This window comes from Myotis lucifugus, unplaced genomic scaffold (assembly GCF_000147115.1).
Source record: "Myotis lucifugus unplaced genomic scaffold, Myoluc2.0 scaffold_113, whole genome shotgun sequence".
In the NCBI taxonomy this organism is placed as follows: domain Eukaryota; kingdom Metazoa; phylum Chordata; class Mammalia; order Chiroptera; family Vespertilionidae; genus Myotis; species Myotis lucifugus.
Window position 1 is genome coordinate 3,511,596 of NW_005871161.1, and position 144,179 is coordinate 3,655,774.

General features: G+C 39.5%; 3 protein-coding genes across 3 annotated transcripts; all 3 read left to right on the forward strand.

Annotated features, from left to right (window-relative positions):
* The first annotated feature begins 12,889 nt into the window (after window positions 1-12,889).
* OTUD6B (OTU domain containing 6B) lies at window positions 12,890-23,304 on the forward strand. The gene is given in 8 exon segments (XM_006109777.3): window positions 12,890-12,947; window positions 12,950-13,060; window positions 13,646-13,797; window positions 16,241-16,321; window positions 18,001-18,313; window positions 19,093-19,154; window positions 22,006-22,112; window positions 22,889-23,304. Coding segments are annotated over 8 exon segments (969 nt in total). The 3' UTR covers window positions 22,974-23,304.
* A 6,397-nt stretch (window positions 23,305-29,701) lies between these two features.
* Window positions 29,702-54,268, forward strand: LRRC69 (leucine rich repeat containing 69). The gene is made up of 8 exons (XM_006093309.2): window positions 29,702-29,884; window positions 37,149-37,275; window positions 39,954-40,026; window positions 45,393-45,588; window positions 48,796-48,867; window positions 50,059-50,160; window positions 52,731-52,910; window positions 53,914-54,268. The coding sequence occupies exons 1-8, from the start codon at window positions 29,702-29,704 to the stop codon at window positions 54,043-54,045; spliced, it is 1,065 nt and encodes a 354-aa protein (XP_006093371.1). The 3' UTR covers window positions 54,046-54,268.
* A 12,969-nt stretch (window positions 54,269-67,237) lies between these two features.
* Window positions 67,238-110,659, forward strand: SLC26A7 (solute carrier family 26 member 7). Its single transcript, XM_014459696.2, has 20 exons — window positions 67,238-67,262; window positions 68,820-68,999; window positions 69,244-69,545; window positions 77,211-77,321; window positions 78,813-78,985; window positions 80,206-80,370; window positions 82,247-82,399; window positions 85,062-85,144; window positions 87,840-87,987; window positions 90,080-90,193; window positions 95,272-95,349; window positions 96,427-96,522; window positions 97,643-97,749; window positions 98,087-98,153; window positions 100,889-101,026; window positions 103,280-103,328; window positions 106,857-106,960; window positions 108,757-108,811; window positions 108,910-109,022; window positions 110,332-110,659. Exons 3-20 carry the CDS (start codon window positions 69,353-69,355, stop codon window positions 110,365-110,367), a joined length of 1,983 nt encoding a protein of 660 aa, XP_014315182.1. The 5' UTR covers window positions 67,238-67,262; window positions 68,820-68,999; window positions 69,244-69,352; the 3' UTR covers window positions 110,368-110,659.
* The last annotated feature ends 33,520 nt before the right edge of the window (window positions 110,660-144,179 follow it).

Below are 144,179 nucleotides of genomic sequence, written 5' to 3' on the forward strand. Positions count from 1 at the left end.
AGGCATATGCCCTTATGGGAAATCAAATCGTGGCCTCCTGGTTCATAGGTTGACGCTCAACCACTGAGCCACACCGGTGGGCAATAATAAATATTCTTAAACCACCTTGTACCTGCATTAAAATATGTAATCCATGAAGAGACATAAGAAAATTGGTGCCGAATTAGCACAGAAAACATATTATCTACACTGAGAGTTCTTAAATAGAAGAGGCATGCCCACATATTGTAATCAGTAGCGAAGTTTTTGATGAGGGAATAAATGAATGCTACTAAAGATTACTTATAACATAAAGATCTAGCACTTCCATTTCCAAAACACTCTCAAAAGCATTCTATTGGGACTTTCCAATATTTCACACAGTAGGCATTTGCGCATTCATCCCACAAAGATTTAGATGTCACATTAGAATTGTACCTTAATCCGTACGGACAGTATCCCCTTTTACAGAAGAAAAGTTAAGTTTATTGGGTCCAGTGACGTGCCTAAGATCTATGACAAGCATTCAAGAATCCTAATGTTTGGATTGTCAAACAGCACTCGTTCTGCTACATCGTGATAGGTAACATATTTCACACCGCAGCATGTCGTCTCTTTGAGCACACCCCCTGTATAACTCATTCACCTACACTAAACAGGAAGAAAATAGTAAATAAGAATAGCATTTGAGTGCTATTCTATGACTCATTGTACAGGTTTCTGAGAGCTGAGATGACTATAAAAATCATTTCCAGGTTACAACACGCTCTTCTTCACTAGTAGCTTTACCTTGCTTGTTAGAATTGGGTGAATAAGCAAGTTGCTTGCCTGGAATTTACATCTTTAAAATGACACAAAAATAAAAGTCAATTACTGAGGGCCTTCTTCAATTCTAGTAATTATCATCTCATACTTTTATATTTTTTGATATACACATACCTTGATTCAAATCACCCCAAATTTCTAAGGCAAACTCTGGATATTGAAATCCAATATGATCTGTAGGTATCAGTAATGAGATTAGAAATACCCAGTTAATATTCAGATGATCTACACAAAACGTTAAACAAGAGGTTGTTTTTATAATATTTTATAATTTAAAGATTCAGGCCAGAACTCCCTGTCCCACTTGCCACACACCATTTCTTGTCAAAAAAATAAATAAAAGCAATTGGATGGATGCCAGGGCTCATTTCTGATTATCCTCTGGTCCTATATACACTTTACATTTCCTGTTTATGCAATCCTATGTCACTTTTCTCCTTTGTGTCTCAAATGTAATCAAAGGTCAACAACCTTTGACCAACAAAGCAGTGTCAGCACCACCACTGCCCTCAACCGGGGAGGGGATGCTGAATTACTGTGTCTAGTTCTCTGCAGACCTCAATGGTCTGTTTTCCCTAATGGGCCAAAATAACTATCAAGCAGTTTCCTTTACTGGGATCTGAATATCCTGGAATAAAGCATTGATTTAACTTTAAACACAAGTGATTGTGTGCAAAAAAAGGTTTGCTAACATTAACACCCACTCTTCCTGGGGAGGAAGCACTTAGAATTAGCATCTAGGTGGGCATTAAATTGATTTACCAAACTCTATCTCGATGGGAATGACATTTCTGCAAAGATAATGATTGTTATGAGCTTCCGTGCACTTTGCCTGAGCTTGGAAGGGTGAATTCGAGTTATTAATTTCTATGACTAAATCTCCAAAGGATTTAGGCAAAGATAACTTTTACTTTGTGCCGTTTCACGCACACATAGGGGGAGCCTGCCCTCTGTACCACTAGAGTAGTGGTTCTCAACCTTCTGGCCCTTTAAATACAGTTCCTCATGTTGTGACCCAACCATAACATTATTTTCGTTGCTACTTCATAACTGTAATGTTGCTACTGTTATGAATCGTCATGTAAATATCTGATATGCAGGATGGTCTCAGGTGACCCCTGTGAAAGGGTCGTTGGACTGCCAAAGGGGTCGCGACCCACAGGTTGAGAACCGCTGCTGACTAGAGGGTAACCATGGCCACATTCTGCTTCCTAGAATTCATTTTCTGCTTTCATTTTTTGAGGTGCCAGCCACGAGAGTCTACGTTAATTGATGACCAAAATATCAGTCTAACGATATACCATACGTCTCTTAAAGCATCATTAATTATTTCATGAGACAGTTTCACTTTCACATCTCTCAGGTTAGAGAAAAAAAAAATCATGTTGTGTTAGGAGCACATCGTAGGTCTCCTAGGAAGGAATCCAAATCCTCAGATGATGGTCATTTCTCTTTTATTTTTAATTTTTATTTATTTCAGAGAGGAAGAAAGAAGGAGGGAAAGATAGAAACATCAATGATGAGAGAGAATCATTGATCGGTTGCCTTTCTCATGGCCCCTCCCTGGGGATTGAGCCTGCAACCCGGGCATGTGTCCTTGACTGGAATCGAACCTGGGACCCTTCAGTCTGCAGGCCGATGCTGTTTCCACTGAGCCGGACTGGCTAGGGCGATGGTCATTTCTGACCTATAAACAGCAATACAGTCCCCAAGCAGCTCAATGACACAGATGTCCCGGCTCCCTTTCTGCTAAACAAGCAGGCTCGTGGTAAATGGTAAGTGCCAGTGAAGAAGGATTTTCTTCCCTCCGAGTGTAATTGCTACTCTCGGCCAATTCAAAACAAGGGCCCATCAATCTACCAACAAATACCATCTTTCCTGGCTCGGGATTTTTGTGCTGAAACTGAGAAGGAAGGCATGTATGTATGGGTATGTATTAGGAGTACTTCATTATCATTTAGATGTGACCTACAAATTAAAAGAAAAAACTAAGGAACTGTAGTTTTTCAGAGGGGCAAACTCTTTCCACAGTGTTGGTTATGCATATAGCATCATATGTGCTTCCATGATTGTGAAAGTCCAGCCTTGCAAGTCAGCACTCTCCACAGAACTGAACGTGTGCACTGGAATTGATGGAGCCCTTAGTGAAGTGTCAGGCGAACGCTATAAATCTGTGTAACTTCTTTTACCTAAATGAGTCCTTTTCATTAAAGCCGAATGCTTATCAAGGTCACTATGAAAGATGGTAGTTTTAAAGCTCTAGGGGAAGACTCCAGAAATAAGAATCAACAAAAACAGATTTAATGAACACTTTAAAGTTTATGGTCTGTCAAGAACCTATTTTCCTCTATCACGTTTCTGGATTTTAGTGACAGGTTTATTTTATAGAACTAAGTCAGAATGCTATAAAAACCCAGCTCTCCAAAAAGGCACACTAAAGCCCTAGCTGGTTTGGCTCCGTGGATAAAGTGTCAGCCTGCAGACTGAAGGGTCCTGGGTTTGATTCTGGAAAAGGGCACATGCCCGATTTGCTGGCTTGATCCCCAGTAGGGGGCGTGCTGGAGGCAGCCAATCAATGATTCTCTCTCATCATTGATTTTTCTATCTCTCACTCCCTTTCCCTTTCTCTCTGAAATCAATATATATATACACACACACATATATATATATATCCTATATAATAAAAGGATAATATGCAAATTGACCCTAATGGCAGAGCCACCAGGAACGACCGATCGCTATGACACGCACTGACCACCAAAGGGCAGATGCTCAATGCAGGATCTGCCCCCTGGTGGTCAGTGCACTCCCACAGGGGGAGATCTGCTCAGCCACAAGCCGGGCTGATGGTTGCGAGTGCAGCAGTGGTGGCGGGAGCCTCTCCTGCCTCCACAGCAGGCAGAGCTAAGGATGTCCAACTGCGGCTTAAGCTGTCAGTCAGACATCCCCAGAGGGGTTCTGGACTTCGAGAGGGCGCAGGCGGGCTGAGGGACACCCCCCCCCCCCGCATCTCGAGTGCACAAAGTGCACGAATTTTCATGCACCGGGCCTCTCTCTCTCTCTCTCTCTCTCTCTCTCTCTATATATATATATATATATATATATATATATATATATATATATATATTTAAAAGGCACACTAAAGCTTCTCATTTTCTGCTTTCTGGCAAATGCATTTTGAGCAAGCAGTCTTAAGCTTTAAAAGGCAGGAAAGACCACACTAAGTAAAAATGTGTGTATTTTTTAGTTAAGATTCTACAGGTGTAGGTATACTAGTACTTAGGTGTTCAGGTGGAAAGAGGAATCAGGTGTGTATGCATACATGTGTTTGTTCCTGTGCATTGTTTGGCAAATTATAATCATCTAAAATATAATAGATGGAGTGGTTAAACAATCTCTACTTGATACTTTTTGAATTTTTCATACTATGTAACACAGACAAGATCACTTTAAACTGCAAGTATAAGATTAAAAAAAACAACCCTCTTAACGGAAGTCCAGATTTTGGAAAACCAATCCATACATAAATTTAAAAGTATGTTAGGCCAGCAATATAAAAAATACCCAAGAAAGACTTTACTGTAATTATATAACCCAATATAAATTCTTTAATATTCTTGTCATATAAGGGACTTCAGAGAAATAAAATATTCAACAATAAAAATATTCAACTAGGTTATTAGGCAAGAGATTTCCAAAGATCATGATGCAGGAACAATTATTTAAAAATCAAATTGTTTATCTACTTCATCCACAAGGAAAAATAATACTGTATATATCTTTCTGCGAAATTCTTGAAAAAGTAGGGTTGTAAATAAACAGAAAAAGAAGTCTTATCACTTACCTGCCCACTGAAAGAATTAGATGCCTGTTCGTTTCTCTAACGTAGGATTCTGAATAGTTCTGGAACCTCCTCTCACAAAGCTACCAGTATATCCAAAAACAGGGGCCTCCTCTCGTGAGCATTGTTTATTCCAAAAAGTGGGGGCCTTTGAGCACCTCGATCCTCACTGCAGAGCCCATGACTTCCCAGAGCCTCAAAGAACTTGGACTTCACTCCTCTGTTTGCATGTCTCCCAGGCCCCCACGGAAAATTATTTTTGAAGTTGCTGCCGAGAGTTGAACCTGTGCAACAAGAGCACTCCTCCGAGCCCCAAATGGTCGCTGTAGCAGGTGGGTGAGAAGCGTTGTTGTTTTTCCTCTACTTAGAAGGAGAGGGGGGACGAGGGGTTACCGGGAGGCGCCGCCTTTCAGATGCGAGGAGCAGGCAGCCCCGCTGCCGGCGGAGGCAAGGACAGCAGCAGGGGCCGCGGCGGCGCAGTTCGGTCCCGGTGGCTGCAGCCCAGGCTGGAGACGCTGTCCATCCCCTCCGGTACTGAAGCTCGGGGGCTGGGACCCCACTTGCAGCCGCTCCCCAGATCGCTCTCCTCCAAAGGGCTTCCTTGCCTTCCGGCCTCACCTTTCCCCGGGCGCCTTGTATTTGGGGAGGGGTTAATTGCTTCTCCACAATAATATCCTCATACTTGTTTGGTGGCGATGTTTCCCGATATTATTTGACGTTGCAAGTAGGAATCCGTGGAAAATCCGATTTCAACCTTTCCTGACTTTTCAGTGGCCCTGGACGAGTTTCCCAATGATACAAATGAAGGAGAGAGGGAGAGGAGGAGCGGGGGGAGGGGGAGAGAAGGAGAGAGGGGGAGAGCGAGAGAGAGAAAGAGAGAGAGAGAGGAGAGAGGGAATGAATACAGATTATGCATCACAGAAAAGCCCGAGCTTCTTTGGGTCTCTCATTACATAAAACGGAAAGGGTCTATGTTGGAAGACTCTGCCACCTTGATTACCAACTCGGTGAACCACATTTAAATTCTGAGAAACCCCACTTGAAATTCCTAGATTAAACACAGTAATGAGGTCGTGGATTCTTCTCTGACCCTCCAAGCCAAAACGACAGCTTATTGCACAATAATAATAATAGTAATACGAACGAAAGAAAAGGCATCTCGGCGCTGCTACCTTTTCAAACGCGGCTGAATTGGCTCCGAATCCTTGCAGAGCAGCTAAGCGAATCCAGCTGTGTCAGGGCTCCGGCGCCGGGAGGACACAGCTGGGCGAGCTGGAGCCTCCGAGGCTGCATCCCAGGGAGCGCTCCCCAGCCGCCCACAGTCCTGGATCCTGTAAGGAGCGGGGAGTGGAGGGTGGGGGGTGGGGGTTGATGGGGGAGGGCGAGAGGAGGGAGTTTGCGTTCACAAAGGATCAAATAAGGAATACATAGAGTCATCCCCGCCCTTTTAAAGCCAGAGCTACCCCCATCGCCGCCGGCTCTCCGCCTGGGGTTCAGCCCTTTTCCGCGGACTCTGCTCCCACACCGCCCCCCAGGCTCCCAGGTCCCGAGTCTGCGCTCTCCCCTGCTCTTGCCGGCTCCTGGCTCCAGCTCTGCGCAGACCCTCACTCCCGCCCGCTGCACCTGCTGCGAACAGCCGCGCAGAAGGAAGTGCGTGGGTGGTCCCGAGGGCAGTCACCCGGGGCCCCGCCACCCACACTTGGCAAAGGGTGCAGGCGCCGGTGGGGTGGGATTGTGGAATAGAGATACACATCGCTGAAACTGTGGGGAAACTGATCAAAACCATGGCTACGACCACTAAGGTAGACTGGTGAGGAAATTCGGGAAGGAATGACTAGGGGTGCCGGGGGAAGAGGGTAGAGAGAAACACGGATTTGTCCAGGGCGGTAGGATAGCGGCTGTCGGCTGTCTCTGGCCGCCCTTCCCTGCGAATTGCACCGATTCCTCTTCCTCCGATTCCGACCTCAGAGAGGAGGAGGTAGAGGCAGCGCGATCCCCACAAGCTGGCGCCCGCCGATCGCGGGAGGGGGACCCGGCCTTAGCGGGGAGCTTTCCCCGCCCCCGGGGGGTCGCTGTTCTCCCGGGTCCCCGCTGAGCTGAGCCGAGGCGCAGCGAGCTAGGCCCGCGGGGGCGGCGGCAGCCACGGCGCTGCCAGGCGAAACGTCACCAAACAGGGATCCTTTGGGAATGAAAATCAAGCAGGCAGGTTATTTACTCACAGGAAAAGTCCATGTGTTCATTGGACCGGGCCGGGTCGCTGCCGCACGGATGCCCTCGCATCCCCAGTTGGCCAGCAGCCCGCACCGCCCGCCTCCCGGCTCGGGCTGGAAGCGGCCCTCGCAGAGCGCTGGACCCGCTGGAGCCGCGAACGCCGCGTGGGGCTGCCACGCAGCCGTGCCCGCCGTGGGAAGCAGCCCTGTCAACGTCCTCTCGCAGGCCTTTGGAGCAGCAGCACCGTGGGAAGGTGTGAGGGAGTCTCCCCAACCGTGTCTGTTAAAGCCATCCGACCTCGGCGGGATGCACAAACCTAGAATCTGTGACTTGAGGCTCAGTTGGAAGGCTTGTGTTGCTCTGCGAAAATAGACGGATGGCTCTGGATTGTGGCAAAGGAAGTTTCCCTTTTCCCTTGGAGAAATGTAGACACACGCATGCTTCTTGTAGCTGCATAGACAAGGGCTTGTCATCTGTACAGATAAGTTTCTGAGAGTGCAGGGTTTCTGTTGGAGGACTGAAACCACCCCTTGGTGTGGGGGCTACTCTCTGGTGCCACCCTCACTGGACTGGAGTATAGAGGCTTTCTCCCCCAGGATGTCATGCTATGCTTACTCCAGTTGATTGGATTGATTGTTTAAATTATTTTCTCCCGCAATGTAGAAGCAAGTGAAACGTGGGGCTCGGGGTGCAGACTTTTCTTCTTGCGGGTTCTTGTCCAACAAAGATGAAGCATAAATTCGTGGAGTACTGGTAAAGGCTTCTTTAATAAAACATGTAGAAGTTTATTGGAAGCATATACAAACTCCATCTGGGCAGGGGAAAAGCCTGCTCTCTCTCTCTCTCTCTCTCTCTCTCTCTCTAATGGGAAAAATCTAAAATCTAAAAATCAGTCTCATGCCCCTTTGTCTCCAGTTTCTATATACTCTTTGTCTGACCCTGACGCTTTCTAATTGGACCCTTCCTCAATTTAGGACCCCCATGCTTTCCTCACTGGTCATTCTGCTTCAAAGCTCAAAGCCCACTTGGTGCCTCCCCCCTTTCCCTCTCCCCCTTATCTTGCAACATTCCTCTATCCAAAATGCTTCCTTCTTCCCCATATCCTGTGACTTTTTTTTTTTTTTATCCTCCATGAATGTATGTCTTCCCCCTTATCCTGTGGCATTTCTCTAGCCTTCACATATCCATCTTCTCTGTTCAGGTTGGAGTTGCTTTTGATCTCCTCCCTTATGGCTCTCTCTCAGTTGTCCTGGCTGGAGATGTTTTATTTCCCCTATGGCTCTCCAAGCTGCTCAGGTCAGGACTGCTTTTGATCTACCTTATAGTTGCTTTAATTGCTCAGGCCAGAGATACCTCTGTCCTTCACATATGCATTCCTCTCCCATGGACCCTCTTTATTCCCTAAGCCTGCCTGTTTTGTCTCTAAAATTCCTTTCACAAGGATAATGGCAGAAATGTAACACACCAAATAAGAGCATATAAATGAGGCACAGAGTACCAAGATGTTGCTAATTAAACGCATAGGCACTTGATTCTTCAGAGCTTGAGGAACATACCCTCTCTTCCTGAGCACTGGCTGACTTCACCTGTGTCTCTCTCAATCTTTCCCCTTATTCATATTCATTCATTGACTTCAGCTGTCTCTCTCTCAATCTTTCCCTCATTCATTCATATCCTCTCTCTCTCTCTCTCTAAGGAAAAAAAAAAGAGTTGATTAATTTGAACTGTCATTCCCAGGAAGATAATCTAGTTTGATGCCTTTTTTTTTTTTGAAAAAGCAAAGTCCACTCCTTATTTTCCTCATCTTAGTTATGAGAACTAAGATGATGAAAATTAAAGGCAACTTAACAACTGATACTACAAAAGAATATAAACAAAGTACCTCAAAATTAGGGAGCAGATAAACTGAGATGAATTAAAGAAATATCTGAAGAAATATCACTCTTGGAGCAGAGTTTTTGAAGTTCATTAATGAGAATAAAAATTTAAATGTACATTTTTATTTTCATGTTAAATTACTATTGTTTTAAAAATGTAAACATAGTAAAATGTGAATGTAAAACATCAACACAATTATAGTCACAAGAAAATTTAGTACCGTTGGGTGGCTACTGGGAATCCTAAAGCAGGTCATTCAATCTCTTGTGAAACATTTTGAGCACAAATTTAAGTCCTTAGAAGGAGAGAATTTGAAATGCAAAGAAAAAGCTCCATACAATATGATCTAGAGTCATGATATTGCATATGAAACTGACACTGGCTATCTAACTTACACAGGACTCAACTATTTTGAGCCATTTTGACACCATATATAAAATGGTAATATAATTTCTGCTAACCTCATTGAATCCTCATACACACACACACACACACACACACACACCAATGTGCATAAAAACTTGTATAATTCTATAAAAATATGTAACATAGCCTGGCTGATGTGGCTCAGTGGTTGAGCGTTGATCCATGAACCAGGTCAGGACACATGCCCAGGTTGCAGGCTCAATCCCCCGTAGGGGGCATGCAGGAGGCAGCCGATCAATGATTCTCTCTTGTCACTGATGTTTCTATTTCCCTCTCCCTTCCTCTCTAAAACCCCACTATATATATATATCCATCCATCCTATGGATTATTCCTTGGTATAACATAAGAGCTCCATTCCTGGGAGCACCACGCTGTTCTTTGATAGTCCTAAAAAAATCAGGGACAAGGACCAGAGGTGAAGGACATAGCCTTTATTACTTACACATGGGAAGACCCCATGGAAGCCAGGTGGGTAAGTTTCCGCCACACATGCTGTCACTAGTGAAGTTGAACTGCTAAGTCCCATCGGCCTGCTGACTGGCCACACGGAGGGTGCTGGCCAGTGCCATTGTTTTGCCACCACCCATACTTTCCCAACACAAGATTTTATAGAGTACAGAAAACAGAGAAAAACAGGTCGTACAAGGGAAGGGGGATGTGCTTTCAAGCAAGCTATGTAAGGTCAAAACTGCTGGCTGTTTTCTTGACTTGGGAGCTGACTAGACTCCCAAGGTCGCACAGTCTGTAACTGATGGCCTTCATTATATTTCCCACGGGGTGGGAGGGAGAGTTGGAGCATGGGAATGGGCCCGTGTTCCCATTTACTAAACACTTGGTCACTACTTCTACACCTCAATTTCAAGACTGGATAGGTATATTGGTGTTCTTTAAAATATATTTTTATTGATTTCAGAGAGGAAGGGAGAGGGAGAGAGAAATAGAAACATCAATGATGAGAGAGAATCATTGACTGGCTGCCTCCTGCTTGCCCCCTACTGGGAATTGAGCCTGAAACTTGGGCTTATGCCCTGACAGGGAATAGAACCATGACTTCCTGGTGCATAGGCTGACACTCAACTACTGAACGACACCAGCTAGGTGGGGTTTTCATTTTTTATTAACATATTTTTCTAATTGTTTCTGGGCACTTCACATTTCCTGTTAGAGATAAGGCTAGATGAATCCAATACCCACATCTGAACCATTTCAATATAATCTCTTAGCATTATTTTGAGCTAATTGTTTTATTGCATTTAAGTACAACTAGGTATTATGTATTAACCATTATTTCTTAATTGAAACAAAGACCCTATTTTAAAATCTCCTTTTCTGGGTTTTCTAATAAACTGTTTTTGTGTTGTACACTGTTTTGTTCCTTTTATGTTTATACCCTTCATAGCAAATTTTTTTTTATAATCTACTCACCTCTGACCTTGTCTTTCATTTACTTAAATAATTTTATGAATTTATTTTTATAAGCAGGAATAACTTTATTTCTAGCCAATTAAAAAGTATGAATAACCTTCAAGCAAAATAAACAAAAAAAAAATCCATCATACAATTAACAGTTAGAAGAGCATTTACAGATTAGGATTAGATGCTTTGAATTAAGCCCACAGACCCAAATCAGGAAGGCCAATGACAGTCACACTGAGGGAAAGCACTGAATCATCTTAAAAAGAATATATAAAAATCAGTAGTATAAATTATCATAAAACTAGAAAAGCCCTCTAAACCTTGAAACTTTTAAATTTAAAATAATTTCAATTAAAAAACAACTTTCTCTCTCAGGTGTGAAATCATGTATACCAGAGTACATATTTTACCTTGGAAAATGATGTTTAATACATTTATTATTTAATATGGATAAGCCCCAAAGATGGTAAGTTAAGCCTCCCTGTAACAAAGGCAACAATGTGACTTAACTAATTCTAAATGTATGCTTAGGAAAACATCGCATCCTCTTAAATATAAGTAACCAGTCATTTGTGATGATGCCTTAAAATGGCATTTTGCCCTATTACTCAGCTAAGGAAACCAAAGAGAAAGGTATTATCATCATAATCTGTTGATTGCATTTTCAGTTTATAGCTAGTCTGGATTCATGTGTTTCCATTCCTCTGCAGAGCAGTAGGCTCATAAAATTCTGGTAAATTTGCAACTTGTTTACTGTTTCTTCCAAATAGATGACTCTCATTTCTCTCAGATATTACCCTGAAAAGGCTCTGGGCCGGCTGCCTGCTTGACTACTGAGAAGCACCCTCCGGGGAGGCTGTTTCTGTCTTTGTACTTCTCCACAATTTCCATTTAATCTCTTCTGTGAGAGACGGTTAAAAGTACAAAAAGCGGATAAAAAAAAATTCTATTAAAGCATCCTAGAAATGGCTTCATTGAGAAGCTATGAGACTTAAATGAGGAATTCTGAGCCGAATGGAGAATCCGCCCTTCTCTACAAGGAACCGGGGAATCCTACTTTCGCCACAACACTAAAACCAATTTTGGTGTAATTATTTTCACTTCCCTTTTAACATAAAACTCCCATCTCTGTACTGCTCAATATGGCCCCCAGGCAATGAAGGATGTTGGTTTGTGGGGGCAAAAACAACACAGGAGCCCCGGGTACCACTGACAGCAGGGAACTAACGAATCAACTTCTTCTTAGATACAGAAGCTATATATCCAGTGCTAAATACAAAACTAACCAAGGAAAGTTCAGCTAACGTATGGGTTATTGGAGAGATCGATCGGCTGCCTCATGCCCACCCCTCAACAAGGGACCCTGCCACCTGATCAGAAATTGAACCCATGACCCCTTGGTGCACAAGACGAGGCTCCAACCACTGAGCCACAGGGGCCAGGGCAAAGCTCTATTTTTAAAAATTTGAGCCCATTTGGCCGCCAGGATCCCTTCTAGTAGGTATCTTTATTGTCAGGGCCCACAGGCAACAAAGGCAGGGGTATTTATGAGGAAAGGAAGGGAAGCAATTACATGAACAGGAGTTTCTGTAGGTGCAGATTAGCTAACACAGTGATGCTAATTCACGTGTTTAATTTTTAGCCTGGTTTTATTGTCATCTTTGCAAACTATTGTTTGGATGCAATGCTGTTTTAGGCCGAGTCCAAAGGCCATTTTAACAAATTCCAAAGGTTTGAGGAGTAAGATCTGCGAGTCCCGTTGCCCTGGGGATGGCAGCTCAAACTCCATTTTAAAGTGCCTCTGTTGCTATTATTTTAAACACTTTTAAAACAATAAACAACTTACTACCTACTGTTTGACTGATTCAACGGAGGGATTCCTATTGATAGTTCTCAACGGTTTTACTGACGTTTGATTTTTCTTTCTTACCTTTTCTTTTTTTCTTACCTTTTCAATAGGCCTTCTTAGCCATGGAACCAAAAGTGAGATTTAAAAAAGCAATGGAACAAAAAAACCCAAATTTCCAAAATGGTCCTCACTATGTCATCTCTGCGCGCCTCACATCAGGACCTAGAGCCCTGAGCGCAGCTTTCTGGCCCAAAAGGCTCCAGGCAGCGACCTCATCCCTGCTCACACCGCGCCCTCCATCCGCAAAGCCCGCCCCGCGCCTCCCGGCTCCCGCTCCCCTCCAGGGTGGGCGTGTCCCACTACAGTGCGCATGTGCGAGCGTTCCGTTTTCCCCGCCTCCTCCTGCCAGAGATCTGGCCTATCCGGTTCCGCCTTGAAGGCGGGGCTAGCGCCAGCCTAGCCAATGGCGCGCGGGGTGAGGGGTGAAGGGTGGGAGGTGCCCGCCAGCCGGCGGCGCCGGCTTGTTCCTCCGAGTGCGGGCACCGGGTGGACATGGAGGAAGGCTTGGCAGACGAGTTGGACGAAGAGGAGCAGCTGGTGAGAAAGCAACGCAAAGAGAAGAAGGAGTTGCAAGGTGAGGGGGGTCGTGGCTTCGAATCCGCCTCGTCCCAGACTTCTCCAGAGTGGCCGGTGGGCGACTCCCTTTCGCCTCGCCTGCCCCGGAGTCTTTGAATCCTCTCATCCCCAGGGGCGCCCCCTTCTCGGCCCCGCGGTCCCCTGCCCCGCGCCCCTCGAGTGCCGGGGTCTGAGACCCTCCGCGCCGCCCGGGAGAACGAGCCCCGCCTCCCTCCCGTCACCTGCCCTGTCACCTGCCCTTGGCCCTCGTGGGTGCGTTTGGAAATATCTCACCTCAATTTGGGGGGTCCGAAGCGGTGCTGGAAAAGATGGAGACACTTCCGTCATTTTTATTTTTCTTTTGTCGCCCGCCACGGCCAACTCACAGGGTCGTCAATGAGACTGTCTGGAGGGCGGGGGCCACTCAGCTTCTTCCTCTGGCTCCTCTCGGTCCTGGTCGGGTTGCTCTGCACTCACTCTTGTTTCCATAGTTACTTTTTCTCTACCCTCTCCCTTCACCATCCCCTTATTTCTCATTAACTCTAACCCCTCGATTTGGACTTAAAAGTGTGTGTTTGTGTTTTGTTTTTTGGTGGATTTCCAGCCAAAATTCAAGGTATGAAGAATGCCGTTCCCAAGAATGACAAGAAGAGGAGGAAGCAGCTCACGGAAGAGGTTGCTAAGCTGGAGGCAGACATGGAGCAGCGGCACAGAGAGGAGCTGGAGCAGCTGAAGCGGGCTTCCCAGGAGGCTCAGGTGGGTCTCTCCCCGCCCCCGGTGCTGGACAGCAGGTGTCCACATCAGCCGCATAAAATCGTACGTGTGGAGGGAGATGGAATCGCCCAGTCATGCGCAGGCGTTGCCTTCATTCTTTCTGTGGTCGAGTGTGTGTTTTTGTAAAGGGAGGTCAGCAAAAGAAGGGACACTTTTAACTCGTCCTTGCCCAGAAGACGGGCAGATGGGTAATGTGGACTAGAGGAGGCTTTCACCCAATGAAAGTTGGAAGGACAGATGTGTGGTCCCCAAACTGCCATTAAGTATGGTTGTAACGTGGGTACAGTTACTTAAACTTTTCCTGGGCACACCCTGGCTGATGTAGCTCAGTGGATAGAGTGTCGGCTGCGGACTGAAAGGTCCCAGGTTCGATTCCAGCCAAGGGCATGTACCTTGGTGGCAGTCACATCCCCAGTGTGGGGTGTGCAGGAGGCAGCTGATGGATGTTTCTCTCTCATCGATGTTTCTAGCTCTCTATCCCTCTCCCTTCCTCTCTGTAAAAAATCAATAAAATATATATTTTTAAAAAAACAAAAACAAAAAACCTTTTCCTGGGCATAAATTTCTCCAGATATCCTCAGACTCTGCTGTTTGAGTAAAGGTACTGTCTGCATCAAGAGGGACAGTGAGTGTGAAATCACTTTTAAGGCGTAAAAGTGCTTTCGGGACAGGTAATGAAGGAAAATGTACTGGCTTCTTGGGTAAATTGGGGCATGTTGTCATCATTTTATTATTATAGCTGATAGGTGCTGTGTGCCACGCACTGTGTTGGCCGTATTGCATGCAACATCTCGTGATGGTTCTCAGAGTAACACACGGAGGTATTACTTATGACGTAAGCGCAGGTAACCCCATTTTCAAGTGGGAAACAGACTCCCTGAGATTAAGAACATTGTCCTGAATTCATAGCATCTGCTAAGTGCCAAAGCCAGATGTGAACGTGGAGTTCTGTTATAATTTTGTATCATGGGGTAGTTTATTGCTTGGGTTTTGGATATCAAAGGTCAGACCCCATAACCTCACTCCATTTCGGTAGTCAGGAAGTTCTTTATGTCTATGCAGAATTCTCCTGCCATAATTACATTTTATTCTGTTTGGTTCATTTTTGGTCTGCTGTTGCCAGGGAAAACAGCTTGTATGTACTGACCTACAGCGGTTGTTGTGTAAAACAGTCTCATTTTCCTTAACTTTATTAGCCAGTCATCAAGATCCGGGCCTTCTGTGCCCTTAGATATGTTATTGGCAGGTCACAAGTTTGGTGCTCCGGGTTTTTAATTGTGTTGTCATAATCATGGTGTTCCTATTTGTCTCCCCATCTTTTTAGTGAGATAGTTTTGTTTGTTCTCTCAGGTCTTTCTGTTTTGAAATTTCTTTCCTGGGTTTCTAGGGACAAAAATCTTTGATTCTTAAGCTACATATTACCCAACTGTTCAAATACAAACTGCCATTTTATTTTGGACTACTAACTTTTTCATTAAGTTAAGCTTGTTTCCTTTCTGCAAGCTGCCTGAATTATGTCATTACTTTCTCTTTTTTTTCTTTTTGCTTCTCTGTATCTTGCCTATTGTCAGTATGGCAATTTATACATTTTAACAGATTCCTCTGAAAAATACAAGAATACTAATTTCGCTAAAGGTGATAACCACTCTTTGAAATCTTAATCTGATTTTGATTTGATATTTTGGTCATTTGGACTGTAGCCTTGGCGAGTTATTAGAGGCACTGAATGTTGTGTGTGTATGTGTCATACTAAAAACTAGCTTCACTTATTTTCAGTAATAAAATACGAGCTACTAATCCTGATAGTTAAAAGGCTAACATCTTTTTTCTCCAGCAAGTACATGATCCCCATTTAATGTTTAAAATTCATTGTAATGTCTTGATGATATTTATAACTTAAATTCTACCTATAGTAGATGGGAAAAGATAGTAAAAACTCAACTTGTTCCCAGGGTCAAGAAGCAATGCTCATTAGGTTCTGGTTAATTATGTTAATGCCACATTTGCGGTTAAGAAGATAGTAATGCACTGAGCCAGCACGAGACCTTGTCTATCCTGTGAGTACTAACATTTAGAGAAGGAAAGGGTAGAGTGCTGAATGTGTTGGCCTTAGAAACATTATTTAGATTAATGGGTGGGCATGCTAAGAAGGAAGAAAAGCATGCAGGGAGGAACATTGTCTTGGAAGGCTCTAAGGAAACTTCTTGTGGATCTTGCAAATGTTCTCTTATAAAGAGAGAAAGGAGACAGAACTATGCTATCTAATACTGACCTACTGCTGTTCCTCAAATTTGAATTACGGGATTACACATATTTGTGATTTTCAATAATTGCTCTGATACTTTGAATACTAATTTAAAAGTATTTTTTATTAACTAGTTAATGCTTTCTCTGTTTCTTTTCTTTCTTTTTTTTTTTTTTTTAGAGCGATTTTGATGCTGTTAACATTTCAAACTTGGTTCTTGAGAATCAGCCGCCTCGGATATCAAGAGCACAAAAGAGACGGGTATGGAAGTCTTTTCACCAAGTATTTAAGTCAGTGCTGTGTGCTCAGTACATCTTACGTGTTATATAAGAAGAGAGTAGGAAAAAAATGATGGAGTTCTTTGTCAAAGGACCTGAACTAACACTCATGAAATTTAACACACTTAACCTACTGAGTTTCAACTTAGCCTAACCTACCGTAGATGTTCTCAGAACACTTACATTCATCTACAGTTGGACAAAATCATCTAACACAATGACCGCACTGTAGCATATGGTTGTTTACCCTCATGGTCACTTGCCGCTGTCATGAAAAAGTATCCTACCACGTATTGCTAGCCTGAGAAAAGATCAAATTCAAAATTTGAAGTAAGGTTTCCACTGAATGTGCATGCTTTCATACTATCGTACAGTCAAACAAATTTAAGTCAAAGCTTCGTTAAGTCAGGACTGTTTGTAACTATCTTTTTTTCTCCAACCTCAGCTCTTGACATTTTTCTCTGGTATTCTAGTTATATGCGCTCTGTTCATCTGTGTGACATATTGCTTCTGGTTTTTCACCCTTCCTAGTCCAACTGTCAAGAATGTTTTCTCTTTTTCTCCAACCTTCTCATTCTACCTCCTATCCATCCTTCATATCACAAATCTCTCATTGCCCCCCCCCCCTTCTTTGCATACACTTTATGGGAAGATTTCTTAGGACATTTGAATAAGGAAAGCAAGTTACAGGATGTAATGTATACCATTTTTACTAAAAGAAAATTTTGTTTTTTTACACATTTTCTATGAGTACATCTATATTTATTAAAATGCAAAGGAGGCCCTGGCTGGGTAGCTCAATTGGTTGGAGCATTCTCCCGATACGCCAAGGCTTAAGGTTCGATCCGCAGTTAGGACACTACAGGAAACAACCAAGAATGTATAAGTAAGCAGAACAGCAAGTCGATGTTTCTCTCTCTGTCTCTCTCCCTCTCCCCCTTTCCTCTCTCTCTAAAATCAACCAATAATTAATAAATAGATAAAATGTATAGGAAAAAATCTAGAAGGATATACAACAGACCGCTAGAGAAGGCACTGGGATTGGCAGTGGTCCTTAAGGGGAACTTTAGTCTTATCTATAATATTTCAATTTTTTATCTAGAAGAATATTTTTATCTGTTATGTGAATAAAATATTTGTGTCTGTGTTCACACACACATTTTCTTCAAAGCTAGATACATATAAGTAGAATTTCTGTTCCCTTCTAAAGGCTTTATCATGTTAATGTACCACTGGTGTAGTGGTAAGTTACAAAGCTTGGTATGAGCCTGGACTTAAATTTGATAAGGTGTGCGTTAGAACTAGGATAAGCCAGTTTTAAGACAGGACATTGAAATCAGTAAGTAAAGTTTTTAGAAACTTGGCATGTAGGCATATAGTTTTTAAAAGTTTTACATTTTTCAAGGAAAAACTTGAGGGCTTTTGTCGCAGTACAGAACTAGGTGTTGGGTATACACAGGTGAGAAAGGTAGTTTGTCCTAAAAAAGGAGTTTTCAGTATAGAAGATTCTACAAGTGATGATATCAGCAATAGGATAGTGCTTGTGGGAGAAGGAAGAAAGATGGAAAAGTGTTTTAAGAGTCTTATCTTTCTATCTCCTTAATAAATGTAAATTAGTCCTCATTTGTATGAGTTAACTTTCCTATGTTGTCCTCTTCTTAGGATAAAAAAGCTGCATTGGAAAAGGAGCAGAAAGAAAGGATAGCTGAAGCTGAAATTGAGAACTTATATGGAGCTAGACATATAGAAAGTGAAAAACTTGCTCAAATATTGGCAGCTAGACAGTTGGAAATTAAACAGATTCCCTCGGATGGCCACTGTATGTATAGAGCCATTGAAGATCAGCTGAAAGAGCGGGAATGCCCTCTGACTGTAGCTGCCTTAAGAAGCCAAACTGCTAACTATATGCAAAGCCACATGGAAGACTTTCTGCCATTTTTAACAAACCCCAATACAGGAGATATGTATACTCCAGGTAATTTATTTCTCTTTACTATGTCTTGGTGTTGCAGTTGTGGTGGTTATTGTTAAATCAAATGCCTCCTGAGACAGAATAAGAAAAACTGGTATAATCCTTATGGGGGAAAAGATCTCAAAATTTAGATAGAATTATTTTCTATAATTTTAATAGATATTAGTACAAGTTGCTGTACTGGAAGTTAATTTTTTAAGTATTTAATTCTGCAGTTAAAATATATTATTTTATATACGATGCTGATGCAAATAAGGTAAGTGTTTCCAAAATAATAAGTGAAGGCCCTATTGGATGCTACCTCTGAGAAAGGAGTTTCAACACATGTGCTTTTACTCTGATTCTCTTCGCACATTTCTTAAGATCTTATGGTGCAGCAGGTTTTATAGAGGCTACATTTTTATTCTTTTGGCGTATTCTTTCAGGTGCAGCTTTAGGCTTTAACGTACATGTCAAGGTAGTGAATAAGTTGACGATTTGGGGGAGTCATTGCTTGGGATAAGGAGAGGGAAGTAGGCTTGTTATGTAGTTAAGGCCCTTCCTTGGGTCTCAGACTGAGGGAAGGAAGCAGAAATGCTTGGCTCTTGGATGAAAGGTGGTGGAAAATTGTAGTGAATTAAGTTTGGATCTGTAAGTGGACTAAATTCTGGAGAGTACAGGTAGAGAAGGAGGAAGTTCAAATCTTGAGTAGTTTTATTAGGAATTGTAGAAACTATAAAGAGGGATTTTATAACAAGAGTTATGACAATTATTAAGTGCTATATTCTGTTTATTCTCTACAGAAGAGTTTGGAAAGTACTGTGATGATGTTATAAACACAGCTGCATGGGGAGGCCAGCTGGAGGTAAGTTTAAATTGTTCATAGTGGTTGTGGATTGGTAAATTATTTCTAAATCCCAGACATTTTTCAGATGATCTTAGTTTTTCTTTGAAGATTCCTTTTCTTTACTTACTTGCTGTCTCTCTACTGACAAAGCATTGACTTGTAGGAAGGTAACATTTCTAGGCTTGTAAGTATGTACCTTCAGGAAGGGAATTACAGTTTCATTTTAAATAGCCCAGCGTTTGAGCTGTGGTTGGTGAGGCTAGTGTGTCTGCCTTAGTGATTCCATTTGTGATGCTGCTACTGACAAAGTATTTGATTTTTTTTTTTTTTTTTGACTTAGGAAAGTTAAGAGTTTACTCAGGTACAGTGATATTTACCCTAGTGGCTCAACTGATGAAAGTCAGTATTGGAAAAGTAACATCAATTACATCAAAAATAGAAAACAGTATTTTTATTGAAATTACAGGTCAAGCCCTACCACACAAATCTATTACAAATGTGTCCTGAATTCCTAATTGATAATAACCGACTGGCTTGTAAGTGTGAGAAAATATACCTTTAGACACTTGTAGGGATTTAAACGATCATTTGTTTTAGTTCCAATTATTTATCTTATTTTGTTAGCTTTGTTTTATTAAAATAAAACACCTAAGTGGTCTAAGATGATGAGACAGCCTGCGTTATTAGAAAGTCAGGAGATGAGAGGGAAAGCTTTGGGTCCTGGCTTCTCCCTCTTCTCAGTTTTGTGACTTTGCAGGAGTTAGTCAACCTGCTATGCTCGAGTTTCCTAATTATTGCATGGGGATAATAAAAACCCTGTGCATACTGGGTAGATCATTTGTGGACACTAAATAAGGCAGGGAGTATATGCATAGGAGTTTGTAAGCTAAAATGCCAGATGAATGAGTCTAGCAGTCTAATTAATATTGTGTAGTGACTAGGCATCTTGAATAGTTTGTGGTGGCTCTGAGTGTTTCATTTTAAGAGCTATGTTGTCTAGCCCTAGCTGGTTTTGCTCAGTGGATAGAGCGTCAGCCTGTGGACTGAAGGGTCCCAGGTTCAATTCTGGTCAAGGGCACATGCCCAGGTTGCAGGCTCGATCCCCAGTGTGGGGCGTGCAGGAGGCAGCCGATCAATGATTCTCTCTCATCATTGATGTTTCTGTCTCTCCCTCTCCCTTCGTCTCTGAAATCAATAAAATATATATATATATATTATTTTTTTTTTAAAGAGCTTTGTTGTCTCAAGGTATTCCTTGAATGCTTCTGCAAAATCTTATTCTGAGTAGTGCTATATTTGTACCTCTTCTAGTCACCAGGGGGAACTGCCCATTAATTTGTGTGGCTTTCCTGGGTCTCTAAAACTCAGGAAGTTTCCATAGTAGCTTTGTCACTATGTAAGAAGTATTAAAGATGCTTGAACTTTCTTATAAAAGTCCCAAGTTAATATGAGAATTAAAGACCTAAGTGACTCTTTATAAATTCAGAAAAACCTTTTAAAAATCTTTTGAAGGACATTTCTCATAAATTGTTCATTTCTGAATCCATTTGAAATAAGATTTGCTGGTGTGTTTTTTTCTTTTTTAAAAAAATATGTTTTTTATTGATTTCAGAGAGGAAGGGAGAGGGAAAGATAGAAACATCAATGATGAGAGAGAATCATTGATCAACTGCCTCCTGCTAGGCCTCTACTGGGGATGGAGCTCGTAACCGACCAGGAATCAAACTATGACCTCCTGGTTCATAGGTTTATGCTTAACTGCTGAGCAACACTGACTGGGCAAGATTTGCTATTTTTTTCAATGGGGTAAATTTAAATTATGGTTGAAAAAATTTCTGAAGACTGGGAAGAGATGTTAAGGTTTTTTAAAATGTTATTTTAGGTGTGAGAAAAAAGTGCCTTGGAGGAACATTTTATGATAGAGTATGAAAACATAGAACCTTTTTCAGATTCCTGAAGTAATTTCTTACTTTTGTTTAAAACTTTCTAAAAGGACCACATTTTAGACAGATTAATGGGGCCAATACATAGATCAAGGCCCTACTTAAAGATTTTCAAATTTGTTTATGAACTTCCTCAGTTTGCAAGTCATTTTATTTCCTTGTTCATGACTTTAGGCAGGCCTCTTAACCGTTCTCTGCATCGAATTCTAGGTCTTTAAAATAAGTACAATAAAAAAATAAATACAACAGTATTGTTCCATAAGGTTATGTGAAGATTGATTGTATTACTAACTCTTATTCATCCACTTTAAGTTCTAATTTTATGTCCTGTGGTATAAAATTACTTAAACTTGTGTATTAAATGGATGGAAATTCCATGAAACAGTAGTGCAGTTCAGATACATATCTCATTCTATTTGCACCTTGAAAATTATAGAGCAGAGGCTGTAACCCTAGTTGTACATTACAATCATCTGAAAAGCTTTAAGAAAAATAAACCTCCTATTCTGTGCTGTTCCCTCTTTTTCCCCCTTTCCCTCCAAAATTGTAATTGATTTGGCCTGGTGCTCTAACAATGATTTTTTTAAAAACTTTTTATTATGGACATTTTCAAAAGTAGAGAGTCTATATAATGAGCCCAATCTACCCATTCCTTCACTTTATTTACTATGACATTGATCTTTCTAAGAAACTATCATGTAGCCAGGGCTTGAAGCTTTCGCATTCGATTTAATAAATATTATATTTGTTAATTTAACAAATATGTATATAAGTGCCTACTGTGTGACAGGTTCTTAGTGTATAGTGATAAACAGAGAGAATCCCTGCTCTGAATGATTGCCCTGTGCATGAATACCTCAGTAGTTTATGATTTCAATATTTATACTTTTATTTATTTTTATACTAATACATTTTCTTTCCTATAGCTAAGAGCCCTGTCTCATATTTTACAAACACCAATAGAGATAATACAGGCAGATTCTCCTCCTATTGTAGTTGGCGAAGAATATCCAAACAAACCACTAATACTTGTGTAAGTATCTAGAAATGTCTACTGTTTTATTTTTCATAATTAAGACAAAAAGGATTATTGAAATATTTTAGGTTGTTGTTGATTAATTAAAAAAACACCTCTGCTCAGCAGAATTTAATAAGCTTATTTATGTTAAAGGCAATTGTAGAATTAAAAGGCATTGCCAAAATGTGAGATTTAGATAATTATTTAAATCTATAGTGATTTATTTTTGCATATGAGTTAATAAAATCATTTCTAAAGGTTAGAAAGTTTTAGGATTAGTTTGAATATTGTTCTGAGTTGACATTAATAATGCTAAAAGTTTTAACAAGTGAAAAAACAAATATATTCACGTTGCCTGATTGTTTATTCTTTAGATATCTTTTTCTTCATATTGTAAAAGTATTTTTACATGACTGAGAAGTCTCCTGAAACACAGCATGGAGAGTTTGCTATCAGCTTTAGTGTTTATTAGATAAACCTACTAAGGTGGTCATTAATGGTTTGGATTTAGGTAAAAATTTTAAGCTTATTGAGTACTCAGAATTTCAATCTTTCCCCCCCCCCCCCTAATGATTGTGTTTTATTGGACTTAAACTCAGCAGACGTGGTTAAAGATCTTATGCTTTTCACATGCTGTTGAACTTTTTAAGTAATATGCTTATGCAGTTTATTGAATGATACATCTGTGGAGTGATTCATTCAGAGGGCTTGGTGTTATATGCATAATAAACATTTATATACAAAGAATTACCTTCATCAAAACCAGTCATTTCTTTTTCTTTTTCTTTCAGATATATGAGACACGCATATGGCTTAGGAGAACATTACAATTCTGTCACGTGGTTGGTGAACAGAGTTACTGAAAACTGCAGCTAGTTTACAGAGTGTTGCACAATTATGTTTTTGTACAGTGTGCGGATTTGAGTATTTATACCAAGTGCTGGATTGTTTTAAATGTTACTGAAAAAACAACTACTTTAAATCAGTTTTATGGCATAGCTGCTAATAGGTTTTTAAAAAAAATGTCAGAGATAAACTTTAACCAGTATCCCCTTACTGGTATTTTAAACACTTGTACGTCCATTGTGGAGAGCATCATTCATAGGCCGAGATGCAACCCTATTTGCTTATATTTTTTATTAATATGGGATCCTGAACATTCTGTTGAAATAAATCTTAATGTTTTATTAAAAGCTTTCAGTAACCATTTCAGTGTAATTTTTCTTGAAGATTGCAATACTGTGGGGATGGTGACAGCAAATTTAATTTATCCTTATAAAGAAACTTGATTGCAGTAACCTTGGTATTAGTGAAATTAATGCTGTGAAGCTTTTTTATTACCCCATCAAAGTGCAGCCAAGAAGCTTGTTTTAATGATTAAGAATTTTAAAATGTTTTTTCTCAGATGGGAATCAGTTGTTAAAACTTTAAGAAATGAGACAGATTCAAAATATATAGGTGTTCCCTATCAGATGTAAACCTGTAAAGAATTATAGATTAGCCTTTTATTTTTGTGTCATTTTAAAGGTCCCAACATACTAATGTCTGATTAATTTGTTACTACTTGCTGTTTCTTAAACTTCTTATTTTCATAACTACAAATGTTTGTACTCTTTGTGGTGTTTTCTCCTTCACTGCTCAGCTGCTTTGCTTTCCTTGCACTTTTTTCCTGAGAAACGATTTGTGACCTCTCTTACCCATGAACTTCTACAAGTTGAAGCAGCACTGTCAAAAGTGTCCAAGGCCAAATATACTTCAAATCCTTCCTCTTTCCCAATTTCTCTTACAAAACCTTTCTCTTTTTGCTTCATTCTCTAGGATTAAAAGAAAGCCCTTTTTACTGTTATTTTCTTAGCCTTTTAATGTCCCCTTTCCATACCCTGAAGTATTTGAGAATGTTTGTATCACATGTATGGATCAAGCTGAAAGCCACTCTTTAGGAGCCAGACTGTGTAGTAAAAATCAGTATATAATACCTTTTGGTGTGAATGATTTATCTAGCTCAGATTTCAAGTTACACATAACAGTATTCCTTCTAAGAAGATAGTACTCATATATACAAATGTGTCTGGTAATTTGATAAGAAAGTATTATGAAAATTACACTTTTTTATTAGATCCATCTTTCCCCAATTAGAAAAAGCTAGTACCATTTAGCATGAAGTTTATAATATTTGAATTTTTGCTTTATGAATGCAACTAATTTTTGCAGTTAAATATCAGGTTTATATATTAAAAATGGGTGTCAGTCTCATTGATGATGTGGGAAGCTGGTCAACTAGAGCAAGTAAGTACTACGTGAAGGTATTCCATTTCAAGAGATTAAAAGCCATTCTGCTGCCAAGCAAAATACATTCTGAAGGCTGCCTGTTTTGAGATCTGAGTTTTCTTGGGGCTCTGAAATTGATAAAATAATGAAATTATAAAATACTAATCATATTGCCTTTATTTTGAAGTAACTTGTTGCTTTAAAATTAAAAGATAAGCATTAAGTAATAAAATAAGGTATCATGAAACCTAGTTATTATGAATTTCATCTACATTTAAAGCATTGGAAAATACCTTATTGGTAACTTTTTTTTCCTAACAAGATGAGTGGCATTTTCTTGATTATAGGTTTATTTTTAATTTGTATAATTTTTTAAAATTTATCTTCATTATTGAATGTATTACAGATGTCCTCCCTTCCCCCCATTGTCTCCCTCCAACCTGTTCATGCCCCCTCCCCAGGCCTTCCCCACACTGTTGTCTGTGTCCATGGGCTATGCATATGTGCATATAACTTCATTGGTTAATCTCTTACCCACCACTGCCCCTCTGAAATATGTCATCTTTAAATGGTTGCTATGGTTATGAACAGCATTTGTATGGTTAGCTCTGTTTATTTTTTTTCCATAAAACTTTTCAGCGGTTCTCAACCTGTGGGTCGAGACCCCTTTGGCGGTCAAACGACCCTTTCACAGGGGTCGCCTAAGACCATCCTGCACATCAGATATTTACATTACGATTCATAACAGTAGCAACATTGCAGTTATGAAGTAGCAACGAAAATAATTTTATGGTTGGGTCACAACATGAAGAACTGTATTTAAAGGGCCAGAAGGTTGAGAACCACTGCTTTAGATAAAAATCATTTTAGCTCTAACCTAAAATTGAAGTATTTAAAAAATGGTAGATGTTAGTTTAAAAGCAGATATACTAATTTCGTTTGCTGTGTAATGATAATACAGTGGAAGTTTCATAAGCTTTCTTTTGCTTTAACTCAAAAAGTATGTCAGAATTCTGGAATGTGCTAAGTCAAGAATTTTATCCACTTAAATATGTTTACAACTTGTATAAAGCAAGAAAGAGTGTGTATAACTATAGCGAGCAGTATAGTTTTGTTCATATTATCTGTTTGCCAAAAGAAGAATAAAATATGAATTCAATAAACATTTGTTTAAATTGTTATTTGTTAACACCTTTATATTATAGAAATAGAGAAAACTCAGTTTGTTTTAGAATTATATCCAGCCTATACTAGTATATTGTCCTCACATATAATTGAAAGTAATACAATAACATATTCTTGCATTTAAAAGATTTGGAATAAATATATTATGCCCCAAACAGAATGAGGGAAGTAGTGAAATAATAGCCATTTAAGGCATGGCTCTTGGAAATCGGGTTGGAATTTTGGATATTTTAAAATAATGAAGGTTTATTTAGGCCTTCCGGCAAGTGACTTAGAATATTCTCAGACTGGTGGGTGTTGAAAAGACAAACGAATAATTAGTGTGCAAGAATGTGAAGCAGTAAGAAGGAAGTTTGTGCAAATTAATGCTGGCACAGATTTGTTAATATACTGTCTTGGTATAAGTTGTCATGAACTAGGTAAAGGAGCCGATCAGTTGTTTTTTCTGAGAATTTAATTAGCAATTTTATACTGTTTTTGCTTATTGAACAAATGAGAGTGTTTTTTCTTCCTGTCAAGTATGTTTTAACAGTTGATTCTTCTACTTTGTCTTGTTTAAAATAGTCTCTTTGCATCTTGTAGAAATAATAGAACTCGTGGGGTTTCTAATACTTTTTTTCAAGGTAAGATTTAGGAAGCAAAGTTCTTGTCCTTTACCCCATTGTTTTTCCCTCCTACTTGAAGGCCTTTGAGCTGCCATTCAAAGTTGAATATTTCACCCAGCCTGCTTCATCTAGCTTACTGTCCTCCTGTCTTCAGCTTAAATAGCACCTACCTTGGCAAGCTACCCAGAATCCTGCCACCCAGGTGGGTAGGTACCCCACTTAATGCATATTTCTAATGACTACTCACTTGAAATTAGCTATTGTATTTAGTTTGTTATTGTTGCTTATTATTGCTGTTATCTTCTACTCTTTAAATGCTTAGAAATAACTTGCTCACTATTATAATATTCAGCACATTGCCTGGCCTACATATTAAGTGCTTAATAAGTGTTTGTTGACAGTCTTAAGATCAGTTGAAAGAATAGTCTATGACTAAGGAATTGTCATTGGGTTAATGGACTATTAGGAGAAGTGAGAGATACTGACTTATAATAGTGCTTCTTCATAAAAGGGCTGCTTTCTAATTTACCTTGCCTTTGGGTGAATTCTTAAAACTTCTGGTCTCTTGTGGAATGGAAGTCAAGAGAGCTTTCTTTTTTCTTAACTTCTGATAGTGTGTGACGGTTAATTTATACCTCATGTGTCAGGACAATTTGATTTTAATGAATCTGTTAAATATAAAGGTCCTTTAAGATAAGTGTACATACTAAAAATATATTAAAAAGGTTGTTAATATACTTACCATGAAGTTTATAGTTGTCTTATTTCATTATAATTGGTATGACTGTATGTCTTATTGAAACTCACTGCCTTTCTACAAGATTGCTGAATATATCAATTCTTTAAACAGGGATGACTTATAATCCTCCTGATTTTTCTTCTATCACTCTTGTCTTGACAAAAGGAAACACCTATTAATGTTTGTAATCTCAACAAATACAGTATCAACATGGGGATTAATGAGAGCCTGAATGCATGAGTTTGATGAGCAAAAATAACGACCTTGTCTTAACTTACTGTTTTTAAAACAGGCATTTCTCCCCCCATCAAATCAGAAAGGCTTTACACACCTACCTCAGAGTGTTTCTCCACAGTGACACTATTGGCTTTGTGAGCTGGGTAATTCCTTGTTGTGGAGGCTGTCTGCATATTATAAGATGGCCAACAGCATTTCTGGTCTGTACCAACTCAGTGCCAGCAGCAGATGTGAGGGGCGGATAGCTCCACACATTGCTATTCATTTAACCCTGAGGTTTTGAACTATTTATCTTCTTCAACCAGTACCTGTGTTTTAGCCTCCACTACTCCAATGAATCTGCTTCTAAAACTAGTACCAGTGACCACTTACCTGTCCTTATCTTATTCTGCTGCATTTCACAGTAGACTGCTCCTTGGAATTCTCTGACTTTTCATAACACACCTTACTGGTTCCTCCTTCTTAGTCTTAGTCTTTGTTCTGGGCTGTGCCTCTTCCTCTGACTTTCTCAAGTTGTTACCCTTGATCATCTTTTCCTCACTCTACACCAGAGCTTCCCAATGAGAGGACTGAGTGTGTCCCAGAGGTGTATTTTACTTGGACCATTAAGTGATTTAAAGAAAAAAAGGTCAGTCAGTTGGTAGTGTTTAAGAACTGGAAGATTTCACTTAAAAGCCATATTTCTGGTTTTTCAAAAAAAAATTAGAACGGTCAGCACCACAGGGCCAGGACTTGGTCTTGTCAGCATTCACCACTGCAGGCTTTAGACAGGGCATGCGCATTTTCTGTTCATTCCCCACCATTTCTACCTGGCCTGCTAACTTCCATTCCATGCCTCGGGCAAGAATGCCCATTTCCCAAGCCAAAGTATTGCTTGGCATCTTCTTCTACCACTCCCCTTTCTGTTTCTCTTTTGCTTTCATTCTATCCTTCATTAGACTTTGTAGATGATTAGTTATCTTATTGGACCTGGCTTTACCTCACTGTTCTATTTTTCACTGTTTATTTCTATTTTTAATTTAATTATTCTGTTTTCTTGTTTACTTTTTGCAGAAGCTTCAAAAAACTACGTGTGATGTATATGCATCTGTGCATGTGTAAGTAGAATCTCAGAGGTTCATCCAACCTAGTCGTAATCAAATATTGGTCTGTAAGTTGAAACCATTGGCAAAATAAGAAAATTTAAGTGCTTTTACTTGCCAAAAGTAAGAGTTGGTAGCTGTATTTTTCATAGATTGCTTCCTGTTTTAAAGTCTGTGAACCCCTAACGTATTTCTAATCTCACGACCAACTGAGAATTCTTTGTAGAACGTCTCTGACAGATCTCACCTAGCCCCTCATACTGAGAGTGCACTCAGGTATCTAAGCAGATGAAGTAGTGATTGATAACAAGATAGAGAATGCAGGTGGCTGTAGGGAGACAAGGCTTTGGCACAGAAGGCATATGTTAGCACCTTGTATTAGTCCCGAGAATAGAGTTATGCTTTCATGCTTGAGATTTGTTAACAAAACAGCAATCTGAATTTAAATGTCTATGTGAGGTTGTACAAAAGAAAACATAATTACTCTTATGTAATGAGCATTTACTGTGCTAAGCAGTGTGCTAAATGCTTTACATAAGCAAGCTTATTCATTCCTCACAGAAGGCAGAGGTTGGTATAGTCATTCCTGTTTTATAGCTAATGGGAATGAGACTCAAAGAGGTTGAGAATGAATAACTTACTAAGCCATAGTGTTATTAAGTGGTGAAGCTGCCCCTAGAAGGTGGGTATTTGAGGATCCAAAGCACTTTAAATCAAAACTTCCATTTCCAAATATAAAAAGAAAACCAAGAAAAACACAATATTCTTCTTTATTACAGGAGAGAATTTCTACAGATTTCTAATACATGAAGTATCTGCTCATGTTTGAAAATGTTTACCGCAAGTCAGAGCAAATTTAATCACAAAATAAGCTTGCCAAATAAAAGTCTAAAGGTGAAGCCAAGGGCTTGACTAGAAAACCCTTTGTTAAATTCTGGATATATGGGAACAGATAACTTGTCTTTTTAGTTCATAGGCCTTCAGATCAAGATACCTGGTAAATGCTGCATTTTTTCCTTGATCAATTTTCAGACTTAGGAATTGGTTCCCTAGCGAGCCCCACTGTAATCAGTGAGTTTCTTTTCTTTTAAAACTACCATGATGAATCCTTACATGTTCATGGACCAGGCCACTGTCGATTATTTTTTCTGATCCTCAAATTTTCTGATTTTAGACCGGTGATGTTCCTTATAAGTTGGCACTAATGTTCTTGGATCTGCTTAGTCTTCAATTACTTCCATGTCTCTGGCATAAGATATCCTCGGCTCATCTTGTACATTTTCTACCCCAAGCCTGGAATCAGCTATTTCCCCTCCCTACCTCTTACTCAGGAAACTGCCTGATGCCTCCCACCTTCTGCATGGTAGATCTCAGAATGTTTTTTGTTTCCATGACACAACCATTCTGCAATTAGAGATTGTAAAGGTACCAAATAAGGAACTTGACCCCTAATGTGTACCTTATCCCTTTTCTATCTCCTCCAACTTCATGGAAGAAAGGTTGTTCCTCAGAGCAGTAAAGGGTGGTAAAAACACTAAGATCATTACCTTGAATGGGAAGAAGATGACAAAGATACCCTCTACAATAGGAAACCTGCCTGGCCTGAAGGTTCTAAACCTTCAGAAAAACCTAGTCTCCAAGGTGTGCTCAGAGTTAAGCACCTTGACCCAGGTGAGGAAGAGTCCATCTTTTTGGATTAGGGATCAAAGAGGTGAGAGAACAATAGGCTTTGATATGTAGAGATCTGGTTTCTTGAACACTTCCTGTGGATCCTTGTTAGAGAGGTGCCTGGAGGTGTTCTCCCTTAGGAATTCTATGTGGTAGGGGAAGAAGTAGTTTCATTTTGTTCATGTTCTCTTTGGAGCACATCTGGACTCAGGATTAGGTCTCTGCCATACTCATCTTTCTGGAGGCTGTCTTTTGGAAAGGCTTGGGAGTCTAGATCTTATTGTCTACCTTGGGGGCTCCATCTGGAAGTGCACTTGAGGATCCCTGAAATGCTGTGCATCCTGGGGACTCTCGAGGCTTTTGCCTACAGAATGAAGAGACATTTGGGGTATAGGAAGGAGGTTCCTTTTTAGTTTCCTACAGCAAGCTGAAATTTTTTATAAAGTATTTGTATTGATTTTAGAGAGGAAGAGAGGAGAGATAGAAATATCAGTGATGAGAGAATCATTCATTGGCTACCTCCTGCACACTCCCCACTGGGAATCAAGCCTGAAACCTAGGCATATGCCCTAACCAGGAATTGAACCGGGGACCTCTGGGTTCATGGTTTGATGTTCAACCATTGAACCACACCGACTGACTACAGCAGGCTGAACTTTGAAATGGAGTGTTGTCAGGGAATGGGAAGGAGGGACATTCATTTCTTTTGAAGTAGTTTCAAATCAGTTATATTCATTTTTAAAAGTAAAATATGATTTCTTATTTAAGGGCTGAGCTGAGCCAGCTCTCTACTTAAGGCTATGACATTGTTCAGCTGTTCATGAACTCATAATTTTTCTTATATGTAGTCTCTAAGGTTGTGGAATTTTTAAAAAATTTCCTGTATAATGGGAGTTTTAGAACCATCCTATATAATAAAGAGCTAGTATGCTAATTAGACTGGATGGCAGAATGACCTTCCAGAATGACCTTCCAGAAGACCAGGAGGTGGGGGACAGGGTAGCAAGGCAGCTGGGGCCACGAGGGCCTACTCTTGCACAGGTTTCGTGCATCGGGCATCTAGTCTTGAATAAAAACTGCTGGAAACACTCAAAAGATGAATATAGATTACTAGTATTTACACAGTTGAGAAATACTGTTCAGTCATTTTCACATTTGCTAATAAAAGAGCAGACGAGGGGTTAAGAAGATAGAAAGTTATACCCTAGCTGGTTTGGCTCAGTGAATAGAGTGTCGGACCGTGAACAGAAGGATCCCAGGTTCGATTCTGGTTGAGGGCACATACTTCAGTTGCAGGCTCAATCCTCCTATGTTAGGCAACTAATCAATGTGTCTCTCACGTTGCTGTTTCTCTCTCTGTGTGTGTTTCTCCCCTTCCCTTCCACTCTCTCTAAAAATCAGTGGACAAAATATTCTCGGATGAGGATTAACCAAAAAATAAAAAATAAAATAAAGTAGTACATTGTGTTTTAAAAGAAAGAAAGTTTAGAAAGCTGCAAAGAGCCCTGAATGTGAATTTGGAGTCTTGGGCACCTTAACTGGGTTAGCCACTTACAGGTAAATATAAGACACTTAATCTCTTTGGGCCTCAATTCTGCCTTCATTTAATGAATCCAAACATAAGATTGAGCACCATTTGTGTCTCAGGCACTAGGAACTAGTAACTCATCAGCAAACAGAACATGAAAATCCCTGCCTTCATGGAGCTTAAGTCCTTAAGTTCTAATCAGATGAGATATAAGAAACAAACAAAACAAATAGGATATGAGAAAGTGATTAGTGCTAAAGAGAAAAATAAAGCAGAGAAAGTGGGCAGGGCATGTTGTGACATTTGGCCGAAATACTGATGAATGACCTCTGTTGCACAGTGTCCTTGTGGTCTTTGTAACTTGGTGATTTGTATGTCATAGTTCAAAGATATAAGAATTTTTATTCTAACAGTCCTATATAATAAAAGGTTCATATGCAAATCGACTGAATAGCAGAACGACCGGTTGGTATGACGTGCACTAACCAACAGGGGGCAGACGCTCAACGCAGGAGCTGTCCCCTGGTGGTCAGTGCGCTCCCACAAGGGGAGCACCGCTCAGCCAGAAGCCTTGAGCCTCTCCTGCCTCTGCAACAATGCTAAGGATGTCTGATCGGGGGGGTGGGGATCTGGCCTAAGCTGTCAGTCGGACATCCCCTGAGGGCTCCCGGACTGCAAGAGGGTGCAGGCCAGGCTGAGGGCCCCCCCTCCCCCCGAGAGCACGAATTTCGTGCATCGGGCCTCTAGTTTCCTATAAAATCCCTAAATGGATTCTTGAAATGTTAGTTTGAACTCTTGCCTGTGTTGCTACAGGCCATACTCTTTGTTAATAATGATATTTTGCTACCACTTTTTATATATATTCTATGCTTGCCTTTTGGACTAATATTTCTTTTGTCATTGGAGGAAGTCCAGTTGGCCCCAATATACTGATCTTGGCCATATTTTGCATAGAATGCACCATTCATATTGTCTTGATATTTTTAAGTTCCTAAAACAAAAATGATACTTTTATATTTCTGCACTCACAAAGTGGTATCCAATAGAATAACAACATCAACCATTTAGTGAGAGCTGGCACAATGCTAAGAACTCTGTTCATTTTTAAGAAAGTTATTACCCTCGTATTGTTAATAAAACTTATGGTTCAGGAATAGAGTAAGCCACTTGTCAAGGTCACTCAATCAGGGCCTACATCTATAACATGAGGTTACGTTCAGCTCTATAATTTTATTCTATACACTTAGTGTGCGATTTACAAGGGTGTGATGTTCAATTTATAGTACCTAAAAACAAAACTGTGTTGCCTAAAGATGGCAGGTTTGAACACTACATGAATTATCCCCACCTTTTATTTGTTTACATAGCCATTATTTTAACAAATTAATCTTTTTGTGTCTATGCTGATTCTGAGGATACGGGTGTGAAAAAAAACAACTGTCTTCATATTTGGGGATTTAATTAAATGTTAATATATATAAAGCTCAATGCCTGGCACATAGAAACTTTTCAGTAAATTATTATTGCTATTATGATTAGTGTATGAATGTATTATGTGTATGTATGTGTTTATTTATGATCATTCTTTTTTTATTGATTAAAGAGAGAGAGAAACATTAATGTGAGAGAGAAATTTCAATTGGTTGCCTCTCGCATGTGCCCTAACCAGGGATTGAATCCTCAACTGGGCATATGCCCTGATGGGGAATCAAACCTGCCATTTTTTAGTGTACAGGTTGATGCTCTGGCCAAGTGAGCCAGAGTTGGGATAGACACTACTTAGGACATGTATACAAAGATGTCAAAAAGGCTACAGAGAGGTTGAAAATATTTAAGGAAATATTGGGTAAAGAAAATCCTCATCAGGTGATTATTTGGGCAGCTGTTTATATGTAATCCAACAGGATTGAACAAAGGGAATTTAAATGATAGCACATCCCATTTTATTGCATTCTTCAGCTATGTAATACTATAATTAGGCAGTGATTGCAATGAGATATAGCTGAAAAGTTGCATCTATAAAAGAAATTTTGAGAATAGAATTTGTTGACTGATTGAATGTAGGTGGAGAAAAAGAAGTCTTAGGTGATTTCAAAGTGGGGCTACCATAGGATTACAAGAATGATGGGTGCGTTAACCAAAGTGCAGATGGGAAAAACAGAGCTGGGGTGTCCAGTTTTAGACTTTGAATTTAAAGTGACATCATCACATTCACTTGAGATGTCTTTTGAGCCCAAACCATCACGATGCAGTTTTTGCAGGGATAACTGCATTTAAGTTAAGAAAATAACTGTGTAAGTCTTGGATGTGAGTGATCTTGACTGTTAACTTAGCAGTTTTTGTTGTCACAGACAAAATTAATTATGTACCAGCAATGTGCTCTGCTGATCAAAGAGTGGATGCCAGGTTAGGCGGCATTAATATAAGTATAATCATCTGCCTGAGGGAGATTCTGTGGTCTCACCAGCATCTATACTGAGACCACATTCCCTTGTCTCAGCCAAGGCACCATGTTTTCTTACAAAAATTAGAGAGTGACCAGGATGGTGAGGGGTATGCAAATTATGTCCTGAGGAAATTGGTTAAGGAAGAATGGAACACATTTAGGGGAAATATAATAGCAATCTTTAACATTTTGAAAGACTGCTATATTTTTATTATTGCTGTGGGGAAAATTGGGTAGAAGTTTCAGAGAGCCTAAATATAGAAAAATAAATAAAAATTTCTAGCAAAATAAAAAAGCTACCCATTATTTTGTCATGAGGAAGATATATAATTGCCCATTTGCATTTTATATGATACACTAGATGACTGTTAAAAGTTCATTGTTCTCTGCATTACGGGTCCATGAGAAACTATTTAGTAGCAATGGTGTATTTCAATCTATAGCAATATGCCACATTCAAGGGATAGAAGAGTTACATTCTGAAAACACCGGCAGAACTTCGTTCTATATACAATTATTGAAGTAATGTAAGTTTTAAATTTACCCCAGTAGTTGTCTCTTATATGACTAAAATCTTCCCTTGGGGACTGCCCATAACCATAGAGAGTGTTACTAATGCAATACTGTCGTGCTCGTTCTGGATGCTTGCTATTTCTGAAAGCCTTGTGAGTAAAACATCATTTAGAGTAGCCTTGCCAAGGCATCCCACTGCCTTCCTGCAAACATCACCTCCTCAGAGAGGTCTTCCCTAATGACAGCCTGAGTTACTTTCCATGCCATTATCCTATTTTCTTTCCCTTTTACGTAGCACTTAGCAGTAACAGAAATTATTTGTCTACTTACTTGTTGTCTGTCTTATTTCCCAATGTATAAGCACTATGAGAGAGGGAATCATACGTGTCTTTTTTACTGTAGTATAGAGAATAGTACAAGGTACATAGTACACATATAACAAATACGATTAAAGTAATGGAACATTTAGATTGGGTCTTGAGGTATTTCTCAAAGGCAACTCATTTTTTTGCTAAGGTGTCTCTGGACCTTTCTGTATAGTTTATGTAATCTATGCTGGAGCTCTGACTTATTTGCCACGGTGACAGAGGATAACCACCTGATCTTTCAGATACTTTTAGGACTTTGAAGGTCATCAATAAATCTTTTTTTTTAGTGATCTTATTCCATCAAGAATCATCCCAGTTCCATGGACTTCATCTTAGTTTTAACTTTGAAATCTTTTAAATGTTGAGGTTATCAGTTGAACCCTGTTCATCATCTAATATCATATTCTTGGTGGTGGTGCTCAGAATTTCACATGGTAGCCTTTTCTAGCCAAAGCCATATAGTTAACTCGTGTAAATTCGTGCACTCGGGGCAGGAAGGGGGAGGGGTCCCTCAGTCCGGCCTGCACCCTCTCGCAGTCTGGGAGCCCTCGGGGGATGTCCGACTGTCAGCTTAGGCCCGCTTCCTGTGGGGAGCAGGCCTAAGCCAGCAGTCGGACATCCTTAGCGCTACTGAGAAGGCTGGAGAGGCTCCCACCATCGCCACTGCACTCGCCAGCCGTGAGCCCAGCTTCTGGCTGAGCAGTGCTCCCTTTATGGGAGCGCACTGACCACCAGGGGCAGATGCTGCATTGAGTGTCTTCCCCCTAGTGGTCAGTGTGCATCATAGCAACTGGTTGTTTCATCATTCAGTTGATTTGCATATTAGCCTTTTCTTATATAGGATGTGTCACCCAGATAAGTGCCTTTTCTTGGGTTATCTATCTACTTTATATCATCTTTTTTTTTTTTCCGCTAAAAGTATTACAAAGGGTATTACATAAGTGTCCTTTTTTCCCCCCCACCCTTGACAAGCCCCTGCCCTCCCTTACCCCCCAGTGTCTTATGTCCATTAGTTATGGTTATATGGATGCATACAAGTCCTTCGGTTGATCTCTTACTCCCCTCCCTCCTGTCCCCCAAACTTTATATCATCTTGAGAGCTAACTGTTGACTGTCAGCTATCCTAGTATATTTCCCAAGATTGATCTTCAAAATTACATTTCATCAAACTTCTTACATCTCCTCCTCTCAGCAGACTTTGGTTCACATTTCATTGAAAAACGGACACTATCAGGAGCTCCCTCATCTTTCCATCACCAAATCGGTCCAGTGTTCTGATCTGCACACACTTTCCTCTACCTTCCTTCTTACTCCCTGGATGAAAAGGTCCTACTTGCAACTTGGATCCTATCCTCTTAAAATCTAAAGGATTTTGATTTCTGCAATTATCCCTCTCCTTGTATTAGTAGTTACTCATTCTCTACAGGTTTATGTCCATCAGCATATCATAAAGTGAAATGTATGTTATTTTAGGGAAAAAACAAACCCTCCAGCTGCCTCCTAATTTTCCAGTGCCCTTTTATAGCAAAAGTTCTTCAAATAATTGTCTTTGCTTTCTCACATTTTTTTGACAGCACACCTCAAACAGAGTTTCCTTTCCAACACTTCACTCCTGTTGTCAAGGTCACTATTGCTGTTCACATTGCTAATTCCAGTGGTTATTTCTTTGTTTTTATTTTACTTAACTTTTCTCTAGGATTTGATCCACAGTTACCTTCTTAAAATAGCTGCCTTTTCTTTTCTCTTGGCTTCTGTGACACTATATATCTCTGAGAGCCTGAGTCATAGATTTTTGTAATTAATTGAGGCTGCACTCTCAGGAGAAACCCATAAGGGGGTGAAGGAAGCAGAGTAGAGCAGAGCAGGAAAAGGATCTAGGCAAAGATGTCGCCCACGCCATCCTCATCGCCCGCCTGGCCCACTGCAGTCATGCCTGTTATCCTTGTGCTCACCTCTTGCTCCACCTGAATTTAATGCTTCATTTGGGAGTCGTATGACAGGAGAACCTCAGATCTTTGGCAATATTTCTGACTTCAGGAAATTAGCTCCTTTGTTGGTTTCTTTTAATGGTTTTGAGTCTAGAGGTCACAATGCTAGGGTATTCTCGAGCTGTTCAAGTGAGTTATAAATGAACCATTAATTGCATTTTTAAATACCCTTGGAATGGTTTGCGATACAATTTTATTAAAGTGCTTTAATTGAAAATTAAAGTGTGCTTTAATTAGTATAAAGTGAACACGAACTAAAATGAACTTTATAAAAATTATTTTAGATATGTGTAAAAGGATTGTTTGTGATCATGCTGAAGTTTTCATAGGTTATGTCCATCTCAGCAAAGGGACTTAATTATTTCTTTTTTCTCATTTGAAGGTAGATAATGTCTGAGTCCATTAAATCTCTATATGTTTGCAGTTGACAGTACTAAATCTGGGAAACAACCTTTTAGAAGAAGTTCCAGAAGAGGTGAAATACCTCACATCCCTGAAGAATCTCCATTTATTTGGAAATAGAATTAATAGATTTGCTTCTGGAGCATGTGGTAAGTTAGTCAAAGAAAAGCAGTATTATAGTCTCAAAATTAATCCCCTTATATTTAACAATTTAGAACTGACTCCCCTTATACTTAACAATTTAGATGAAAAAGGAACTTTACATGTTTTGCTTTTGGGGGAAGATATTTACATGCTACTCTTGAAATTATGAAATTCTGGGGACTTTTTTTCCAGCTATTGTAGTATATTTCTTTAGATGTAGACCTAAGAAAATAAGCAAGCATTAGTGTAGTGAATTTTCATGTCTGTTTATACTCTTGAATCTATGGGCCCTTTCTTTGTGCCAGAGTGAAAACTAGTGGAAAATCAAAACAAGGAAAGCTTTCCACAGCTATCCTTTTCCTTTATACTTTTTATTTTGTCTCAGATACTAAGTCACAGTCTTTGATCAAGATAATAGGTTTAGCCCTGGCAGGTGTGGCTCAGGGGTTAGAGTGTTGGCCTGTGCACCTGCCAGAAACCAATTCCAGCATGTTCAGCAGGGCTGAATCTGGGAATGGCTGGTGTCATTCCCCAAACCTGAATAGGATACATTAAGTTGATTGCTTGCTGCCAGACAGCAAAGGGCATCTTAATCTACATGTTATTGCCTCCTACTGGTCAAACACCTGAACAGCCGTAGGCTAATTCTTCCAATCTGACAACGTCTCTGTATATGAAACCCTGACCCTTTGAAGTGTATATCTCTGCCTTGCCTCAGGACAAATTGTGTTAATAAAAAGCATGGGGTCCTGAGACGAGGAGATCTGAGATCTTAGTTTCCTTTAAACTAGGCTCCTCTGACCCCCAAATGCCTTTCAAAATTATTTTTCGTCTCTGGACTACTATTTTATCTATGCACAGCCTTCTCCAGATTGCTGAACCCTTCTAGATGCTGGAACAAGACCCCCGGCATGCATCAATGGGTGTCAGGTTCAATTCCCAGTCAAAGGCATGTACCTGGGTTGCAGGTTAAATCCCCAGCCTCTGTTATGGCACGTAAGGGAGGCAACTGATCTAATCTATGTCTCTCTCTCACATCGATGTTTCTCTTTCTCTCTCTCCATCTCTCTCTCTCTCTCTCTCTCTCTCTCTTTCTCAAATCAATAAAAACATATCCTCAGGTGAAGGTTAAAAAAAACTGTGACAAATACTTATCAATGTTTATGCACTTTATATATACAAAACCACATATTCAGCATTCTATTAACAGTTTACTTAGGAAGAAAACAGTTTACATAAGAAAAAATTCAGGGAATGGAAACAAGTAGACAATATTTTATTAGCTATACTGAGGAAATAAATTTAAGTAAAATCTGATATATATAATATTAAACAATTTAATGCTAATTTAGATTTCTGTAAGGAAATTTTTCTTCTCATGTTGCCTTTAAATGAGGTTTGCAAAATATATGTAATCTGTGTACACTGCCCTAAATGTCTTTAGTTCCTGTATGTCTTAATTTTGGGGCTGTTGAACTTTGAAAATCCTATGTGATTAACAAAATTATGGTCTGTATCAGATCATGATTATCCAACTACATTGTTCAGCATGTATTACATGACCCTGTCCCCTGACCAGAGCAGACTGGACCAGGGTTACATGTGTGTCCTAAGCTGGGTCAGTCATACACTCTTTGCTGGGGATTGTGATAAAATCTAAAACAATTTAATTGGCTTAAGTAATCATAAGATACTGGTTGTAAATGGGTGGCTCATGAGCTGAATCTGGGTCACAAATAGGTTGGTTCTGTTTTGTCTGTGTTTTTCTTCTCTCTCTCTCTCTCTCTCTCTCTCTCTCTACTCCAATGCATTTATTTGTTTAAATTTAGCTGTATTATTGAAAGTATTACATATAAGTTTGAATTTAGTGCCAAGATTTGCAGATCAAGAGAATTCACATAAAGGCTGGATTTCTGGACCTTTCTGTCTGTTTTGAAAAAGAAAGATTAGGCAAGACTGGAATCACATTGCCACATGACAGCAATTGCTAGGAGCTGGCTGAATGGGAGTCCAACCTGCTCAGCTCTGAAGAAACTCATCATGGACAATCTCACAGAGGCACTGTGTAAATCTGAGTATGTGAATTCCAAAATCTTCGCAGCTGTAACATGTTATGATTTCACAATTTTGTAAGTGGGGCACAGGGCACAGAACCATGGGCAGGAGAGGTGAGCCCCCCAAAGGAACAGGTGTGCACAGTGCCGAGAGATGGTGTTATGTGTGCCTGTGTTGATTTGCTTGGGTGGGCACACTTGCTGGGCCTGTCAGAGCTGAGTGTGGGATTCACAGATGCAGGGGGCATGGAGTGTTTGACTTATTTCCCACGGGGTGTTTTGTTGGGTAGATGAATGTCATCCGTAAAGAAGAATCCTTGGACTTCATTCATTCCCTCCACAAATATTTATGTGTTCCAGTGCCTTTTGTAGTGCCTTTCTGGTTTGAGTTCGGTTAACTAGGCTATAACTTCTGTCCTCGGGCACCATGATTTAGCATAGTGAAACTTTGTGATAAATTCACCTTTTTTGTTTTTGAAGCGAGTTTAAGAAGTTATCTGTTATTAGCAACCCAAGAGCCATGGGCAAGACAAGAAATCAGAAGGAAAATCAAGTTGTACAGAAAAATGGCTAAGAATTATAGCTAACATATATATATAACTAAAGTGTCTAAAATTATTTTCTAACAGATGGCTTGAAAAATTTGATCCTACTTAATCTGAACAACAATCAGCTCACATATATTCCTGAAGAAGTCAGCAGGTAATTTTGTTGATAGCAACATTTAGTTAACTCCCTACCCCATTACCCCCCCCTCCCCCCGCAACCCACCAGGGCCCTCTGAAAACCTTATGCTGAGCTTCAAGCCCATGTGGGATTTGTACATAGCAAAGGGGGCATCTGAAGAACGAGACAAGCCACCATTTTTAAGCAGATGATTCCTTAAACACTGCAGAAAAATGGGAAACAGCATGGCTTAGTAGTCTAAGTGTAAGAGTGGGGGTTTGAAACATACATTTCTAAAGTGTTATTAACCTCCCAACTCTAGTTCTTAGAGGTTGCTCCACTACAGAACTGGTGATGGTAAATTTTATTTCATGTGAGTATTGTAAATCATTTTCAGATTGATAGAAAAGGTATCATAAAAGTCTATTCTAATTCACTTGCCAATACTTCTAGCAAATGTATTATTTCCCAGGTAAATTTTTTTTGCAGAGAAAGTAATGTTTTGAGTCAGAGCAACTAGAAAAAATTTTTGAAGCAATTTAATTTTTTAAGAAGAGGAATATCTATAGCAATGAAAATGCCAGTATTTGTCTGCTTGCTTCTTCACTTATTCAATTGATTGATGTATTGATTGAATGAAAAAAGGACACTTGGAAGATCTGGAGAACTAGTTTCAGGTTCATATATTTGTGCAACCAGCTTGATGACTTGAGGCATGTACTTTAGCTGTCTTACATCTTAGCTTTCTCATCTCTAAAGTAAAAAATCTGAGTATGTGAATTCCAAAATCTTTGCAGCTGTAACATGTTATGATTTCACAATTTTGTAAGCTCTGTTTAAAGTACAAAAAAAATATTAAAATGAACCGTATAAACCTATGGTGATATGTCAGAAAAGTGAAAGCAAGTAGAATTGGAAAATGGATAGGTCTACACAGTTTTACAGATGACTGTGGATTATCAGTATTCTAGTTGTGCCTTAGTATAAGCTGAAGAGTTACCTCCCCAGGCATGGTTCCAGGCAAAGTGAAAGTTCTTCACCTTCCTATACTTTTGTGTCTTCATTTGCAAAAGGAGGACAATAATAGTGCCTATTTCACATGGTTGGGGTTTTTAAATATATTTCTTATTGTTGATAATATTACAGATGTCTCCCATTTCCGCTCCTTTCCCCACTTCCTCCCTGGCCTGACTCACCGCCCCAGGTCTTCACTACCCTATTGCCTGTGTCCATGGGTTATGCATATAAGTATATTAGAGGCCCAGTGCACGAATTCATGCATCTGTGGAGTCCAGCCGGCCTGCCCTGATTGGGGCCAATAGGGCCGGCCCTGCCTCGGATCGGGGTGGGGAGCCAATCAGGGGCAGGGCTGGCTGGAGGGAGGGTCCATAGGTGGTTGGCTGGTTGGCCCCATCCCCTGGTCGAACTCCTGGTCGATGGGATAATTTGCATATTAGCCTTTTACTATATAGGATAAGTTCCTTGATTTATCTCTTCTTGTCCCCCCAAGTCCACATAAAGGTATGTCAATTTGTTCCATGCTCACAGGACAGGATTGTTTTGATGGTTAAATAAGCTAATCCATCAAAGACATTTAGGGTTGAACCTGTGATATAATAAGTACTTAATAGATATTAGCTTTTACTTTAATTGGTTATTATTTTTGTTCTTTCTGTTTCTCTCATTCATTTCTTTTTCGACACAAAAGATTGACTTAGTAGTGAATTTGGGAAAAGCTCTTTCATTTGGGGCCTGTTTCTTTGTTTCCCCGTTTGGGCTGTCTCTTTGTGTTTATTTCTATATATGACATAGAACACCATTGCTCCTAGTCTTTGTGTGGTGGCCTTCCACATAGTAGGTGTCTGAATGTTGCAATCTCCTTGATCTCCTGTGCAGGGTGCTCTAGGAATGTTTCTTGTTTGGGTTGTTTAGGCTCTCCTGTTGTAATTGGGTCTTGATTACTATGGCCCTTTTGTGGGTGGTATTGACTTCAGGCCAGCTGACTATGAGTCTGGCATGCAAACTGCTGTCTCGAGGTGGTTTGATGGGCTCAGTGGCACAATCATAGCCCTTCAGGCTAGGTGTCTATAAAGGTAAACCACTATCCCTGTGTAGGAAATGCTGTGCAGAGGCTGCCCCCTGAGGTGGGGTTGTTCCCAGTAGGGACTGGAACCTGCCCTGATCTACCTTTGAGTGTGGTGTTTGTGTGTCTATTTGGGTTGAGTTCTTGTGTGTTCTGAAACCCACTAGTGGTTGTGTTGGTTCTGGGTCCCTTTAGGTAGGTTTCAGATGTGGTTGCTGTCAAAAATTGTACGTAACTGGCCTTGATCCACCCAGGTGTAGTTACCACTCTTTTCTCTCTTTATGTCAGTGTCTACTAGACCTGTATGTGCGTGGGAGGGGCCAATCTGTGTAAATGGGTCTGCTTTGTTTAGCTTAGAAATGGGGGCAGATCTGTGGTTGGACCAAGGCTCCCTGAGGTCTGCTTCTACCTGTCAGCTACACTGCCTCCCACCTGAGGTTTCCTGGACTTCCTCCAGGTGGGAGGGAGCTGCGCTGCTTCCGTTGGAGGTGTGCCCGCCATCTCGTCTCAAGGCCTGTGCTCAGCCACGGAGGCTGTGGGCCAGCCCCCCTGGCCCTGTCCATGTCCACTCGGGCCTCACCTGCACGCGCAACCTCCCCCTGTGATCATGACCCGTTACGGTGTCCTGGCCTAATTTGCATATTTTGTGTGTGTGTGTATATATATATATATATATATACTCTTTCTGATGGAATCTGATGGAATCTGATAGTTCTTATAGAGTTCTTTCACTTTTTTTTACTCTCAAATTTCTCTTCCATCTGACTCATTTCTAGATGTCTATCTTTGATATTACAAATTCTTCCCTCCACTTAGTCTGCTTTATGTTCTAAGCTCGCTAGTTCATTCTCCGTCTCTTTTGTTGAGTTCTTCAGCTACAGTATATGTTTGGCTCTTTCTCTATAGTTGTTACCTCTTCAGTAAAATAGTCTTTTTTGTTCACTGATTTTATTTCTGAGTTTGTGAATTGCCTGAGTTCTCTTGTATCTTGTTGAGCTTTTCAGAACTGCAGTCTTGAATATTCTGACATTTAAATCACATATTTCCATGACTTTAAGTTCTTTTCTAGAGGTTTTAAGATTTTCTTTTGGATTTCCTTTGTTATTTTGGTTATTCATTGTGTTTAATTGGTTAATTCTCTGCTCTTGCATTTGCATAATTGTAAACTGCTTTTAAAAAGAATTAAATGTAGAGGTATTTGTTTTCCAGTAGGTGGCGCTGAAGCAGTAGTTCTTATTTCTCTTACCTCTATTGCAGGGGTTGCCTAGATCTCTTGGGGCAGTACCCCTAAACTGTGCAGACCTCTCCTCGTTCCCCAGTAGCTGGCCATCCCCTCCACTACCCTGTCATCTCAGACTCAGGGAACCCCTCCCATGGATCCGCAGGGGAGGCTATGGATATTCTGTGTGCTCAGTATGACACTCCCTGTAGTCAGAGTGACTCCAGGTTGACTTAGCTGCTTCCACTAGGATGTACCACAGGGGACTGGGATGGTTGGGTGGGGGCAGCTAGTACCTGAATTCCAGTTCTGCTCCACCTTATGGGCTTAGCAGCAACAATTACAAACTACTTAGACTGGATCTCCGCGCCCCCCCCCCCCCCCCCCCCCCAGTTTCAGTGCTTTTACCTTCAGCTTGCTGCCCTGTGAGCCGCAGGGGAGATGGAGTGGGCCAATTTCCCATCTGTGGAATCTCGTTCAATTCTAGCAGGCTTTAGAGGATTGATATTTTTTTGCACCATTTCTCTGCCCCTGCCCCTGGGCCCAGTTCTCAGTGTTGCCAGCCACCCAGGACAGATTGCTGTTTCTTCCTCTCCCGTCTAGTCTGTTCCGTGGAGCTGCAGCCCAGCTCTTTACTGCTGAGGTGTCCTCTGGGCCTGCAGGGAAGGCTGGGCTGCAGGAGGTTCCTATCTCTGTCCTCCCTCCCAGCCCTGCCTCTGCTGTTCACCCAGATGTACCCCTTCTGATGTCTGTCCACCTTGGGCCTTCCATGGGAGAGACTCGGAGGTCCTATGATGCCACCAGGCTGCGAGGTCCTTGACCACCTCTTTAATTTTGAAATATTCTTTTACCTATAGAGATGGAATGAAACTCACATGCTAATCTTCTCTATAGAGTTCAGTTTTACCATATGTACTGTCAAAGCAAGCACTATATATTTTATTATTAGCTTTGCTAGTAAATGCATCTGCATTTGAATCTTGAAACTGTTATCTACTGGATGGGAAATTTGGGCAAGGTATTTACTACCTCTGATCCTTTATTTTTCTTACTTCTGATTTTAAGTGAATAATTCCAGCCTTAAGAGTTGTACTGATGATTAGATTACGTGCACATGCAGGTAATTGGTGCTAAGGTAGTGCTAATTTTTTTTGTTGTTGTTTCTTTATTCAAAATGATATTTTCTTAGCTTACAATGTCCTCTTGTTGCCCTAATTTTACAAGTTTTATTATTCAATGCCAAGTTCAAATGTCAGTTTTTCAAAAATGCTTATGATATACCTCAGGTATCATATCTGTAGTCATAGACTCAAATGTTCTTAATATTTTTCTCCCAGTCCAATGGCATTTTCTATCCTCATTTTATGGCTCTAGGTAATATTTCCTTCTAGGCCATGATATATAAATAAGGAGTCTGTGTTTGACCCATCTTTGCATCTTCCACAGGAACTAAGTGGTTCTCACAAATTTTTGGCACAAGATCTATAATCTGTAACTATACCTCTACCAATACCTATATCCATGTAGGTGTTTATATGTATATGTATATTTCTGCATGTATATGTCCTCCTTTGTTTTTGGCTTTCTCTTTAATATAGTGAATGTGTATGTACACAGAATGAAAATAGAATTTTCTTTCTTTAAAATCTAGGTTTTGCCCTGATTGGTTTGGCTTAGTGGATAGTGCATCAGCCCACAGACTGAAGGGTCCCAGGTTCGATTCCAGTTGCAGGGTTGTTCCCCAATAGGGGGCGTTCAGGGGGCAGTTGATCAGTGTTTCTCTCTGATCAATGTTCCTAACTCTCTATCACTCTCCCTTCCTCTCTGTAAAAATCAATAAAAATACATTTTTAAAAAATTTAGGATTTGATTACATAAACTACTTTTAATGTAAGCTATCTGAATATAAATTATTTTCAAAAGTTTGATTACAACCAAGATTTTTTATGCTCCAATTATTCACAGTAGTTGTGAACATTTGACTGAAATAAAGCTCAGATGAGCTACAAGATTAATTGACACATGGCTTTTGACAAGCAGTGTCTGTGCAATAGACTTTCCTTTTCTGTGTTTCATTCATATACTTTGTTTAATTTTCAGATTAGAAAGCCTTATATATTTGAGTATAAATCATAACCAGCTAACCAGTATTCCTAGAGAACTTTGTTTTCTTAAGAATCTTTCTGAACTTCAACTTAACTACAATCAGATCATTTGCATACCTGAAGAGATTAAGTTCTTGAAGAGGCTCCAGAAACTTCTTCTGGCCAGAAACAACATTGAAGTTTTGCCAGGGGTAAGCAAAGCATGGGACAAAATTTTCTTTGGTTGGGGAAGAAGTCTCCTTACAACACGATTCAGGGGGATTGTAGAATGGACATGGGTAGCTGAGTGCACACCATCATTTGCTTTCCTTGTGATTAGATGGAGTCAGCTCCCAAATTCCTGTGACAAAGGATGGTTGTAACTTGTTTTATTTCACATAGTTAAGGATGCCAGGTTAGTAAATACAAATATACGATACTAACTTAAATTTGAATTTCAGGTAAGCAATGAATAATTTTTAGTGTATGTTCCAAATCCTGCATGGGACATAACTATATGAAAAAAATTCATTGTTTGTTTCAAATTTAAGTGAAGCTTCTATGTTTTATCTGGCAACCCTATATGCTGCACAAAATATAAGTACATGTGGTTTTTGAATATGTGCTAGACAACTTTCATTTTTTTCTTCATATCCACACTTTGTCCTTTTTCAACCTACTCTGCATCTGGGAGAATCACCAGTATCAGCTCCTACATCCTCTGGCTTCCTCTTGGACATGGCCAATTAGAGGCACTAGCAGGAGGTGAAAGGATAGGAGAATGAATATCAGATGGTGTTCCCCTGGTACCCTGTCTGATGGGGTGCTATGAGTTTCCTGCACACCTTTTTGGAAAGCTATAGCTAATGTCATGTGATTCTCATATGGGCCATTACTATCTCCCCTTGGCTCCTTAGGCCTATGTTGGTAAAATAAATTCCTGCTGTTTTCCAGCTTTGGGGAACTTTGAGGTTTTAGGGAACTACATTTTGTAGTTTAGGTTTTTCTAAATCCTGTCAAACTTTTATAAATAGTGACTTTACTCAACTCACCTCAGATTTCTCACTTTGAGAGTACTGTTTCCTGCTAGGAACCTGTCCATGGGTTTACCTTTCCTTCTTATGCAAATTAAAATTAACTTGGTAGGAGGGAATGCATGTCATGCAGTAAATTGAGAGATAACAAAAGCAGGTCAAATCCTGCCTTCATTTTTCTTTCAAGGGAATATTCTCTTTAAAAATTCTGTGCACAGTATAATGTAATATGTGAAAACATACCAAGTTATAGGCTACAAATAAGAATATTTTTTAAAAATTCTATTCTTAAATTCTTTAAAAATCCTAATTTCTATGAACAAGTAAAAATATCTTTAAATTACAAAATAAATCTATTAAAAGTATAACTCATTTTTTTTGAGGGAAAAGCTTTAACAGCAGCAATATAATCATCATGCTGAAGCATTATATTATTTAGTGTTTATAACACTTTATGGTGTAGCTCTTTTTATTATATCCAATTTAGAATAAGGAAAAGAGATTATGTGACTTGAACACAACTTGCAAAGATCAGAGAAGAAACTCAAATCCATGTCTCTCTAACTTAAAAGTCCTCTTTCTATCCTATATAATAAAAAGGGTAATACGAAAATTGACCCTAACAGCAGAACCTCTGGGAATGACTGGTCACTATGACACACACTGACCACCAGGGGGCAGATGCTCAATGCAGGAGCTTCCCCCTGGTGGTCAGTGCGCTCCCACGGGGGAGCTCTGCTCAGCCACAAGCCAGGCTGATGGCTGCCAGCACAGCTGTGGTGGCGGGAGCCTCTCCCGCCTCCTCAGCAGTGCTAAGGATGTCCGACTGCAGCTTAGGCCTGCTCCCCGCTAGCAAGTGGACATCCCCCAAGGGCTGCCGGGCTGCCAGAGGGATGTCTTACTGCCAGCTTAGGCCCGATCCCCCGGGTAGCGGGCCTAAGCCAGCAGGTGGACATCCCCTGAGGAGTCCCAGACTGTGAGAGGGCACAGGCTGGGCGGAGGGACCTCCCCGAGTGCACAAATTTTTGTGCACCCGGCCTTTAGTAATTTTATAAATCCCAAGGAGTTTAGATTTTAAAGAATTGAAATGCTAGGAAGTCCTATCCTGAATTATTATATAAAAAATGTCTATGATCATTTATGTCCTTGTACATTTACTATGATTCAGTCTATCATTATTTTGTAAATATAATTGTTCGGTCACCGAAGGAGGAACGCACGAGGCCAGAGTGGTGAGGGATTACGAATGATCATCCGCACACCAGGTGGCTGAGCCTGGATGGCTCCAGCACCCAGTGAGGCTTTTGGAGGACTTTCTTCTGGGTGGAGACTTCTTTATGCAAACCCGGAGGGGGAGGTAGTGGAATGTGGTCACCACAAATGAAATGTGGTCTCAGCAAAGGGACTGTCCATAGTGAAATGACCTGAAAAACCAGTTAGCTTGATCAAACCTAACAATAAATATTTACAAAAAATACTTGTTTTGTTTATGAAAAAATTAGGAATCATTTTCTGGTACATTATAAATTGTGTGTATATCTTCACATGTGTATGAATGTATATGTCCATCCAGTCACATTAGGCATGTAGATAGAGACTCTAACAGATTTTTCTTTACAGTATAAGGAAAGTGTTCATTTAGCACAGTGCTAAGCAAAAGGGAGATAAGAAATATATGCCAGTGGTAGAATTGTCAATTAGAGACAACTTTCTAAGATTACATCTGTTTTCCGTTTCTCAAAGATCCTTTCCATTGTAATGATAGTAATGTCTACCTACTGCTCACTATGTACTAGGCCCTTTTAAAAACATATTTTTATTTATTTCAGAGAGGAAGTGGGAGAGAGAGAGAAATGATGAGAGATAATCATCAATTGGCCCCTCCCACACACCCAAAACTGGGGATTTAGCCTGCAACCGGGCATGTGCCCCGACATGGTTCATAGGTTGATGCTTAGCCACTGAGCCACACGACTGTGTTGTATTGGGTCCTTTAGTAAGCACTTAGTAATTTATTTAATCCATGCAATAATCACTGAAGTAGGGCCTGCCATTAGCAATTCCATTTTACAAATGGAGAAATTCAAGTACAAAGAGATTAAGAAATTTACCCATAGTAAGTGTCAGAAGTGAGATTTGAACCTACAAATAGCCTCTCTCTTGGCCACCATGTTATATTGCCCTGAGTGGTCAGAGGAAATGAAAAATTCAGAGAATCTGACAATCCAGGATACAGTGATTTTCTTTGGGGAGGATGTAAAAAAGAATTGATCAGGTAATTAGGAAAGATGATCAATACCATCAAGTTCGAACTTAGAAGAAATATTTATGATTCTATGTATCGTACAGATTCTTAAAAAATCTCTCTGTTGTTTTTTTAAACAGGTATTGTGTCGTCTTACAAACCTAAGAATCCTAGACATAGCTGGAAATGTCATTCAGATATTTCCAACAGGAGTAAGTAGAGTCGAGTTCTATTATAATGGAAAGACATTTTTGTTTATGCTGCTGGGATTAGAACAAAATGAACAACCAGTAGAACCTGTAGTTATTGGAACCTTGAGTTATACAAATGACTCAAATACCTTTTTTTGTTCTAGAATTTCAAAACCTATTTTGGTCCTATTGTCCTTTTGTCCTTCCTTTGTGTTCTGTGCCAGCTGAAGTTGTTGGAACTAAGTGAACTATGATTGCTATCATAAATATTTTAATATATTTGTATGGTTAGTGTTTTTTGTTAGTATATACTATCTAAGGCCACTTCATACTTTTTGAAAATATTATTTTCAAGAGCATACATTTTTTTAAAATATATTTTTATTGATTTTTAGAGGAGGGGAGAGGGATATAGAGATAGAGACATTGATTGGCTCAATTGAGGCTTTCTCCCATGCACCAAAAGGCTGCCAGTTCGATTCCTGGTCAGGGCACATGCCCGGGCTTGTGGGTGGGATTCCTGTGTAGGAGGAAGCTGATGGATGTTTTGCTATCACATCCATGTTTCTCTCTCTCCCTCTCACTTTCTCTCTCTCTAAAAGTCAATAAAAATCTTTTAAAAAAAAGCAAAAAAAGCACTGTCATAACTACAGTTAGTTGTGTTAGAAATCTATTAGTTCTTTTATTACCATACTAGAGGCCTGGTGCATGAAATTTGTGCATGGGTACGGTCCCTAGGCCTGGCCGGCCATCAGGGCCATCTTCCCGAGTTGCCAGCAGCCGGCCCCACCTCCCACCGCCACCCACCCCTGGTTCCCCATTCGCCATCGGGCGATCAGAGCCTGCTGGCCAGGGGGAGGGACCGAGAGGTCGGCCGTTCCCACCCGCTCGTCGAACCCGCCCCTGCCACGTGTTGCCCTCTATGTGTGGGGCGACTGGTGGGGCGGGGGCCTTGGCCTGGTGCCGCCCTCATCCCCTGCCACCCACCCCCAGTTCCCTGTTCACCATCGGACGATGGGAGCCTGCCAGCCAGGGGAAGGGACCCAGAGGTGGTCAGTGCACCTCATAGTGACTGGATTATGTCCTGCTGTTAAAATACTTATGTGGACTATAAGTCCTAAATCACTTTTATCTAATTTTCTTGAAGATGTAGCCTCAGGAGTAAAATTTGTTACTTTGTTGTGAAATGAAGTTTTTATTTTGTTTTGAAAGTTTCAGCATCTGAAGCTGAAGGAATTCTACTGTGAGGGAAACCCGCTGTTCCTGAAGCAGCCTGTTGGTGCTGTCAAGCAGCTGGACGTCCTGAGCCTACAGGTGAAGCCTGAGTCATTCACACAGGCCTCCAAATGAAGCCCTGATTTAAGTTGTAAAGAGCTTTCTTTTAAAGCATTCTAGCCAAATCAGCAAGATTAATGTCACCTAGTCTATTGGCAGTGTGAATCCTAGACATAATCTCTTTGTCTTGCTTATAGAATCTAATGTCATCCTATCTGATTTCCAGAGTGACTAAATTCAGAAAAATGGAAACCTTTCCCGCTCCCTTTCTGCATTCTCTCATTAGGGAGGTTTTTAAACCATTTTCGCTGTGTCCTTGGCTGGGGAAGATAATGGTTTGTTAGTTACAAGCTGGCTGCAAACTGCCCACACTCTTTGGCCTTGTTTTAACTTCCCTGTCTCAGTTTCCCTATTCCTCCTGCCCTGGAATCCTGTAACACATGTACCTGTAAGAGATGTCCCAAAAGGTACTATTGTCATAGCCAGTATATATACTTTACATATACTCACATTTCCAAGTAATAACTTTATATTTTGATTCTATATCTTCCAAAGTAATACATTAGCAGCAAGTAGGAGAAGAATATAAGTAATGGGTAATGTTAAGAGTTGTCAAGAGACACACCGGATGCAACACACATGTTTAGTTCCAGAAATCTTAAATGGAAAAAGTGTACTATGTGAACTGTGACCTATTTATAGGTCCCATGTATTTCAGCAAGTTCTTCTACCATCTGATATTTTGGGGAGTGAATCTTGTATTAGTTTTCTGAAGCTTCATAGTGAGACTTAGACTTTAATTATTGTAGCTAAAACTTACCTCTAAAATCAACATTTTATTCAGAATCACAAGTTATGCTCTGTGTAAAGAGGTAAAGAAAGGGTGGTAATAGACATGTAACTTATCAGTCCTGGTAATAATAGTATGAAAGGGTACTTTTTTTTTTTTTCAGGAAGGACGACCTCAGTTATGTAACCACCCAGGAGAATGAGCTTAAGTGGGTAGGAGGTTATGCTGCTGAAGGATCAGGCATTTAAGGAACCCAAGCTGTGTAAAGGCAGCTTTCCCAGATGCCTGTGAAGTGGAAGGGACAGCGTCATAAGGAACAGGGAGACAGCAATCTATAACATTTTGTTGTTATTTTAGAAATACTTTAATTTGGGTGAATGAGTGACAGATTATATCTATATCTATATACCTACATCTGCATCTATGTAGGTATTCGCAAAGATTCATTTCAGAGCCTAATATGGACTACTTTAATACTACTGAAAAATCTTTCACTTTGACCAGAAAAAAAAAGTTTCACAAACTAATTCAAATTCATGCAATGTTTGTGTAACATTTATATAGGACTTCCGGGCTACCGGCACAGACACTGGGGAGGTGGGGACACTTGGTGGAGTAAATCAAATATATTTTTTTGTTGTTGCTTGGCCAGTAAAGATTTAATTTTAAGTCTTATATATATATATATATTTTTTTTAATTTTTTACTTTAAGATGATGTTGATTGTCATGATGAAAGTCAGCTTCTACATATTTCCACCCCACCCCTTTTATTATTTAACTAGAAGCCCAGTGCATGGATTCGTGGACATTGAAAGGAAATTAATTAGAAGGTGGCTGGCGGGGCAGGACTGGGTGAGATGCCCCGGACATGCCTCCTGCTGTCCCTCCCTGGCTGGCCACACCTGGGGTGGTGCCGGGGCTCGAAGGTTGTCTGCGAAGTGAGCGGGGTCCTTCTGGCAGGTGGGGTCCCTCAGCCTAGCCTGTGGAGATCGGGCCGAAACTGGCAGTCTGACATCCCCCGAGGGGTCCTGGAGTGCGAGAGGGCATTCTTCAAAGTTGCTGTCACTCAGCAGCTCCTGCCCCCTGGTAGTCAGTGCATGTCATAGCGACTGGTTGACTGATCATTCAGTCATTGGATCGCTTAGGCTTTTATATATAGATAGATGTCCTAATAATATTATTACCATAAATGAAGTTTCTGAACATACCTGTGTGGATAGGTTTAATACAGAGTAAATTCAGAGGTTTGGTTAATAGAAATAAGTATTCTTTACCAATATGGCTCTACCTAGGTACTCAATGCAGTAGGTAACTTAAACTAATGCTTCTCAAACTCTAACATGCAAAGAGATTATCTCAGGAAACTTGTTAATTGCAGATTCTGATTCAGTAAGTCTGGAGTGCACCTGAGAGTGAATTTTCAATATGCTTCCAGATGATGCAAATTCTATTGGTTCATGATCTACAATTTTAGTGGTAAGAATTTAGACACTAGTAAATAGGATAGACTCAGTCAGTCTGAATATTTGTACAGTCCTGTTTACTGTAATAAGAGGTACAAAATTTAAACTAAACTTTATCTAATAATGTAAGTTTATTATAACTTGGATTCCTGTATATGAAAATATGGAAATATTAAAATAGGAGTAAGTTGCTTTTCTTATATTGTTGAAAACTAAACTTATTTATAATGCCAATTGTTGACAATATACTTTTTATATACACTTTGAAAAATTAATTTAACGGACACTGTGAGGAATAATAAAGAATGGTTATTTTGAAAATTATCTTGAGGAATAATATTTTTTTAAATCTAGGAAATAACATCAAGATTTATAATGAATGAGCTGACAGAAAGGAATCCTTTCCTAATGGAAGCCATAGAATGGTACCCAGAGATTTGGGACATAATCTCTAAGGGAAGAAAATGTGCAATATGTGGAAAATCGTTTTTTGGCATGTGGATAGAATGTGTTGAATTTGTTTCTCCGTCAAAGGTAAATGGTGTTTTTTTGTGTGAATATGAGCATGAGACCTCCTCTTATTCTTTGTTCATATCTAAATCATCCAATACTAACTAGATTTGTATATAAGAATTTATTTCTATGATAGTATAATGTTTTTTCCTGTCTTTATTGAGATGTAATTGATATATAACATTATGTTCAAGTGTACAAGATGTGATTAAATACATTGCAAAAAATTGCAATATCATTGCCACCAATAGTATTTGCTACCACCTCCATTCCATCACATAGTTACATTATTTCATTTTTTGTGGTAAGAGCACTTAAGATCTACTATCTTAAGAACATTAAAATATATGGTGTTAATCAGAGGGCAAGGGGACTGGGGGGAGGTAGGAGAGGGTAGAGGGAGGTAAATGATGATGGAAGGAGATTTGACTTGGGGTGGTGAAGACACAATGCAATATACAGATGATGTATTATAGAAGTGTACACCTGAAACCTATATAATTCTAACCTATGTCACCCCAATAGATTCCTTATAAATCCTTCATTTCTTACTGTGTTATTTTTTATGCTGTTGAGGTCCTCGCTAAGTTTCTTGATATCCTTATAACCGGTGATTTGAACTCTGCATCTAGTAGATTGCTTGTCTCCACCTTGTTTAGTTATTTTTCTGGAGTATTATTCTTTTCTTTCATTTGGACCATGTTGCTTTGTCTCCCCGTTTTGGCCACCTCCCTGTGTTTTTTTCAATGTATTTCATCCCAAACACATTATAGCTGGACAATATAATATGTTTGATAAAAGCATAGATAGTTTTTTATCATTTGAATTTTGTTTAATATTGAGTTTGCCTTTATTAGCTAGTAAAGTTTATTTGTGTGGGAGAAATAGCAGATGAAGCATAAATAGAAGAGTGTGTCCTTTAGAAATCAATGTTATGAAATCTCTGAAAAAAGCTAATATTTATTTTATTCAAAACTATTTGTTGAGCAATGCCTTAATTTTATTTCTAATCTTTACTTTTTAGAACTGGAAGATAAGCAAAAATCTAAAGCTGGTACCTCTTCGAACATTAATTTGTTCTTACCAATGTTTTAATCTACGTGGCCCTAACCAGTTTGGAGTTGCTCAAGTGCAGAGCAGTGAGAAGCTCATTTAGAGCCTCCGGGGAGTTGCCCTGTCAGCTCTGCACACAGAGTCAGATTGTACCTAATTATGATATCATGCTGTGTCTCTTTGTCAATACATTAAGCCAGAGGAAGAAAAACAATTCCTTTTAAACATCTCAAGATAAGCATTACAGCCTGCCTACATTATTTAGATTCTAGATGTGCTGTTTCTTCTTTGACTTAAAAACAAAATAATAAATGGAATAACTACGATCTGTGTGGGAAATGAGTCTTATTTTTTCCCCTGTCATCTTATGACCACCATTTTCCTTTTCTAGTATTAAGAGACTTCACTGGAGACAAATTTTGTAATTGAAAGAGAATCACTTTTTAGTGTTAGATAGTTGTATCACCTTTGTATAATTCAGGTAAGCTCTTATTTGTTAAGAGGCACTAAGATCTTATTGACTAAGATAAAACCTTCATTCCACTAAAAATGAGTAAAAGGCTAGAAATCCAGGGTTGGTTATTCCTAGCATCACTTTGTTCATTTTTTGTTTTGTTTTGTTTTCCTCACAAATGGAACTGACAGAAGCCAGAGCAAAAGAACTGACATGTGAATTTGGCTCTTTTTCTGTGAAGGACAACAGAAAACTATGGGGACAAGTTATTAAAAATATATGGCATGGATTGCATAGACCAGTGGGCTTTGTAAGTGTATCCAGCAGCATCCAGATCACTTGAGAAATTGTTAGAAATGCAAAAAAAATCTGGCCCCACCCCAGACTACTGGGTCAGAAATGAGGCAGTGTGTGGCCCAGAAATCTGTTTTAAGAAACCCTCTAGGCCAGTGGTTCTCAACCTTGGCTGCACAATAGAATCACCTGGGAATCTTTTTTAAAATCCTGATTTCTGGGCCTCATTCCGGAGAACCACTGCTCTAGGCAATGCTGATACCCTCTGCTGTGTGTTCAGAAAAGCAAGAAATTTAATCATAACTTTACATTTAAAACCCCACTAGAAATATACTTATTCATACACTATTGGGTGGCTCTTCTGGTGGAAAGCTGAGTGGATTCTCATAGCCCATAGATTATCATGTTACCTCCCTAACTAGGCCTTTCATTAGTTTATTTTAGAACCTACTCCTTTATGCATCAGCGATCCCTCTGGCATACCTTGGGAAGCTAAGTCACTGGAGCACAGCAGAGAGGCCCTCAATCCCAAAGAACACAAGAGTCAGTTCCTACTGACGCAGAGATGAGGGCCTCAAGGCAGCTCTCTAAAAGCTCCCTTAACTAAGAATGCATTTTAAACTAAAACACAAAGCAAAAGTAAAAATGAAAGTCATAGGAGCTCATTAAAAAGGAGTTACAAAAATAAACTGCTGAGGCAAAGACTGCTCAGTAAGTTGATTTTGATTAGGGAACTATTTTTACATTACCTGTGCAATGGAAAAGAGTGTGTTGTTCACCATCTGAACCCCAGGACCTCAGCCAAAATGTATGTGCCATCTTAACTGTGGAGAGAAAATTGTATCCATTTATTCATCTATGGCGTATTTACTTAACCAATATTTCAGGTATTCTTGGAGCTCAGGTGACACAGAAAGAGAATCTTGACTCTACACCTTTTCATCCTGCTCTCTTTTTCATATGTCAAGGTATTGAGACTTGGTTTCTGCTCTACTACTCCACAACTGGTTTCTCAGAGGGGACCTATGAGTGCCTACCAACCCACCTGCTCCTCATCTGGCTGGTTTTCCTTGGAATTTTGGGCTCAATTGAGCATCTTTTGCTTTGGATTCATTTCTTAGTCTTTGACAGCCTATTCCCCATAACTTGAATTCTCTTTTATACTCCGCCCCCCGCCGCCCCAAAATCAAGGGTCCTAGGAGAGTTTCTATGCCAGCGGTTCTCAACCTGTGGGTCGCGACCCCTTTGGCTGTCGAACCATCCTGCATATCAGATATTTACATTATGATTCATAACAGTAGCAACATTACAGTTATGAAGTAGCAACGAAAATAATTTTATGGTTGAGGGTCACCACAACATGAGGAAGTATTTAAAGGGCCAGAAGATTGAGAACCACTGCTCTATGCAGTCCCATTTTCTTCTTTCTTAGCACTTTCTCTTTACCTGAAGGAACTCATCTACTCCCACAGTTTCGTTTAGCTTCACTTTTCACACCTGAGTGGGTAAATCCTAAGTCTCCATTTTTAACCCATGTTTCCAAGCTTCTCAACTTTAGCATGTCTGAAATAACACGGTGTCACATCTTCACAAAATGTTGTTTTCCCACTTATTCATGTATTAAATATTTATTGAGGGACTACTATGTATTGGCCACTGTTTTCTGTTCTTGGGATATATAGCACTGAACAAAACTGAGAGGGCCCTTGCTCTTCAAAAATGTACAGTCTAATGGTGGGAGGCAACCAATCAAAAGTAGACAAATTATATGGTGATATGTACTTTGAAGAGAAGGAAAATAGAATTGAAGAGAGAGAGGGAATGATTGGAATACTTTTGTATAAGGCAATCTGGGTCTGAGAAGGTAATACTTGATCAGAAATCCAAAGCATGTGAGGAGGGAATGAGTTCTCTGGACATAATGAGTAGAAACCACTTCCGTGTTTGAAAGGCTGAACACCCAGAATGAACGGAATGTGTACTAAAAAAACATCATGACTCTGACACCAAGAAATTTAGTGTTGCTAAAAAAAAGAATCTCTTACCCTCTGAGGCAGCATGGAGGGACTGGAGAGTGTCATGCTAAGTGAAATAAGTCAGTCAGAGAAAGATAAGTATCACATAATCTCATATGTGGAATCCAAGTAACAAAGTAAACAGATGAACAGAGTAGATCCAGAGACATAGAAGCATGGAACAGAGTGCAGAAACCCAGAGGGAAGTGGAGGGGAGGGGATGCGGGTAGATGGTGGGGAGTAATCAACCAAGGACCTTGTATGCATATGTGTATAACCCATGGACACAGACAATGGGGTGGTGAAGACCTGGGGCAGGCTGGAGGGGGTCAATGGGGAAAAAGGGAGACATATGTAATACTTTGAACAATAAAGAATTTTATATATATAATTTAGTGTTGCTAGATGCATGGCTATGCAAGAAGTGACACCATGGGAGCTAGACTGGGGAAGGATGGATCTGCTTGTGCCCTGTGGGGCCATTCCATGTTCTGAAGCCTTGGTTAATTAAATAAAAACTTTCATCTTATTCTGACAGGGGAAGGATAGCAATAAGAATAGACTAATAGACTAATAGACTCACAGTTGACTAATAGCTATTCACTGCACTAACTGTAGAGAAGAGATTTTTTTTTACAGACTCTGGGAAAACTGTGGAGGACATGTTGTAAGAAAAATAAAGATAAGTAGCCTTGAAGATGGGCCAATCACTCTGAGAGAAATGCATTTTGAAAGAAAATCAAGGACAGGACCTGCCTGAAGGGAGAGAGACGTCTGGGGTGAATCTTTACAAGGACCAGGACAGAAAACAGATCCAAGTAAGTTTTAGATTCTTTGCCACCCTCTAACCCTGTATAATGGCTGGCTTGAAATGAGATGGGAGGGTGGCTTTTGGGGGTTGGTGTTATACCTGCTGCCTTACATGGCCAGCATCTGAATAGAAGCACCTCAGAGATTCAACTTTGTTTCTACTTATAACTCTGGTAGCCACCGACAGCTGAACTTCAGTTCCCGTTTCAAATTACTGGGACAGCAGTGGGACTCTCAGGTACAGGGCTGGTAAGGGCGGGAGTCCCACTGGTTCCCTGGACTGGGGGTCCCAGGGCATGATTGGAGTTCTTTCCTGCAGCGCTGCCAGGACTTTTTCCTGTAGGAGTCCGCTCCTGGTCATGGGTCTCCCCATCGCCTTCTTAGGCATTGAGTCGGTTCATTAAGGGTTGTGTGTGTTTGTTTTTTCTCTGAATCTGAAAGTCCGGGCTGAGCCTAATCATTTCCAGATCAAAAACACTTCTCTGGTTGCGGAGTTGTGAGGCGCCTCTGCCTCTGTGATTTAGACAAGAGGCAGCCAAGCCAGGGACTCGGTCTCTGCAAGAGCCAGATCTTTCTGGAAGCGACACTGTACCATTGCCTATAGACATACGCCATAGCGCTATGTTCTTGCTGTCTGTTTTGTTGGTTACTAAGGGAAATGAATAAGAGGGGGGCATGCCCCACTTAGCTAGGATCCCTCTCTCCCTCTCTAGGTGTTAGCTGCCTGAGATGCTTAGCTGGTGAAGGAAACGGGTCTCTGAGGAGTGGGGGGACTGACTCCTAAGTCTGACCAGGCAAGTCAAACCGGTGTGCACACCAGGAGTCCTCTATCACTGGCCTCTGGGCTTTTCAGCCCTCTGGGGCTTGGCCTGGAGACAGCCCAGTACCCGCTTGGCAAGGGGGTAAGACTATGACTAATCCCAGAGTCCCCGTGGGAGGGAGTGCGTTTCTGCCTGAGAGCTCTCCTCTGTGTGGAAGAACACTTTGGTTACAATTGTTCTTTGCTTGTTTTCTTCTCTTTTGGGGACATCCTTTGACCGTTGCTGTTTTGTAACTAATTTGTTTTAACCTTACATTTTTGTTCCTGTTTCTGTTGTGACACAAGCGGCTGGTCTCCGGTTCCATCAGGGCCCACGAGGTTGTATTTTAGCTAACTGGCACATTTAAGTCAATGACTAATTAGAATTGTTTTGCCACAGGTGACTTATGTGCAACCTTTCATGTTGTTACATCGTAAGGATTCTACTTAGATAGGACCTAAAGGAATAATTCAGAGGAAAAGCACTCGGAAACCTCCCCATACAGTCAGTAAATCTCAGGAAGAAAAATATGGGTAAATAAATCTTATATTTTTAGTAAAAATTTTTAATGTTGACATAATTTTGGGTTTCCCCCTTTTCCCTGCCCTTTGCCCACCTCCACTCACTCCACCCTCCCTTGCCCTTCACTAAACTATTGTCCGTGTCCTATATAATAAAGAGCTAATATACTAATTAGACCAACACCAGAATGACCTTCCAGACAACCATCCTGACGACCGTCCGGACAACCTTCTGGATGAAGCCAGGGCTGCCAGGGCTGAGCCCTTTGCACGAATTTAGTATATATATATTTAAATTGATTGGGGGTGACATTGACTAATAGGACCATGTAGGTTTCAGGTGTGGATTTTCATGTTACAGGATCTGTATATGGCACTGTGTGCCCACTACCCAAAGTCAAATCATCTTCTGTCACCTTATATTAGATCTCCTTCATCCCCCACCTCCCTACCCCCTTCCCTCTGGCAGCCCCCACACTGCTGTGTATGTCTTCTAGTTTCAGTTTTATATCCCACCGATGCGTGAAATCACGTGGTTCTTAGCTTTTTCTGCCTTACTTATTTCACTTAGCATGATATTCTCAAGGTCCATCCACATTGTCACAGAACTAACCACAGGTAAGAGATTTATCTTATGGGCCCTGGGAAACTAGGGAGGATGTGTTGTAAGAAGAAAACCAAAGTTGGAAGGATAATGTATCTTCAGAAAGAACATACTAGTACATTTTGAAAGCAAATCAAGGACAAGACCTTCCTAAAGGAAGACAAATGCCTGGGGTCTAATCTTTACACGGACTCTAGATACCAGCTGGCTTGAGACAAGATGGGAGAGCTTTTTTGGGGGGCGCGGGGGGCAGGTATTACACCTGCCACTCTTTCTTGGATCACTGGCCTCTGAATAAAAGCACCTCAAAGATTCAACCTTGTCTCTAGTTTTTGACTCTGGTAGCAACAGGCAGTTCAACTCTTGATTCTGGTTTCCATTCCATGTGTATGTGGGTGTGTATGGTCCTGTAAGTGAATGGTCTCCTCTTGTCAATCTGAAATTCATCTGATATACTACTTTTGGACTCTAAAACACTAAAATATTTTTTTTTATTTCCTAACAATTAGAGCTGACTTTTATTTTTTCAGAGGAAGTGGAAGCAACTGGAGTATTAACTTTTTTTGAATTATTTAGATTCAATTTTTCTTCATTATTGTCTCTTCTGTGAGTGATCTCTGGAATTTATTTGTTCACTCACATTTGCTTCAGGACATAGAATGAAAAAGAGAAACTCAAGTCTTTTTTACTGTTTGTTATAAGCTATTATCTGTTTTGGGGAAGTAGTTTCAAACAGAATAAAATGTACTATTTTAGAATTATTTAATGAATTCATTTTTCCTTGTTACTAATTTGTTCCCAGTCATCTATAATAATAAAAGCGTAATATGCAAATCAACTGAACGGCCGAACAGCAGAACAATTGTCCGGACGACCACGCTATGACACCCACTGGTGACAGGACAGCCAAGGCAGGTGTAATGGGATTGGTCGGGGGGCCCTGCCATTGCCCCACGATCACCCCACAAAGGGAGGCCCAGGCCACCGGCTGGGAGTGGGGGTGATCGATGAGGGAAAGGAGCTCTGCAATCACCCCAAAGAGGGAGGCCCAGGCCACCCTCTGCAGGGTGATTGATCGGGGATTCCGGGGAACCAGGGGGTGTGGTGGTGGTCGTAGGCATCACCAGGCCAAGGCCGGTGCAGGCAGGGGTGGGGCCATGAGGCAGCTGGGGCTGCGAAGACCTACCCTTGCATGAATTTCATGCATCGGGCCTCTAGTTTATTATATTAATGAATTTCTATATGTCCCTAGTTACTATGAATAATTCAAGCATAATCTCTGGTTACTTATACTTGTGTATTTCTTTTACACAATTCAAGATGGATTTTCGCTATTTACTCAATATTTCTAATACTCTTTAGAATGGTGTTAGTTGATCCAGTGGGTGAAGAATCAATAAAGCTGGCTTAAAGTACTGCTATTATTTTCTACAATTAAAGCAATACTAGTAAGTCATTAAGGATATTTTCTTTCTTTTGACCTTTATTTATTTTTACTTAATGTTTGGTTTTAGAGAAAGCACAAGAGAGAAACATTGATTTGTTGTTCTACTATGTGCCCTGACTGGGGAATCGAACCCATAACCTTGGCCTACTGGAACCATGCCCTAGTTCACTGAACTACCCCATCAGGGCAAAACTTGTTTTCTTTATACTAACATTTATTAATGGAGATTACTGAGAATGTTTTAAATGAAGGTAGATGTATTTTTTTCCCCACCTCATAAAGCTTTTAAAAACTCCAAAATAACACCTGGGGCTCTCATTGCCATTTCTTCATAAAACATCTCATTGCCATTTCTTCATAAAACATCTCTTTTGTCTAGGTTATTTTCCCACTGTCCCTGTGAGAAATTAATGGCTGGAAGTCACTTGCTAAATTTGTTTTGCTTCTTGGTGCAGAGAAAATCCCTAGGTAGCTTCACATGCTAACCTGCTGCTTCTTTGGGAGTCTCCTACAGGTCTCAGGACTCCAAATGGCACGGAAGCTTCTGACCTGAAGTTCAGAAGAGACACTGAGATGCATAGACAAGCCACAGCACACCAGGATTAGGGCAATACTCTACGTAAATGGCGTGGGAGGTCAATGGTAGGTGAGTGAGCTGCAAAAGTTAAAAAAGCAAGACTGCTTTAGATGGTGGGATGGGGAAGACAAAGGATCTATAATCACCTCGAGTCAAACTGTCCAAGGGCAGCTGAGAGATCCGGCACATTTTAGGGCAAATGCCTGGATCTTAAGAGAAAGACAGGGCTAGTCATCATCGCTGCAGACTGTAGGTGAGGGAGCTGGTCATAATTAATCTTAGATCATGGTTAGCAGACCAATAGCATGGCACAAGGACTGCGTGGGGCAGGGTCTTCCCAAGAGCCGTCTTATGGGAAATCTTTACCTTTTATTCTATTAAGTAAGTTGATAAAAATTTGGAGAGAGAAAAAAAGGCAGGTGTATTGAAGGATGGGGCAGCTGGATGCAAGGAGGAAGAGGATAATAAATAACCATCACTGTCCTAGTAAAATTGGAAAAAAAAATAGTCAATTGAATTATAACCAAGGCCTTTGATTTCTTTCTGGTATAATTCTGTGGTTACATGCGATTTATTATTTTATCTTTTCAAAGAGAAAGGGCATTTAAAATGTTTAAGACCATTTAAAATGTCTCAGTCAAGTAATATTGGCTTGAAATAAAAAAGTACTTAAAATAATAAAATATACATTTTCCACTGAAAGAGTTATTTCATGTTTATAATTGCTTATCCAACAAATATTTTTTGATATCTGCAATATGGAAGACATTTTCTAAATTTAAGAATGGACAAGACCTCAGAGAGCTTCTATCTGTTCCTATCACAATAAGCAGAGAGAAATTCCTTTAAAACAAATCATATCAAGCCCTCCTCTCACCAATTTCACTCTCACTGCCCAACCCCAATTTGCACCCCCCATCCCCCACTTCCCAGGTATGATTGCTCTTCTCACAGATCTGCCTGTCGTTGATTGCCCCACAGCCTGAAGGAAGTTCCTCCCTGGCCAGGATATTTAACATTGTGAGTTCCACCCCCAGCACACTAAACTCTTTCCCTTTGGTTTCTCCCATCCCTTCTTACTTTCTATTTCATTTTATAATTTACCTACTAATGTTATTTATTGTCTGTCTCCCTCCACTCTAATGTAAATTCCATGAAGCAGGGCAGGGAATTTTCCCCCTAAGATTTTATTATGACAATTCTCAAGCATACAGAAATGTTGGAAGAATTTTACAATGAATTTAGATTTTACAGTTAATATTGTACTGTATTTGCTTTATTACATACTATTCATCCCTCTATTCAGCCATTAACCCATCTTATTTTTTATACTAGAGGCCTGGTGCACGAAATTTGTGCATGGATAGGGTTCCTAGGCCTAGCCAGCAATCAGGGCCAATCGGTGCCTTCCGGCTGCCAGTGGGGGCCTCCCTTCCCCGGCTGCCAGCTGGGGCCTTCCTTCATTCCATGCTGCCCACTGGTGGTCAACGCACATCATAGTGAGCGATCCGTCTCCTGGTAGAACTCCTGTGGGGAAAATTTGCATATTAGGCTTTTATATAGAGAAATATTTTAAAGTTGCAGGCATCAATGTATTTCCCTTTAGTATTTCAGCATGTATGTCACTAACCAGAGTTAAATACTTGTTTCTCTTTTTTTCTCTGAGGTAAAATTTACATGGTTTTGACTAATGTATTCACAAATCTTTATGAAGATAAAGGTTTACCACGACCAAGAAAGTTCTCTTAATGTTTCTTTCTCACACGGTTGCCAAATACAGAATGCTCAGTTAAATTTGAATTTTAGTAAAACAATTAATATATTTTTAGCATAATGTCTCATATATTACATAGGACAGTGATGGCGAACCTTTTGAGCTCGGCGTGTCAGCATTTTGAAAAACCCTAACTTAACTCTGGTGCCGTGTCACATATAGAAATTTTTTGATATTTGCAACCATAGTAAAACAAAGACTTATATTTTTGATATTAATTTTATCTATTTAAATGCCATTTAACAAAGAAAAATCAACCAAAAAAATGAGTTCGCGTGTCACCTCTGACATGCGTGTCATAGGTTCGCCATCACTGACATAGGATATACTTATACTAAAAAAACTCTGTTCATCTGAAATTCAAACTCAACTGGAAATCCTGTATTTGATCTGGCAACCCTACTTTCCAGGAATTTCTTTCCCCAACTCCACAGAGGCAACCATTGTTCAATTTTTTTTCCCATCAGAAATTTTACGTGTTTTAGGACTTCATAATGTATATTTTCTTCTGTGTAGCTTTTTTCCCCACTCAGCATAATATAAATATGATAAATTCATATGATAAATTTCCTGATATATAAAATTCACATATCATTGCATATATCATGAGTTTGTGTCTTTTTACTGTGGAATAGCATTCCATAATATAGGTGTAATACTGTTTGTTCATTTATTCTCCACCTTGGGCTTTTTCCAGTTTCTGTCTATTATGAATGAGCTGTTACACACCAAAGCATTCTTAGAAACATGCAGTGGCTGCCATTGACACTAGTTCTAAGTAGAAGCTCCTTAAAATACCTCACAGGCACTATATAACTTAGCTTTTCTTACCTCTTCCTTGGTCTCACCTCTTGCCACTCTAATTTTCTTGCCCTTTCTATTCTCCAGCCTTATTCCTTCCAATACCCTGAAACTTCCATGCCACGCCCCTGTTAGCCTTTTGCATGCAATCCCTGCAGTTGGAACACTGTTTCTTTCTACTGGTTGCCTGGCACGTTTTGCTCATGTTCCTCTATTTATTACAGTGTTTCTCTAGCCATGGTTCTTAATATCTCTGGGCCTGTACTTATAACCCCTCTATGGCAACAGTGAACAATAGTTCCTTTTTTTCACGGGGTTATTATGACAAATAAATAAATGAACATTTTAAAAGCACTTACCATGGCACCACCATAAGTGCTCAGTCAATGTTTGAATTGGAAGCTTATGCTGTATGTATATTGCATGCTAAAGAACAGGGAATGATTGAAGGTAACAGCAGCAGAGGCGGGGATGAATTAAGGGGGCCAAGCAAGCCAGAGGGGAAAGACCAGATCAGAGTTTATAGGAATAGTCCACGAACTACACTCAGTGGGAGCTGAGTTAATGGCAGTAGGGATTGAAGACGGGAGACGGATTCAGAAGATCTAGAGACAGAACTGACAGAGTGAATGTCAATGAAAAGGAAAAGGTGGTGACGTAGATGTCCCTGAGATTTCTGTCTCAGGTGTCTCTAAGAATGTTGGTGCCAAGTAATGAGGTTAAGGAATTCAGGAGGAGGTGATGGATTTGTTGAAAAATAAGTTTGATTTAAGACATGGTAAATTAAGGATGCTAACTGAACATTGCTAGAAATGTCCAGCAGACCATCGAAAAGGAAAATATAATCAAAGGTATGGGTATTTTGGGTGATATTTGTACTTATTTTTTTTATTGTTGACAATTTTACAGATGCCCCCACCCCTTTTGCACTCCTCCCAGCCCCTGCCCCACACCAGGAAGGCATGGATTTTGATTGATCAGGAATGAATTATTATATCTTTCTTCCTTTTCCACTTCCTCCTCCTCCTCCTCCTCCTCCTCCTCCTCCTCCTCCTCCTCCTCCTCCTCCTCCTCCTCCTCCTCCTCTTCTTCTTCTTCTTCTTCTTCTTCTTCTTCTTCTTCTCTCTTTCTCTCTCTCTCTCTCTCTCTCTCTCTCTCTCTCTCTCTCTCTCTCTCTCTCTCCTTAACCATGTCCTTTAAAATGCCTTCAATCATTGTAAGAGAAGCATTTGAATGTACAAGTAATTCTTTTCCCTACGCTTTTTTATTTTTTTGCTTCACTACAGCCATCTCTGTTATGAGTCAAAATAAGTCACAGAATATAGAATAACATTGGAAAGAAAAAAAATGGTAAAGAAGCAGACTGGAAGGGCTCTGTAATCTAAAGAAAGCAAAGCATGTCAAAGCACTGGGAGCACAGGACATGGCTCCCTCTGCTCGACTGGCTGGCCTGTCAGGAGTAAACCATGAGCTGCACTGTTCAGGACCGTAACTGACCTGCCTAGGCGCATTCCCATGGAGAGGTCGTGGTATTTCTGAACAGTATCGAGCAGATTTTGGCTCAATAATTGGGAAACATGTTCTAATAATTAGAATGTCTGGATATTAGAATGGGCTCTTTTGCTAAGCCTGTTAATTTCAGTCGATGGAAGAAATAAAACAGAGGTTCCATTCAGGACAGTGCCAACCTATGTAAAATTGGAAAAGGTACCGATTAAGAAAAGGTACTCTATCTAGTGGACGACTTGCTAAAATGTTTCCTCCCTGTGGGTGTATCCCCATGCCAGTTCCGTGGCTTCTGAGCAGAACGTGGCCCTTGTGGCCTCGGCTCTCCTCCTCAGATGGGAACCTTGTGCAGTGTCCTTTTGCTAGAAATGCTGTCCATCAGCTTCCTGAAGTAAGCATGGACTTGGAGTTGATGCCCTCCAAGGTTTCTGAGTCTGTATTTCCAAATGCAACTTGTAGATGAATCAGCATTTTAGGTGTCCCAGTCTTGACACAGATCATGTTCAAAGAAGCATAAGGTTACATTCAAAAGTAATGTGAGAAGGTAGAAAAGGGTAAAGGGGTCAACTGTTTGGCGACAGAAGATGATTTGACTTTGAGTGTTGGCCACACAATGCGCTATCCAGATCATGTCTCATGGAAATGTACACTTGAAGCCTATATAGTCTTATTAACCACTCTCGCCTCAATAAATTTAATAAAAAAGTAATGTGATAAGAATATCAATCTTTACTGGTGTCTCTCAAAAACCATTAAATGTGATCCAATTTATAAACGGAATAATATTTCTTTTTTTAAAGATTTTTAAAAATGGATTTTAGAGAAAGAGGAAGGGGGAGAGAGAGAGAGGAAAATGTAATACCCATGTGAGAGTGAAACATCCATTAGCTGCCTCCTACATGCCACCCCACCCCCCAACCAGGAGTTGGTCCCGCAACCCGGGCATGTTCCCTGTCCAGGAATCAAACCAGCAACATTTTGGTGCATGGGATGACACCCAACCAACAGAGCCCCATTGGCCAGGGCTGAACAATATTTCTTTAAAGACTCTTTCCTCATTTGAGCCTGGCTCAGTTATCTCATACTTCATAATTGCTCCAGAGGCTCTTACATGCCAACCTCTAAAACTCTCTAAAACCCCAGCCCAGGAGGTTTCTCTCTCAGTTTTGTCTCCTCCCTTTCTCTTGCATTCACTATCTAGTTTCTCCTCTTTCCGTTATCCATATTCTCTAATAGTAGCAAAAGGAATTGTGTTGAAAAGCGATAGACCTTTCCCTACATGGTGATTGAATGGGGAGGAGTCCTTATTTTCCCCATTACTATCTCTAACTGTTTTTCTCTCTCCACCTAGTCTCCTGTTCCTCTAACAGCATAGCCTGGAGCCAGGCTGAAATAGACTAAATAATTCTTGGGTACTTTCAGGAGTAGGGACATTCATGTGTTAATTCTTATTGAGTGAATCCTACGTCTGCAGAACCTTCTATTAGGTCCTAGGAAAGTGGCAAAGCGAGTTATGTGAATAATCTCTCCTCACAAGGAATTTACAATCTCACCAGCGTGACTGGCTAAAATCACATGAAGTAGATTCCAAGGAAGAAAACCAACAGACAGTGAGAAGGAGCGCAGCTGTACACCCAGGAATAGCTTAAGGGCTACCTGGATGTTGGGTTTGCAGCAAGAAGAGAACTGTGGGGAAATCAGAAGTTTCATGGAAGAGGTAAGGATTGGATAAATGTTTAGCACAAGGAGAAATACCAGGGAGCTAGGGAAATTGCTGTAGTGTTATGCTGGAGGGCCAGTATGCAGCAGAGGGTGAGTCTAATTATCTGCTGGAACAGAGGGTCTATGCGGTGTGCGAAGGCTTTTTCTCAGTGGGACCGTAATTGTCCCTCCTCTGAGCTTCCATAGCTTTACTGTGTGACTTGATTATTTATTTATCCCATTCTGCCTTGAGTGAGTTATACATTTTCCTATTTCCTTAATTAAATAACTCCTAGACAATAAAGACAATATATATCCCCTCTTTCAGATAACTTCACACAGAGTCTAACAGTATGTGGTTTTCAATCAATAATTACTGGGTTAAATAGAGTTGATGGGAAGCTAATCAGAGGGGTATAAGGGAGGGGAGAGAGGTCTCATGCTTGAGTTTAAGTTTGATATTGAACACTGAATGATCAAACATGTTAGAGTTGTAATCAAAATAATATTTGAGAAAGAGGAATTTTTCTGTACTTTCACATGGTAGGTCAAAGATAAGTTTGTGCTTTTTTATTATTTATATAGGTGTTGCCTAGACATTTGGGAACAGATTTCTCATATAGATGATACATAGTATTGAACTTTAATCTAAATTTAGCCATTGAAACTTTTGCATACATATTCTTTAGTCTTTTTGAATTTTATGGGCTGGGTCAAAGATTCTCTGATCATCTTATGGGTGTGAATAAATTTCTTCACAAAGGTTTTTTAGTATTGCTGATTATAAGTAGGAGTGATACCATGCTTTGGAGTAGGATTTTGGCATGCTTTAAATAATGTGTGAAGTACATGAAATTGCAAAAAAAACCACAACAAAACAAAACCAAAAAAAAACCCCAAAAAACAAAAAAACCCTGGAAATGGAATTCCAGATTTACACTTAAAAGATTTTAAGGAAAGATTTATTCAAAATTTTTAGGAGTCTTTTGATTGAGAAACTACAAAAGTATTTTATCAAGTTAATTTCTGCTCCCTCCTGGTCTTAGTACGTTTTAGCACAATTGCTGGCACTGTTTAGGTACTTCAGTACAGACTCCTTTTGAATTCTAATAATCCTGATTACATGAATTCTTTGTTACTAACATGGAACACAGAGTTTAAAAAATGAATTTAAATTATTACATTTAAACAAATCATTGCTGTTGATCAGTGACTTCAGTCAAGCTTTCAAATCTTCTTATTTTGTCAGCATAGATTTGAATTTATGACCTAGATATGTTTTGAAAAAATCTTTATTGTGAATTTGGATTATAAAAATAATATATACTCAATATACTCAATAATATATACTTAATATAGCTTCTGAAATTATTTGCTTATATATTGAATGAAGTATACTAGTATAATACAAATGTAAGTATTGCTGTTAGTGAATGAATGAATATTTTCAGTCTCCCAGGAACTAAAAATGATAAGGACATTACCTCTTATGTTTCTGAATTTTGTAGAGCTGAAAACATATACTAGTACTTCCCAAAGAGGTAAGTCAGAATTCTCTGATTTTATTTTGCAGGACTGAGCCCTCTGGAAATTTTATCTTTTTGCATAGCTTATAGGGAGGGAGCAGCTAGCTGAATGCTTCCTGTTTTCATTAACGTGACCCAGCCTACTTACAACACATGCCCAGAACTGCATTAGTCATGGGATTGGAGCCAAACATTTAAGACTGCAGAGCATATACGAGAATTTACTGGTGAGAGAGCTCTAGACCAACTTTACACTAAACTCATTTCTTTTCCAAGATTGGAAAAATATTATCCTAACATGAACCATTACCCCATCTCATTCAGATAAGGTTTCAAGGTTTTAATCTATATTTTTTATCTAGAATGATTAGCTGCACCATAATAATACATACAGCCCAGCCGCATATATTTAAGTGCACCTGCTAATCTCTCTACCTGCCTCTCTCTTTTATTGGTTTATATTTTGGATAGCTTTGACATTGAAAACCACGGAAGAATTGGAGCCTTGCATTGAAAGGAGTTGTTCTGCAGCACTTTTTTTCTTGTCTAAAGTTTACTTCTGCAAGAGAACATCTGAAAAATGACAGGGGCAAAGAGGAAAAAGAAAAGTGTGCTCTGGAGCAAGGTGAAGGCTCCCCATTGTGAGGGCTTTAAACAGTGGTGTAGAAGACGGCTACCGATTTTGGAATGGGCATTACATTACAATCTGAAAGAAAACTTACTTCCAGATACTGTGTCTGGGATCATGTTGGCAGTTCAACAGGTGACACAAGGTAATGTGTTGCATTTGATTTTCCTGTTTTACGCAGAATAGTGGTCACTTTGTTTTAGTGGAAGAGTATTATGACCTCAGATTTACAATTTAGCTAATGCAATGAATTTTTAATTAATTTGAGGAAAATAAACACATTGAATACTTATATACTGAATATCTGAATAAATATATAGAGAATCCTGTATGCCCTTAGAGCTTATTTTGTGCTGGGGCTGACAAGCAGACTCTGAGCAATGGATGAATGATTACTCTGACACATGATTGCTGTGAAAGAGAGGGCTAAGGGACTGCCTGGCTATAGGAACCAGACAGCCTCGTTTGCCTGCCTCTTCAGGCTTTTATGGTAACAGCACTTTGAGCTAAAGTTTAACTTTTAGATAAAATCAGGATAAGCATTCTTGGGAGGACATATGCGTCTGCAGTGGCCTTTAAGCAAGGATGTCTAAAGATTAAGCATAAAGATTCCGGTAAACACCCGAGGGTCCGCACACACACAGACTTGTTTGGAAAGGTTAAGGAAAATTACACCTAGGTTGTAATTTTCTCCTTACAAACTTTCCAACTAAGTCTCCTGTGCTCCCCCACAATATTGATTGTACATGCCAATTTAATTCTGTATCACACCAGAACACCAGAAAGATGTTATCAGACAGCCCCTGGGTCAGATGGGACTCTTGTCAATCTTGCAGGAAAGATTTCAAATGAGTGACACTGGACAGCAGTGTTGTAGCAAGCAAATTTATTAAGGAAGCAAAGCAAGCAAATTTGTTAAAATTATACTTGGCATGAAACATAAGTGGGCACCCAGCTAATCTGAGTGCATGCCTGGTGGGGGTTCAAGGGATTTTATAACCTTCAGTCTACAGATACAGATTTCAGGGTTCCTCTGCTGGATATCTTGGGCACAGACTAGATTTCAAGGTCCCCCTTTTGCTTTGTGGTAGCTTTCCCAGGATTTATGAGATCACCTGGCAAGTCCCAAGACTGCTTACCTTTGTTCAGTGAGTGAGATAAAATGCCCCTTTTTTTCCTTCTCCCTCCCCCCGCCCCTGCCTTAGCAGTTCCGGGGTGATTTAAGCTATGTATTGTCTGGTTAGGGAGGAGAGGTGTCCTTAGTTGGGGAAGATAAGGTCTTGTGATTCACAAGCTGGCTGCAAGCTGCCCAAACTGGCTGCAAGCTGCCCAAACTGGCCTTGTTTAATTTTCTCATCTCAGTTTCCCTATTCCACTTGCCTAAGAATTTTCCTCGCTTCTTACTATCCTGTCACAACGTTATGCATTGTATTTATTTCTCAATAAGAAATTTAAACTGGTGGGAAGTCTTATTTTAATTTTCCCAAGGAAGATTCTAAATGACCTTCTGGATTTAGATAGGTGTTTCTCTTGGTGAAAGTTTTTAGTTGCGTGTGTGTGTGTGTGTGTGTGTGTGTGTGTGTGTGTGTTCCTTAAAGGTATGCTCATTGTATTTCTTTAACTAATTAAGGTAATAATTTACTAACTGTAGCAAGAAAGGAACTAAATTTTCAGCCTTGAGAATTTGGAACACTCCTCAGAACAGACTTTGTAGATTTATATTTCCTTGCATTTTCACTACCTCCCTGCCTTGAACTATTATCCCTACCATTACATTATATGCACTCGTTTAATTGAATTATTTAGTAGTTGAAACAAACTTGTTTGTGTATTTGTGTTTTTAATGTGATTAGAAACTGATGCTTTAAGATCCATAATACCACATTTTATGGGATTACATTTTTCTGAATAGTCTTATATTACATTTTTAATGACAATTTTGTCAACAGCAAAACATAGTAATATTTCATAAAAGTTCAAAATAGAGTTATTTCCAGTCTTGATTTTAGTCAGTTTTATTCAAAGGAGACACTATCACGTACTTTGAAACTTAGGTGATTAATTTACAAGGGCTTTTTCATAGTTCCAGTATACATTATAAATTTATTTTGCTTTAACTTAATGTGAAATGAAAGACATATTTAAAACCAATTTGTTTTTTCACTTTTGTAAAATATCAGGTTAATAAAGAAATTTGGGGATATAATAAAATACCTGTGGTATGTCATTAGTGAGAGCATTTATGTGTAAGTTAATTGTATGGCTTCTATAGATTTTGAGAAATTTTGTTTATGATTTATGTATTTAATTAGTTATGAGGAAAAACTGGCCAGCTCCCAATTGATGAAAAGCACAAAGTTTATTCAGTCTTTGTGTCTCCTAAAGTTATGGATCTGGTACTGTTTCTCTTGGAAGTCTACCAGTGATTGGATAAGTCTACACCACTAGAGAGAACTTAAATGTTTTTGTTGGTGCAATGAAAGACACATTCTTCTAAAATTACCTCTTCTTTTAAAAACAATCCTTTCAAAGTTGCTCATGCTTACCCACTATGGAGATAAGAAAAGTGAAATATCATGACATTGCTGTAAGGAGTATTGTACTAAGCTCTGTATATACATTATCTTCTCCTATCCTAACAAAATCCCAAGAGACAGCTGTCTCTTCTCCATTTTCCACATACAAAAATGGAGGCTTAGAAAATTAAATAATTTTTCCTGGTCCTCATGCCTAATAACTGTTAGAGTTAGGACTAAATTACAAAGTCAACACTTTATAGTTTATATTTTATACTCTATACTTCCAAAATAACTAGACATTTACAATACCAATCTATAATAATAGAAGCATAATATGCTAATTAGACCAGACATCCTTCTGGACGAAGCCAGGGCTATGAGGGAAGTTCGGGTCCTGGGTGCCTGCCGGTGGCCCGAGGGAAGCCCAGGTCCCAGGTACCAGAGGGAAGCTGGTGCCGGCAGCCAGGGGAAGGAAGGCCTATTCTTGCACGAATTTCATGCATCGGGCCTCTAGTGTTATTAATAATAGAAGACATTTCTTTAGGAAGGTTCAAATATTCTCCTCTTCAAATTACTTTTCCATTTAGCTATCATCCCTGCACCTTTTAGACTCAAAAGGTGAAGATACAAGGAAAATACTGCAACAAAATATAAAGTAAAGAAGGCATTTATATATTATTACCTCTCGTTTGTGTGAATACAATATTGGCAATCATAGGCTCCTTTTCTTCAAGGACTTAGAAGAAAGAAGGGGTAATTTTTTGTTCTTGCCTCACAACAAACAATAGAAATGAATACCTATTTTCACTCTACTGAATGTATTTTGAAGATGAGCAAACATTCTAGAGAAGGTCATTGACTTAAAACATGCCACCAACATGGATGGCAAGCTAAGCAGTATAAGACTCTGGTCTAGAGAGTATTTAGTTCACATTCTAGCCAGGGTGACCACTTGGGGGGAAATAGTTTCTGTGTTTCTAACCTGAAAACTCAAGCATTGAGACAGAGTGGAGGCCTACAATGCATGACTTGCCATATAAGAACCTAATCCACTGAGGAGCAATATGAGGATGTTTAAGCTTGTAATTCTAAGGGATCACCTAGAATTCTGTTCCTACACCATGAAAATTTTATGCTGCCTTAGAAGGGAAAAGATGGATGTTCTTATAATTCTGCCGAATGTGTGGCATTACTGGCACAGAAACATATGTGTGGAAGCGGAGCTTCATTGCACTCCTGAGGGCAGCTTAATGACATGGTGAACAATAAGTGGGAACTCCTGAAGCATATTAGATTGTAAAAGTTAAAGGGTTTTCTTTATACATTTTGGATATTAACCCTTTCTCAGATATGTCATTGGCAAATATCTTCTCCCATTTGGTAGGATGTGTTTTTGTTTTGTTGATGGTTTCCTTCACTGTGCAAACTTTAGATTGATGTGGTCCCATGGATTTATTTTTTTTCTTCTGTTTTCCTTGCCTAGGGAGACACATAAAAAAAATATCAGTAAAAGCAATGTCAAAAAATTTATTGCCTATTTTTTTTCTAGGAGTTTTATGGTTTCAAGTCTTACATTTACATTTTTAATTTATTTTGAATGTATTTTTGTATATGATTTAAGACAGTGGTCTAGTTTCATTTTTGTATGTAACTGTATAGTTTTCACAGCACCATTTATTGAAGAGACTATCTTTACCACATTGTATATACTTACCTCCTCTGTTATAGATTGGTTGATCATTTAGGCATGGGGTTTTTCTGGACTTTCTACTCTATTTCATTGATGTATGTGTCTGTTTTTATGCCAGCACCATGCTGTTTTTAATACTACTGCCTTGTAGTATAGTTTGATATCAAGTAGCATAATACCTCCAACTTTGTTCTTCTTTCTCATGATTGCTTTGGCGATTGGGGGTCTTTTGTGATTCTATATACATTTTAGGACTATTTATTCTAGTTCTGTGAAAAATGCATTGGTACTTTAATAGCAATTGCACTGAATCTAGATTGCTTTGAGTAATATAAACATTTTAACAATGTTTATTCTTCGTATCCACGAGCATGGTATATGCTTCCTTTTATTTGTATCTTCTTTAATTTCTTTCTTCAATGTTGTATAGTTTTCCAAGTGCAGGTCTTTCACCACCTTGGAATAAATAATAAAATACATAATAAATACCTATGAACACACACCCATTTATTCATAATGCCTGTGATTTAATTGTAAATGGGATTATTTACTTAATTTCTCTTTCTTATACTTTCCTCAAAGAAACTACAGTGCCTTCCAGCACCCTCAATAGAGTTTTCCCAACCCATGACTCTCTAGCTCTTGCCCTGAGGTTAGTCATTTTAGTTTCTTTCTGTCTGTTCCTGGAGCCATTTGCACTGCTACCCCTATGCTAAAGTTTAGAGCAGTGGTTCTCAACCTTCTGGCCCTTTAAATAAAGTTCCTCATGTTGTGACTCAACCCTAAAATTATTTTCGTTGCTACTTCATAACTGTAATGTTGCTACTGTTATGAATCGTCATGTAAATATCTGATATGCTGGATGGTCTTAGGCGACCCCTGTGAAAGGGTCGTTCGACTGCCAAGGGGGTCGCGACCCACAGGGTGAGAACCGCTGGTTTAGAGTGATTGAGTTTTTGAGCAAGTCAGTATGTGCATGGTCCCTTTAAGACCTGCAGTGCCTTCATCTATAGGAGCCCTTTGTATTTGACTGACGTCCACTGGTTTTTACAGCCAGGTGTTATGGGGACTCCTCTTCCTGGCATTGATGCCCCGAATTGGGGAGCCTGATGTGGGATGGGGACCCCACGTTTCTCAGGGAGGACCTCTGCATCTGTGATATACTCTCAGTCCTTATTTTCCACACGAGGGATGTGGGACCTGCCTGTTCTGCCTCTCCCCCCATCTTGAGGTCCTGATGTTGCTTTTTTTATATCCTTTATTATAGGAATTCCCCTCTGCTAGTCTTCAGCTAGTTCTCAACGAGAATTGTTCTATAATTTAGTTGTAATTTTGATATGGTCGTTGGAGGAGGTGAGCATAGAGTTTACCTATTTCATCATCTTGACCAAAAGCTATTCCTCAAGGCTGTTTCACAAACAGGATTGACAAGTGAGGGCAGTGAATTCTACGGGAATAGATTTTCCATTGAGTTGTGTGAGCTGTCATTTTCTGGGTAGTAACTGAAGCTCCATAACCATAGACTACAGTCTATAAAGTAATATTGTTCTTGTATTTATGCCTGAGGGGAGTGAAACCACTGCCTGCCTCTAAGTCTGCCTCCCCTCTCTATAGTGAGGTCACTAAGACAAGAAAGTGTAAAGTCTTCAGCACAGTGGCCCTCTCTCTATAATTCTGCACGATTCTCAAGTTCTAGAAACAATCTTGCAGCTCCAATGTCCTTTGGTTTTCAGAATAAATTGCTATTGTGTAAATCCAGACAAAACTGTCCTGAAAGTAAAATATTTGTATCTTAAATATGAAACATCATCTTCTCTGTGATAAACAATTCTCTTTCTCATCAGTAGCGACAGTGTCACTCTAGCTACCTCAGCCAAGAGATTGTAGCAGCGGCAGAGGCAGAGTCTGAGCTACCTACCTGCTTTCACGCTCCTTCTTGGTCAGGGGTCAGATCCTATGTGGACGGAAGCCATTCTCACTGCCGCCTGGGTCTGAGGAGTAGGGGGTGTTTGCGGTGAATGTCCAGCTTCACACTCAGAGCCCCTTGGGAATTTGGCAGTGTTCACAGGCCCTGAAACTACTGATGAGATTTATGTGGGAATATAGAGTCTCTTCTATTCCTCTACTATATTAGCCATTATTGCACCTACAAAACCTTTTTTCCCAAATATTGCATCTTTTAAAGTCTTCCAGTAGTCATAACAAACTTGCATTACCAATACATGATTTTTTATCTTTAAAAATAATGAGCCATTAAAGATCTTAAGTTTTTTTATTTCTCCCTCCAATCTCTCTCTCTCCTTTTTGGATATCATTTAACCTAATACTCATTTTTTATTTCATTCCTTTATACTTTTGTTTATTGTGTTGCTTTTGCTCTTATCTAAGTTAGATGAGGTAATACAAATATCCATCAGCACTTGCAGGAATTTTACCCCAAATTAAGAAAGGTAGAGTTGTAATTCGGCTCTTATTGAATTGAACACCCTACTTATTAAACATGGAGAAGAGTGTATATAGACTTGAATGGATTTATCAGGACCTTAACTAGCTGTTTAATGCCAAGGACCAGCCACAAACAAGATCACGTTTATGTTGGTCACCTTTAAATACTAGTAGTCATTTTGACACACTAGGACATTTTTTGATGTGCATGCGACATACAAAGTATGTAGACAGTAGAATCTATTAGGAATAAAAATGAGTAGTTATGAATTACTTCTTACTTTTTGAATAATCAAAGTTGATTCTTTTTTCACTCTAAGAAATTGTACCTAAATGACTATATTCATGTGGTCTAGGTATGGGAACTGCATGCCCAGCCTCTGAGATACACAATCTTAGGCCAGCCAGTCACCAGCCAACGAGGCCACTTTGAATGTGTGCTCTTTGTGCCCCAGCCTTAGTCACCTTTCATGTCAGGCTTCTCATCTGTCAGTGGTAGAGCTATAAATACTGCCTCTCTCGCAGATGTTATTAGGCAAATAAAATTGTACATGTGAGCCCTAGCCAATTTTGCTCAGTGGATAGAGCATTGGCCTGCGGACCAAAGGGCCCAAGGTTCAATTCTGGTCAAGGGCACGTACCTTGGTTGTAGGTTCTGTCCGGGCCCAGGCCCTGGTGGGGGCTCGTGCAGGAGGCAACCAATCGATGTGTTTCTCTTCCATCCATTTCTCCCTGTCTTTCCCTCTCTCTTCTGTTCTCCCTAAAAAAATCAATGGAAAAATATCCTCAGGTGAGGATTAACGAAACAAAAACTTAAAAAAAAATACATGTGAAAATGCTTTGCTAAGTGTGCGAAGATATTTTGCTGTGATGTTAACACTTCTACAGGAAGACACTCTGCACAAATATTTTCATGTAGTTATCTTTGTAGCCAAGGACAAAGAGCAGTACTCCAAACATTTGAAATGAAATGAAATATAAACTAATGAGTGAATTCTCTGTTGTTTAGAACCATGATGCTAGTCTCTCATTGAGCAAACAGAATAATAAAATTATGGCTTATCTTGTTACTAAGTAAGCCAATATTCATTCTGCTTTGTAATGGGCTACATTCTGAGTTATAAAATGGTCTTCATTATGCTGGTCTTCTTCGCAGGGTTGGCCTTTGCCATTCTCTCATCTGTGCACCCAGTGTTCGGTTTATATGGGTCTTTTTTTCCTGCCATCATTTATGCCATCTTTGGAATGGGAAGTCACGTTGCCACAGGTAATACTTTCTGTTTCTGATGATGCCTCTCATGTTTGTGAAGAAAAGGACCTCAAAAGTGATAATTAGTTGTTGATTACATTTCTACCTTTACTATGGAAAATCTCAGCAAATATTAGAGCTAAGACATTTCACTTTCTGTGCCTAACCACTCGATACATGTTGTGAACTATTGCTAAATTACTATGTAACCAGTTTATTGTTAAAGATTCTTTGCAGTGTTAGCTGTAAAAAGCCCATAAAAGGGAGACAAATGTTCTGATTTCACAATGAAATGTAGGAAATAAGCACTTTGAGGGATAAAGGTAAGAATTTCTAAAATTTAGTGACTTAAATATTGAAAAGTGTTTTCCACATAATTGATCTTTTAGGTTTCTTCTAAGCTATAATCTCTGATGCTCTTTAATTAATATATCTTTTAGCTTACTTAGCTCTGCATTACCAAGTATAATGTGAACTGTCACAAGTATAGAGGTCTGGTAAGAGAACGAGATGCTTAAAAACATGGGCTTTAGAGTTAGTCCTGGGTGTGTGTCTTATATTTTGTTTGTTATCTGCATGAGCTTAGGCAAAATTTTAAAGGTTTATTTGCTGCTTTCTTAATATTGAAATGCAAAAAAATTCACATGATTATAGTAAGAATTAGATGAGATGATTAATGTACAGTGTCTGGCTTAGTACTTGCTACACAATAAGACATTGAAAACGGTCCCACATTTGTGTGAGACCAGGACAATTTTGGGGAAATACCATTGAACTTTAATTACATTACACAGAAATGGCATACTTAATCATTTTATGGGCCGCAGCATGTTGTTATACTGTAATAAAGGTCTACTCTCCTAGGAAAGCACAGAGAGAATGATTAAACCTGGCTTGCAGGTTCTGAAATGGATCCTTATGGATATGGGATTGGAGCCAGACTTTGAAAGCCTACAGGGTTTGCACAAGTAGATAGAAGAGCAAGCATAGTAGGTAAAGAGCTTCAGGTTCATGCAAAGAATTCATATTTAGCCAGTGAGTGTACTGGGGTCTTTATACTTATCATCTTATTTATATTGCCCCAAACTCTGAAGTGTAGATATATGACTCCCATTTTACAGATGAGGCAATTTAGACTCACAGTAATATGCTTTGTCGCATTAGAGAAAAAATGGAAGAGCTAGATTTATGTCTAGTCCATGATCTTAATCCCTACACTGAGGATATTCTCTGTGCAGGTCTACCGAGAGATGGGGATGTGTATGGTCTGGAAGGGAATAGCAAGTAGATGGGTGTGGTTGTATGTTGAAGGAATATGTGTATAAGTAGGTGATTTTCTATTTATTCCATGGAGTGGAACAAAGGTTGGAGTAATGGGGGTGCAGAGGAGAGTGTTTCTAATAGATTGACTTGGTTTTACAGCATGGATTCAACTTCAGTGGTGGACTTCAACAATATTTATTGAGTCTGTTACTAATAGGAGATTCCCCTCCCCATCCCCCTTTTTAGGCACTTGTGCCTTGACATCCTTAATATCAGCCAATGCAGTGGAACGGCTTGTCCCTTCGAGTAGCCAGAACCTCACCAAACAAAGTAACACAAGCATCCTGGGCTTATCTGACTTTGAGATGGAAAGGATTGGTATCGCTGCATCCGTTTCCTTCTTGGGAGGTGTGATTCAGGTAAGTGGTACTGAGATGTGGGGATGAAGAAACTGAGACAGTGGCAAAGGAAAGGCAATTGGAGCTTTATTTTTATTCATGTTCATGGGTGTGTCTATTTAGATGGATAAGGGACAGATGTGCTCTGTCTTTATGAAAATACGGTCTGGTACAGAGAATAGTTCCTCTATAAGTACTGGTTGAGTAAATGAGTTAGAATGAATATAGTGAAGCTACAGAGAAGTAGTTTTTGACTTTTTAAGAACAAACTTTCTAAAAAGTATTTTTCATTTCTGGCTGGGGACCCTGGCTCACCAACTGAGTTGTTTTCACTTCGGTTGTTCTTAGGATTCAAATATTTGAGCAATAGTTGGTTTCCTACACAGATAAGAGGGGAAAGCTTAATTCCTCTCTAGAAAAAAAAATTATTGGTAAGAGTGTTTTCCCCAAAAAGACAAAATAAAATTTACAAAAATTCCGAGTTCATCTTAGCAAATGGATTTATTTGAAATGGCAACAGTGTCTCAGCCGATGATAAATTTGACAAAGCTAGTTGCACTGGCATGGTGTCACATGAGTGCTATTCTAAACAATTATGTACAGTTCTGTACATTAAAACCAACTCAGTTTTCCTGACTGGGATTCCTACCTTATGCCTAAGTCCCTGCCCTTGCTTCCAGTCCTACTCTAAGAATTAAAGTAGTTAATCCTTTGTATTCCTAGCATCCACCACCTATGGTTACTCAAAACACATGCTCCCCAGGAGCTTCCTGCTATTTCATTGAAGAAAAAAAGTTCTTTTTGTTTTTTGTTTTTGTTTGTTTTTTTGTCTTGTCAGTCTAGATTCAACCATATTAAGGCACCAGGCATGGTGCCATTTTAGATTTTTAAAATAATTACAAATATGATCACAAATTTGAATATCCCCCATAGAGCCCCATAGATCAACCGATTTTCTAGAATTTCTTGGTAACATGTATGATTAAGAAAAGAGAAACACAGTGAAGTAAATATTCAGGAAAAAATAACATGTTCATTTTAATCGAAACACTTCAATTGTTCCCAATAACATTGAGAGTCCTGGGACCTGGTTACGCTGTCAAGAACACTCAAGGGACTGAGCACCTAAAATTGTAGAACCTCATTTTCCATTAGTTCTCTCTGTCTGTGTGAAGTGAACATGTGTTGGATATTAAACTGTCTCGCAACCTTGGGACATTTGCTGTGCTCTGTCCTCTTAGGTGGCCATGTTTGCCCTACAACTGGGCGGTGCTACGTTCCTGCTCACGGAGCCTGTGATCAGCGCAATGACAACTGGGGCTGCCACAAATGTTTTGACTTCACAAGTCAAGCATCTCTTGGGAATGAAAATACCTTACATATCCAGGCCACTTGGATTATTTTATGTGAGTTTTCCACATGTCTTTGTTCATATATATTTTGGTGTGTATTTCACAAAGTAGGATTTGGTTCATTACAATACTGATGTATTTCCATCTTAAAGAAACTTGGGTTATCTATAATAATAAAAGCGTAATAGGCTAATTAGACCGAACCACCAAGAGCACAAGGCAAGCTTGGCAATCTATTTGACTGCCCCTGTTGGAAGTTTTATCTCCTTCCTTAAAAACAAGGAGTTTCAGAACTGGAAAACAGTTTCATTCTCAATCCCATCTCTGCAGTACAAGCAAAGCACTTTTCTCGTTTAAATGCTCCTGCAGGCTGCAAAGCAGGAACCAAGAATGTTAATAAAAGGGGATTAAAAAGTCAGAAGGAAAGCAGAGCCCATGAAACTTTTTCTTTTCTAGAGGATGAGGTCACAATTAAATATGTACAAATGAGGTTTAGATGTGGAGAACGAATCTGGGATTTCTGAGTCAAGAACACATAGTGGTTTGTTGAAAGCCCACATCTCCTCCCCAGTTATTTTGATATTTCTATTGTGAATTTTAGGAATGTTTAATATACCCTGAAAAATGGACAGTGTAAATTGAATGGGAGAGAAACAGAAAGCTCATCTGTAGTTTGGTTCAATCGTGGCTTGGGATAGAAACTGTAGCAGGTTATAGGACCTTGCTTTTCATCCCTTTGCATATTTCATGCCAATCCTGTATTCCTCTTGCTGCTTTTAAGATTCTTTCTTTGACTTTAACCTGTACACTGAGACAATACAAAATAAAATTGAAAGTAAACTATAAGAAAAAAATAAATAAAAATGAAAAGTACACTCAAATAAAAATAAAGAATACACACACACACACACACACACACATATATAATATATGGAAGGCATACAGTCTTCTCACATTCTATGTATTTTAGGCAAAACAGACTCCCCCACTACTTCTCTGATCCACCATCTGGCTGATTCCTGTTTATCTTCTTTAGGGACAGCTCTGCTGACCACTAACCCCTCAAAGACACATATGCTTCGGGTGCACCTTATATGTTTATAGCACCATAATGAACTAATTTGTTGTTTTAATTGGTAATGTACTCGCCATATTGTTAGCTCTATAAATGTTGAGGCTCATCGAAATTGTTCACCTTTGTAGACCTAGAATTGAGCATGGTAGTTGGCATAAAGCATGTGGCAATAAAAAGGTAAATAAAATATTGAATGACTGAGAACATGGTAATATTTCACACTAAACCCATGGTTGGCAAACTGCAGCTCTCAAGCCACATGCGGCTCTTTGGCCCCTTGAGTGTGGCTCTTCCTAAGCCTTAGGAGTACCCTAATTAAGTTAATAACAATGTACCTACCTATATAGTTTAAGTTTAAAAAATTTGGCTCTCAAAAGGAATTTCAATCGTTGTACTGTTGATATTTGGCTCTATTGACTAATGAGTTTGCCGACCACTACACTAAACCAAATATCTGATATCATTTAAATACCAGCGCTTAATTTCTTTGTATTTGATTCTCGGGTTTAAGGAAGAGTGGGGGTTCCCAGAGAGCCTATGAAATCCCCTCACTGCACTTAACAGTAAGTCTCCATGTAATTGATGAATTTGAGCTTATCTCTTCATTGAAGTGGCTGGGAAGGAGAAGTCATACATAGTGTACTTATGTAGAAAGAAGCAACCCATGAATTCGCTACAAGCATCAAGGGCAAAGCAGCGAATTAGAGCTTTGTACTGACACCCATCTATACCTCACCTTCCCATCCTACAGCCATTAAGATTTCTTGGTAAACATCACTGAGTTCATTTGGAGTCAGAGGTGGTTATAATGTGGGCGACCCTATATTTTCTTTCTATTTCTTCTCCTCATTGTAGCTCTACACATATGTCTTTGAGAACATCAAGTCTGTTCGCCTGGAGGCCCTGCTCTTATCCTTGCTGAGCATTGTGGTGCTTGTGATAGTGAAAGAGTTAAATGAGCAGTTTAAAAAGAAAATTAAAGCCGTCCTTCCTGTCGATTTGGTTTTGGTAAGTGTGAAATCTGCAGTTAGCATTCTGCCCTACAATGTTTGCCAGCTGTTGGGGTGACCTGCTGAGGTTCACCATGTTGCCTACAGTAACTCACAGCTGCTCCTACCTCTCATGAAGATGTCTCATTTGTGTGGCTATCCATTCGTGTAAGACCAGGAAACATTTGAAGTCACTGATTTTAAAAAGGACACACACACATGTTTTCACTTATTACAGCATTTCTCATATTCTTGTTGTTTTTACCGAAGTACAACAACATGTATCCTAAGACTTTGAATATGGAGACATTTCTAGAGGGGGGCAGAGGCTGTGGCATAACAGGAGGCTGCGTGCCCTTGCTCCTAGCCAGGGACAGGATTTATAGCTAAGATACTGTGCAATCAGCCTGAAGAAAAAAAACAAGAGAAGCGTAGCTGATTGGACATGTTTTATCTAAGGAGCACTGAAGAGAAACCTAGAGACTGGAGAGGAGGGAGTTTGGAAAGGGGGAGCTTCCTGGGAGTTGGTGCTCAGCTGAGAGGCCCGAGTGACACTGGCTGCAAAGTTTTGCACCTCGCTTTTTACATTACAACCAAAAGAGGAGATGTCAGTGGGTCACATGGAATCCACTGGTGATCGAGTAGGGAGGTGGGAGAAGGCAAAGTGGGGAAACCTCTGGGATTGGATAAAAAGTAAAAGGATAGACATACTTACTTTTTTTACATAGGTGGGTATAGGATAGTTCACAATCAACAATGAACTCAGTGACAATGAGGGGATCTGTGGTCTCCGCAGAGCAATGCCTGTGCTTTGAGGGGTCCAGAAAAAAGGAAAATTACTTTGACATTCCAACGATATGTTATCATAGATGCAAAAAGGCAGTATTGAGAGATACAGTTAAGGTAAAGATTGACCTTTGTTGAGGAAGATACCAGCCTAGGACCTGACTACCTACCATAAACTGCTTTTAGTTAAAAAAAAAAAAAGTTTGAATTTCAGACCATCCTTTGTGGTTACCTCAGCTCTCTGAGTTTGCAAGGCCACCTCACAGGCTTTCTCTGAGCTAGTCAGGTTAGCATGTGGCCCCTTTTTGTCCACATTATTGATTACTAATCTCTATTAGGAATATCAATGCAATTTCTCAAAACATGCTACAGTGGGGCCTTGACTTATGAGTTTAATTCGTTCCGAGACCGAGCTCGTTAAGGAGCTCATTAAGGAGCTTGTTAACTCAAATTACTCTGTCAACTCAATGCAAAAAATCGGCCGAGAGACAGCTGGTATCTCAAACAACTCGTTAGTCGGGACACTTGTAAGTCAAGGCCCCACTGTATTTTCTAAAGCAGTGATTCCCAAAGTGGGCGCTACCGCCTCCTGGTGGGCACTGCAGCGATCCAGGGGGGCGGTGATGGCCGCAGGTGCATTTGTTTTAACTTTTTTTGTCTTACCTTTCTATTCTGAGTTCAATAAATAGTTTCATAATTTCAAACTTCAATGTTTCTAATTTACACCTTTCTTTACTATATTTTACGAAGAAGGTAGAAACATTAATACATATATCTTTCTGTTTAATTGCTATTAAAATTTAAAAAAAAGTAATTTCCAGGGGGCGCTGAGTAATATTTTTTCTGGAAAGGGGGCGGTAAGCCAAATAAGTTTGGAAACCACTGTTCTAAAGCATCCCTTCATGTCACAAGAGACAAGTGTTAAGGTTGGATTATGGTAACTTCACACACACACACACACACACACTCCTATAGTCTGTTTTTCTCCTGTTCAAGATTAGACATAATTGGGTTTAAGTAGAGTAAAACATTTTAAAAAATCCTACATAATAAAAAGCTAATATGCAAATAGACCAAATGGTGGAACAACCGAACAACTGGTCGCTATGACATGTGTTGACCACCAGGGGGCGTCAGCGTGTGGGAGTGGCAGCGGCGGGAGCGGGGCTGCTGGCAAACAGGGGACTGGGGGCTGTGGCGGGAGGGGCCAGGCAGGGGTGCAGAAGATAGGCCAAGACCCACCCCTGTGCCTACTGCAGCCTCGAGGCCCACCGTTCCTTTCAAGGTGCACGAATTTGTGCACTGGGCCCCTAGTCTATATAATAAAAGCCTAAGCGACCGTTATGGCAGAACCACCAAAACGACTGGTCACTATGATGCGCACTGACCACCAGGGGGCAGATGCTCAATGCAGATGTTCAGTGTGCTCCCACAGGGGGAGTGTCACTCAGCCAGAAGCTGGGCTCACAGCTGGCTAGTGCAGTGGTGGTGGCGGGAGCCTCTCCTCCCTCCACAGCAGCACTAAGGAGCAGTGAGCCAGCTGAGCATTAAGGAGCAGCAAGCAGTGGGGGCGGTAAGGAGTGAGGGATCCCAGACTGCGAGTGGGCTCAGGCCGGGCTGAGGGACCACCCCCCCCCCCGAGTGCACAAATTTCATGCACCAGGCCTCTAGTATTATTATAATGCCATTTAATTTTTGAGACTGCAAATTAAGTGCTCTCGAATATCAGAAGTATTCTTTGAACTTTAAAATTTCCTAATTTTTAAAAATCTGTATAACTGCTACATCATTCATGACAATCCTGGGACACATGAACAATGTCTACTTTCAACGTTAATTTTTAAAAAGGTATTTGAAAGGCTACTAGTAATTTTTTTTCAAATGTAACCACACAGGTTATTGCTGCATCATTTGCTTGTTATTATACCGATATGGAAAATACATATGGATTAGACGTACTTGGTCATATTCCAAAAGGGTAATGTTTTTTTTCTTACTTTTTTGTTTGTATGTTTCTTTGTTTTTGATGGAAGAAGAGACTAGACTAGAGGTAGGTGGTATGGATTTTATTTCTTTCAAAAATCAATATTCTAATTATTTACTATTTTTAAGTGTTAAAAACAAATAATACACATGTAGAGAAAGACTAACATCTTAGACTGTTCGCATATAACCAGGAAAGTTAATAACTGTTTTTTTTTTCAAATTTATTGTTGACAGTATTACAGTTGTCCCCAGTTTCCTATCCCCGTCTGTCCATCTCTACCTAGCTCGACCCCAGGCCTTCCCCACACTATTTTCTGTGTCCATGAGTTATGCATATATGCATATTAGTTCTTTGGTTAATCTCTTCCTGCCTCCCAACTCCTTCCCTCTGAGATCTATTAGTTGATTATTTTATACACATTGCTTCAGATAAAAGATTTGGAAATTATTTACAAAAATATTGTTTTGTTCTTTTATTAAATATATATTTTTATTGATTTCAGAGAGGAAGGGAGAGGGAGAGAGAGAGAGAAACATCAACGATAAGAGAGAGCCCCACACTGGGGATCAAGCCCACAACCCAGGCATGTGCCCTGACCGGGAATCGAACCAGGATCTTCTGGTTCATAGGTTGGCGCTCAACTACTGAGCCACGCCAGTTGGGCAGTTGCTATTTTTTAAATGAGGGCATTGCATTTCTAAATTAGAGTCATGTTCTGGGATTTAGTCTTCCCCATTTCACTTACATATTCTTATGACTACTTTTATTTCACTTAAAACATAGTAAAAGTACACAAGCATTACCTGAAATGGCAAACCCATAGGCCAGGTATTTTATAATGGTGAGGGAGAGCGTGGAGTGGAGAAGAGGGCGTGGCTTCCTTTCTGTCTGAAAGCTTTTCTCTGAACACTAAGAGGAAGGTTAACAAGAAGAGCTGTTCACCCTGAAAGGGCAAAAGGGTGTTCCAAGTATAGCATGAAAGAAACAAAGGCATCTTCAGGAAGAGAATGTGTCTTAGGGCTCATTTCCTTTTAAGGAGCTGTATACATACCAATATTTATAAATTTGGGGCAAAGTTAGTTATTGAGTCCTCTCTAATTTTACCTTTCACTCCCAAATTTTGGTTTCTAACTACATTAAAATGGAGGGAGAATAGAAAACATTTAGAGATTAAAAAGATAATTTTTAAAAATTCTGTGTTTAGCCTTTATGCAGTTAAAGGTTAATGGTGATTATCTGGGTCAATTTGGTTTTTATAAAAAGTTATCCACTTTTCCACCTTCAAAAGTCAGTTTAGCCCTAGCTGGTTGGTCTCAGTGGATAGAGCATCAACCTGCAGACCGAAAGGTCCTGGGTTCGATTTCAGTCAAGGGCACATGCTTGGGTTGCAGGCTCAATCCCCAGTAGGGAGTGTGCAGGAGGCAGGTGATCAGTGATTCTCTTTCATCATTGATGTTTCTATCTCTCTCCCTCTTCCTTCCTCTCTGAAATCAATACAAATGTATATATTTTTTAAAAGTCAGTTTATTGTTTCTTTCTAGGTCCGTTTATTGGTATTAATAATTAGGCAAGCTCAATTTCCATGAAACAAAAGTTCTAATACTTTCAAATAGTAGTACTTTTGTATAGCATATATTTTAGAGCCTATAGTGATACAAGTACATTTGTTTTGGGGGTAAACTTTAGCAAGTAGGTAAAAAAATGTATGCCTCTCCTCCATCCACACTAATTCTCCCTTATTTTGGATGAACTTTCCAGACCCAGCCTCTTAAGGAATCAACAAGAGTGTGGCATTGAAATTAGACAGAGCTGAGATCAGCTCTACCGTTCACTCTGTGATTTAGATACATTCCCTAGCCGCCTTCTCCATGCAGTTAATATGAAAGGGCTGAGCAATCTACTTACTTACTAGATATTAAATGAACATGTATTGCCTTCCCTGTTTCTTCTTTTTCCCCAGAGGGATGTATATATATAGTCTCCCAAAGCATCATTAGGCATAAATAAATGATGAGACTTTATTTGGAGCAAGTAGTTTTCAAAGAACAGTAAGACAATGGTCAGGTATTCATTGAAATAAATATTTTAAATAATTCTTTAAACCTGAGATACAGTTAACTGTGGTCCCATATTTTGCAACAGAGGGTAGATGTAGCCTTTATGCATATTTTCCCTGACACATGTGATGCATAGTTAAGTGTGCTGTGAAAGGATCGAGTTAGAAACATAATTAAGCTGTTGAATTCAATAGCAAATTTAAGGATTAGTTCAGGAAATTATAGCTCGCAGTAAACCAGTGTCCTCATACAGGTCTATAGTGTTCAAGGCAGACAATGCAGTCTCTAATGCCAGCCAAATAAATATTTGAGAAGGTTCAAATGAAAGAATGCTCCAAATATGCTTTTGTTCTGATATAGAACATTTTCATCAAGTCAGTTCCCGAGGTGAACTTGGGTGCAGATGGCAGTGGTGTGGTGTTGACCCTGTGGTGTTCCTTGCGATTTTGCTTTTCTGTTAAATAATGTTGAAAACAAAGGGCTTCTAAGGGCAAGGCTGCCTGGCTTTCTCCTGGGCATCTTACTTATTCTATGTAAACTTCAGAGTCACCACCGTAGTGGAATTCATTGCAAGTTGTTGTAGAAATTACATGAAAGTTGATGACTTCATTATGTATTTCTTTCCACAGAATTCCTTTGCCTAGACCTCCCTCCATGCATGTCCTCTCTGCAGTAATCACAGAAGCTTTTGGAGTAGCACTTGTGGGCTATGCGGCCTCCCTGGCTCTTGCTCAAGAATGTGCCAAAAAATTCAAATATTCAGTGGATGACAACCAGGTGGAGTATGCCCCAGTCCCTCTCCATAGCTATCGTATCATCATGCTGTGAACTCCCAGGTCCTGAAAATGTTGACCCTATGAAAAATATAACTTTCCTACCTGTACAGAAAGAATAGATTGACCAAACACAAAAGAAAATCTCTAAATCATTTATAGCTGAATATCTTTCCTTTATGGGTTGGTTTATAATTTTATCTTATTTTGAGAAAGAGGGGCATCTTGATTTTCTTTTTAATTTGCTTTTAGGCAAGAATCTAAATATATTACCATTGAGTACTTTTTTTTCTTTATTGATTAAGGTATTACATAGTGTCCTTATCCTTCCATTCCCCCCCCCCACTCATGCCCTCACCCCCTTGGTATCTGTGACCATTGGTAATTCTTATGTATATGCATGCATATAAGTCCTTTGGTTGATCTCTCCCCCTTACTCCCGCCCTCCCTTACCTTCCCTCTGAGGTTTGACGGTCTGCTCGATGCTTCTTTGTCTCGGGATCTGTTTTTGTTCATCAGTTTACGTTGTTCATTATATTCCACAAATGAGTGAGATCATGTGATATTTATCTTTCAAAAATGATGGTTTTTAAAGTACAGAAAACACTAGTATTACTCGTCTTAGTAGAAAACTAAAGGATGTGAGCATCTACTTTTGGAAGGCCAAACAATGAAGATCATGTTGATCACATTTTAGAATTAATTTCTCCCAGTGTCTTGGCCCCCCATTCCTACAGGTCAGCAGAGATAGCTGTGGAAAACTGGTTACAAATGTCAAATCACCTATGTCTAATCTCACTCTGACACCAGGTGCCCTTCATTATTTTTGTGCCCCAGTTTTGTCATCTGTATAAAAGAAGATTTATTCATTCAACTGATGTGTATCAAGTCCTACTAACGTACCAGGCACTAAGAACAAGGGATACAGGAGTGTACAACACAGACCCTATCTTTTCTCAACTCAGAGCCTACCAGAGGTTTACCCTTGTACTCAGATTAAAAATCTCTTTACCAAGGTTTACAAAGCTCTACATCCCTTTTTTCTCTATATATCCCTTTTTTCTTTTTTCTTCTTTTACTCTGTTTGCTGCCTGCTTTTCATTGAACCCACCGCTGATGATTCTGACTCAAGACATTTGCACTTGCTCTTCCCTTTCCCACAAGCTGTTCCCCTACATATTTGCATGCCTCCCTTATTTAAATGCTCCCTTCTCAGAGAAGCCTTCCCGGGTAAGATAAAATCCTAAACTCCAGACTTTCCACTCCCTCCTGTGCTATACTTGACATATTCATCTTGTTTGTTGTCCGCATTCCCTCACCAGGATGTCAGTTCTGTAAGGGCAGGGATACTGGTCTCTGTAGGTTACTGGTAACAGGAAAGGCAGAAAGAAAACATCAGGAGGTTTTTACAAGAATCCAGGTAAAATTAGACAGTGTGTTCCAGGATGTAGCAATGGAGGAGATAAGTAGACCGATTCTAGATTGTAGATACCAGCTGGGAAAAAGGGAAGGAGTCAAGAATATTGTCATGTGATGCTGATTGATGGGGATACATATTGAAAAATGTGTCATTAGGCTATTTTGTCATTTTTTAAACATCAGAGTTCTCTTATGCAAACCTAGATGGTATCACGTACTACACACCTACATATATGGTATAGCCTATTGCTCCTAGACTACAAACCTGTGCAACATGTTACTGTACAAAACAATATGAGATTTAATCAAGCCCAATAAAAATAATATAATCAAGAAACACAGTAAACATGAGAGATATGAGGCTGCTGTCAGTGTTACAGCCTTGATTAAAGCGATTTAAAAGATGGGGAGAAACTGGCAACAGAGACAATAAATATCTTGTATTTTCCCATAAGGTTGTTATGACGATTAAATTATTAAAGTACTTACAATGGTTTATTGCTCATTTAATCTCTCAGTAAATGTCCACTTTTTTTTTCCAATGGTTAATTCACAACCATTGGAGAGAACAGAAATGGGATATAAACAAGACTCATTGTTTGATAGGTTGTACCTGTGGTCTCTAAAAGTTGATTGTTATTAAGAAGTGATGTATTCCCATATTATCAATCTTCTAGGAATTTTTGGCTCATGGCCTCAGCAATGTGATTTCTTCATTTTTCTTCTGCATACCAAGTGCTGCTGCCAAGGGAAGGACCACTAGCCTATACAGCACAGGAGCAAAGACACAGGTAACTTCATTGTCTGGCAGGGAACTCCCTGGCCTTTACTCTCCCTCTGGGGAAGAGTGCTTAAGAGCGGGCATCTATCTAAAGCACAGAAGATAGCCTGGCTGGCGTGGCTCAGTGGTTAAGCTTCAACCTATGAATCAGAAGATCATGGTTAGATTCTTGGTTGTTGTGGGCTCACCAGAGCATGCAGGAGGCAGCCGATTAATGGTTCTCATCATTGATGTTTCTATCTCTCTCTCCCTGTCCCTTCCCCTCTGAAATCAACAAAAATAAAAATATATTTCTTAAAAAGTACAGGAAATAGTTTTACTTCATTTTTTTCTAACTACTTTCAAGGAAGTCTATTTCTCCTCTCTTTCTTGTGAATCTTCCTTCCAAAAGCCAGTGATTCAGTGAGCTGACTAAAAAAATACTGTACCAATAGCAGCTTTACTGTTGGCAGCCTTTAAGCCAGAGCTCTCACTACTGGAGCCTCTGTTTTTGCTAAGCTAATCAATTTGAAAATTTTCCATTTTTGTTCACTTTCTTTAAATGAGATGAATTATAATTTATTTAAATCAATTATATAAAAAATTAGAGGCCCCGTGCATGAAATTTCCCTCAGTCCAGCCTGCGCCTTCTCGCAGTCCAGGATCCCTCTCGCAGTCTGGGACCCATCACTCCTGCCTGCAGCAGAGGCAGAAGAGGCTCCCACCACCATGGCTGAGCCCGGCTCCTGCGTTGAGCGTCTGCCCCCTGATGGTCAGTGTGCATCATAGCAACTGGTCGTTCCTCTGTTCAGTCAATTTGCATATTAGGGTTTTATTATATAGGATTAGCCAGTAACATTGAGATTCCTGTATGAATAGATGTGCAAGTATTTAAATAAGTGATAAGATGTTTGTGCACATTTGAGATTACAGAAATAATTATTATATATTTTTAGGAATTCAAGTCAACTCAACACTTGAGTGCCTCTTCTATACCAAGTATTATGCTAGATACTGGTAAGATGACAGTGATGACAATGAAGATAATCTGTGATGCTTATTCAGAGTAGCAGTGTTGGTGGAAACATATATTGATTTATGTGCCAGGCATTGCATATCATACTTTCTATGTAAATGAATGCATTTAGCCCTTTATAGGCAACTTTGAAGGAAGTATAATTATTATTCTCAGTTTCCACATGCTAAAATTGAAGAAAAGAAGGTTAAAGTAAATTACCCAGGTCACAGAGCTAATGAGTTGGCAGAGTTGGGGTTTTAACCCAGATAGATTTACTCCAGATCTTGCACTGTTGACCGTAGTTCTATACAAGAAAATGCATGTATGTGTTAATATAGAAACTCATATTACCTGCTCACCATTATTAAAACAATTCACATTGGAATTGAATAAGGATTTATAAAATATTTTATGTGACAGGTTGAACATTTTTAGGAGCCTGCCCTTATAGTAAGTCTTTTCTGGGAGGTGATCAGAAGAATACATTTGAAAGGGTGTGGTTTTTTTACCTTGGGGAGCAAGTGGCAGGAGAAAGATGGGTGAAGACCAGCAGGAGTTTTAAGTATGCTATTAAAAATCGGTAATGGACAGTTAAGGGCTTTACCAGACAGTAAAAGAAACAGGTGAGCTTGCCAAACAAGGATTTCAGTGTAGATTTTGTCTTTAGTCAGTGACCTTAAAGAAACAAGTTACTGTTAAAGATTGAATGGAAGAACCCGTCGTTGTCCCACATCTGGATGTTGCTGTTTACATTCCTTTGTTGAACCTGTATCTTCATAAGCTTTTTAGCAGGTTTATGGCGGACACTCTGTTTCACAGTCAAGACAGGATCCGAGGCCGTGGATACTGACAACGGATTTCCCTGTTTCATTCTGTCTTTTTCCATGACTGTACCTACTGCCTCATCTTGATTTGTGATCAAAACCTGGAAGACCTACAAAAATGTGTTTTGTAGTCATCTAGGAATAACACAGAAAATATTGCTGCTACTTTTGGTGCAGAAAGTCAATTTTGTATAGTTTATTTCAACGTAAATAAAATGTGAATTTAGTAATAGAATCATTTTCTCATCCCTCAACCTGCTTGATTTTAGTAATTTAGCAGCTTGAATATCATGATTTCATTTACATTTCTTCACTCTATTCCTAAGTATAAAATGGTAAAGAGTTGAAGAAAAGTAAAATACCTAAAAGATGTTTGTCTTATGGGTAATTAAGGGTGTGAACATTTTACTAGTTAAAACATATAAGTAAGGGGGTACTTAGGTTGTTTTTTTTCCTGAGCTTAAAAAAAATACAAGTTTATCTTTCTTGCTTTGGCTGCAACTTGCTTTAAAATTTTTTTTTAGTTGATCAGAAATGTATAAGAAAGCAGCACTTTATGTGCAAATTAAAGGGTACTCAAAAAGGTGGTGAAACTTGAAAATATAACTCAATGGGATTATTACAGAATCTTGAAGTTAGAGAAGTCTATTATAGTACTGAAAATATCTTAATCTAACTTTTTTTTTTTTGCATTTACTGAGTTGTCCATTTCTGAAGTGATGGCTTGGACTGCATGATCTCACAAATTTTTTTTAAAAAATCTAAAGTTTAGCATCTGGATCTCTTACTTATGGAGACAACGAATGCAGTGTTTTGAGAACATTGAGGGCAGAAACTATTATATTATTGATTTTCATGCCTGAGGAGGAAATACATGAGGCAGAACTGATAAAAATTTCTTGTCCAATTAGATGCACTTGTCTTTTGTCCTCGGGCATCAACAATGATGAGGCAAGTGCAGCAGAGAAGCTGACATTTGCCATTTGTTTATCTGACCTATTTTATTTTATGACTTCTCATGTAAGGGAAACAAATCCTGTGTTTCACCCATCATGTGTCACTTTTGTAAGTAAGACCCTTTTAACTCTTGAGTTATTTTAACGATAGGACCGGAATTGTAGTTTATTGTTGATGAACATACAAGGCATCATGTCAATAAAAGATAAGTTAAATATTATTTAGAGAAAAGCCCAAAGGTAGTTATAGTTCACTGTTTTGAAATAGGATTATTGAGTTAAGTTGTATTTTCTATATCATCTTTACTATACTATAAGATATTTTTGGAACCTTAAGATATATTTAGCTTGATGGATCCCAATTTAGTTCATGGTCCATGTACCTTCTAACTCCTTAGTTTTATGATCTTAGTCAAATCTGCTTGTTTCCCTGGGCCTCAGAACCTTTTACAGAGTGTAGACTACCTTCCCCAAGTTGATATCTGCAATTAAGAATAAGGGTTTTATTTTCAGATACATTATAAGTATATGAGTGAAGATCCCATCAAAGGGGTGCATGCCATTGTCTTTTATTGTGAAATAAACCTTGGCAGTTGTCCTTTTTTCCCCCCATATAAGCAGTGATATAATGAGTCACTTATTAAGGTATCTGAATAATTTCTGTGATTTGCTCTTGACACCTAGCTCTCTCTGATTTAGTGGAATGGCAACATCGATTTGTGTTTAACATTTTTATCAAAGCCCAGCCTGTGTAGCTCAGTGGTTGAGCATTGACCTATGAAGCAGGAGGTCACGGTTTGATTCCGGTCAGGGCACATGCCTGAGTTTTGGGCTCAATCCCTAGGAGGGAGGAGGTGTGCAGGAAGAAGCAGATTGATGATTCCCTTTCATCATTGATGTTTCCATCTCTCTCTCCCTCTCTGAAATCAATAAAAATAGGTTTAAATATTCATATATTTAAAAAATTTTTGTAATGTAAAATTAGCGATTACTCCTAAATGATTAGTTTAGTGACAATGTGTTATAACTTTTTTATGGGCAATTTTTTATTACCTAATGACTTATTTCCCACAGAAAGATTTCTTTCCTCTTTCTATGCTGGGGAGTACTGGAGATAAGTTCTGCTAAATAAGGAAGGAACCTGTGACTAGCTTCTTTTCATTAGTTTAATTATTTTGAGTTTCATCTAGGATGTTGCATATATCAATAGTCTGTTCTTTTCTATTGCTGAGTAGTATTTTATTATACGGATATACCACAACTTGTTTATCTAGTCACCAGTTGTTGGACATTTCAGTTATTTGCAGTTGTTGGTGTTTGTTAATAAAGATTTTGTAAGTATTTACATATAGGTATTTGCATGAGTGTGCATTTTTACCTCTGTTAAACAGTTCTGGGATATACGGTAAGTGTATGTGTAACTTCATAAGCAACTGCCAAGCTGTTTTCTCAGCAATGTCTGAGAACACCAGTTGTTCTGAATCCTCACCAGCCCTTAATATTGATTGACTATTTGATTATATATTTATTTTTAATGTTAGCCATTCTAATAGAACCTGATTCCCTGTGATTTTTCCATAATGGTATTCTGGGCATCTCTGTGGTCCTGTGAGAGCCCTCTTTTTTCTGTTAGGCTGCCAGTTTGTCCAAAAGTTTCTATTAAGTCATGGACATTTGCTTATGTGAAATCAGGTTCTCCATTAGGTGGAGCATAGCTAAGAGTCAAGTTATTTGAACTTCCTTTTGTCAGCAGGTTGAATTGATTGGAAGGTGAAACTGGTAGCTTTTCAGGATTAATAAAATGCATCTGTTTCATTGCAGAAACTTCTACCGTAATCCTATATAACTGCTTCATACTGGAGCCCTTTCTAACAAAGAACTCCAAAGAAGAGAGTAAATGCTTCAGTGAAAATTTATCAGCAGCACAGAAAAGCCTTCAGCTGCATGTTCAAATATTACCCAGATAACTCCCTGGGAAGTGAGGAGGGGAGTTAAACCAAACAGGCTAAAGGACCTTTAATTGAAATGTTTTCACTATTAAACCAAAAGCCATTGTTGTAATGTGTACTAAAAGTCTTTTTTTCCCCATAGAATTGCTTTTCTGTCATCACTGACTTAATTAGATTGCACCAGTTTGTCAGGTGTCACATTCGGGTTCCTTCAGCTGCAGAATAGAGATAATAGTCCACGTAATTGAATAATCATGTGCCAGCATATTGTTCTTTCTAATCAAGATGAACTAAGGATTTTATTACTTTGGAATTATTAGAAAGTTCAAGGTTTTCTCTTTTACCTGTCTTGTATTTTACAGGTGGCTTGTCTCATATCTTGCGTTTTCGTCCTGACAGTCATTTATACAATAGGACCTTTGCTTTACTGGCTGCCAATGGTACGGTAGTGCTCTCCCGTAATCTGCTTTTTAAATTTACTTTTAATGAGAAGCATTGCATATTAAAATTTCTTAAATGACTGCCCCAGCTGGTTTGGCTCAGTGGATAGAGCGTCAGCCTGCTGACTGAAGGGTCCCAGGTTCAATTCCAGTCAAGGGCACATGCCCAGGTTACAGGCTCGATCCCCAGTGTGGGGCGTGCAGGAGGTAGCCGATCAATGATTCTCTCTCATCAATGATGTCTCTATCTCTCTCTCCCTCTCTGAAATCAATAAAAATATATCTAGAAACAAAACAAACAGAAAAAAACAAAGTCACTCAGAATCCTAATCCCAGTGGTTCATCTTGCCTTTCATAAGCCTGAGGTACCAAAGTTATGCAAATAAGATTCTGGTCTTCAGAGAACCAGAGGCAGTGTCAGACCTCCCTTGTTCTCATTGGGATAGTGAGATTATGATCTTTCAATAATAAAGTTCACACTTCAACAGAGTTATGTCTTTCAGTGAAACCAGATAAACCGAGACCCAAGGCAATTATAAAGAAATACATAGCTACCTGGGGAACTCAGTTGGTTCGAGCATCATCCCAATATGCCAAGGTTTGCGGGTTTAATCCCCAGTCAGGTCCCATACCAGAATCAATCAATCAATGCATAAGTAGATGAAAAAATAAATCCATGTTTCTCCTCTAAAATCAATAAATAAAAAGTTTAAGAAATACATGATATAATATTTAATTTTGCAACAAAAATTGGTGGTGGATAATTATTATAAAGTTGAGGACAACCAGCATGATAACATTTACCCTTATCATTCATTACTTTTCTTTTTCCTTCTTTCTAATTTTTTAGAATGGCATGTTTTACCCTGTTATTTTCTAGAATTGATATTATATTCCTGAGGTGCAATAATTGGTTAGTTCTAAACAAAATGAATGCTACATTAGTCTTCTAAATGATGATTGCTTTTTTTTCTAGTAAGTACTCTAACAAAGAAAGAAATTAAAATACTTTGGTTCTTTTAAATTTTGATTAAAATATTTATCTTGCCTTTTCATTAACCTATTTCTTATTTGTAGTGTGTTCTTGCAAGTATTATTGTCGTGGGACTGAAAGGAATGCTCATACAGTTTCGGGATTTAAAAAAATATTGGAATGTGGATAAAATCGATTGGGTTAGTAGAAATTTAACCTACATTTTCATCTTTGACTTAAACACATGTAAAAAATAAATTTTAATAGTTTCATTTGCAGAAAGTAGTTTTAGTCATTTGAGACTTGTACACTTTACAAACTACCAGTAATTTCTTTTAAAATCCCAATAAATGCATTTAAATGTGAAATGTCTTTATAAGAAATAGGCCTGGGATTTTGTCAAATTTTGATTGATGTGTTCTTTGAGAACTTTTAAAGAAATGCTAACTAACTTGAGTGGATTGAGGATTCTTAATTTCTGTTATGGATTAATTTTGCCAATGAAGTTCATGAAGTACACAATAATAAAAATATGACAAGTTGAACATGTATGAGAAATCATTAATTGCTAAGTTATGTACACCACATTAATATAAGGTGAAAATCTTAGTAGTGACCATATTCATTCTAAATACAAAAAGTCACATGAATTGGGTTTTAAATGGGTTACGTTGAGAGGATCATTATTTTAATAGGATATTGCCAGGAAGAGATTAAATTATACTAAACAGTGGAAAAGTGTGGCTTTTACTAACATAAATGTTTAACATGCTTATTCAAGAGTCAAATTGGCCCTGATGCTTTAGCTTTCACAATTTCACAAAGAGTGGCCCCTTGCAAATAAAATAATAACGCTCATTGGAGTAGTTGATCTGAAAGTGGCTTTGATCATGATGTTAGATTCAGTCATTTTAACATTAGGGTTTGAGTCATGTGGAAAAATAAATTAGTTCTTTTTATAGCAATCCTAGAAAGCAGAATAGTGTTGGGAATGACCAAACAATATGGCATGCTTTTAAACCGCACACATCAACCAATAATTTACAGATCTTAAATAAAGCGTTTTTTTGGGGATTGAATTAAGTATTGGTGGTGGGTAGAAATACAAGCATGTGCCTTTTACCCACCACTGCTCCTGAGAGTGTGAGGGGGCAGGATTTGTTTCTGTATTCCTGGGCTTCTGTTTATGACATCTTACTAAATAATATATTCTGCCTGAGAGATGTGGTTACTGGAATATTGTAGAATAAAATTGTGAGGAATTTATCAATTATGAGAATATCAAAGGACCCACATCTTTTCTCTTTGCTTCTCTTTCAGGGAATATGGGTCAGTACATATATATTTACAATATGTTTTGCTGCCAATGTGGGGCTACTGTTTGGTGTTGTTTGTACCATAGCTATGGTGATTGGTCGCTTCCCAAGGTAAGATCTTATTTAAATGTTCTGTTTATTATGACACAGCAGCAAAGTATATGGTGTTACCAGTTACTTTTATTTCTGTGGGCTATATAGTGCTACAATTCATGTTTTATTTTCTATTGGAGACAAAACGAAAAAGGTTTTATCTACATATGAATAATGTTGTTATTCCTGAGGACTTTAGAAAAATACAGATTTACCAGTGTCTTATTAACAAATGAGTTAGAGGATCTAAACCATTTTAGGTATATTCCTATTGTTCAAACATCATTTTTACTTCTTCATGGTTAATGCAGTAATTAGGAAATGACATTTTGTTTTCCATCTGCCTTAATTCTAGAGCAAAGACACTGAATATAAAAAACATGAATGAAATGGAATTTAAAATGAAAACAGAAATGGATGGTGTAAGTTTAGTTTTTTTTTCTACTTTGTGCAATTATTAACAATTTTTTGTGATTAAGATAGCTTTAAAATATCATTAAAACAGATAAATTATGTCATTGAAAACATTATAACTGTATTTTAATTAGTTTAAACTTTAAAATTGTATATATGTGATTACTCTATATACGGCATATGACAAGCAACAAATTAATAGAACAACTGCAACAAAAAATTTATATTAGCATTCATATAAGACAATAGAACTACAGCCCACAGCAGAATCATAGTTCAGATTAATTCAGGCATTTTGGAAACCTCTTTTCCATTGCTCAGTTCCATAAAACAGTCCAACTAAACCAATAGGCCATTCCAAATTAAATGATGAGGGAAGGTAGGGAATAGGAAAGGAAATAAGGCGAAGTCAGATCTTGTTATTGTTTTTTTAACACACACACAATGAGATTGTATTATTAGCAGATAGTAATTTATTCTAATGATTACAGAATGCCAATAGAATTAGTTTCTTGCACAGTGCACACTTAAAAAACAACAACTTTTTTGTTTTACCCTATCAGGTCAATTGTGTTTTTGTTCTAGTTTTTTTATTCTGAGGGATGGCCAAAACAAGTTGTAACGTGAGGAAAAAAAAATGTTGCCTTGAACTTTTTGCAAATTGGCCTCCCTTTGAACCTGCTTTGTAAATGTTTGGTTAACTTTTTCTTCTTTATTTTTTACATTTTCTTGTTCCAGTACCTCATGGTTACCCTCAGAACAGAGAGAACTGGCCTTCCCCCAGCAGGGCCACTGTCAGGGTATTTCTGAATAGACTGGGAGTGAGAAGTAGCACCAGGAGTCCTTCTGGGACACCTGGGGGAATGGCCTGCTTCTCAGAGAACTACTGGAGTTCAGAGCCTTCGAGACTGTCCCAGTATCAACTTTCCCACCAATGCTGCCTTTCTCTTCCTTCCTATCTCTTTATTATTTTTTCCTTTTACATTTTACATAGGAATTTGTACAGATGGACTCTTGGGCCCCTAAGATCCTCTATGTATCTACCCCACACATACAGTTATATATATTAGCTTTGGCATTCTTAACTTTGAAACAGAATTGAAGTTTGAAACTTAAAATTCTTGAATAGAAATTTTTAACAAATATACATATTTTTTATTGATTGATTTTGGCGCGAGAGGGGAAGTGAAGAAGGGGAGAGAGAAGGAGGAAAAGGGAGAGGGAGGGGAGGGGAAAAGGGAGAGGGAGAGGAACAGATTTGTTGTTCCACTTAATTGTAGATTCATTGGTTGATTCAACCTGCAGCCTTGATATATCAGGATGTTGCTCTAACTAACTGAGCTACCAGGCCAGGATTAAGCTAACGAAGTTAGCTTGGAGGCGGTTAGTCATTCCTTTCTTCCATTCATGTGTTCTTCCATACTTTTTTATATGAAACACTCATTCTCAATTTGGGACATCTCTTCCACTCAATAAATTCAACCACATTGAGAATCTATTTTCTGGTACAACTTGAATCTTTATTCTTTAACAAATACCTGTCTTTTAAAAATGTTAACTTAAAACAACACATTAGTATAATCATGTGGTGTGATTAGTGGGTAGATCTAATCACACCATGTGGAGGTTTGTGATAACCAAATATGACAGACTCAAGAATTGTTTTATTTTTGGTTTGTAAGAAATTTACCCTTGATTAGAAGTTGGTTTGGTAACTTACGGCTTTTTTTTAATTGAGTTATTTGTAGCAAATCTCTTCACTTTCTAGAGTATAGTTAATTGTACAGTTAAAGGAACTTTCTGAGGTACTCTAGTTTAAATATTTACCCAATTATTAATATGAGGAAACTGAGAAAGGTTACGTGAATTAGCCAACTTCACATACATAATATTTTCTCTTATTTGTCTTTCTCGCGGATTCTTCACTATTTTCTGTGTCTCTTCTATGTAAACACTAAAGCAGGGAGGAGTAATGCTTTAATTGGTAAGATTGGTAAGGAGTTACCATTTCATAGAAAATACCATCCTCTCAATTTCTAGGTCTGACCCCCATCCCAAAGGTCATGGAGAAGACAGTTAGCTGCATACCCATCACTTGCTGCCAGGGAGACCCGGGCAAATGGCCACAGCAGATACTTTTCATATTGAACCTTGTCCTTCTCTTTTTCTGTGTGCCTTGCCTACATCCTGGCAATCCAGGGCCTAGATTCCTGATGTCGCCTCTAGGTTTCCTTCTCTCAACTAGGACTACCAGGCACTTGCAGGGTAATATGCCAGCCAAAGGAAAGCTATGTCATGATGAGGTAAATGACTGCCAGTTTGAGCCTTTAGGACCCATTTTTGTTTTCAAAATACTCATGGTTAAGTAAATGAAGTTTTGATTTTGAGACTGAGTAGAGAAGACCCTTTTGGAAGGATAACTCTTCCTGGCCCTCTTTGGATATTCTAGGCTGTTGCGTCCCCCAAACCCAGTAGGTAAGGATAAGAGTCATTTTCTAAAACGCTTCAGACTCATCTCATGGTTCTTCATGTTTCTTGGTGAAGAGAATGCACATATTCTCCCTAAGAAACATGATAGTCTATTAAGTTCTCCAAATACATTTTAATAATGAAAATGTTAGCTAAGGGATTGCTTCCAAGGTTGAGTGACATTTGGCCTTGTAAGAATGAGATTCATTGGCTAGAGTTATCCTTTTTTATAGTATTCAGGACTCTGAATCTCATCCATTTCTTCTCCAAAAAGGAAACCCAGCAGCAGGTGAAAATTATCTCAATAAATAACCCACTGGTTTTTCTGAATGCAAAGAAGTTTCATGCTGATCTAATGAATATAATCCAAAAAGAACGTGCCAGCAACCAGCCATTTGATGATACCAACAAGGTAGGATCAACTGTTTCATTATGATAATGTCATGATAACCTTATATGACCATACTAAAAAATGTATCACATCAATATAATACATTATAAAAGTGTACAGAGACCTCTACCTCAGCAAAACATTATATTGTATTATGATTTTTATTTGGTTTTTACAGTTAGCTCTAGGGTAATCTCTCACTTGTTATTTGTTTATTCATTCATTTATTAACTTATATATACTTTCATTCAGAATATATCTAATGGACATGCGTACTAGGTACTATAATCTTGAGAAGAATCATTAAAAAATCACTTAAATTAGTATAGTTTCTATGTACCCTACACCACAGTTTCCTCTACCTTTCATTAGTGTGGCATATTTGTTGCAACCAAGGAGCCAATATGGATACATTATTATTATTAAAGTCCATGCTTTATTCAGGTTTTATTAGTTTTACCTAATGTACTTTTTTTCTGTTTCAAGATTCCATCCAGAATATCACATTACATTTAGTTGTCATGTCTTCTTTGGTTCCTCTTGAATGTGACAGTTTCATAGACTCTTTTTTGGATGACTTTGATGGTTTTGAGTAGTACTGGTCAGGTGTTTTGTAGAATTTCCCTCTATTGGATTTATGTGGTATTCTTCTGACTGTAGGCCTGGGAATATAAGTTTGGGAAGGAAAACTGTGGAGATGAAGTGCCATTTTTATCACATTATATCAAGGGTCAATTTTTATCACATTATATCAAGGGTTCATACTACCAACATGAGTTATAATATTGATGTTGACTGACCTTGACACCTGGGTGAGGTAGTATTTGTCAGGCTTCTCCACTCTAAAGCTATACTCTATTTCCGCCGTTGCCATACTGTCCCCTTTGGAACCAAGTCTAAGTGCAGTCTATCCTTTTTTTTCTTTAAATATATTTTATTGATTTTTTACAGAGAGGAAGGGAGAGAGATAGAGAGTTAGAAACATCGATGAGAGAGAAACATCGATCAGCTGCCTCCTGCACATCTCCTACTGGGGATGTGCCCGCAACCCAGGTACATGCCCTTGACCGGAATCGAACCTGGGACCTTTCAGTCCGCAGGCCGACGCTCTATCCACTGAGCCAAACCGGTTTCGGCGTGCAGTCTATCCTTTAGGAGTGTGGAATCACTATTTGCCTCTTGGTGGTTGGAGTATTTACATAAATTATTCAGAATATTTTGACATGGAAGATTTCAGACAGGGTACTGTTAAGACCTATAAAAGGAAACATACATCCATGAATGCCTTTCATTAGCTGGTCCCTTTTATTGGGCTAACTTAATCATCACCAGCCCCACAATGTAAAATAACCTGGTGGAAATTATTTCATACCTGTCCGAACCAGACTTAAAATATATAAGCTGCACCACTGAGTATCTAGAAGGGAAAATCATGAGATCTTCTGTAGTCAGCCTGTAAGATGGAAACTGATTTCATGGGAGAGAGAGCATAATTTAGCAGTTTGTAGCATGGGGTTCAGGATGTCAAGGCATGAGCTCAGGTTTAGCTTTGTGACTTTGGTCAAGTTATTTTTAAACTTTCCAAAATTTAGAAAATTTTCAATTTTTTATAAAAATGAGATTAGTAACTTCAAATGATTAATGTAAAGTCCTTGGAATATAGTAAGTACTCAAGAAATATCCATTGTCACCATTAACGGTAATAATAATTAGTAATACATTTTTTTCAGAAGTGGCTAGCATGCTATCCCTTTAGGGCATCATTTATAATCAATGTTAAGTTTAATTATAAAATAGAGTCATTTTCTTTCTTTAGAATTTCCATAAATCAGGAATGTTTCTCAGCCATTTCCATGGATCTTCTGATGAACAGTTAACTTTTGTATAATATGAAATATATGGTTAGTGACTCTCTCTCAAAGAATGCTGTGTTAATGAGGTTACTTCTGATTGGATATGCTATATGAAAGCATACGAAAATATTTAATTCCTGGTCAAAATCAAAACAAACTTAGTCTTGCATAAAATATTGTAAACAAGATAGTCTGAGTTGATAACATAAAGTATCTACTGGACAAACTTATACTTAGAGCTAATTATCATTTTATTATTTCAGTTTGTTGTATTTATCATTCTGAAATAAACAGACTATGGAAAATACATATTGAAGACTAGTGTTTTGTTACTTATAGAGAAAAGAATGATGTACTTTTTTTCAGGGAAAGAAGTAAATTTTTGAAATGTCCTTATTCTTTATATATGTTTTCATTTCAGTGTGAACAAAACTCATTGCTCAATTCTCTGTCCAATGGCAATTGCATTGGTGAGTCAGTTTTTTTTTAATAAAGACCATTACAAACTTTTGAACAATAATAGATACAGAGGCAGAGCTGCCTCAAACTGATTGTCAAACTGCAGTAGGAAGGCCAGGGAGGGTTGGGGGACAGGAGGGAGGGGAGTAAGAGATCAACCGAAGGACTTGTATGCATCTATATAAGCATAACTAATGGACATAAGACACTGGGGGGTAAGGGAGGGCAGGGGTTTGTCAAGGGTGGGGGGGGGGGAAAGGGCACTTATGTAATACCCTTTGTAATACTTTAAGCAAAAATAAAAATAAATAAATAAATAAAGTGTTCTGACTTGAATATAGATCATAGAATGATATCTTCTTCCCCTTCTCCTCTCTCTCTGCCTCCCTCCTCTGACCTACTCCTTTTTCTCTTCTCCCCATCTTCCTTTCCCTCCATTCTGTATCTCCTCTTCCTCTTTCCTCCCACTTTCTCCTTCTGTTCTTCTCCGCCTTCCCCTGCTCAGTCCTTCTCTAATAACTTTTCTACATAAATTTTTGGACTATGAATTTTGGGTTGTAGCTTATTTTGAAATACGTACTGTGTTGTGAAAGACACGCCTTTTGTTAAGAACAGAGCTATATAAGTAGATGGATAAGAAGAACTTGACTGATTTTGGTAACAAATTGTGTCATCACTGTCATTTTAAGAACCGTTGCTAAAGATGTCAGTAGAGCAGCGGTTCTCAACCTGTGGGTCGCGACCCCTTTGGCGATCGAACAACCCTTTCACAGGGGTCACCTAAGACCATCTTGCATATCAGATATTTACATTATGATTTATAACAGTAGCAACATTACAGTTATGAAGTAGCAACGAGAATAATTTTATGGTTGGGTCACAACATGAGGAACTGTATTTAAAGGGCCAGAAGGTTAAGAACCACTGCGGGTAAGTCATTTATACAATCAAAGCCATTTGTTTTTTGAAATTACTAATTATTTTCTTTATGTTTAACTATAGTATCCACTTTAAGCAGTAATGTGCTGGTAAATCTTTAACAAACAACTCTTGGGGCAGAGGATATAATATGGGGTGGTGGAGAACTGATCTGTAGCATTTGCCAATATCCATGGTATAAATAATTCTACTATGGCTAATTTCAAGTTACCAACAAGCTATTATTAAACATGTAACTGAGGAAATATGAACACAATTGACATATTAAAAAGATGTCAAAACAGCTGGTGTGAGTTGACTTCAATCCACTACTGCCTTTAAATACATCCTATACATTTTATTTCTAAAACAGATATGTTGAAAAGTATGTGCATAGGAACCCTTCAAATATAGAACTCCATGGAAAATTGCAAATATGATTACTCTTACTAAAACTATTTTTATATTTAACTTGGTAAGAAAATTATCTATTATATATTATATATATATATCATATAAATATTAAACTTTTCTAAGAAAGTTTAACTAATGTTTAATTTTTAGGTATTTTTAAGCTCTGAAAATTCAGTAAAATTCTTCCAAATTAAATAAAAATATACTTATGAATCATAAAAATATGCAAGGAAACACATGTCCCAGATTAAGTAATGTGCAACTTATTTAATATTGATCGAATAATTCTTTTACTATAACTCTAAACAAAGTGGAATATAGTATTTATAAACTAATTAATATAGCATCAATGTGTGTATATGTATGTGTGTGTGTGTGTGTGTCCGTGTATGTTATGAAACTAGGAGATAAAATGGATAAATGCAAATGTTTGTCTTTGCTTGGGATACGTATTTTTCTTTTTCCTTTGATCTGGATTCCCTGTTATCTCTGCTAATGAGCAGGGACAGGTTATATTTGAGAATATAAATAAAAGCCCTTGCATAATAGAGGTAGGTCCTCTGTTTAATTCGGCAAATAGTGCATGATAGTGATTGCTGGTGAGAGGTCAGTGGATGAACTATATTGTGGTTACTTCCCATTTTGTTTAAGGTTCTAATTTGACATTTTATTTTTTTTAAATATATTCTTATTGATTTTAGAGAGGAAGGGAGAAGCATGGCATGCAGTAGATGCTCAATAAATGTTGGTTGAATGAGAGCAGGAGGAGTTTTAGATCTGTCTGTCATCAGTGTTCAGTTGAAGCTATCCATATGATTGGAATGCTTATATCTCCATATCATTTCTATTTTTTGAAAGTATATATATCCTTCAAGACTACTTTTGCATGCAGTCTTCTTAATCTCTCCAAAGAGACCTCCTTTCTTGTAAATTCCCGTCTTTTTTTTTTCATTTTAAATCATGTTATTTATCTTTGCCATTCATGGATAAACTCCTAGAAGGAATAGGACCTTCCTCACATTTGTACCATTCATTACATTTAAAAAATTTTTTTGAACATAGTATATGCTGTTATTTTCAATTCATAACTATTAATGTGATCTAAAGGTGAAATTTGGAAACAAATCCTATGCCTAAGTAGCAATTTTCAATATGTTAAAACCACTTTGTAGCATTTATCTTTTCCTATCAGTTACTATTGTACACAAGTGTTCAGTATTTATTTTATATTTTCTGCTTGCCTGTATTTTCCTCTAAGCAGCAGTTTTTAAAAACACACAATTTCCCTTATACTTCCTTTCAATGCTAATTGAGAATTTACCATATTCCCACTTTGCTATAGCTACCATAAGGAGAAAAACCATGGGCATTTTAAGTGGCAAGTGATTCCAATGAAGAATTCATTTTTAAGAGAACTTCATAATAATTAGTCCATTGGAACATACTTAACTGACTTTTGTCCTCTTATGGTGAGAAAATCTTAGCCTCCTAGATCTGCTTGGAGAGCCTCGGAAAGGGCCTGTCATTGTTCTGGAAGTATGTCATTTCCCACAAGGAAAGTGTGGCCTTTAGGACATCAGTGAAAAAAGTTCATGAACTCCTATGTAAAAAATTTTATTTTTCCCAGCAGGTGTTTTCAGAGGCAGATTTCCCAGGAACCCAGTGAAACTTAATTTTCAGGGCTCCTCGTTCAGATCCTTCCCAAGGCCAGCAGACAAGCTTCCGCGATGAATATTTTCCTTAAAAGTCTGACTCCAAAATTGTGTAAGCTCCAGGCACAACAAACAGGCCTCTGCTTCTGGCCACACCCAGGAAGGAAACTGAGGTTGTGGAAAGGAGTCCTATGCACAATGGCTTCGGGCTTCGATTCTAGCCCATTGGCACTAACTGGCCAGATCTTTTATCAAAAAGATTGTTAAACTCCTGAGCTTCAGTCCGTCTATCTGCGGAATGACACTGGTAGTTAACCTCTCCCCCATCTTCTTCTCTGAGTTACACAGTAATTACCTGAAATAGCCTCTGAATAACACAAAAGCAAAGATTTTGGAAATAATGAGCAATCAATTGAAAATGTAAAGATTAAAAAGTGTTTGGAATTAGTCTCATGAAACACGAGGCCGCTGTTATTGTGCCACTTTTCGACAAAATCAGCAGCAGAAATCTCGAAGAATCGTCCTAATCTAAGTCCTACTATGTTCCTCCCACAGAAGAAGCATCACAGCCCTGCCCAGAGAAGAGGGCGTGCTCCATAGTCCTGGACTGCAGTGGTTTGGCCTTTTTTGACTCCTCTGGCGTCTCCGTGCTGGTTGAGGTATGGACACAGGGTGTGTGTGGACTGAGCCCTTCCTTTCCCTTCAGTAACAGGGTTTCCACCTTCGACTCTCAGCTCTGGGGCCTTGACTCTGCTTGTTTCAATTCTCACCTCACCCACTCTCTCCCAAGGACATAGACCTTGAGGCAATAGTTATTTCTTAAAATGGAAATAATATCATTGCAACTAGGATATGTCTTCGTCGCAGCCGTCCTGAAAGAAGGTCACAGTAGAGGGCCATCATTATTTATTTATTTATTATTTATTTATTTATCTATTTATTTATTTATTTATTTATTTAAATTCTTTATTTATTAAGGTATTACATGTGTCCTTATCCCCGCATTGCTCCCCCGCAACCCCCCTGGTGTCTGTGTCCATTGGTTAGGCTCATATGCATGCATACAAGTCCTTTGGTTGATCTCTCCCCCTTCCCCCCTTCCCCCCTCCCTCTCCTACCTTCTCTCTGAGGTTTGACGGTCTGATTGATGCTTCTCTGTTTCTGGATCTGTTTTTGTTCATCAATTTATGTTGTTTATTATATTCCACAAATGAGTGAGAGCATGCGATATTTATCTTTCTCTGACTGGCTTATTCCGCTTAGCATAATGCTTTCCGGGTTCATCCATGCTCTTCCGCCTTTTAATAACATTTCCTGGATTGCTTTCTTAGCTGCTTTAGCATAAGAAACATTCTCCTAGGAGTTAGAGGTTGAAGGAAATGGAAAGACTTCTATTTATTTTTATACTTAGGACACTGGAGAGGTCAACAAACTACAGATTATGTCTATCAGCATCCACATCACCATGGCACTGTGTTTGTGCTTCACTGAGCTTCTGAAAAAGTTAAACACTGTCAGGTCACCTTGACTTAATCATTTTACCTTATAAAAGCAGGAACCATGTATTCCATGGCCAAGCCTCAGTTCATGTATTCATTATTTGTTTCATTGTTTGTGTGTGTGTTCATGCTCAGAGCAATATATCTCCTAGTCTGCAGTTCTTCTAACACAGACCTGGCTACTGCTGCAAGAATACAAGGGAAATTTTTGGATGTATCACGCATAATCTTAGAATGTGTTTAGTTGCTGCTTTCTATTTTATATGTATGATACATCACTATTATGTAACAAAATCCATCCTACAGTTACTAAAACTTCTAGATTTACTGGCACTGCTGGGCTGATTTTCGTCTGGGTGAGTTTAAGATCAGAGCCTTCAATATCTTGTTCCTATTTGAGCTTTTCTTGGACTTATATGAAGCAAGACCTTACAGTGTGGCAAGTACATCATTTAGGTTCTCTTATCTTGATGGATCCTGAAAATGGAAGTAGGGCAATCGAACTTGGTTTCAAGTATAGTGGGGTTCTCAACTTACCATTCAGGGGTGGGATTTCGAGAGTCCATGAATATGCACAAATTGTACAAATATTAGTCAGCTGTTTTATAAATGGGTCCTTAACTTCCAATAAAAAAAATAAAAAAAGGTTGAGAACAATTTTATATAAATCTTATAGGGAAGAAAAGGTAATTAAAAAAAATTTTGGAAAATGTCAGCAGACAAATTTATTTGCATTGAAGGTAAAATGCCCTGATGCATTCCTCTTTGCTAAGACCGTCTCTTTGTAGAAGCCTGCCAGGGTATGCCCGGCTGTGCAGCAATACCGCCCTCTGGTGGTCTGACATCATAAAAATTTCTTCTTTTGGCTGGAAATTGTCCTCGCTCCTGAAGCCCTTGTTGTCCCTTCTTGCGGGCTATCCTGCATTAACTGTGGTATCCTATTTTAATTCTTCCAGGTTTACAGGGACTGTCAGAGCAGGAGTGTGGATGTATCATTAGCCCATTGCACAGGTGAGAAACGGAAAGTCCTGGGCTAACATGACTCCTCGAACAATTGAACGTGATCCTAGCTGCTATGTATACCTTATGTCGCTTGTGCTTTCTTGTAGCTTCCTTGGTAAAAGCCATGCAGTACTTTGGAAACCTAGACTCAGAGAAACCAATTTTTTTTAAATCAGTATCTGCTGCCATAAGTGACATCCATTCGAATAAAGTGAGACAAGTAAGTCGTCCTGCTACAGTTATAAGAAAAATCAGAATGTAAAATCAAGGGCTTTGTATGTTTAAATATTAGCTTGTTATTCCACTGGCATCTAAAACTCCATTAAAATGTGCCCCCTCGCAGGCCTCTATCTCAAGTAAAGAAATGTTTCCATTCCTTTTCTGGACCAGTTATGAACATTATCCAATAATTTAAATTTTCTAACAGTATCATGGCATAGAGGATTTGGTGAGCACCTATTCAGTACAGACTGCTAGCTTGCAGAATAAATGCTTCTTTCTTGCAGGATCCACTATCCTGGGAATTTGAATCTACTTCTGTCAAATAGCAAAACTCTAAACATAGCATTATAGCTTTTTTCCTGCTCTGATGCCCTTGACTCTACAAATATTGCCATCTTTGGAAATAGTATCTAGAAAGCCCAGCACTCACACTGAATTGTCCACATTATCCTCCAAGTACTGGGCTTTATGATTAGTCTTAGGACTGTTCCTAGAGCTCTCATTTCCTGTAATTTTTCTCATCCCTAGACTAGAATTTGGTGCCTCCCAGAGTCATTCCTATTATATTCTATCAGAGCTGTATGTATTTACAAAATAATAACATGACTACTACTATTATTACAATGACCTCCTAACATTCATCGATCCAGGAATATGCTAAGAACTTCACCCATATTAATCCACTAAATTTGCTACGAACTTATGAGAAAGATACTATTATTTAACCTATTTTTTTTAGAAATGAGGAAACTGGGTGGGTGGGGTGAAGGGAACAATAGTAACAGTATGGTGATTAATGGGGGAAAGGAGGTGGGGTGGTGGAGGAGGGTTTAGGGGGGATAAATGGTGATGGATGGAGGCTTGGGGTGGTGAGCACACAATAGAGTGTACAGATGACGTGCTGTGGAATTGTGCACCTGAAATCTGTATAATTTTGTTAACTAGTGTCACCCGAATACATTCAATATAAAGGGAAAACAAAACAAAACAGAAATGCTCCATCTGGGAGATGTGGTGAGAAAGAATAAAATTGTTTTATCATGATGTCCTCCCAAAAGAAATAAAGAAATAACATTTTAAAAAAACAAACAAAAAACGAGGAAACTGAGGCCCAGGGAATTCTACCATTTGTAAGTGATGGAGCCGGTTTCAAAGTCAGCACTCTGGTCCTGACCTTGGGGCTTTAAACTGCTAACTCTGATGCCTCGCAGGCTTTTCCTGGCTTGGCTGGAAGCTTGCTTCCATTCCGACTGGTTTTTTTTTACCTGGTCAGCAGCCTGTGCTTACTGCTTCCTTTTCAATTTCAGAATCTGAGCAAACTCAGCGAGCAGAGTGAAGTCTGAAGCCCCGTGTGCTGCAGCACAGATGTTGCTTCAGCATCTGGCCTGCGGAGAACATACGCCAGCGTTTTGCACAACCTGTTCCGTCATTCAGATCCTGCAGAGGACCTCTGCTGCGGTCCGTACAGTGTGACTTGTTAGCCACAGAGTCCCTGGTCGAGATCTGCTATCACTTTTTCCCTACTTTTTGTTAGTAAGCAGATTCACTGAGTAGGTTATTTTGTAGTTATTTTATAAAATGGGTATGCATTTAGTTTTGGTATACTGAAAGGTAAACATGAATGTATTTCCTTTTTTCCTGGTATTTTGTGTTATTTTATTTCTCTTTTGTTGTCAGTTAATTTGTAAAACTGAGAAACATCTTGTCATCAGAGACTTAGAACATTTGCAAACCATTTGTAAAAATCCAGGATCTTCTGTAACTAATATACAAAAACAAAATTGCCATTTTCCCTTACAAAAAGCACACACAATTAAATATCTATTTTATGTGATGGGATATGCAATTTTATGTGATGTGATATGCAAATCACAGAAAATAAGTCAAACAAAACAAACGACACCCCAGCAACCATTGTTCTCCATACCTTTGCATGCACGGCGGTCTTCAAGGATATTGTCCAGATGACCAGTACCCCAATGGAACCAAGTTCTTCACGTGACTCACTTTTGCTCTGAATATTGGAAATGATTAGGAGATCGTAAGACCTGATACCCCTAATTTCCAAATCCCCACTGCATAAAAAATCTGTTTTCAGTTTAATTTTTATTGGAGCCCAAGAATGTGGAAGTTGCACATTTTATATTTTTTCACAAATATGATTTTTAGATGAGAAAATACCACAGGTAAGTATTTATAGCTTTGTGCTATTCTGATATAAGATTACAGTAGTTTGAGACTTTCTTATTTCAGAGACACAGTCAATCCTATCTAATAAAGAGGGAATATGCTAATTGACCCTCACACCATCGCAAAAGGTGGCAGCACCCACAGCCAATAAGGAGGGAATATGCTAATTGACTACCCCGCCCTCAAAGATGGCAGCACCCACAGCCACAAGATGGCCAGCAGGGGAGGGCAGTTGTGGGCAATCAGGCCAGCAGGAGAGGGCAGTTGGGGGGGACTGGGCCAGCAGGGGAGGGCAGTTGGGGGTGATCGAGCTGGTAGGAGAGTGGTTAGGGGGTGATCAGGCTGGCAGGTGCGTGGTTGGGAGCTAGCAGTCCTGGATTGTAAGAGGTATGTCCAACTGCCTGTTTAGACCCGATCCCACAGGCAGTCGGACATATCCTAAACCAGTAGTCGGACATCCCCTGAGGGGTCCCAGATTGGAGAGGGTGCAGGCTGGGCTGAGGGACACCCCCCTCCAGTGCATGAATTTCGTGCACCAGGCCTATAGTATAACATAATACACTTATCTCTATATAGCTATATATGTATGTTTTTATTTTTCTTTTATTGTAGGAGAGCTTAGGTATGTGATTATCTGTAATCCCACCAACCAGCAGAGTAATTGACAAGCCCCAGAGGCCAGGCTGACCTGTATGTGTTATTGTTTCATTTTTGTTCATATAGTTTTATTCACATGTAATTACATTGGTGCATATTTTTATCCAGCAATTTGATTTACCTATTAAGAAGTCTCACTTTCACCCGGCCAGCACAGCTCAGTGGTTGAGCATTGACCTATGAACTGGTAGGTCACAGTTCAATTCCCAGGCAGGGCTCGATCCCCAGTAGGGGGCATGCAGGAGGCAGCCAATCAATGATTCTCTCTCATTAGTGATGTTTCTCTCCCTTCCTTCTCTGACATCAATTTAAAAAAAGTCTCACTTTCGAAGAGTCAGTGCCAAACATTCAGGATGTAACTGCAGTGAGAGTTCCCCACTTTGTTTGGTGTTGTGGTTCCTTTTGTTTTGTTTTCTTTTTCTTTTTTTTTAAGAAGAAAGAATATGAGGTTACTCCAAATCACCTAAATGCTCTGTAATGATGTCTTCCAGAGTACTCATTATATAAAAGTCCTCAGTCATTTTCTATTGATTCAGCAACAGGAAAAAGGTTATTTTGGTCAAACTGATGTCCTTTCTGTCCTAATAAGCAAGACCAATCTCTCTAGTAAGTGTAGAAAGCCTTTTAGTATCCCCCCCCCCCCATTTGGGGCCTCTTTATGGCCACATTTAGAAATTGACTAATGAACAAGTCTATTAAGCATCTCTGCTTAAGAACAATTGTTACATTAAAAAAATGCTTCAAGAATAAAATAAATAAAAATAAAACCAGAAGTTTATCCTTATTTCCTGTGCTTTTAGAGCTGCCTTTTTGGACCCATCTTAGTTTGAAGCAATTGCTGGCCTTTGTGAAGCTAGAGAAGTTAGGCAAGTCAGAGCCTCTTTTAGACTGTCATGTTTTCCAAACCAGCTTCCCTACTTAACTCCCATTGCTACACTGCCCTGCACCTTGATTTATATCTCTCGGGAGTTCCAAGTGCTCATGCTCTCTATTTTCTTAAATTTTAGGTAAGGTCCCTATATTTAAGTAAAGATACCTTTGCTTAGGCTAACGAAGCCTGAGAGAGTGCAGTGAACACAAAGGTTGGGGTGAGGAAAGAAAGGTTGAGGATAAAGGCAGGTTTGCAGAGGCCACTGAGAGTCTGAGGAGAAGGTTGGCATGATGAACCCTTTAATGATATGATTTCAGGAGTCTCTAGATGTCTCTAGCTGTCTCCTGAGTCCAAATATTTACCTGACCATTCTTTCTAGGGGCCTGGAGTTATCATTAGTCACTCGGGCAGGAGTAAATATTATAAGAAAGGAAAACACACATGTAAGCTGGTACCATGCACTGTGTTAGCCATAGGAAGCACTGGTTCATCTGGACAGCTTATAGAACACTGGCATCAAGGACTCAAGAAACCAAAGCACAGAAGACATTTGAATGAGGAAGGCTGGTTAGAAATGTCTTTGGGAGCTCAGGGCGCTGCCGAGGGTAAGGATGAGAATGGGGGTGTGGACCCAGCTGATGTGGCTCGGTGGTTGAGTGTCAACCTATGAATCAGGAGGTCACAGTTCGATTCCTGGTCAGGGCGCATGCCTGGGTTTTGGGCTTGATCCCCAGTGTGGGGCGTGCAGGAGGCAGTCGATCAATGATTGTCTCTCATTATTGATGTTTTCATCTCTCTCCTTCTCCCTTCCTCTCTGAAATCAATAAAAATATATTTTTAAAAACGAAAGAATGAGAATGTGGTACTGGGAGGCGGGCTCAGGCCGGCACCCTTGGGAGGGCAGGGGTGATGTTTGGGATGCAGGCTGGCAGCTAGGCCTCAGGCATTCCCTGGATATCCAGTGTTCTCCTTGTCCCCACCCTAAAGACACAGACACGATGGAAGTGGGGTTTGTGAAGCTGAACCCAGTTTTCCCACACAGCAGCTTTTCCTTTTTCTGGGGCTCAGACCCATGCCTTTGGCTTTGGCTCTAGAATTAAAATTTGAGAATAGCAGTGTGACTGCCAAAAAAACGGGATTGACATGTCACTTTTATCTTGTGTAAACCTTTTCATTTTTTTACTTGCCCTTCTCCACACTGCTAATGAAAATATTGAGGTAGTCAAGGTCCCACTTAACATAGAGCAGCGGTTCTCAACCTGGGGGTCGCGACCCCTTTGGAGGTCGAATGACCTTTTCACAGGGGTCGCCTAAGACCATCGGAAAACACATATATAATTACATATTGTTTTTGTGATTAATCACTATGCTTTAATTATGTTCAATTTGTAACAATGAAATTGGGGGTCACCACAACATGAGGAACTGTATTAAAGGGTCGCGGCATTAGGAAGGTTGAGAACCACTGTTAGAGGCTTCATCAGTGAAAACCAATCACATTGTGATACAGCTTTCTCCTAAGTCACAGTAAAAATGTGTTCCATATAATCATCTGCACCACAATCACCAGGTGTATTTGTGAAATATGCAGATTCAAGCACCCAGTGCAGGACTTAGTGGGTCAGAACCTCTTTGGGGTGGTTTGAGGAATAGGGATTTTAAAATACCGCTCCACTTTAATGTTACACCTCAAAGTTCGGAATCACAGTCACAGAGGCTTTTTAGTCTGCTATACGAAGAAAGCCCCTGACCTCTCATTCTCAGGCACATATGTGCTCAAAACCAGTTTTATTTGGGCTTGTGCATCGGTCACAACGCATTATGGCTACATAGTAGATCTGTGATGCTAATGTTAAGTGACCAGAACTAGGTGTATAATCATATCACATGGCCAAGGACCATGTAAAATTCACCCATAGCTTTTGGTGAACATGAGTTGGTTGGAATCAGAAAATATCTGAAACATACGATTCGTATTCATATATTCCTGAGTGAACTTCCCCAGACTAGAAGTTTGTGTTGATTCTCTCTCATCATGGAACATGTCAGCTTCCTTCTTAGTTTACAAATGTTTACTGTCGCTGACCGATACCAATGCAGTCACATAAGGAAATGGTCCTGCCCTCCAGGTTCTTCCTCACGGACATCTGTTAGAAGCACGCCCTACAAGGGAGAGATTTCCCTGCCAGCCCGAGGCTCCTCAGGTAATCATTTTCCTTCAATGCCTTCCTTGAAATTGCTCGTGTGATGCTAGCAGAGTGAATTCTAGTTAAACCTTTTATTGTGCACAGATGGAGCTGGGATAAAGGGAAGGTTTCAGCAATATCGCTCAGCTACTTTCAGTTCGAGGATTGAGGCTGATGCAAACCATCATAACTAGAGGGAAAAATAATATTCAATTATGAATCACTGCCAGATGTGTGAATTCATGTCTTCAGGTTTCATTTTTCTGAAATATGCTTACTGTAGCATATTCTTTGTCTACTTTGTGAGTCTCTTTCTATGGGTAATGAATTTAATGGCATTAAATGTTCAGAAGATCCCAAATTAAAAAACTATGGTTGCTGTGTCTGCTTAATCCCTTCACCTTTTTCACCCAGCCTCCTAACTCATAGACAGACAACTGTATGGTAATTAGCAGAGGGAAAAGGGAAGGCAGGGGGTTGAAGGGATAAAAGGGTATAGATAGTGATGGAAGGAAACTTGACTTGGGGTGGTGAACACACAGTGCGATATACAGGTGATGTGTTATAGAACTGTACACCTGAAACCTATTATTTTATTAACCAATGTCACCAAAATAAATTCAATAAAAATTTTAAAAAGAAAATGTATATTTGGACTTTCTCTCATAATCCAAAAAAGGAAGCAAGAAATTGATCTAAAGGGAATTCATGTAGCAATGTTCTGTAATCCAAGTCCCAGAGCAATGTGAGGGGGACTCACTGTGGGTCTTCCCCGGGCAAACCATCCGGGTTAATGTGATGTGAGGGAGAGGGAGGGTAGCGTGAAACCGGATGTAATAATTGTTAGAAAAATTCCTTGCAATCTAAGTTAAAATGGAATGGTATCTACTGTGTGTGATCCTGAGATCCTGGGTCCCAACTTTGGTGCATTTCACAGACTACCAGGTGGTTTGGTAAACAAATGAGGTGCTGGAGGGTGATCCGATTTCTGTGGATGGGTGTCCTTGAAAATTCCTAGCCTCCAGGCTGGGCCTCTAGTGCTGCCGGTCAATGCTTTCACTTCCCTGTGCTCAGTAATTTCGCCATTTCTGTTTTTCAGTATTTTAAACCATCATCATATTGTTAAGCCCATTTCTAAATCCCATTTCTAAGGATTTTCTTCAGGTAACCTTGCCTAACCCCACACTCTACATAAAGGCCATTATGCATTTTTCTCCCTCAATTTCTACTGATCTTGCCACCTAAAAATATACAGATTGAAATCCATATGTTTTCATACCTTTGTACAGAGCACAGTGATTGCCACACTCAGATTGCATTGTTCAAATGGTTAGAATAATGAAAAACTCAAATCCTAGTAATAAGTTTTGTTGTGTGTGTTTTTTGTTGTTTTGTTTTGTTTTTGCTCTAGGAATTTACTGAAGAATTTCCATGTTTTTATTTTAGGAAGGGAATTAATTACTGATATTGGCACCATAAAGCAATATCATGATATGTAGCAGGTGCCACTTCCATCATAAAGGTACATTTTTATTTCTACCAGGTAGAGCATGTGTATCTGAAACATTTATTTTGAGAGGAAATGTTAATTACTAGACTTTAGATAAAACTAGATTGTTCCAGTAGATGTCACTATTTCTCTTTCAGTGAAAATGGTTTGCTATCAAATAAGATACTTAAAATAAATGGAATGATCTAAGTAGTTTTTATTCAATAGATGAATCAAACAGCACAACATGTTGTCTACAAAGAGACACATTTTAATATTTAACCTAATCCTGCATGTCAACTTTGATGCTGGCACAGTAGCCTTCTGAGCAAAGAGCCCGATGTCTATAGAGTTGCTACATATTTTAAAGAGAGGAATTCAAGTATGTTCAATGGTCTGACTAGCTAAATTTAAAAAAAAAATTTTTTTGAAGGTGGAGAAAGGGAACCCTAGTGCATTGTTGGTGGGAATGCAGACTGGTGCAGACACTGTAAAAAAGATTATGTAGTCTTTTTCAAAAAAATTAAAAATGGAACTGCCTTTTGACCCAGCAACCCCACTTCTGAGAATATATCTTAAGAATCCCAAAACACCAATTTGAAAGAATATGTGCACTCATATGTCCATATCAGCATTATTTACAATAACCAGAGTCTGGAAACAGCTCAAACACCCATCAGTAGATGAATGAATATAAAAGCTGTGGTGCATTTACACAATGAAATACTATGCGACCATAAAGAAAGAATGAAGTCTTACCTTTTGCAACAGCATGGATAGACCTGGAGATTTGATGAGAACTAGTAAAGAAATAGAAGGCTTCATGCAGTTCTCTCATCTAAGCTAATATTTGCCAGCTTGCCTATTATAATGTTTGCAGCTGGACAAAAACAATTCCAAATAGTCTCAGGAAACTTTTCTTTAAATGATTTTTTTGATGTTTGGCCAAACATCAAATTATGCATAAAAATTTTACAATTTTTTTTTGCCATCCCTGTGAAGAGAAGATAAAATCCATCACTCAGAGACATTATTTGGATTTGTGATTCTCTCTGGAGGCCAGTCTGCTCATAAAACAGTGAATGGATTAGATCCATTCAAATTGGAAGTTTTTCATTTATGACAAATGTAATGTTGATAATGTCCTTCATTTAATAAGTCACCCACGTATAATTCAATGTAAGTTTGTTTTTTTTAGTATATGTGCTGCCGAAGCGAGCACGCAATGTAAGTTTTTTTTTTTAGTGTAAATTACCAGCCATATGTATCTTCTTGACTGGTTTCTAACTCCAAAGAGAAGCAAGCACAACTGCACAAAAATTCCATGTTGAAATCGAGAAGGAGAGCTGCTTCTGCAGAACCGGCTACTTCTCCTCGGAGAAGTCACACAAGGCTGGCCTCGGCCAGAAAGCCAGCTCATGAAAATGTAGACACCCGTCTGGCCGTGAGTGATCTGTGGCCAGACAGGTACAATGGGAAAAGGAAGGAATTCTTAGGAAGCTTTATCAAGTCTGTCCTCTTTCCTTGATCACCACACAGCCCTTTCCCACTGTTTTCCCTCGTAAAGGATTTCTGCCTGTTGTAAGTCAATGTGATTTAGAATCTCGACAGGATTGTCTGCTCTTTTTAGAGCATGAAGATGCCTGTGAACTAAATGGGTGACCTGAAATGGCTGAGGTAACCAGACAGCAAAGGCTCCAAGTCTAAATGTAATTAACATTCTGATGAAAGGCTCAAATGTAGGAATATTGAATATGTGCAGCTATGGTTATATGATATAGAAGCGGATGAAGAAAAACCTTATGGTTATATGATATAGAAGCAGATGAAGAAAAACAGCAAACATGTTGTGCTGTTTGATTCATCTATTACCCTTCTTATGTCCATACCTCTAATTTTCCATTTAGCCACCACAAACTGGTTCCATGTAACTAGTGGAACTGCACCCCCTAAAGTCACTATGGTATTGTAATGGCCAAATCTGTTTTTTCCCCCACAATTCTAGCTTTATGTTTATATTGCACTTGACCTGAGTAATCAAATCCATCCTTTTGAAAGTCTTCTTTCTTGGTTTCTAAGGTACTATGGACTTTCAAATCTGCCATTTCAAAATCTTCTAGTTTTCTTTTTTGGGGTCTGTGTTGTGAGGATCAAATTTGATAATATCTGTAAATCGTGTATCATAGTTCTTAACCCATAATATATGTTCTAGAACTAGTTCTTTTGGAAAGATCCCCTGGGTGGTAAGCTATTATTTTGAAATTCAACATGCTCTAAATGTGTATGTTTAAAATAGAATATATGGTATTTCCGTAGAACTGATGGTCTCACCCAACTTCCCTGTTTTAGTCAGTGGTATCACCTCTCTCCATTTCCTCACCTGAAATCTCAGTGCATATAACTTTTTTCTCACTTTGGAATCCTATATGGAATGATTTTAACAATCCTCCCCTAAAAATTCAAAAATGGCAGCAGATTAAATGGAAGCTACACTGACATTCTCCCAGGACCAAAAAGAATACAACTAAAATATACAAAAATCATCCTGAATAACCAATTGGAGAGGTCCTTTATATCCAAGGACGTAAAGAGGAAGCCACATCAAGACTGGTAGGAAGTGTGGAGGTGCAAGAAGGCTGTGTCTCCCCGGCAGTAAGCAACCCTGCTGTATTTCACAGCCAGATGTTATGTGGGCTCCTGTCTCAGTTCTGGTACTCTCTGCTGGGAGGCCCAACTTGGGGATTAGACCCTAGAGTTTTCAGTGGCAACCCCCCACAGCTGAGATATCTGTCTAGTACTTCAGATGCTGTCTGTGGGAGCCTGGCCAGCCCTTTTGCTCCTCTGCCCCTCCTAGCAGACTCTATGCTGTCCCCACTTTCTGTCCTTGGTTATTAGGGTTCTCTCCAGCTAGTCCTAAGTTCATTTTTCAGGGTGTTTATTCTGTATTTTAGTTGAAATTCCAGTGTCGGCTTCCATTTACTATGCTGCCATTTTTAATTCCTTCACCATCTTCCTCCAGGCAGAAGCAATTGTCCTACCCTGTTGGAAAACCTCTCACCCCACTGGTGGATGATTGCCTGAGGACACTCAAGACTGAAACCAATTAGTCTGCAGGCAGAGGTGGTTCTCTGAAGGCTTTGAGTCTTTGCCTGATCTAATTAATCAAAAACAGCAGTTTGGGTCCCTGCTATAGACACCATCCCAGACTGCTCAGTGAGGCAAAAGCCAGCAGGACCCCAAACACCTGCAGCTGACACCTGAAGGACCAGTTCTGCAGTACAGCCCAGAACAGAATCAGTCAAGGTGTGAGACTCATGGCAGACCCAGCCTCTGAGCTAAGGAATCCCTTACCACTGGACAGCTGGCACAAAGACATTGGGGTTGAACCTCACTGGCAGCAAGTCAGAGGGGAAACCCCTCCCACAAATGGAACATCAACAATCAAGTCCAAATTACAACAGGAGAGCCCAAACAACACACACAAGGGGCATTCCTAGAGCAACCACCTCAGGTTAACAAAGACACTACACCACTGAACCTCTCAAGACACTTTCTACATAAGGTCATCCCACAAAAACTGGGAGGCATAGCAGTTCTATTTAACACATAGAATCAAATATAAAGAGACAGCTAAAATGGGGAGACAAAGAAAAAACCGCCAAATTAGAAAAGAAGAACTCTGCAGAAAAAGAACTAAATGAGATGGAGGCAAGCAACCTATCTGAAATAGAGTTCAAAGCAATGGTTATAAAGCTGCTTAAGGAACTTAGTGCAAATTACAACAGCATGAGAACAGAAATTGATGACATTAACAGGAACCAGACAGAAATGAAGAATGATATATCTGACATGAAGAACACACTGGAAGGTATTAAAAGTAGATTGGATGAAGCAGAGGACCAAATCAGCAATCTGGAAGACAAGGTAGAAATAAATACCCAACTAGAGCAGCAAATAGAAAAAAGAATTAAAAAGCAGGAAGATAGCTTAAGGGAGCTCTGGGACAACATAAAACGTAACAACATCCACATTACAGGAATACCAGAAGGGGCAGAGGATGAGCAAAGAACAGAGAACCTGTTTAAAGAAATAATGACAGAAAACTTCCCCAACCTGGTGAAGGAAAATGCCACACAAGTTCAGGAAGCACAGAGAATCCCAATCAAGATGAACCATTTAAAAGTGTAAGGTGGATCTCATTGTAGTTTTGATTAGCATTTCCCTAACAGCTAGTGAATTTGAGCATATTTTCATATATTTGTTGGCCATTTGTATGTCTTCTTGAGAGAAGTGTCTGTTCAGGTCCTCTGCTTATTTTTTAATTGCATTATTTGTTTGGTGTTGAGTTGTATGAGTTATTTATATATTTTGGATATTAATCGTTTGACCAAAACCTGGCAAGGATAACACTGAAAGGTTCAAGGGGGTGGTATGTGGGCTGACTAAATAGCCATCTCAGATGGTAATGAAAGAAAAACAGAATTTATTTAATGAAAGGGGGATGGGATATCCAAAGAAAGGGCTGCACAGCCTGGAGCCAAGGGGACATTGGGTGGATGATGGCAGCACCACAGAGCTGGAGTTTCATCCTTATATGCAGTCACTGGTGGGAAGCTCTTGTCTATCGGTGGGTCTGGGACCTGAGTTGGTGGGCTTGGAATGGGGATGGAATGCAGATGTTCAATCAGGTGTCTGTAGGACAGTTTCAGTTTCTTATATGGTCTGATTCCTGGTGTCCAGCAAGTTTTTCCAGTTTCTGACAAAACAAATGCCTTAAATTTTCCACAGGTAAGTGGGAAAATAGTTTTAGCTTTCCAGTAAAGTTCTTGATTACATTTGAGAAAATGAATTTAGGTCAAGAGGATAAACAGTAATGTTAGAGCACTTGAAAACATAAAATTGAAAATATATTATTTTTATAAATTAATTTCTGAATAGAAGTTAACATGTTAATATATGTGCGTGTGTGTGTGTGTGTGTGTGTAACTTTATGTGTAAAACAAACTCAACTCTAGTTATGAATTCCAATCAGAACTTTAATAAACAAATATCGTTTGAAAACATGCAGGCCAGGCCGAGGGACCCCACCAGTGCATGAATCCATGCACTGGGCCTCTAGTAACATATAATGAACAAAGCTTCTCCCCAAATCAGGGAAGAGGATGCATGTGTTAAGGCAAAGGCAGGGTCTGTCATGCCTCCCATAAATAGCTAACAGCCTTTTAGCATATTACAGGAACTAGCTTTGGAAAAGGAGGCTGACTCCAGCAACTGGACAGTCTGTCTCCAGAAGACTTGCAGACTCTCAACCATAAAAACAGGACCTCTGCTTGACCAGTTTCAAGATGATCATTGGAATGGACTGTGATGACTTACATATAGAGAACTCTCCATCGCCCTCCTTCTGATTTCTTTGTTCTGGGCTCCCTCTCCCTCCTGATAAAATCCCCTGCCTGCACTGAGATGTGCAGATGGGTTTGGGGGGAAAGTCTCCCATCTTTTCAGATTGCCAACGCTTGAATAAACCACTTTCATTTTTTTCAATACATTTTTATTGATTTTAGAGAGAAAGGGAGAGGGAGAGGGAGAGGGAGAAGGAGAGGGAGAGAGAGAGAGAGAGAGAGAGAGAGAGAGAGAGAGAGAGAGAGAAATATCAATAATGAGAGAGAATCACTGATCAACTGTCTCCTGCACACCCCCCACTGGGGATTGAGCCTGCAACCCGGGCACTTGCCCTTGACTGGAATCAAACCTGGGACCCTTCAGTCCGCAGGCCAGCACTCTATCCACTGAGATGCACCAGCTAGGGAGAATAAACCACTTTCTTCTTCATCAGCACCTGACTCACGAGTTTGGCTTTTTTTTTTTTGCTGCAGACAGCCGAACCTCTGTATGGTTATACTGTGAGACAAGCTGACACATCTAGCATAGTGTGAAGAGGAAAATGTTTGAATGCAGGGAAGTAATAAAAAGGATCTGTTTGGTCATAAAACTGTAGAGGGGATTCTCTCATGAGGTGGCAGGTGGAGGATTAGGTTTCTAAGCTCTCTTCTAACTCTTCAGATTTTATAAACTTGACCATCTTGGCCACTATTGCATGCTGAACACACCAGTTTGTTTAGTTGTGATATCTTGTGTAGTTTTTAAAGTTTTTTTTTATTGACCAAATACAAATACATGGGTATAGATTCTGCCCACACATCACTAACATTCAAAAGAAAATACATAATAAAATCAACCATACAGGTGCTGTATCCAACTTGACACTAAATAGTCACAAGAAGGTAGGACGTTAATCATCCATATTTTTAGGGGACGCTGATGGAGTTGCAGCCCTGCTCTCTAGGTGTAAGGGCCTGATGGCCCTACAGCCCATTTGCTGTCTGATAATATCACTGACAATAACAGAGAAATCAGTGACCTGGGCTGACAGTGTTTTATTTTTTGGGGTTACAAGGAGTACTTCTATCTCTTATGTTATTTAATGTCACCACAGACAGGTAACGCGGGTCTTTTCTTAAGCAGGTATTAGCATCACTTTTACAGAGGAGATGATGAGAGTCAGGCAGTTAGAGTAGCCAGGGCCGAGTGGCATCACTGGTTAATGGTAAAGCAGAACTGGCTAGTGAGGAGGCTGAGACTTTTATCCAAGTCTTCTGGCTCCAAAACTTATTTCCCTTCAGTGATAGATACTGCTTTTTCCCTCAGGACCTTTTCTGGAAAAGATGTCTTAGAGTTTATAATGTAATGTTTTTACACCTCAGTAGAACCTGTCAGAATCCAAGTTCTTCTAAAAAGCAAGGAACAATTATGGTGTCATTAGAATACGCAGGGCACACTTAATGATTGCTTAGATGAATGCTATTTCCCGTGCCATTAGGTAAAGGAGAGATGGAAAACAGTGGATTTTTTCTGATTAAAAACGTGGTCTGTTTCCTCCTCTGACCAGTTCACCAGGCTTTCAGTATCACAACAGTTTTCAGATGAGCTTTTATTTGTAAAGGTGGAAGCTGCTTGAAACAATTTCTGTTTGTGAGCAATAAAGCAAAGGGTTTCATTAGCCTCTTCAGCAGACTGCCAGTAGACCCGCCAGCGGTAAACCTGTTTTTTTAAGCCAAGAGTCCTCAGGAGGTTTTAGAGAGGCAAGAGTCCTCCTGGCAGAGAAAAATATCTATTCACATTTTCCTCCATCATTTGTTAGTCTAAATTTGAGGGACTAGGATATAAACTTCCCCAATAATGGTTAATGTGGCTGTTTCCATTTAAATAACTAAGTCAAATCAGTTGTTTAGCATTAAGTATATGGAAGAAATCAAGTGGGTTCCTCCCCATATGTCAGCTTACTGTTATGGTAAATATTTTGGCATCAAGAAGACATTAACATTGTATACACGATGCCAACAGCTTGTTAACAAAAGAAAAATGCCAATAAACTAGTTGTATGATGTTTTAGCCAAAACTTATTTTTCCTGTATTTTTTTAAGCAGCAAAAACATCATTCATTAGAATCTCTTATGGACACAAAATTAGGGATATTTTTAAAATAGTCAGAATTATTACTAAGGGCCTATTGTTTGTTTAGGCCACTACTCTAAAAATAAGACTCTGTGTTAAAAACTTTGAGTTAAAAATGACCAATTCTCTACAAAATTATGTTGTATTGACCAAAATGAATTAAATGAGAAGTATTAAGTAGATAATAGATAAAATATACACATAAATAAACTCCCTCTCTCTCTCTCTCTCTCTCTCTCTCTATATATATATATATATATATATATATATATATATATATATTCACATATTTAGTTAATAGAATTTTGGCTCAGACAATTTTTATCTGAGTAAAATAAGAAATGAATTTAAATAACAGTAAAAGCAATATGATTAGATGTTTGTTTAAGCATCACTAGAATATATAAACAATCAAAATACATAGCAGAGTTGGGGCTGTGAGGGAAAAAAATATTTATTACACAATGCTGGAAAATACATAACAAAAAATACATAACAAAATATACATGCTACACTGTGTATTCTATAATTGCTTTAAATAGTCCCAGCAATAAAAGATTGATGAAGGCTCTATTAGTGGGGGTGCTGTTCCAGCTGAGCCTTAAAGTAAAGGTCGAGTTTAAATGGACAGAGGTGAAAGAGGAAGACATTCCTGATGAGAAAGGCAACGTGAAGGAAATCCTAAGGGTGAAAGCAAGCGAGGTCTGCATTTTCATTTGTGGAAACACACTATGGAATGCCTCAAACTCAATGGTTTCGAGGTGGTTTTGGAAAATGTCTTGAATTTCATCTCCTGGCATATTTTGTCAAGAGTAGTAGTAGTAGTAATGTTTATTAGAAAATTTGAAAAATGGCATCTCAGTAATCTACTTGTCACAATATTTATCTAATCTGCAATTATAGCCTTCCATAGGAACATAGGTCAAACATTCTTAAACGCAGTTCTCCAAATCTATTACTTACCACTTAAATAGTAGTATACAAATAACACGGAGAGGCCTGGGAAAAAGAGAGTGGAGGGCTGTTTGAAGGTACACGATGACAGCAGTCTTTCTGTGCTAGAGAACATTCAGCACTTTATCTGTCTGAGACAAAACTTTTTTTTTCTCACAACTAACGGGGCACTGATAACCCATGCATGTGTATGCTGGATATATGAGATATGCCAAGAAATAATTTTGTTTGCAATCAGATAATATTATAGGCATTCAAGGTTCTATAATTTTAGAAAAAGTAAGACAGAATAATCTGGTAGAGGATGATTTATCAGAAGAATTGAGTGAGGGGATTCCACCATGGCGGAGGGCAGGACCGAGTGAAGGTGAGAGTGTGGGTGGGTGAGTGGGTGGGTGAGCATGTGTGAGGGAGAGCGTGCCTGCCGGTGAGTGGGGGTGGGGTAAGTGGGTGCAGGGACTTGGGGTGGGGCGGGTCTGGCTCTCCGGCATGGGAGCCACAGGCAGCCAGCACTCACTGCTCAGCAGAGCTTCTAGCCACTTGGGATGGGAGAGCGGGCCATATTGGAGGATCTGCAGAGTCCTCCTTGGGAGGAGACGGTGGGCAGTGGCTGAGACCCATTGTCCCCGGCCAGGGCCATGGGGCACCGCCATCATACTCAATGGGAAAAACTAAAAGTGTTTCCCTTAATATCAGGGACAAAACAGGGAGGTCCACTTTCACCACTCTTACTCAACACAGTACTGGAAGTCCTAGCCACAGTGATCAGACAAGAAGAAAGAAATCAAAGACATCAAAATTGGAAAGGAGGAAGTGAATTTGTCGTTATTGTACATAGAAAAACCTAAAGACTCCACCAAAACACTAATAGGTTTGATAAATGAATTCATCAAAGTAGCAGGATGCAGAAACAACATCTAGAAATTGATGGCATATTTATACTCTAATAATGAACTCTCAGAAAGAAAAACTAAAAAAAAAAAATTCCATGTATCATTGCATCCAAAAAAGTAAGATACCTTGAAGTACAAGACCTGTTCTCAGAAAGCTACATGGCATTGAAAAGAGAAACAAATGAAGCATGTACCGTGCTCATGGAAGAATTAACCTCATTAAAATGTCCATATTACCAAAAGCAATCTGTATATTCAATGCAATTCCTACTAAAAAACCAATGGCATATTTCACGGCTCTAGAACAAATATTCCCCAAATGTATATGGAACTGAAAAAGACCCAGAAGAGTGGAAGCAATCTTGAGAAAGAAAAACAAAATTGGAGGGATCACAATATTGGATGTCAAAGTATACTACAAAGCCACTGAAATCAAAAGAGCCTGGTACTGGCACAAGAGCAGGCACAGAGATCCATGGAACAGAACAGAGATCTTAGAGGTAAGCCTGGTTTGACTGAGGCTGTGGCAGCCATTGTCCAAGAGCTACTAAACGACAAATAGCATGTTCAGCTGACACAATGCATGACACAGTTGGAACAGTATCGGTCAACACAATTTTCATTGGGAAAAAAAGTTAATATTTTTATCCGTATGGGTTAAGTGGGTCTCTGTGGATTACCTGGAGATTTTCTTCATATATGTTTATAGAAAGAGATGGATCTACAGCTTTAGATAGTTCATGTGAAGAATTAAGCATTCATATAACAGATTATGTGTACACTTTTGGAATCCAGCTTATTCATTAATCAGGGAACCCTCATACATCAGACACCTCTTAGGTACCACAACCTATTCTTCCTTATTGTAGCCACAGGAACAACCAGCTCTGCTTTGGCTCAAGCCACTTTCATGCCTGCATTTCTCGACAGCATTTGCGGCCCTCCCGGAAGGCCTCTGTTGATACAGCTGCTCGAGTGAGCTAAGTCTCTGAACACTCACTCAAGTGGAATCTGGATGTGCTCTGAAAAACAGACCTTTGACGGAAGGGAAGCAGGAGCCCATGGATAGAGGTTTCCTCCTTTCTTACTCTAGAGAAAGCCCTTAAATGTGCTTCACAAAATTCTTCAAGAGGTCTCATGGGATTGAGCAACCATGTGCACCGTAACAACAGTCAGCTCGGGGAGGCATCTTTGAATTGGTCCTCCCTTCTTCCCTTTTTGTCAGCTCTCATTTCTACTTTGTGAATCTCATTTCCTAATAAAGCACTTCACTTTATTATAGGTACTGATTTCTGGGGAACCCAGTCCAAGATACCTTAAAATGATCCATGAATAATATAGCAAGGAATTATATTGGTGTCAATTAGAGGTTTAAAATAAGGTGCCAACAAACAAACAAAAACATAGATATTATCCCCATTTATTTAGTCCATTATATGTGAACAAATGTACTAGAGAACACACACACACACACACACACACACACACTTCTCCCCTATATTTTTTATGTGATAAGAGAATTATAATTCAAGAATGTGGTATTTCAATTCACATATGTAATTCTCAGTAGAATGCTCTATGAAAAGTATAATATTGGTTAGAGTTTTCAACAGGCTGAGCTTTTTGGGATGAAGATGAGAACAAACGAGTTCTCAACCCTGTAGGTACAGAATATACTATTTAAGTGTAATATATGTATATATAAGTGTAATATATGTATATATTACACTTAAATAGTAAATATTATTGATTTCAGAGAGGAAGGGAGAGGGAGAGAGAGAAACATCAATGATGAGAGAGAATCATTGATTGGCTGCCTCCCACATGCCCCTCACCGGGGATCCACAACCCTGGCATGTGCCCTCGACTGGAATCGAACCTGGGACCTTTCAGTCTGTAGGCCAACACTCTATTCACTGAGCCAAACCAGCTAGGGCTAAGTGTATGATACTTCTTTAAGTATTTCTTGATGATGAAAGTTAGAGTCTTTGGTTTTAAAGTCTCGGAACAAACAATTGTGAACAAAATTGAAACATTGGTATGCCCAGAACTGAAAGCTCTGCTTAACGTGTCAAGGAAGAATATGATACAGGCTCATTCTGATAGGCACTATCACATTTTATTCACACAACACCACATGTTCACGCTGACTTATCTAAAATCCATGCACTTGAGCACTTTGGCCAGCTCTCCCTGAAGAGCACACATGCCTCATTCATAGACTAAGTGTTCCATATGCATCTCTCGGGAGCCCAATGCAAGAACTAGCTGAACTGTCTCCAGTGAAATGAAAGCTCTGTCATTCTGTATGATTATTGGTCCTATTTTGGCTAAGCTTAGACACTTTATTTTGTTGCTGGATGAAAACCCTAAGAAAGCTATTGAGTGACAGCTATAGTATCAGTAGACCACTTGACATCTTTAATTTGTCCAAATTATGCTCTAGTCTTGAATTTTAAATGTTGATTTCCTATGAAGTGTTTTTTTTTATTTCCCTAGTTTAATTCACTCTGACAAACGATAAGCTTAAATTAATGGAGAAAGGGAAAATTATCAGAAAGCTTATGTGTCCTTTGTAATATCACCAGGGCTGGTCAAATATAGCAAAACAAATGTCTGTCTTTACGACCTGATGTCTCAAGGACTGAAAAGCTTTCCAAATATCCCCCGCAGAACAAAAAGGGTGCCCAAACTTTTCACCATTGTCTGTGTGTTTAGCAATGAATTTAGAGTCAGAAGACTTGGGGTTTGAGTAATGGTAATGGCGCTTGCTCATTGTGTGGCTGATAAATAACATAATCATAGTTATTCTTAAAACTCATCTTTTTAAAACTCCTTTCACCACCTGAAAAATGTGGACAATGATACCTGCATGACTACTTCACAGAACTTTTGTTAGGAGCAAATTATAAATTATAAAGTAAAGGAAAAAATGTATAAAATATAAGCAAAGGTAAATTATTCTCACTATCATTGGTAATTTATCTTTATTACTGACAGCATAAATTTATGTAGTGTTAGCTATTTATATCTTTATGTGAATCTGAGGGATCTAAAGGTACATTTCAAAGGGATAAACTCCAGGGTTCTGAAGCAAGTTGGTGGAAAGGAGTATTGTAAATATGAGTGGAAAAGATCCAGAGAGAACATTGGGGGGATAAGGACACATTTGTAATATTTTAATCAATAAAGGGAAAATTAAAAAAAAAGATCCAGAAAGAACAGTCTGAAATTCTGAAGATAAATTTGCCTACTTCTTAATAAAGCTAAGATTCAGTTTTGATAAGAATAACTTGGCATATCCCTCCTTGGTCTCTAAGGATAACTATTCCTAAAAGGCTGACCTTGACTTCCAGGACTCATAGAATTAGGCTAGTTGCTCTCAACTTTACCTGTGAGTTTGAATCACCTCCTCTCTAAAATCAATAAAAATATATTTTTTTTAAAAAAAGAAAAATTGGTTTGTATTGAGCCAAGGCATTAAAATATTTAAAAGGCAAACCAAATCAAACTAAAACAAACCACCACCAATAACAACAAAAATATAGCTCTCTACATGAATGCAATGTATACCTAGGGAATTAGATTTTCATAGTTATTCTTAAAACTCTTTTTTTCTAATTGGCCTCCATCCCAATCTAACCAAAGCTAGGTTATTTCAATGATTCTTTTAATTTTGACTGCTATATTGGTTATATTTGAAAACAAAACAAAAATGAGTTGAGGGGGAAATACTCATAGTTTACGCTGCTAAGAGATGTCAGATGTATCAGCATATGCCCAATAGGGATGTTCACTCGGTCTTAATAATTTTTGCATCTCTGGCCCACTTATCTCCTGATACTTAAAGATAAATTATTAATACTCACAAGTGTTAGGGCCAATTACTTGGGAACAGCTTGTATTTAGTCCTGTTTTATTCATGATTTGAACCTGCTTCCCCAGGTATAATAAACTCTTGGTTCAGTAATAACCAACTGAATTTTTATGATTCTTGTGTCTGCTAGCATTTGGACTTTGTCATGTTAATATTTAAATGTTGGCAGTTCCCAGTGGATCTTATTTATGACTGACTCTTAGCAATTGATGTTGCCTAAAGTAAGAATACTTTAATTCAGTCCCACCTCTGGCTGGTAATGATTACAGACCCAGGGCTAGGAAACCTCCTCATCTCCCCGTCCTTACCCACCAAGAAAAGATGAGAATAACATGGGAGTTGAGCCAGGCCACTAGAAAATAGCATAGAATGTTGATAATTATTGCCTACTGAGCTGAATGTAAATTCTTGAAATTAAAAATAATTGAATCTACTGATGTACATTAATAATAATAATAAAAAATACAACCAAAATTAAAAAATGCACCTGGCATGGCTTTGGGCGTATCTAGTCTCTGGCCTACAAGGTCAGACAGCTAAGTTTATCTTCCTCATTATTCAAGCAGGCTAAAGTGGGCTAGAAAGCAAACTTATTTTTTTCAGAATAAGAGGCCGTCTAAAGAATAGCAGAGAATTCCAAACAGTAGTTTTACAGAATAGGGGTTTGCCTTCACAACATTGACTTGTAGAAACACATTCATGGTACATTCAGTGCCTTTAAAATTACTATTGGCTCTCAGACAAATCTGTTTCCTTGCCACTTATAGTATGAAGCTCCACTTGTCTACAGAAAATAGCCTCTGTATTAATTTCTATGAGCGCCTGTAATTTCTGTATGAGACTTTTACCATTTGCTTATTTTCTCCAAAATGCAAAATGTAATACATTCTGCCAAGGTATTCAGAGAATCACAGAGAACATTGGATTGATGGAAACTTGCATCTCATACTTGGGTTCAAATTCTGGCATATTGAAGTAAATGCCAGTATTCATTGCTGGGTGAAAGGATATAAATTGGATAACTATAAACATCAAAGAAAAATAGGCAGCAGGTTGGCAATGAAGAGATACTAGACTAATAAGTAGCTACATTTGTCAAGATTCATGTATGAGTTGAAAAATGTCCCGCCTAACAGCAGTTATTCTATTCTCAGTATGAGAGTGTCACCATCTCTCTATGACACTACCTGACTTCAAAGTATACTACAGAGCAATGATAATGAAAACAGCATGGTACTGGCAGAAACACAGACACATAGACCAATGGAACAGAATTGAGAGCCCAGAAATAAAACGACAGGTGTATTGGCAAATAACTTTTGACAAAGGAGCCAAAAACATACACTAGAGAAAAGAAAGTCTCTTCAATAAATGGTGCTGGGAAAATTATAAACCCACAAGCAAAAGTAAGAAATCAGACTGCAATTTGTTCCCATGTACAACAATTAATTCAAATTTGATAAAAGACCTAAATATAAGATCTGAAACAATAAATTACTTAAAAGAGGACATAGATCCCAAACTTATGGACCTTGGTCTTAGAGAAAATTTTATGAATTTGACACCTCAGTAGAGGCAAAAATAAATGAATGGGACTATATCAAACTAAAAAATCTTATTCAACATTGTACTAGAAGTGCTGGCTGGAGCAATCAGGCAAGAGGAATAAGTAACATGCTTTCAATTTGGGAATAAAAAGGTATAAGTGCCATTTTTATTAGATGACATGATTCCTTACATCAAAAACCCTAAATACTCCACCAGAAAAACACCACCACACTATTAGAAACAATAAACTTCTAATAAAATCTTCTGCACAGCAAAATAAATCACCAACAAAACAAAAAAGGAAACCAACTTAATGGGAGAAAACATTTGCAAACAACAGCTCTGATAAGGGTTTAATATATAAAATATATAAAGAACTCATACAACTCAACACCAAACACACAAACAATGGGCAGAAGACCTGGACAGACATTTCTCCCAAGAAGACTTAATAAGTTGCCAATAGATATATGAGTAGAGGCTCAACTTCACTAGTTGTTAGGGAAATGCCAATCAAAACTGCAATAAGCCCTGGTGAAAGGAGTTAAAGCAGAATTAGGGAGACAGGGTAAGGGGTGGAAGAAGGAGGAAGGAGCTAGCTGAAACCACAAGATGTTTTGCAGGAAAACAGGGTGTTTTGAAACAAGGATGTTTTTCTTGCAAGTGCAAAATAAAATGTTGCAAAAAGGCCAGGAACCAATCAGAGAGCGACACAGATAGACAAAGGGCGGGCCTTTAGAAGGTATAAGGGGAAGAGTAGAATGCTTGGGCGGCAACCCATTTGCATCCCTCCCCGAGCAGGGGGAGCCTGTGTTTGCTGCTTGCAATAAACTCCTGCCCTGTTTGAACGCTTCTGGTCCGTGGCTTCATTCTTTGACTCCATGAGACAGGATCCCGGTAAGAACTCCTGCTCACCTGTTCTGGTATCACTGGCTGGGTAGCTCAGTTGGTTCGAGCATGGTCCCAATACACCAAGTTTGTGAGTTCAATCCCTGGTTACGGAACCTACAGTAATCAACCAGTGAATTCATTGTAAGTGAAACAACAAGTTGATCAATCTCTCTCTCTAAAAACAACAACACTAAAATAAGATAGCACCTCACCCTGTTGTAATCTTATTAACCAATGTCACTCCAATAAACTTAATTTAAAAATAAGATTAAATTCAAAAAACCTGTTATTTCACATGAGAGAAAAAAACCACTCCTACCTATTTCAAATCTCTAGCCAATTCTTATTTTAATTCAGCAGTTCACTAGGTATTCTATAATATGAAATATTAAACTTGGCATTTCTTTGGAACTATAAAAATTTAAAACTCACTCATAAACAGTTATTTATGGAAAGTGGCAGCTGAAATCTCAAAACTCTCCTGTTTCTCCTCCCTTACTCAGTCCCACTCTTTCTATCACACTCCCTCCTACCTGTTCTCAAAGCTTTAAGCTTACACTTTCTGCTTCCCCTTTACGCCACCTTCTGGAATGATGGCAGTGCTAACCAGGCCACTCTGTGTCCAAAAGCAGCACTGTGTGTGACTCATGTCATAGCAGCCCTAGCACAGTGGCTGAAACATGGAATTTATTTAACACGTGGGAATAAATGAGGCCACCATTAAACACAGAGAAAAAACCTAAACTATACTTGGGATTTTTTCAAAATCAGCCCCCAATCAAGAAACTATTTTTTGTAAAGAATCTGTATTGCACTGCAGAATAATGGTTCCTAATGCTAAATTTAACATTAAATCCAACTATGTTTCTTGGTACGTTATTGTTCCACGTGTTTCCGTAGACACATTTGAAGTGATGATCTGACCTCACAGGTTGCAAGGCACCGACTGTCTAGTTTGCTGAGGGTTGTCCCTCCTTTTCCTTCTGGTTAGGAATCATCTGGAAGCTCTAATATTGATAGAGAGACCTATAACCTGATAGATAGAGCACCTGAATTAATCTGAAAAATAATCGTATTATTTTAAATCTTAGAACACATATACTTATGCAAATAGGGGGTTAAGTTTTTCTTAAGTTTCCTTTTCAAGGCCTGTGTGAAGTGATTGAGGAGGTGACTCAGCTGTGAACCCAGCAAGCAGAACCTATAAGTATGGTCAGACCCACCCACCAGGAGTCAAAACATCATCCCATCAACATCATCTCATCACCTGATGACGAAGGGCAACAGCTGATGCCTGCCCGTAGCTGCATTCCGTCCCCAGCCTCACCCTAGCCTAGGGGTGGGCAAACTTTTTGACTCGAGGGCCACAATGGGTTCTTAAACTGGACCGGAGGGCCGGAACAAAAGCATGGATGGAGTGTTTGTGTGAACTAATATAAATTCAAAGTAAACATCATTACATTTTTTTTTTAGTTTTATTCATTTCAAACGGGCCAGATCCGGCCCGCGGGCCGTAGTTTGCCCACGGCTGCCCTAGCCCCTTCCCCTGTATAACCTGTCCCCTGCACCTCGCTGTAAGACAGGATTTGAATGCTTGTAAGCACCCGGTCTTCTTGGTTGGCTGGCCTTCTCAATAAACGCCCTGTATGATCAGCCCTGCCTTCGTTATTGGACACAGTGACAGGCAGCCCAGCCCAACCGGGTGCTTCTGGGTAACAATATCCCTTCGGGCTTAGGCAAACTCAAGGTGTGAGTGTGTGTGAGTGGAAGCCTTTGCTGTCAAAGTTCAGGGATTGAACACAGAAAGAAAAGCTGCTCTACCGAGTCTCCCCGTGACCACTCAGCTCTACCTCTGTTTGGTTCTGGGTTATCTATGTACCTGGTGTGTTTCCACTATAATAATCTGAGCACACATGTATCGAAGGCCTGCTATGTACCAGGCCTCTATGCAATGGAATTTTACATACATTATCTCGCAAATCCTTAAGAATAAAGGAGGTTGACCTTTTAAAATCTCCATTTATTGATAAAATACCTGAGCCGGAAATGTATGAAGTCACTAGAGTAACTAGCACAAGTTTGCAGAGCTCTGAAATAGCACAGCGGGGGTTCAAATCCAACACTGCTTGGCCATGAAGGTTATTTCCAGGTGCCTTTGCAGCTGGCCGGTCCTGAAGGTGATTCTGTAATGATTCCATTCCTCCAACTCTCCCCCTTCAGAGACCAACTACTTGCTGCTGTCAGTCATGCCTACTTTGGAGTAGAGAGTATTTCACTGTAGGTTACAAGATGGCACTGAATATTTGTTTAAGTAAATGATCTGTCAAAGTCACATGGAGGCGGAAAGAATTAGGATGAGTGAAGATCTGAGAAATATTTTAAATTGTTGGCATTGTCACAACCATTGTATAGCGAAGGGATGGAGTGGAAACATCCAGAGAAATGTTATGATTCATTTTCTTTGGCTGCTGAACACTCATTTCAAATGTTTATGCTGAAACGAAAACCAAATTACCTGTCCAGCAAGCATGGGGAGTGGAAGATGGGGGCTCCGGCTTGCTGTCATCCCGAAGCCACACACCCAGCACATGTGACAAACCGCACTGTGCCAGGAGCTGGCTGTCGGCAAGGGCTGCGTGCAGGGAAACTGCATCAATCAATACAGCAGCCAGAGAGCAACGCGCTGGAGATAGCACAATCATTAAACAGCAACGCAAATAAAAAGGCAATATCTCACCTCATTAGGACTAAGTATGTTGTTTATTCTTTCCCCCACGTTAAGATGTTTAGAATCTCGCATAATGAGGCTCTCATTGACAGAGGTGAAAATTATGGAGCTGCTAAACCCAGCACGCAGACAGAGTGCTAACGTAGATTGGATGCTGCAGTCGCTGTACTCAGAGCTAAGTCGGGTGGCTGGATTCCACATGAGCACGGTGTTGTGACAGTCGTACACGCCGAGACTCTATTTCGTGGTGACAGGGAAGTCGGGTGTGGGCTGGAGTCAAAAGCTACAGGGCTCAGGCAGGGAAGGAAGCTGGGTCGATCTTGAAGTGATGCCTCGTTTTCTGACAAAGATATTTTAATGAAGACACTATCCACGCTGTCCATAGGTATCATTAAAGCTGATGATGAGTCAAGAAGCCAAATTAAACTGGGAGGGTTTACTGGTCTGAAATAGTCTCTGTACACATGTGTAATCATGATAAAGGTCTGTCTTTTGTCTTTGGAACTATATTCCACACCATGTAGCCGTTTAATGTGTGTTGTGAAATGTGTTCTTGGTTATTAGTTTGTGTGTTTTTTTTTATTTGTTAGTGTGTTAATCCTCACCAGAGGATATTTTTTCCATTGATTTTATTTTTTTGAGAGAGAGAGAGAGTGGAAGGAAGGGAGGGGGAGAGAGAGAAACATTTATGTGAGAGAGACACATCTATTGGTTTCCTCCCTGCTCCCACCCCCCACCCCCTGGTGTTCTGACCAGGACTGGGGATCAAACTTGCAACCCAGGTACACGCTCTTAACCAGGAATCGAACCTTGGGTGCTCAGGCTGACACTCTAACCATTGACCAAATCCAGCCAGGGCTAGTTTGTGATTCTTGCTATGTGAATGTGGTAGAGGTAGGACATTTATTTTGATAGGTTCGTGTGTCCTCTATGTCTGATTCGGAATCCCAAAGCTGCTATTTCTTTCACAGAATTAGCTACCCAGGTTTATGAATAGAATTAGCTTGATAATCCTCATTCAGTTAATGGGATGCAGATAAGAAAAAGAGCACAAAATACCACCAAACAGGAAGCTCCATGAGTGCGGCAGCCTCACCTGGTTCTTCTTTGTGTTCTGTGACTTGGTTCTGGGCCTGACCAGTACTCTACATACACACACCGCACATCGGAATGAAACGGTGGTATTTTCTAGTTTTTTTCATCTCCACTGACCACCATCGTGAAAACAAGATGCTGATTGAGAATGAAAGACATTAGCTGAGAAGGATCCTAAAGATGATTGTGTGGAAGTGATAGGGGGGCTTATAACCTGATAGAGAACCTGAATTAATCTGAAAAATAATCATGTTATTTTAAATCTTAGAACACGTATACTTATATGAGGAGGGGGTTAAGTTTCTTATATGTGAATCAGGGGTTAACTTTTTCTTAAGTTTCCTTTCCAAGGCCTCCCTAAGCCCTTTCCCCTGTATAACCCTGCCCCCCACTCCTTGCTGTAAGACAGGATTTGAATGCTCATCAGCACCCTGTCTTCTTTGTTGGCTGCCTTCTCAGTAAACGCCTTATCAGCGGTTCTCAACCTGTGGGTTGCGACCCCTTTGGCGGTCAAACGACCCTTTCACAGGGGTCGCCTAAGACCATCCTGCATATCAGATATTTACATTACAATTCATAACAGTAGCAACATTACAGTTATGAAGTAGCAACGAAAATAATTTTATGGTTGGGTCACAACATGAGGAACTGTATTTAAAGGGCCAGAAGGTTGAGAACCACTGCCTTCGATGATCAATCCTGCCTTCGTTCTTGGACACAGCGACAGGCAGCCCGAGCCCAACCTGGGGTTTCCCGGTAACAAAAGCAAGGTCGGGAAGCCTTTGTTCTGCTCAGCCAGCTTTTCCTCTGAGCCCGTCACCATTCACTGAGCTGAGCATACCCCACTAACGAAAGAAAGCAGGAGCACATCGTCTGTGTTTCCAACGGTACTTTTCAGGTTCCCACTGTATTTGCCTGATGGCCACCCCTTTGCACACCATGGCTCTTTGGGGTCAGTGTGGACATTGTAGCGTCAGACTTTTTATTATCCTTATGGACGACTGTCAGGCACAGCTGCTCTGAGTCCGCGTATTCTCCTGGGGGTCAGTCTGACATAAAGGACATCGCTAACTACAAGACTTACTTCAGGGGTTTAGGGTCTTCCCCTTCATGCATGCTAGCAAGAGAGACTGTCCTGTAGGGGGACTTTCTTCATTAAATACTAGAAAGCACACCCCTAGGTGGAGATGTCACATGCTAATGAGACACGTGACACATGAAGAAACATGTAGTCACATGATGCAAGCGCCCTAAAAGCCCTGGCCTCTACACGTTTCCTGCTCAAGCCTCTGGAAACTTCTCCCCAGCCTCCGTTCTGGGAGCAACCCGTTTCCTTTCCCTCTGATGCTGGCTTCTTTGTGCACAAGCTAAATAAGCCTTCGTTTGTATCTGGTTTCTGGTGGTCTCTTTTGATTTCTATCCTGAGAGCCTGCAAAAGTCCGGGGTGTCCACAGCAAAATGACTGCGAGGACCCGAGGGAACAAGTTGGGAAGCAACATGAGGAAAGGTCCTGGGAGAAGGGAGCCTGTGTGCGGAAGACCCCGGGGGGCAGGGCAGCCCGGGCACCGTCAGGAAGGCATAGGGCAGTGGGTGAGCTCAGGAGATCAATGTGAAGGAGGGCAGAGGGGCAAAACCTTGCTGACGGTTGAAGAGAATGAAATGGCCTTGGTATTGCATGCCTCCGGCTCATACATTCAGTGGATGCGCACTTGCCTCAGAAGACCACCTTCTCCAGGTGCCGCCCGAATTGGGTTTCTTCGTCTGTGCGGCCGCGGCAGGTGTTTTATCCTGGTGATGGTTGCCCGATGCTGCCATCTGGTGAGGGCCCGGGAGCCTTCTGGCTGCTACGTTGCCAAGGAAATCCATCACTGGCTCCTCCTCCGGCAGGAGCACTCTGCCCAGCGCAGGCCTCCTCAAGGACCAGCCAGCTCACCCCTCTGGACGGGGCCCAGTGTCCGTGACCTTGTGATAGTCCCGTCAGACCTTTTCATGCTTCTGTTAACGTAAAAACATTCAAACCTGTAAAGGATTTTTTTCGTGAGTTTATTTGAGCCGAACAAACTGTCGACAATTGCCGGGAAGCAGTTCTTCACCTTGTTTTCCACACTAAATCGAAGGAGGAGCCGTAAGTGGGTTACCTGAAATCCATTGGTGACAGATTAGGGAGGCGGGAGAAAACAAAGCCTCTGGGGTTGGATAAGAAGGAAAATGATGGACACACACTTCTTTTACTGGGGGAGGGGGGCGGGCAGGAGAGTTAACCGGCCACAGTTAACAGGGTAACAATAACAATGAAGGACTTAATGTCTCTGTCCTGGCGCCCGGGTGCATTTGGTTGCGCCCCGAGGGGTCCGGAAAAAGGGAAGTTACAAGTGACCCTGACATTTCACAAGGATGTTATCTTAGATGCAAAAAGACAATAGGCTCAGTTAAGGCCAAGATTGACCTTTGTTAGGGAAGATACTGGCCTAGGACAAGACCACCCAGTATAAACTGTTTCTAGTTAAAGTTTTAATTTCAGACCACCCTCTGTGGTTGCTTGAGGTCTCTGAGTTTGCAAAACCGCCATGCAGGCCTTCCCTGAGCTGTCAGGTTAGCGTGTGGCCTTTTTTCCGTCCACACTTCTTTTCCCTTCGGTGTTTCCCTTGATTCTTATTTAACCCGCACGAATACACTGGGAGATAAAGGGAGGACTTGGGATGATCCGGGAGCTCATCCTAAAGCCTGGCTCAGCCTGAGCATCCTCTGAGGGTCCCAGAAATGTAGCCAGACCCAGTTCAGGGACACCTGGAGGCTGTGTTCTCAGCCCTTCCCAGCAGCCTTTCGCTTCTGGCTCTCTCCACCCCTCGCCTCCCCCTCCCCCCAGCAGCTACATTTAGTCATCCAGAGGGTTATGTTTCAGGGCAGAGACTAAGGCATGTACTGACAGGTAGAGAGTCTTCCTGCCTAAAGACTGAGGAACATGAGCATATTCTATGACTTGATCGTGTTGCTTTTCTCACAACTTTGCCAATTCTATGGGATACATTTTCCCAGTTATAAATATGATCTCCCAGTTATAAATATGATCACAGTTGTTATTTTTTGCCTGAAATCTAGTATATTCCCATTCATCATTTCAGCATCTATGAAATAATCAGGACTACTTAATACCATCTTTTGAATACCAAATAATAGACCTGTATGCCCCTGATCTTATGTTCATATTGAATAAAAGCTCTTTTTTATGCACACTAGATTTGAGCCTGGATAACTCCTGATAGATGGGAACAGTGTGTTAATTTGGAAATAATCGGGTTTCATTTTTGCAACCTCTTTGTAAGTGATGTTTCCCAGCAACAATAAAGAGAGGCAGCCTGCTAAACACTTTTCTTCATGTTGACATTAGAATATACAGATAAGAGTCGAATCGGAGGCTTTCTGTGTTATGGCCAGCATATGCCACACATCGAACTTTTACACAGCATTGAGCACAGACCTGCAGGCGGAGAGGCTGCAGGCTAATTCTCGGGCTCCCTACTTAGTTGTGTCACCATTGCTGTGCACAATACTACATTTCTAAAATGGGTGCAAAACAGCATCGATGAAAAGGTCCAAATGCAGCCTCATTTTCCAAAACCCACTCTTCTTTATCATCGAATACAGACTGCACTCTGCTTATCTCATCAATATTAATGTGATCCATCTCCATATATTTGATTAAACTGTGTGCTGGAATGAGCTCTTAACCTCGCAGTGACTTTCTAGGTTAAATCTTACCACATACAAAACTGCCTCCTTTTTGAACAAATGTGCCAAATCCACGTTGGAGCCGTGTGATGGTTCTAACACCTTTGTTGTCCATAAGACAGCATTGTTATGTCACCAGATGTAACCCAGATGGTACATAACAGTTTATAAATGGATTTTGGAAAACTGTATGGTTTCCATCTGAGGTCTTTCAAGTGTGAGTTTTTAAAATTGATGTGAACATTGATTTTTTTTCCACCGTGCATCGTAATGCAGTCAAAATATGGTTCCCAGGTGAATGAAAACTACCTGTTTCCTTTGACACCACTCTGTTTCTGAGCCATGACTTTGAATGAATTTGTGTCTTTACAGGCCTGGTTTCAACTGGCTGGCAAACAATGGGATAGTGTCAGGTTACTATGATTACATTGAAAGACAGTGCTGATAAGATAAATTTAGAGCATCTTTCATCTCATTTTCAATATTAACAATTGTTAGTCTTGCCAGCAGAAGCAAATGTGTGATAAAGTTTAGACACTTTAATCCTTCATTCTCTACTGTTTTGAAAAATATTAGACATAAGGTGGTACTGAAATATCATCCTGAAATCTCTGTTTTCAAAGAAAATAGCCCACCATACGCTCATGATAAAACTATTTATATATGAAAAAATGTTGTGCCAATTCAATAGACAAATCTGACATTTGGGCCTCCTATCGCCCTTTCCTTTGTTCCATGATGTCTGAGGGGCTTTGTTAAAAAAAAAAAAGGTATGACCATTTACAATGGTCCCTAGAGATCTTTCAGAAAAGATCTAATAAGGGTTATCAAAGAAAAAAAATACTACCTTGACATTTCTCTTCCTTTGCTTCTCCCTCTCCCTTGTTCTTTAATATATTCTTCTTCCTTCGTCTATTATTGCTTGATGACATTGATACATCCTCTCTGTGCATCTAGTATGTGTGAATAACTAGACACACTTTCATGGCCAGAAAATTGCTCACAAAATTTGCTATTAATGTGCTGATATCCACATATCCATCCAAAATACTAGAAGAATACGATGAACATTATTCAAAACCTATCTCTGGAGATATGTTAGAGGTCAGAGTAGCAGCCACCTACCACTGCTTCCTCAGACTTCTGTGAAACTTAAGAGAATTAATTTTATTTGGCTTCCTTATTATTTTTACATAGAAACTAGAATGCTTAAACCCTCCATCAACTTGGCCACTGAGTCAAAGAATGGAAGTTAAGGAAATAGAACTGCTAAGCAGAGCCTATGCATTTCTTACAGTAATTGTGTTCATCTATGTATCCAGTATGCACACCTGCTCAAACAGACAAGAGCCATCCAGTTCTATAGCATTTATTATTCTCTTTTATAGTTCCATAAAAACCCAAGGTTACAACCTCCCAGCATTCCTCACAATTCAACTCTTGAAACAGCAGAGCTCCACTATCTCAGGCCATTTTGCAAAGAACACAGGTTTTGGGAGAACGAAGCAATGCTGCGTCGTATGAAGAAAGAGCCCTTCCTTTATCCCCACCCAGGGTCATATGGTCACAGAGCAGAGAAAGCCCCATCAGCTCCTTCCACTTCAGCCTGCTGAAGGTCTCTCACCATGGAACTTGGACGCAGGTCCAGAAATCACTCTCCTGGGCAGATACCCAGCTCTTCTCCCATCCCAGCTCTTCTCTGCTCAACTCTCCTGAGCAGGTAGATACTAAGATGGCCCCCAGTTATTCCTGCCTCCTGGTAACCATGCCCATATGTAACAACATTCACTGGCCCCTCCCCACCTGTGTGAGGGCTAGACATAACCAAGGGTGGGAACCTTTTCTCTGCCAAGGGCCATTTGGATATTTATAACATCATTTGTGGGCCATACAAAATTATTAACTTAAAAACTAGCCTGCTTGCCCTCACCAGTTTTGCTCAGTGGATATAGTATCGGCTCAGTGGACTGAAGGGTCCCAGGTTTGATTCCGGTCAAGGACACATGCCCAACTTGCAGGCTCGATCCCTAGTAGGGGGCATGCAGGAGGCAGTCAATCAATGATTCTCTCTCTTCATTGATGTTTCTATCTTCCTCTCCCTCTCTCTCTTAAATAAATAAAAATATAGTTTTTTAAAAAACTAGCCCACTATATTTGGTCAAACATTTAATGAACTCATCCCTAATGCCTTGGCAGAGACAGACCAAATGATTTCTAGGATCTTATATGGCCCATCCCTATAAATGTTCCCTATCACCATATAATAAAATAAGGGTAATGAAATGTCCCATGATGAGGCTACTAATGTGATTTCTGTCTTGCTGGCAGATTCTATTGTTTTCTTATCTCATAGGCTTTGATGAAGCAAGTTACCATGTGGAGAGGCCCACAGCATGAAATGAGGATGGCCTCTTTTTAACAGCCTGGGAGGAACTGAGGCCCTCAGTCTGACAGCCGGCAAAGAACTGAGCTCCGCAGTCCAACAGCCTTGAGGACTGAATCTTCCCAATGCTCACCGCACTGGGAAACAGGTCCTTCCTCTGTTGAGCCTTCAGATGAAAGCGCAGCCCTGACTGACATGTTGCTTGCAGCCTGGTGGGAAGCCCTGAAACAGAGGACCCAGAGAAGCTGTGCCCAATGTCTGACCTACAGAAACAGTGAGATAATAAATATTTATCTTTTTAAGCCACTCAATTTGTGATGGTTTGTTACAGCAATAGATAACAAGCACACCTCCCAAAGGGTGCTTCCAAAATCCCTGTTCTGCAGGCGAATCAAGTCCTGACAGCCTGACTCACCCATTTGCCTAGTTCAAGCTCAAGCTGAAACTTAATAAAAACCTACCCAGTTCTTCTCCAGAGGCAGGACTGCGGAAGGTGTTTCTGGGTTACCTGTGGGTTTCCATTACCCATCCTTTCCCATCTCAGAGTTAACTCAAGCAACTGTCTGACATCTTTCATTTGTACCAGCGCGATAGTCACAGATTTAAAAGCGTCAGGCACAGGGTAAAGAAATTGCATACAAGTTCAGCTATTGCACTTCTCAAGCAAGGCTACTTCATTTTGTCATTTTCTCTCCACATAAAGGGTCTTTTCATTTAAGTGGATCTTCAATGTAGTGACTTAAGTTGTTCACAAAGATTTACTAACGAATGACCTTATTATCACTAGGGAAACCCAATGGCTATGTTTATACTGATAAAAGGCACCCCGCTATGTAAACTGAACAAAGACAACGTATTTATAGGATGTAACTAACTTTTTTCTTCATAGTTTAAAATGCACTTTTTCAAAGCCAACATTGATGTCCAGGGTCCTACCTAAACCTCCAGGGCTATTCCTGTTGACGGCAAAAGAATATCCACCACTGATCTTACCGCTGGAAAAATGCCTATTAAAGACGCAGTAACTGAATAGAAGAGGGCGGAAAACACCTGAGGTGACGCATTGGCTGCTAATGTGGATTTTCAGTGTGGACTCCTCCTTGGAGGCGCTGCATCCAGATAGTAGGCTTTGGCAACGAGGACAACAGTCCGATGCAACTAGTAAGAACTCTGTCTATTACATTGTTTTTTTCTCTTTTCCCACAAATTAGAAAATATGCCTGGCAGTTTTGCTGACAGTTCAACAATCCATTTCCGTTTGCTATTATTCTCAGCAACTTTCGCAGTTTCTGGTTAATCAATCACTGCCAAAATAAAACTTGGAAGTAAACAGTTTCTAATTGAATCTTTGTGAGGTTAAATATCTGGGAATTTGGAGAATGATAAATAATTTGGGGGGCTTATTTTGTTTGAATACTTGGCATTAAGTATCATCACAGCTTTCTGATGGAAAGACAAACATCGATGGAGTTCCCCTGCTGGGCTATTGACAGCATTTAGGAAATATTTAGAGACATTTGGGGAAATGTTTTTTTCCAGAGCTTTTCATTTCTCCCAATTGGCCTATGTGAAATTCTCTTGATAAGAACCGAGGATGCTCGGTCTCAAGGTTAATAATGCACTACTAACTTTCCAATCAATAAATTTTATTCTTGTGATAATTGCATAAGATTTGGATTTGATTTGTCACGAGAGCTGCTTATTCAACCAGTGGTTAGGAATCTCATATACATTTCCACATGTAATGTCTACAGCAATACTAATCCGAAACAGTAAATACCTTAGTGGTTCTCAACCTTCCTCATGCCGCGACCCTTTAATACAGTTCCTCATGTTGTGGTGACCCCCAACCATAAAATTATTTTCGTTGCTACTTCATAACTGTAATTTTGCTACTGTTATGAATCGTAATGTAAATATATGATATGCAGGATGTATTTTCATTGTTCGCGACCCACAGGTTGAGAACCGCTGCTAGCCCTTGCTTGACGCCCTTCGTGAGAAACCAAAGAGCCTAACAAAGAGATATGTTTCAAAAGTGGTTATTAAATGTATAGGATTTTGTTATAAAGCAAACATAGTCTTGAAGACATCGCAGTAGTTTGTCCCACTAGCAAAGTTTACCGAAAGTTTGATCTCACAATTCAAG

Excerpts from the sequence above, each read along its gene's own strand:
- LRRC69 (XM_006093309.2), top strand. The coding sequence starts at position 29,702 with ATGGAAGAAAGGTTGTTCCTCAGAGCAGTAAAGGGTGGTAAAAACACT. Across the intron at positions 48,868-50,058 it reads TTCAGATATTTCCAACAGGA|TTTCAGCATCTGAAGCTGAA; the intron begins GTAAGTAGAGTC and ends TTGTTTTGAAAG. Across the intron at positions 50,161-52,730 it reads TGGACGTCCTGAGCCTACAG|GAAATAACATCAAGATTTAT; the intron begins GTGAAGCCTGAG and ends TTTTAAATCTAG.
- SLC26A7 (XM_014459696.2), top strand. The coding sequence starts at position 69,353 with ATGACAGGGGCAAAGAGGAAAAAGAAAAGTGTGCTCTGGAGCAAGGTG. Across the intron at positions 82,400-85,061 it reads TTCCTGTCGATTTGGTTTTG|GTTATTGCTGCATCATTTGC; the intron begins GTAAGTGTGAAA and ends GTAACCACACAG. Across the intron at positions 87,988-90,079 it reads ATTCAGTGGATGACAACCAG|GAATTTTTGGCTCATGGCCT; the intron begins GTGGAGTATGCC and ends TCAATCTTCTAG.